The sequence below is a fragment of the Pleurodeles waltl genome, chromosome 12, assembly GCF_031143425.1.
Source record: "Pleurodeles waltl isolate 20211129_DDA chromosome 12, aPleWal1.hap1.20221129, whole genome shotgun sequence".
NCBI classification, from domain to species: Eukaryota; Metazoa; Chordata; class Amphibia; order Caudata; family Salamandridae; genus Pleurodeles; species Pleurodeles waltl.
This window is the reverse complement of record NC_090451.1, coordinates 31,358,811-31,480,706: the sequence shown is the minus strand read 5'-3', so window position 1 is coordinate 31,480,706 and position 121,896 is coordinate 31,358,811. Positions and strand designations below refer to the sequence as shown.

General features: G+C 49.3%; 2 protein-coding genes across 4 annotated transcripts; one reads left to right on the top strand and one right to left on the bottom strand.

Moving 5' to 3' along the window:
* The first annotated feature begins 22,516 nt into the window (after positions 1–22,516).
* LOC138268262 (mast cell protease 1A-like) lies at positions 22,517–40,241 on the top strand. 3 transcript variants are annotated; one of them, XM_069217746.1, is made up of 5 exons: positions 22,517–22,595; positions 23,488–23,636; positions 31,211–31,352; positions 34,666–34,824; positions 40,002–40,241. In XM_069217746.1, exons 1-5 carry the CDS (start codon positions 22,548–22,550, stop codon positions 40,188–40,190), a joined length of 687 nt encoding a protein of 228 aa, XP_069073847.1. In that variant the 5' UTR covers positions 22,517–22,547; the 3' UTR covers positions 40,191–40,241. The 3 variants fall into 3 exon arrangements, with proteins under 3 accessions (XP_069073847.1, XP_069073846.1, XP_069073848.1); XM_069217745.1 differs by having other exon boundaries at positions 22,526–22,595; positions 34,666–34,914; XM_069217747.1 differs by lacking the exon at positions 22,517–22,595 and adding an exon at positions 22,630–23,046 and having other exon boundaries at positions 34,666–34,914.
* A 1,253-nt stretch (positions 40,242–41,494) lies between these two features.
* GNA15 (G protein subunit alpha 15) lies at positions 41,495–84,319 on the bottom strand. The gene is made up of 7 exons (XM_069216761.1): positions 81,776–84,319; positions 77,984–78,171; positions 68,282–68,436; positions 54,827–54,955; positions 52,535–52,664; positions 50,714–50,870; positions 41,495–45,493 (listed from the first exon to the last, which is right to left on the bottom strand). Exons 1-7 carry the CDS (start codon positions 81,927–81,929, stop codon positions 45,270–45,272), a joined length of 1,137 nt encoding a protein of 378 aa, XP_069072862.1. The 5' UTR covers positions 81,930–84,319; the 3' UTR covers positions 41,495–45,269.
* Between the last annotated feature and the right edge of the window lie 37,577 nt (positions 84,320–121,896).

The window sequence follows — 121,896 nt, the reverse complement described above, 5'->3', positions numbered from 1 at the left end:
GGCGCCTTTTCTGCAGGAGGATGGTCCAGCTGGTGGTCTTGTGGCAGCTGTGGAGCCTGTGGACAGTGAAGAAGAGGAGGCAGAAGAAGAGGATATCGACAACAGAAACAACATAATCATGCAATACTTCCAGTGAGACACAGGTAAGAAGATGTCACTGCCTACCACATCTCATACAATTGTTGGAGCTAGCATAAGTCTGTCATTTTCACTCAGTGTATGGACCCTGACTTGTCACTTTGCCTTTCCATTTCACAGATGTGGGTACCACTTTGTGCCCTCTGCTATATTTCCTCCAGCCCTACAGCTGTGTTACATCGGTATGTGCACAAGTAAATTGACATTGCTATATTCCATGGTTATTGCAATTACACGTTTTTGTGAAAGCACAGACTGACTCCAGATTGTTTTGTGATTGAAGTGTGTTTATTTCTGTGCAAATAAGTGGAGAGGGTTGTAAAATGGGCTGGGGGATGGTGGAGAAATGTCCATGGCAGAGTCCAGTCTATTTGTTTCACAGGTGCATTGTCCAGAGGGGCATAGGAAGTGGAGCAATGGCAGTTTAAGGATGGACAGGGTGGCAAAGTGGGACAGAAGGGTGACATTCAGGGGGGTCTCATTTCCTGGCGGGGGTCTTGGCAATGTTCTCTGTCTTGTTGCTGGATCTCAGGGACCGTTTCTGGGGTGGTTCTCCATCTGCAGGGGGTGGGGTGTTGGTGTAGTGTTCCTGTGGCGGTGCCTCCTGTCCACTAGCGCCGGCGGAGGTGGAGGGCTGTTCATCGTCAAGGCTAGTGTCAGGGGCCCCTTGTTGTGCCACAGTGTCCCTCCTGGTGTTCACAAGGTCCTTCAGCACCTCTACAGTGGTGACCAGGGTGTTGTTAATGGACTTCAGGTCCTCCCTGATCCCCAGATAGTGTTCCTCCTGCAGCCGCTGGGTCTCCTGAAACTTGGCCAGTACTGTTGCCATCGTCTCCTGGGAATGATGGTAAGCTCCCATGATGTTGGAGAGGGCCTCGTGGAGACTGGGTTCCCTGGGCCTGTCCTCCCGCTATCGCACAGCAGCTCTCCCAGTTCCCCTGTTTTCCTGGGCCTCTGTCCCCTGAACCGTGTGCCACTGCCCCAGGTCCCTGATTTTCTTGGGTTGGTGGGTTTGCCTGGGTTCCCTGTAGTGGTGGACACACTGCTGATTGACGTGTCCTGGGGACAGAGGGATGGGCCCGCTGGGTGGGTGCTGTGCTGGTGTTTCCTGAGGGGGGAGGGTCTTTGGTGGCTTGTGCCTGTGTCAGGGGAACCAACTGTCCCGAGGTCCCTGATGGGCTGGGCTGGTTATCTTGATCCAGTTGTGCAGAGCTGCTGTCATCACTGTGGATCTCTTCTGTGGGGGGACTGGATATGTCTGGTATTCCCTGTCCGGTGACGTTGGGTTGGGGTCCTACAGGGGTGTAAAGGCATGATTACTGCATCTGTGTGTGCCACTGTGTGCAATGGGTGAGTGACCCTGTACTCCAGTGCTTGCATTCTTGTCTTGGTCCTTGTGTGATATTTGGTTTAGGGTCTGTGTGGCTATCTGTAGTGGACATGCTTTGGTGATGGGTGTCCATGCTTTGGTGTTGCATGCAGGGCTTGGTGTTGGGATGGGTGGGTTGTGATAGTGGGGCATATGTAAGGTGTTGGAGTGATGGGGGTGAGGGTGGGAGTATGTGATGGCATGCAGGTAGGGTGGGAGATATAATAGTAAAGCTTTGACTTACCAGAGTCCAGTCCTCCTGCTACTCCTGCGAGGCCCTCAGAATGCAGTATTGCCAAGACTTGCTCCTCCCATGTTGTTAGTTGTGGGGGAGGAGGTGGGGGTCCACCACCAGTCCTCTGTACGGCTCCCTGGTGTCTGGATACCACGGAACGTACCTTACCCCGTAGGTCGTTCTACCTCTTCCTGATGTCATCACGTGTTCTGGGGTGCTGTCCCACTGCGTTGACCCTGTCGACGATTCTGCGCCATAGCTCCATCTTCCTTGCAATGGAGGTGTGCTGCACCTGTGATCCGAATAGCTGTGGCTCTACCCGGACGATTTCCTCCACCATGACCCTGAGCTCCTCCTCAAGGAACCTGGGGTGTCGTTGAGGTGCCATGATGTGGTGTGGGTGATGTGTGAGGTGGTGTGTGTTGTGATGTGTGAGGGGATGTATTGTTATGTGTTGTTTGAGGTGCGTGGATGTTGTGTAAGTGATGGTGTTTTGTGTCTGTGGATGCTGGTGTTGTTTATGGTGGTGTCTCTCTCTGGCGTGGTATCAGAATTCTGGTAGTAAGGGTTTGTGGGTGATGTGGGTGTGTGTTTTATATTGGATTGGGTGTGTGGGTGTGGTGTGTATTTGTGTCAGGTGTGTGTATTTTCGAATTGTCCAATGTGGTTGTGTTTTGTAAATGTGTGTGTATTTTGAGCGCGGCGGTGTGTACCGCCAATGGAATATCGCAGTTGAAAGACCGCCACATGGATTCATGGGTCGTGATAGTGTGGGCGTATTCCTGTTGGCGTGACGGTGGAGGTTTTGGTATCGCCAGTTTATCACTGACCTTTGGTGTGGCGAACTTGTGTGGGTGTCTGTATTATGGCGGATTCCGGGCTGTGGGTCGTAATAGCTGTAGCGGAATTCCACGGCCGCAGCGGTATGTTGGCGGTCTTCTGCACGGTGGTAAGCAGCATTTACCGCCAGGGTTGTAATGAGGGCTTATATCTTCTCAGATTGGGTTTTCCCCAAATGTGTCTTTTTGCAGATGGAGAAAAAAAAAAAATGCCTAAGCTTTGCCTCGAGGTTCTACCAAGCGGGCGCACTGGGGAATGCCCTATGGATCAACTGGTCAGGCAAATTTCTTTATGCCTTTCCTCCAATTCCCCTACTGCCAACAATGATGATAAAGTTCTCACACTTGAAAGCCACAACAAGTCTCATTGCTCCGGAGTGGCCTCGATAGTGTGGTGCAAGGATCTCCTTCACCTCTCAGAGGGTCCACACAAGAAGCTGCTGTGCAGACTGGATCTTTTCAGAAGTTCGGAGGCCCAATTTAACATTACAACCTTCACTCTCTGAACTTGACTGCATGGCTCCTGAACTCATGCAGTATGGCCACCTAAACCTTTCTCAGGAATGCATGGCGGTGCTAAAAGAAGCCAACTAGGACTTCCTATTCCTTCAAATGGGAGAGATTCTGCATCTGGTGTTCTCAGAACAGTGTCAAGCCTCTTACTTGTCAGAAAGAGGCTATTCTGCCATATAGATCTTCTCCATCTTGCTAAAGCAAAATTGAATTTCTCCTCAATTAGAGTACATCTTGCAGTAATCTCAGTTTATCAAAAATGTCCTTCATAAACATCCTTTTTCAAAATGTCTGTCATCAAAGATTTTCCAAAAGGCATTAAAAAGATATAGCTTCCACTCTGGAGACCTTCTCCTCCATGGAAGTTAAACATTGTCCTCTCTCGCCTCATGGATCCCCCCTTCAAACCCATTCATAAAGCTTCTCTCCAACACCTCTCTTTGAAGGCCTCCTTCTTGGTAGCTGTTACTGCAGCTCACAGAATTAGCGAGATCCAGGCTTTCTGTTCACATGAACTTTACACAGTATTGCATAGCAACAGGGTAGTTATAGGGACCCATCCTAAATTCCTCCCTAAGGTAATCTCAGATTTCCAAGCCAATCAGACTGTTACTTTACCTGTGTTCTTTCAAAACCCCTCTTCTCATGCAGAGAGATCTCTCTATAATCTTGAAGATAGAAGTATTTTGAAGTTCTGTCTAGATAAGACAAAATCAAAACAACTCTTTGTCATTTATGGTCCTCTACGGACAGGATATGCCACTTCCAAACAATCCTTATCTAGATGGATTGTCTCCTGCATAATCCAGTGTTATCAAAAAGCAAACAAACCCTATACGATAACCCTAGGGTTCACACCACTAGGGGTACATCAGCTCCTGCTCTTTGCTTAGAAACATCCCAACTGCTGAGATTTGCAAGGCTGGAATCTAGGGATCAGTTCACACCTGTACGGGGCATTACTATCTTGATTCAGACGCTAAGACTGATACCCAAGTGTGGCAAGCATCTCTAAAGCATTTTTTCCCTAATTTTATGTTTCTCCTTCTTTATCTCTTCCTTCAGTGCTCATGATTATCAATGGAGATCCCCTGAGAAAGTGAGAGCGAAGGAATGGTTTCTTACCTGTAATCTGGTTCTCTCTCTGAGGAACTCATAAGCAACCCTCCCTTCTCCCTGATGGAAGAAATAATACCTGAATACAACTATCCTACTGATTCTCTTGTAAAAAAAAAAAAAAAAAAAAGATAATACTGTCACTTGCAGGGCATGATGGGACACAGGAGGTCAGAAGGCCCTTAAAGGTGCAGTGTCCTATTTACATTGCTTCAGTGCTGCAGCCAATAGAGTCTAGCTGCTATGTGTTGGGGTAGACTTACTTTAAAAAGAAGTAAAACACAAGGGCCTGGCACTTTTTTCCTTCTAAACTCTAAAGTAATTAAATAAACATTGGCAAGATATCCTCTTTTTGAGGCTGCAAAATTTTAACATGTCTGTCACATATGTTTCCTGTCCTTTACGAAGTAAGGCGAAGTAGATGTGACTTTTAAAGAACTGCTCCGGGATCCCCGTATGTGGGTGGGAGTATTCAGTGCTTATGATTATCAATGGAGAGCCCCTGAGTTTGAAGGCTTGGTTTAAAGGGTGAATTTGCTGTGAATGGGTGGAGATGTTGGTCCTGTGTGTTTCCAGGAGGTAGGCTTGTGATTTCATGTCTAATTGCTGTTTTTGAAGAGCCAGAGAAATTCTGTCTTGGTGAGGTTAATTTTTAGGTAGGTGCTGGACATCCAATTTGGAGGGAGGTAGAGGCATGCTTTGCGCTGAATGTTGGGAACAGGTGAGTTTCTTTGTTAGAGTTGTGTGCCATCATCAACACATTGCTAGATCTAGATGCTGCTGTCAGTGAATAGGATCCCAAAAGTTATTTGTAGAGATTTGGACATTATGGGACCAGTGTCATTAGAGGGATTTTGGGGGTTCTAGGCAATAAAGGTTTTGGGGCCCAACTACAGAACAACTTTGACTTTTATTACACATTTTCAACATATTCAAACCATATTTACTTATTATATATCAAAGGTTTCAATAAAGAAATAGAAAGAACTGAAATAGAGAAAAACTCCCACTTTCACAGGGGCATGATGGGACACCTACTCCCTTGTTAGGTGAGGCACTGGGCAATTACACACTATGCCCATGCATTAAAACGCGTCTGTACTTGGCCCTGGGACAACATGCCAGAGACTGGAAGTTTTTGAGTTTGCCAACTACTGGAGTTGGTGGTGGTTTGTTAGGTTGGAGGTAAACCACAGCGGATATTAGGTAGGAGGTGAACCACAGCAGATGTTAGGTAGGAGGTGAACCACAGCAGATGTTAGGTAGGAGGTGAACCAAGGCAGATGTTAGGTAGGAGATGAACCATAGCAGATGTTAGGTAGGAGGTGAACCACAGCAGATGTAGGAGGTGAACCATAGCAGATGTTAGGTAGGAGGTGAACCACAGAAGATGTTAGGTAGGAGGTGAAACAAGGTAAATGTTAGGTAGGAGGTGAACCACGGCAGATGTTAGGTTGGAGGTGAACTACAGCAGATGTTAGGTAGGAGGTGAACCAAAACAGATGTTAGGTAGGAGGTGAACCAAAGCAGATGTTAAATAGGAGGTGAACCATGGCAGATGTTAGGTAGGAGACGAACTACAGCAGATGTTACGTAGGAGGTGAACCAAAGCAGATGTTAGGTAGGAGGAGAACCATGGTAGATGTTAGGTAGGAGATGACCTACAGCAGATGTTAGGTAAGAGATGAACCATAGCAGATGTTAGGTAGGAGGTGAACCATTGCAGATGTTAGGTAGGAGGTGAACTACAGCAGATGTTTGGTAGGAGGTGAACCACAGCAGATGTTAGGTAGGAGGTGAACCAAGGCAGATGTTAGGTAGGAGGTAAACCTCGGCAGATGTTTGGTAAGAGGTGAACCAAGGCAGATGTTAGGTAGGAGGTGAACCAAGGCAGATGTTAGGAAGAAGGTGAACCACAGCAGGTGTTAGGTAGGAGGTGAACCACGGCAGATGTTAGGTAGGAGGTGAACCACGGCAGGTGTTAGGTAGGAGGTGAACCACGGCAGATGTTAGGTAGGAAGTGAACCACAGCAGATGTTAGGTAGGAGGTGAACCAAGGCAGATGTTAGGTAGGAGGTAAACCATGGCAGATGTTAGGTAAGAGGTGAACCAAGGCAGATGTTAGGTAGGAGGTGAACTACAGCAGATGTTAGGTAGGAGGTGAACCACAGCAGATGTTAGGTAGGAGGTGAACCACAGTAGATGTTAGGTAGGAGGTGAACCACAGCAGATGTTAGGTAGGAGGTGAACCACAGCAGATGTTAGGTAGGAGGTGAACCACGGCAGATGTTAGGTAGAAGGTGAACCATGGCAGATGTTAGGTAAGAGGTGAACCAAGGCAGATGTTAGGAAGGAGGTGAACCACGGCAGATGTTAGGTAGAAGGTGAACCATGGCAGATGTTAGGTAGGAGATGAACCACGGCAGATGTTAGGTAGGAGATGAAGTACAGCAGATGTTAGGTAGGAGGTGAACCACGGCAGATGTTAGGTAGAAGGTGAACCACGGCAGATGTTAGGTAGAAGGTGAACCACGGCAGATGTTAGGTGGAAGGTGAACCACGGCAGATGTTAGGAAGGAGGTGCACCACAGCAGATGTTAGTCATGAACAGTGATTAAGGCCCCGCTCTTCTCCAGTAAGAGCTGGGTTGGCAGTCCAGTGCTTGTTTCTTGTGATTTAGATGCACAGGTGCCAGTTCGATGGGCAGTGTGCTGTCTATAAATAGTGACTTCTTATCACGCCTCGTTTTTGCCTTTATTTCTACAAAGTTTTTGCAGCTGTTGTGCTGACCACGTGTTCACTGTTTCTTGGTTTCTTAGCTCTCCACATCCGCTTAAGTCCCTTGGTTTCCTTTGCTGTGTTTCGCTGCCACCTGGTGGACAGTTAAATATTTACAAGTTTAAATCACGATACCATTTGCTTCTGGCTACGGGCGGGGACTGCTGATCCTTTCTGACACAGTTCGGTGTCAAAGCCAATAGGCCCCGCCTTTCTATGATGTAGCCCCACACTGGTGGGGGTGTATTTATTGGTTTAGGTACTAGGGGCTAGGGTAGAGCCTGGCAGTGTCCTTTGGGAGCCGCACGCGCTTGGTGGCACCTCAGGCTGGCTGTGGTGCGCTGCGCATCTTTCCCCGTCATCATCCTAATCCTTAACTGTGGCGACTGTTATGGTTGTGTCCAGTGCACTGCTTTAAATGGAAGTTTCAACATCTAGGGACTCACCACTGAGAGTCAGGGGCCGCCCCTCTGCTATAGCGGAGGAGCGTCGCCCCACTGCTGAAAGGCAGAAAAATAAAATGAGAATAAAAGTATTTTATTCTCATTTTATTTTTCCTTGGAGTGTAGGGCGGGGCCAGCATCCTCCACGTCACCATGGAGGAGGAGTGCTAAGTGCTCTCCAAATGCATGTGTCAGTGTGGCCATCCTTCCGAGATCGGCCAAACTGACATGCGCACTTAGAACTGTCCACTGAGCTGTATTTCACAGCTGGGTGGAGGCCAAGCGCAGACTCCCACTCCCTCATTGAGCGGGATTTCAGCCCGCTCAGTCCAATCCCGGCTCTCCACAGCATGAGAGAAGCATCTGGATTGGATAGGGAGAGGAGCAGAGAAGCAGCAAAGTGTTGGGAGCAAAGGAGCACTGAGGCGGGGTCCAGCAGCTGTAGGGAAGTGTTTTTTTCCCTTTATTTCCCTCACCACACCCCCCCCGCTCCCTACATCCAGCCATTTCTGCAGCAGCCACCGCTGCTTAGAGTACCTCTTTGCTCCAGAGAAGGTTGGTACTCTCCCATTAGATGTTCTGCAAGAGAGCTGGAAGGTGCAGGTACCCTCCCTTTCAAATGAAAGTAGTGCAGGTACTCAGTATCGGACAGTACCTGCCCATTTAAAGCACTGGTCAATGGTAAATGCAGACCTGGAGCAGAAGCCATGGTTGGCCTGTCTGTTTGTGGGGGCTCACCCACAGCGGTGGTTCCTCCCTTGGGCGGAGGAGCGTCACCTCCCACTGACACTGCAGCAGTGTTGGGCCTGGCCGTTTTTACAGGGTCTTCCCCAAACGTTTTGCCTTCGTCCTCCTATTTTTCTGACCTCTTTTTGTTGGCTTAGGACTCGGAGCAGCTTACCACTGCTGATCAGTATTAAAGTGTATGTGCTCTCCCTTCTAAACTTGGTATGATTGGCTTACACCTAATTGGCACATTCAATTTACATGTAAGTCCCTTGTACAGTGGTATCCCTATGCCCAGGGCCTGTAAATTAAATGCTACTACCGGGCCTGCAGCGCTGCTTGCGCCAGAAGTAGCCTCTTAAACCTGTCTCAGGGCTGCTAGCACAGGGCCTGCGTGCTCAGGTTATTGCCACAGGGGCCTGGCATGAAAATGTACTAGACAGACCTGGAACTCCCCTTTTACTACATATAAGTCACCCCTAAGGTACGCCCTAGGTGGCCCTATTGGCTGGGTGCTGTGTATGTAAAAGGCAGGTCATATGTCTTTATGTACTACTTGCCCAAGTAGTGACATTGAGACCATGTAGTTTCTCACTACTGTGAGCGCTGCTCCTCTCATTGGAAATGCCCGAACATATGTCTACTCAGGTATTCTCTACTCTATGAGGGGTGGCGTGGGCATGTTTGGTATAGTTGGAATGTTAGTAAGAAATGCTACTAACTGGTCTAGGTAGATTTTTTATTACCATTATAGAAATGCCACTTTTAGAAAGTGAGCACTTCTCTGTGCTTATGACTCTGGTGTTTTGCTGCTTGACTCCAATCCACGTCTGGGGCAGAGTGGCAGCTGGACTTTGTGCGTAATCTTCAGACAGCCTGTACACAGGGAGGGTGGGGGCGTCACAAGAATGCATTGGCATACTGAATGGTCTTCCTGGGCAGGGAGAGCAGGGCTCTAAATATCCACTCGACCACTGGCATTGGCGAGTGTTATTTGATCAGGTCGAGCTATTTTTTATACTTACAAGGCCCTTCTGGCGAGTTAACACTGAACAGGTGTTCTGTTCAGTTGAAAAGTGGAGGGGCAATAAAAGATGCCTTTAAATCTTGTTCTTATGTCACATTTGCTCTGTGCTCACTGACAGAGGTCAAAAGTCAGTTTTTCTTACAATTAATTTTCCTTCTAACTGCAGAGTTCCAGGAGTTTGTAAAGTGAACTGTGTGACCTGCTGCTTAGAATGTACAATAAAAGGCTGCAGGGTGTCAGGTTTTTCCTAACACACAACATTTAAATGACTAAGTCAACTGTGCAAACATTTCAAAATATATTCCAGTAGTTGTGAAAGCCACTTTTTTGATATTTCTGTGTGATGAAAAAATATTTTAGTAGGATGAAAACAAATCAGAATACTTTACATGTTGATGTGCAAAGGATATGATTTCTGAAACCCAATTTTCACAGATTGTTAATACATTGTATAGTTTTATCAATAAAGCTGCAAGTTAGTGGAGAGGTTTTTGGACATTTCTTAGAAAGTTACTGTGTGTAGATGCCAATATGTTACCACATCATGGTTTAGCAACATATTTATTAAAAGTGAGTGTTTAAACAAACTGAGAAAAACTCCTGCCCTGATGGCAAAGTTGTTAGTAAATTAAAAGAAGTCCTAGGTTATGTGGGCTAGACATCATTGGTATGTGGGCTAGCTTCTTATGACGCATGCAGCAAACTTTGGTCTACTTAATCAAACAAGAGGTTTTTTTGTACTGCAGAAATGCTGAGCTCACATATTTGAAGGTACAATCATATGTGAGGATTAAGAAAAATGTGACTCTGTAAACTATTTGGCTAGGATCACACAATTTGAGACCTGTTTACGAGTCAAGTACATTACAGTTAGGTCGAGTAGATTATTTAAGTTACTCCACCTGCAGGTCTATTTTTATAGTTTTACAAGCCCTGGAGAGGTAGAGGCGGGGCACACCTGCATCTGTAAAGGCTCTGCCCTGGCCTCACACAAAGGGCTTGTTTACCACCTACTGATGTCTAGAGCCAGCGCTGGAGGAGAAAGGGGACATACCTGGAACCGGTTAATGCTGGAACCCCCTCCCCCACGGTTGTGGAAGCTGCACAAAATGAGTATAAATACAAGGGGTTGTCCCCGACGTGGAGAGAGCACTTTATTTTGGACTTGGGACCAAACCTCTGCCAGAGGGACTGCTTGATTGCACAAAGGACACATCTGGACTACTCTTCTTTTGTTGGCCTGCTGCCTGGTGGTTGCTGGGTGGCCTTAAGGACCCATCTGGATTGATTTTCGGTATGTTGCCCTGCTGCCAGCCTTTCCCCTGACTCTGGAGTGCCAAGTTTCTGGGGGAGTAAAAGGAACCACCACTTGAATCCCTTGTTGTGTGTGCTGGCCTGTCTGCCCCTCTGTGTCCCCTCTGGTACCTCCTGAGGAGCCCAGCTTGGCCCGTTACATACTAGTGCATGAAGAGCGCTTTCGTTCTTCTTCTTTGCAGAGCGTGAGGAGCGCTCCACTCTCATTCCCTACAGTGTGGGAAGAGCGCTTCACTTTACTGTTTTTTTAGCTTTTGCCCCCGCGTGCACAGGAAAGTGTCCTGTGCCACTGTGAGGGTGCCCCCCCTTTTCTGGCGTGTGAGAGGTCGCTAGGAGCCCCTGTCATCGGCACGGACGAGCGCACTCTTCATGGTGCCCCCCGGGCACAAATGGGCCCTTCATTTGGAGAGATCACAGCCAAGGCCCGGCTAAAGAAAAACGGGATAGGAGCCGGCTAGCCCCGAAGTCCCAGGTGGGCTCCCACGGGCTGCGCTGCCTCAGAGAGAAGGAGGGAAGCAGCCATGAGGCCCTGGAGGGCCTGAGATACACACCCCTGAGCGGGACCCGACTTACTTGGAAGCTAGCAGTGCCTCACAGCTGCCTCTAGAACGCAGGTGGCTGCCAACCGGTGACTGGCGTTTGGCTCTGCGTGGGAGGCCTAGGAAGGTCTCCCCGCTGTGACGAGAGCTGCACATGTTTCCCCCGTGCTTGGGCATACGCACAGGATCACTGCTTCCTGACGTGGGAGTCGGGTGTGCCTCTCTGTTGGTCTTGTTGCTTCTCGCCGGACCGGAAGGGAGACTCAACGGAGGCCCCACCCAGCTAGAGGTTACTTGCTAGTGGCAGCCCCCACGAGAGGAGTGGGGTCGCCTCCCTTTGAGGTGCGGTGCTGCGTATTCGTGGGCAGCGGCCTCCCCCATCCCTATTGCAGTGTTACCTTAGGAAGCCCCGGGGGGCTTCCCCGAACCCCCACACCTCTGGGGGCATTCGTAGCTTGCTAGCCATAGCAGGGCGGGATGGAACCTCAATGGAGGTCCCCGATCCTGTTAGGGTTATTTCGGAAAATACCGTATAATATGTAAAAGAAGCACAGACGCTCTGAGGCTTTGTGTGGGTGTATTTTACTGACCACCTTGTGATCTGCATATGTTTCATGCTCTTATTTGTCGTCTGCTGGGTAATATGGCCTGGAGTAATTTATTGTACACTTTTTCTGTGTTGGGGTCAGGAGCATTGCAGGGTCTGCAGTACCCGCATTGGAAGGGGGAGGTACAGGATGACTTACACAGTGGGAGAGGAATGGTTTGTCTAGGACACATGTAAGATTGGAATGTTTCATTATATGTGCATTCATGATGGTGTCGTGGCATTTCTGATTATATGTTTATTCTGACGTACCTTTTGGTGATAATTACAGCCTGGCTACTGCATGTGTTGCAGAATACCAGCAACCTATATGTTTACCTGATTACGCAGAGTACTAGTAACCCGTGTGCTGATCTGACAGCTGCTTGTGTAGCAGGGTATCACTGATACATGTTGTGTTTGGTCTAATGATGTTTTATGCAATACAGGTTATTTTTATATAACTTGTCATGAGTTTCCTTAGCGGTGTATTTATTGTGTCACGTGTGTTGTGTAAACACTTTACACATTGCCTCTGGAATAAGCCTGACTTCTCGTGCTAAGCTACCAAGGGGGTGAGCAGGGGTCATCTTGGGTGTGTATCCCTCTCACCCTGACTGGAGAGCAGGTTCTGCCTGGCTTAGGTGCATACCCCAGCCAACCAGAAACCCTATTTCTAACAAGCAAGTAGGAAAAATAAAGAGGTATTGAAGAAATTTTGATACCATTTTATTTTTCTGTTCAGCTGAGCGGCGGTGCTGGATGAGGCCGTAGCTGCGGATGGGCAGCAGGGAGCAGTGGCAGTAGCTGCACCAGTTTAAAGTGCGCATGTCACTTTGGCTGGCTGTCTTACGATGGCAGCCCGACATGCGCATTTTAAACCTCACGCAGCCTCAGTCAGCACCGGCCTCCCCTTTCATGATTCTCTATAAGCTGGGGTAGGTCTCTGGAGAGTGGTCAGCAACCCGATCTGGAGACTAATAGCAATAAAATCCCTGAGTCACTCTTCAATGCCTGGGGACCATGCTCTTTACATGGCTGCTGTCACTGCCTGCCTGTCCTGGCTGGTCCGAGCCCACCCGAGGAAGAGAGACCCCAGTGGCAGACCTTTCTACTACGCACTGACCTGGCCAGGGCTATGGAGGGACGTCCAGGCCTTCAAAGAGGACCACCTCACTCTGCTAAGAGGTGTAGCATTATACAAATGTGCACTGTATAAGCACTGGGGGTGGTGGTGGCTGTTTTAGAAAACTGTTGTTGTGCATTTGTGCACAGTGCCAGTCAGTGTCCGCAGAGAGCTATTGGACACTGTTCTGCTTTAATGCACAGCACACATGCAAACAGTAAAGAGGCCCTGCACTGCACGGAGAGGACACAAGCACCCACTGCAGCTTCTCTCCCCCATCACCTTTTTCCCTGTACGGAGAGCAGCAAGGGAAGCATTACTGGTAGTTATAGTTAGGACCTAGTTTCTATAGAAAAAGCGTTTTCTGTTTTGCTAATAACTTTGGTACCATTTGATAAATTTTAACAAAATTGTCCAAACAAAAACAGTTCTCACTACAGCTGCAAAAAGAAAGGGGGTCCCTAAACACGTTTTCCCCATTCATTTTTCCATAGGGCTTTTGAACAGCGATAGCGCCCAAGCTATTGGACAGAATCACACGAAATATGGCAGGAAGGGAGCTCTTCATCCAGTAAGAGGCCTTTTTGTTATGTGTTGTAAATCTGTTCAGTAGTTTTTGAGACATTAAGGAACATCCAAATTTGTATATATAGGGAAGCGAAGGCTTCGCAAACCCTCCCAATCTTGTGCTGAGATCTGATTGGCTGCCAACACTTCAACAAAGAAGTGTTGGCAGCCATCTTGGGACTCTGCTTCAGCCGAGTACAAAAGAGAAAGTAAAAAAACAACATGAGCCAGTGTAAGAACACCCTGACCCCTTATCTCTGGTGCTGGGGACCCGGGAGCATTGGCATTTTAATGCAGGGGGCCACTTGGCCCCCGCGCTGCCCCAAGGAACGCCACCCCCGAGGCTTACATCACATTTAGTGTGACCCCCCCCCCCCAGGCTGCCCCGGGGACTCTAAACTAATTTGATGTTGTGGGGCGGTGTGCCCCCACAGCTCCGGGGACCGCCACCTCCCTGGGGCTTTAAACAAATATAATGCTGGGTGTGCAGACCCCTGGCAGCCCCAGGGACCACCACCTCTCCATTGCTTTCAACATATACAGTGTGGGGGTGTCATGCGGCCCCCCTGCTCCCTGGGGCTACAGAAATGCCACCTGGCCCCCTGAAACCCTTGGGACCGTCACCTCCCCGGAGCTTTAATCAATTAAATCCAACGGGCCGTGCGCAGCATGGTGTTGGGGGGTTGCAACTGCCGCCAAGCAAGGCTGAAGGCCGTGCACAGCGTTGGCTTGATTAACGTATAGAAATGAAAATTACTTTACGTTAAAAAAAGCATATAAATTCACTTAAAAAAACAAAGGTTACTGGGATGTTATATTTAGGAAATAGAATTTTTTAAAACATAGAAATTCACTTAAAAATCCAAAGATTACAGGGATGTTATAATTAGGCTTACATTTTAAACATAGCAAACCATATAAGCTATCTCAAGTAACTATAACTCATGCCCCAAGGTAACTATAACTCGAGCCCTCACCATGCACTGCTAATTACCCCCAAAATTATGGCACTCATGACATCTTTGATAACACAATTGATAATAACAATGTAATATTTGTAGTAAATTATTTTGGCCGAAATACTGTGCGAGTTATAGTTAGTTACTTGTGATAACTAACTATAACAGGTGAACTTCCATGGTTTGGTACGTTAAAAATATGAGCCACTAGAGGGCAGAATATTCTAATAAATTAAACAAAGTCCTCACGGAGCCTGAGGGAATAAAAATCCCCTCGGGCTCCGTGAGGCCTTTACTCACAGCTGTTGCTGTAAACAAAGAACATTGGAAAGTCGACAAAACCCAGAGAACTCCATTGTCACCAATGGAGCTCCCAACATTCCAATGTTGAAAATATACTTCAAACATTGGAATTTTGGGAGCTCCTTTGAAAAACAGAGGAGTGCTCCGGGCTTCTAATGGCTTGTAAAAGCCAGGAACTCCAGGACTCCAATGACTTTGTTCACAGCTGTTGCTGTGGAAAGGCCTCGCGGAGCCCGAGGTGATTTCAGTCCCCTCAGGCTCAGTGAGACCTTTGTTTTATTTATTAGTACATTCTGGCCTCTGATGGCAGAATGTTCTAATAGTCTTGTGGCCCTCCGTAGCTGGCTATACCAGCATTAAAGTCCCGCTCCCTTGTTAAAGGCCCTTGCCTTCAGTTCAGGACTTTAACTCTGGAGCAGGCCTTTAATGGTCGGGCTGTAAGGCTATATTACTCCCAAAGGTTTGGACGTAGGAAGATGCTCTCATGTGACATATCCTTAAAACAGAAATTCCTATGCGGGCCTGCTGATGCAGAAACAGGCCCCTACTACATAAAGTGCCCTAGGGCTGCAACAGGCAACAGTGACCATGCACCCTATCATTGATAATTCGCTGCCATCATCCTTCACCTTGCACTAACCACTGAGATTGGTTGGACGGAATCCAGTGTCAGTCAATAGGTCGGACTTCCTGTTCTCCCAAACCCACTGTGAAGCATGTCCTGCTGCTTCCTTGTATATAGTAATGTACTCATTAGTGCCACTGTTTTTCTCTGTGGCGTAGTTCACTGAGTGAATAGAGTAAAAACCTTTATTTTATCTAAGATAAGGCACTTGCTATGCATTGATTTATTATTCGGGGCATCATGCAGTCTGAGTTCACAGCCACATCGCCCCTTTGTGTAAGCCTTGAACTGCTCTGCGTTGCAACCCTCAGGGTCAACAGTAAAAGGTGTATACATGGTTCCCGGTGCTCAGATTTGGGTTCAACAGTAGGGTGACCCTGGAACATCAAAGTAAAAAAGGCACAGTTACTGCAGTTAGAGCCCCGGGCCCTTAATAGCTCTTTGGCCCCTGAACCAGTTCCCATGCCTGGGGTAGAAATGAACCTGCAAAAGATAAATAGAAAGGCAGGAAGTGTAGGGTGCTAGAAGAAAGAGGCAATGAGGCAGAGTCAACACCGGGCATCCTTAGTGTTCATGAGATAAAGAGACACAAAGTGTAGGGCGGTGAAAGAAAGAGGCATGAGATGGAATCAAGACCAGGCCAGCCTTGATATTCATGGGATAAAGAGACAGGAAGATGTAGAGGGTGGGATACAGAAGCGTGAGGTGGAATCAAGACTTGGCAGACCCGGTATACATTAGATAAAGAGATGGGAAGTGTAGGACGATAGAAGGAAGAGGCATGAGGTGGAATGAATACCAGGTCAGCATCTGTTTTCATGAGATGAAGAGACTGGAAGTGTGGGACGATAGAAGGAAGAGGCACGAGGTGAAATGAAGACCAGGTCAGCATCTGTTTTCATGAGATGAAGAGACGGGAAGTGTGGGACGGTGGAAGGAAGAGGCACGAGGTGGAATGAAGACCTACCTGGTCAGCATCTGTTTTCATGAGATGAAGAGATGGGAAGTGTGGGAATATAGAAGGAAGAGGCACAAGGTGGAATGAAGACCAGGTCAGCATCTTTTTTCATGAGATGAAGAGATGGGAAGTGTGGGATGATAGAAGGAAGAGGCACGAGGTGGAATGAAGACCTGGTCAGCATCTGTTTTCATGAGATGAAGAGACGGGAAGTGTGGGACAGTGGAAGGAAGAGGCACGAAGTGGAATGAAGACTAGGTCAGCATCTGTTTTCATGAGATGAAGAGACGGGAAGTGTGGGACGGTGGAAGGAAGAGGCACAAGGTGGAATGAAGACCAGGTCAGCATCTGTTTTCATGAGATGAAGAGACGGGAAGTGTGGGGTGGTGGAAGGAGGAGGCACGAGGTGGAATCAAGACCAGGTAAGCATCTGTTTTAATGAGATGAAGAGATGGGAAGTGTGGGACGATAGAAGGAAGAGGCACGAGGTGGAATGAAGACCAGGTCAGTATCTGTTTTCATGAGATGAAGAGACAGGAAGTGTGGGACGATGGAACGAAGAGGCACGAGGTGAAATGAAGACCTGGTCAGCATCTGTTTTCATGAGATGAAGAGACAGGAAGTCTGGGATGGTGGGAGGAAGAGGCACGAAGTGGAATGAAGACTAGGTCAGCATCTGTTTTCATGAGATGAAGAGACGGGAAGTGTGGGACGGTGGAAGGAAGAGGCACGAGGTGGAATGAATACTAGGTCAGCATCTGTTTTCATGAGATGAAGAGACGGGAAGTGTGGGACGGTGGAAGGAAGAGGCACAAGGTGGAATGAAGACCTGGTCAGCATCTGTTTTCATCTCAGGAAGTGTGGGGTGGTGGAAGGAAGAGGCACGAGGTGGAATTAAGACCAGGTCAGCATCTGTTTTCATGGGATGAAGAGACGGGAAGTGTGGGGTCGTGGAAGGAAGAGACATGAGATGGAGTCAAGATCAGGCAGTCTCGGTATTGAGCGAGCCCAGCATTTGGCAGTGCCAGCTGCTTGCGCCTAAGAAGGCACTGTGTATCGTTTTTTTGCAAATTACACCAAGCTCTTACCATCTCTTGTGCATGGAAAGAACTCACTGGTTATGTCTAATCAGTTGAAAGCTTTATCATGTCATCTCATCGCAGGCAAAAAGCAACCTCCTCGTGACCGCATGGGCTTTGGCTTCAGGCCTGTGGGTCACATCTCCGCCGAGTGCCTGCCTCTGAAGAGGGCTACAAGCCGCTGTCGTGCCTTAAAGCCACACAGGCGGTGCACTGGACCAATGCCAGGCCAGGTGGGCATGTCATTCCATCAGAAAATGTCTGCTTCTAAGCACTCTGTGCTTACGGTACATCTAACCACCCTTTAATAATGGAGATAGTCTGCTTCTAAGCACCCTTTAATAACGAGGGTTACTCTGCTTCTAAGCACCCCTTTTATTAACGAGGGTTAGTCTGCTTCTAAGCACCCTTTAATAACGAGGGTTAGTCTGCTTCTAATCACTTCCTAACACTGGGATTAGCAGTGACCTGCTTCTAAGCACTCCTTGATACAAATGGCTCCTCATCTTCTTGGCGCTCCTTAATACAAGGGCACAGCCTGCTTCTAAGCACTCCTTAATACTGGGGTTCAGCCTGCTTAAAAGCACTCCATAATGCTGGGGTCTAGCACGTTTAAACCACTCGTTAATGCTGGAGGGAAGGGGTGGGCTGCTTCTATGCAGAGCCAAATGCTTAGAGTTGGCTTGTTTCTAAGCACTTCTCGATACAAATGGTTATTAGGCTTCTTGATACTCCCTAATCCTGGGATGTAGTCTGCTTCTTAGCATTCTGTGGTACTGGGGTTTAGTCTGCTTCTAAGCACTCTTTAATGCTGGGGTTTAGTCTGCTTCTAAGCACTCCTTAAAGCTGGGGTTTAACCTGCTTCTAACCACTCCTTAGTATGGGGATTGAGTCTGCTTCGAAGAACTCCTTAATGCTGGGTTTAGTCTTCTTCTAAGCACTCGTTGATGCTCGTTTTTAACCTGCTTCTAAGCACCCCTTAATGCTGGGGTTTAGTCTGCTTCTACGCATTCCTTGGTACTGGGGTTTAGACTTCGTCTAACCACTCCTTAATCCTGGGGTTTGGTTTGCTTCTAGGCACTTCTTAATGATGGGGTTTAACCTGCTTCTAAGCACTTCTTAATGCTGGGGTTTAGTCTTCTTCTAAGCTCTCCTAAAACTGGGGTTTAGACTTCTTCTAAGCACTCCTTAATGTTGGGGTTTAGTCTGATTCTAACCTCTCCTTAATGTTGGGGTTTAGTCTGCTTCTAATTACTCGTTAGTGCTGGAGTTTAGTCTGCTTCTAAGCACCCCCTAATGCTGGGGTTTAACCTTCTTCTAAGCACTCCTTAGAACTGGGGTTTAGTCTGCTTCTAATTACTCCTTAGTGCTGGAGTTTAGTCTGCTTCTAAGCACTCCTTAATGCTGGGGTTCAGCCTGCTTCAAAGCACTCCATAATGCTGGGGTCTAGCACGTTTAAACCACTCGTTAATGCTGGAGGGAAGGGGTGGACTGCTTCTATGCACAGCCAAATGCTTAGAGTTGGCTTGTTTCTAAGCACTTCTCGATACAAATGGTTATTAGGTTTCTTGATACTCCCTAATCCTGGGATGTAGTCTGCTTCTTAGCATTCTGTGGTACTGGGGTTTAGTCTGCTTCTAAGCACTCTTTAATGCTGGGGTTTAGTCTGCTTCTAAGCACTCCTTAAAGCTGGGGTTTAACCTGCTTCTAAGCACTCCTTAGTACGGGGATTTAGTCTGCTTCGAAGCACTCCTTAATGCTGGGTTTAGTCTTCTTCTAAGCACTCGTTGATGCTCGTTTTTAACCTGCTTCTAAGCACCCCTTAATGCTGGGGTTTAGTCTGCTTCTACGCATTCCTTGGTACTGGGGTTTAGACTTCGTCTAACCACTCCTTAATCCTGGGGTTTGGTTTGCTTCTAGGCACTTCTTAATGATGGGGTTTAACCTGCTTCTAAGCACTTCTTAATGCTGGGGTTTAGTCTTCTTCTAAGGTCTCCTAAAACTGGGGTTTAGACTTCTTCTAAGCACTCCTTAATGTTGGGGTTTAGTCTGATTCTAACCTCTCCTTAATGTTGGGGTTTAGTCTGCTTCAAATTACTCCTTAGTGCTGGAGTTTAGTCTGTTTCTAGGCACCCCTTAATGCTGCGGTTTAACCTTCTTCTAAGCACTCCTTAGAACTGGGGTTTAGTCTGCTTCTAAGCACTCTTTAATGCTGGGGTTTAGTCTGCTTCTAAGCACTCCTTAGTACGGGGATTTAGTCTGCTTCGAAGCACTCCTTAATGCTGGGTTTAGTCTTCTTCTAAGCACTCGTTGATGCTCGTTTTTAACCTGCTTCTAAACACTCCTTAATGCTGGGGTTTAGTCTGCTTCTAAGCACTCCTTAATGCTGGGTTTAGTCTTCTTCTAAGCACTCGTTGATGCTCGTTTTTAACCTGCTTCTAAACACTCCTTGATGCTGGGGTTTAACCTGCTTCTAAGCACTCCTTAGTACGGGGATTTAGTCTGCTTCTAAGCACCCCTTCATGCTGGGGTTTAGTCTGCTTCTAAGCACTCCTTAATGCTGGGGTTTAGTCTGCTTCTGAGCATTCCTTGGTACTGGGGTTTAGTCAGCTTCTAAGCACTCCTTAAAGCTGGGGTTTAGACTTCTTCTAACCGCTCCTTAATAAGGGGGATTAGTCTGCTTCTACGCACTCCTTGGTACTGGGGCTTAAACTTTCTCTAACGACTCCTTAATTTTGGGGTTTAGTCTGCTTATAAGCATTCCTTAGAACTGGGGTTTAGTCTGCTTCTAAGCACTCCTTAGTACGGGTGTTTAGTCTGCTTCGAAGCACTCCTTAATGCTGGGGTTCAGTCTGCTTCTAAGCACTCCTTAATGCTGGGGTTCAGTCTGCTTCTAAGCACTCCTTACTGCTGGGGTTTGGTCTGCTTCTAAGCACTCCTTACTGCTGGGGTTTAGTCTGCTTCTAAGCACTCCTTTGCATGGGATGCCAGATTCGCCTGACACCTGCTGACACTTCAGCTAGTGCTTTACTTGGAAAAGAAAAAGTTTCTTATTCTGCTTACAGATACATTTTACACATAAAAGTTTCAATAAACACAGACAAACCACAAATAATATGTTATAGGTTTTAGCAATAAGCACGGCACTACGCAATGCTTTCACAAAGAGTTTTCATTAAATAATCCACTTTCTATCAGCTTAGACAACTGTTTGTCACAATCAGTAAACTACAGCCTTTGAGATTTGAGAAAAGGTTGTCATAGTCAATAAGCCACTTCCGATTGGCTTTAGCATCGGCGTTTCACAGTAAAGCACCCCTCCCCGGCTGACGTCAAAGGTTTGGCCCATAGTGGGAGTTGCGGCGACAGAAGGGGCCACTACGGTTTCTTGTAGGGCTGAGCCTTCCGCAGCCCTTTCAGTGGTGATCTGGAGATGGTTCCTAGATTCCCGTGCACACCTTCTTTAAACAACATCTCAGTGGGCTGTGATCTCACCTGGGCAGCCTTTCCACAGAACATGGCTTTGGCCTTCAAGGAAGTCAGGCAACCCTTCTCGCAGAATTCAGGACTCCAACATATTTATACTTTTTTAGCGCCGCTTTTGCGTCAAAAAATGACGCAAATGCGGCGCTAAGAAAGTATAAATATGGTGTCTGTTCCCCAGCTCCTCACCAGGCTGCCGAGTTGAGCTGGTAACAGTGATTTGTCAGGAGGAGGGGTACACCTGTGTATACCTTGACAAGGTGGTGCCCAGATTGGCCACCAAACAAAACTGTCTGCAGCGGCCCCTCTGAAGACAAAGGGAAACAGAAAATTACCCTCTCAGCCAAAACGACACAAAACACCGGAGTGAGTAGAAGGATGTGTGAACTATTATTTGAAGAGATTAAATGGTGGAAACGAGAACACACCTGGAGTGGGTAGCAGTGTGGCACAACGCGGGGGCTGCAACCACAGTATCCAAGTCTGGCACCCGTTGGCCTCAGCAGGGTTGGCTGGCCCACCTCCTCAGGGGGCACCGTGGTGCCCAGCTGCATGTGGCGTGGGCAGGGGCAGAACCGTCAGACAGTAGAGCGCCTGGCATGCACCCATGTGACTGAACCAAGGTGGCCGGAGGAAGGTGGTGCTCTCAGGGGAAGCACTCAGCCTTAGCACTTTCAAACATGGCTGCATGGCTGCTATCAGGACCTCCGTGGGCACCCTCAGTCACGAGCACCCTTGGTGCCCTCAGCTCCTTCAGGGCGTTACGCCCTGCTTTATTACTCCCCTGACTCACACACAAAACCAAAAATCTGCAAGGAATGGACGCAACGCAAGTATATGCAACGCAAATGGTGCAAATGATGCAACGCAAATGCAAGTGTAATTTCTGAATTAATAGTGATCCTGCGCTCTAGATCATTCCCCTAGAAATAAGAATTGGCATCTGTCTACCCCAGAGCCAACGGACCGAGGGCGTCCACCCGGTTTTCCTCCAGAAGGATGCTTGATTGTGCACTGAGGGTGTAGGGAGGACTTAGTGCAGGGTACCAGAATAGCCCGACCCTAAAAAATAATTCACCATGTAGACAACCTCAGGACCGTGACAAAGTGTCCATGTCATATGTGACACTTTCGGCCAGTCCTGGATTGACCTACCAACTCTTTCCATTTGGGGGCTCACAGGGCCAACCTCGTGCGCCCCAAGGTGCAGATGCGGAGGGTTGTTGAGAGCAAGACGGACTGAATGTGTCTGACTTGACATGGGGCCTCTTGGAAGCCCAAGGGCGCGTGCATCCTGACCGGGCGGGCGCGGGTGCAGATGCCTCTTGGGGTCCACGCACCCACTGGTGATCCGTGGGATCTTGTAGGTGTGGCCTCCTCTCAAGGCTAGCTCATTTTGTATTCAGTGTTTGGACAAAATCTCATGAAGTCTCAGTTACACTGCTGATTCAATTTCAGTGGCGGCCTGTCCTTTAGGGCGGAGGGGCCACGCCCCCCTAACCCATGAAGAGTGTCTGTCTGGCTGAACAAAGGTCAGCCTGACAGACACTCTTCATGTTCAACTCAGAGAGCCAGGAGCAGACATGCTTTGCGCAGACTCCTGGCTGCCTGAGCTGAACTTTGCTGGGCTGAGGTCACAGCTCCTATGGGTGTGACCTCCTCGGCCCAGCAAAGGTGCCTCAAGGCCCTCCCCTGGGTGACGAGGAAAGCGTCACCCATTGACACTCTCCCTGGGCGCTTCAGTTTAAGCCCTGAAGCACCCAGGGCGAGTCTCAATCAGCGACACCTCGTCACAGAGTGGGGTGGGGTCAGCAGTCTCTGCCAATGAGGGAAGGCAGCAGTCCCAACCCTCTTGGGACCTGGAGGCTAAAGGTATGTGTGTGTGTATGTATGTGTGTTATGTTTTACATTGAATGTTTGGTGCGCGCGGGCATGTTTGAGTGTTATGAGTGTTGTTAATGGATGAGCGTGAGTGTCTGTGTGTGAAAGAATGAGTCTGTGTGTGTGTGTGCCCCGCCTGCCCCCCTCCCAAAGCTGCCGGCCACCACTGATTTTCAGATTACAATACTCATCATCCCCTGACCCGGAAAACTCGTTGAAGCAGCATCCGAGAGGGGTGGAAGGCGCTTCTTCTGCAGCGACGAGATAAAGGGCCACAGACACTGTGGTTTCCTCTCTATCTGCCGCCTGATCTCTTAAACTATAAAAACGTGGCCGGGACGAGGCCCCAGGTTCATGCCTCTGCTCTGTGCGCATTGTCCTGCCATGAAGGCGACGCCTCGGGTCCTCGTGCTCTTCCTCTGCTGCTCGTGGGTCAGTGCGGGTAAGTGAGCCGGGCGCTCCACTGACTGCTATTGCAATTATATGAATGATCTGAGGGTTGTCAGCGGGGATGGGGCAGAGTCAATCCAACGCCAGGGTGTGAGTGAGGCGGCTCTGCTGTCCGCATTCACTCATCCCCCCCACCCTCCTTTCAGCATATGTAGTGCGCGTTTGCAGGATTGAGTAGTGGCCAGGGGCAGTGCCACCCCCCCCTCAGTCCATTATTCTGTCATACAACATACATGCCAGTCATAGGGCACTGCCCGCGAGCTACATACTCGCTTCACTCTGTGAGGATCATGTATGTTGTTCAACTCAACCTCAGTGTCCTAGCGCCTTGAAGGCAGGCAGCCGGGATAGTGCTGTGGGTGGCTCGTAGGTCTAACTTCGTGAGCGGTGTCTCCTCACTAAGCACGGTTTCTCATCTGGCTTCATCCCCTAGGTGTCCTCCGGCACCAGATCATTGGAGGGAGGGAGGGAGGCCAAACCGCACTCCAGACCCTACATGGCCTCCCTGAAACTCAGTGGTCACATCTGTGGTGGGTTCCTTGTGGCCCCCCAGTGGGTGATGACGGCGGCCCACTGTCCTGAGTAAGTATCCTGTCACCTCCGTGCTCAGCGTTGTGGCCATACCCCCTCCTGTGAGCATCAGTGCAGCGCCTCTTCCCTCACATATGGTCAGTCCAAGCCCCTCCCTCTCTGACACCAGCTCTTCTCGCACGAACAGTCAGCCCAGGCACCCCCAACCCGTGTGCCATCTTCTCCTTTCACCCACAGGCAGCCCAGTGCCCTCCCTATGTGCCATCTCTCCTCTCACTCGGAGTGCCCAGACCCCTCCATATCTTTGTACCATCTCTCGCCTCAAATATATCAGTCCTAGCCCTTCCATCTGTGTGTACCATCACTTCTGTCAGATATAGTCAGCACAGACACCCCCTCAATGTGTGCCTTCTGTCCTCTCACTCATAGAAAGCCTGGGCCCTCTATGTCTGTCAGTGCTCCCTCATTCCTCTCACAGACAGTCCAGGCCACTCCGTGTATCTGTGCCATCTCTCTCTCACTCATAGAAAGCCTGGGCCCTGCGTGTCTGTCAGTGCTCCCTCATTCCTCTCACAGACAGTCCAGGCCACTCCTTGTATCTGTGCCATCTCTCTCTCACTCATAGAAAGCCCCGGCTCCATCATTCCTCTCACAGACAGTCCAGGCCACTCCGTGCATCTGTGTCATCTCTCTCTCACTCATAGAAAGCCCAGGATCCCTCATTCCTCTCACAGACACTCCAGGCCACTCCGTGTATCTCTGCCATCTGTCTCTCACTCATAGAAAGCCTAGGCTCCATCATTCCTCTCACAGACTGCCCAGGCCACTCCAGGTGTCTGTGCCATCTCTCTCTCACTCATAGAAAGCCCAGGCTCCCTCATTCCTCTCACAGACAGTCCAGGCCACTCCGTGCATCTGTGCCATCTGTCTCTCACTCATAGAAAGCCCAGGCTCCATCATTCCCCTCACAGACAGCCCAAGCCACTCCGTGCATCTGTGCCATCAGGCTTCCTCATTCCTCTCACAGACACTCCAGGCCACTCCATGTATCTGAGCCATCTCTCCTCTTACTTATAGAAAGCCAAGGCTCCCTCATTCCTCTCACAGGCAGCCCAGGCCACTCCCGTGTATCTGTGTCATCTCTCCTCTCACTCATAAAAAGCCGAGGCTCCGTCATTCCTCTCAGACACTCCAGGCCACTCCGTGTATCTGTGCCATCTCTCCTCTCACTCATAGAAAGCCGAGGCTCCGTCATTCCTCTCACAGACAGTCCAGGCCACTCCGTGCATCTGTGCCATCAGGCTTCCTCATTCCTCTCACAGACACTCCAGGTCACTCCGTGTATCTGTGCCATCTCTCCTCTCACTCATAGAAAGCCGAGGCTCTGTCATTCCTCTCACAGACACTCCAGGCCACTCCGTGTATCTGTGCCATCTCTCCTCTCACTCATAGAAAGCCCAGGCTCCCTCATTCCTCTCCCAGACAGTCCAGGCCACTCCATGCATCTGTGCCATCTCTCCTCTCACTCATAGAAAGCCCAGGCTCCATCATTCCTCTCACAGACAGTCCAGGCCACTCCGTGTATCTGTGCCATCTCTCCTCTCACTCATAGAAAGCCGAGGCTCCGTCATTCCTCTCACAGACAGTCCAGGCCACTCCGTGCATCTGTGCCATCTCTCCTCTCACTCATAGAAAGCCGAGGCTCCCTCATTCCTCTCACATACAGTCCAGGTCACTCCGTGTATGTGTGCCATCTCTCCTCTCACTCATAGAAAGCCGAGGCTCCGTCATTCCTCTCACAGACACTCCAGGCCACTCCGTGTATCTGTGCCATCTCTCCTCTCACTCATAGAAAGCCCAGGCTCCCTCATTCCTCTCCCAGACAGTCCAGGCCACTCCGTGTATCTCTGCCATCTCTCCCCTCACTCATAGAAAGCCCAGGCCCCATCATTCCTCTCACAGACAGTCCAGACCACTCCATGCATCTGTGCCATCTCTCCTCTCACTCATAGAAAACCAAGGCTCCATCATTCCTCTCACAGTGAGTCCAGGCCACTCCATGTATCTGTGCCATCTCTCCTCTCACTCATAAAAAGCCCAGGCTCTATCATTCCCCTCACAGACAGCCCAAGCCACTCCGTGCATCTGTGCCATCTGTCTCTCACTCATAGAAAACCTAGGCTCCATCATTCCTCTCACAGACACTCCAGGCCACTCCGTGTATCTGTGCCATCTCTCTCTCATTCATAGAAAGCCAAGGCTCCATCATTCCTCTCACAGACAGTCCAGGCCAGTCCATGCATCTGTGCCATCTCTCCTCTCACTCATAAAAAGCCCAGGCTCTATCATTCCTCTCACAGACAGCCCAGGCCACTCCGTGTATCTGTGCCATCTGTCTCTCACTCATAGAAAGCTCAGGCTCCATCATTCCTCTCACACAGTCCAGGCCACTCCGTGTATCTGTGCCATCTCTCCTCTCACTCATAGAAAGCCCGGGCTCCCTCATTCCTCTCACAGACAGTCGAGGCCACTCCGTGCATCTGTATCATCTCTCCTCTCACTCATAGAAAGCTCAGGCTCCCTCATTCCTCTCACATACAGTCCAGGTCACTCCGTGTATGTGTGCCATCTCTCCTCTCACTCATAGAAAGCCGAGGCTCCGTCACTCCTCTCACAGACACTCCAGGCCACTCCGTGTATGTGTGCCATCTCTCCTCGCACTCATAGAAAGCCCAGGCTCTCTCATTCCTCTCACGGACAGTCCAGGCCACTCCATGCATCTGTGCCATCTCTCCTCTCACTCATAGAAACCAAGGCTCCCTCGTTCCTCTCACAGACAGTCCAGGCCACTCCATGCATCTGTGCCATCTCTCCTCTCACTCATAGAAAGCCAAGGCTCCCTCGTTCCTCTCACAGACAGTCCAGGCCACTCCGTGTATCTGTGCCATCTGTCTCTCACTCATAGAAAGCTCAGGCTCCTTCATTCCTCTCACAGGCAGTCCAGGCCACTCCGTGTATCTGTGCCATCTCTCCTCTCACTCATAGAAAGCTCAGGCTCAATCATTCCTCTCACAGACAGTCCAGGCCACTCTACGTATCTGAGCCATCTCTCTCTCACTCATAGAAAGCTCAGGCTCCCTCATTCCCCTCACAGACAGTCCAGGCCACTCCGTGCATCTGTGCCATCACTCTCTCTCACTCATAGAAAGCCCAGGCTCCATCATTCCTCTCACAGACAGTCCAGGCCACTCTACGTATCTGAGCCATCTCTCCTCTCAGAAGCAATCCAGGCCATTTCCTCTCTGAGTATCATCTCGACTCTCCCTCATAGACAGCCCAGGAACCTCCCTCTCTGAGTGAGGTCTCTCCTCTCACACTCAGGAGACACAGGTCCCAGCCTCTCTGGGTGGCAAATCTCCTCTCATTCGCAGGCAGCACATGCCCTTCCCTGCCTGAGTGATATCTCTCTCCTCACTAAGGGGGCTCAGGCCCCTCGCTCTCGGAGTGACATATCTCCTCTCACTCGCAGGCAGCACAGGCTCCTCCCTCTCTGAGTGACATCTCTTCTCACACTCAGGGGACACAGGCCCCTCCCTCTCTGAGTGGCATATCTCCTCTCACACTTAGGGGGACACAGGCCCCTCCCTCTCTGAGTGACATCTCTCATCTCACTGGCAGGCAGCACAGGCTCCTCCCTCTCTGAGTGACGTCTCTCCTCTCACACTCGGGGGGGACACAGGCCCCTCCCTCTCTGAGTGACATCTCTCCTCTCACACTTAGGGGGACACAGGCCCCTCCCTCTCTGAGTGACATATCTCCTCTCACTCGCAGGCAGCACAGGCTCCTCCCTCTCTGAGTGACATCTCTTCTCACACTCAGGGGACACAGGCCCCTCCCTCTCTGAGTGGCATATCTCATCTCACTCTCAGGCAACACAGGCTCCTCCCTCTCTGACTGACATCTCTCCTCTCACACCCAGGGGGACACAGGCCCCTCCCTCTCTGAGTGGCATATCTCCTCTCACACTCAGAGCGCACAGGTCCGTCCCTCTCTGAGTGACATATCTCCTCACTCGCAGGCTGCACAGGCTCCTCCCTCTCTGAGTGACATCTCTTCTCACACTCAGGGGACACAGGCCCCTCCCTCTCTGAGTGGCATATCTCCTCTCACACTTAGGGGGACACAGGCCCCTCCCTCTCTGAGTGACATCTCTCATCTCACTGGCAGGCAGCACAGGCTCCTCCCTCTCTGAGTGACGTCTCTCCTCTCACACTCGGGGGGGACACAGGCCCCTCCCTCTCTGAGTGACATCTCTCCTCTCACACTTAGGGGGACACAGGCCCCTCCCTCTCTGAGTGACATATCTCCTCTCACTCGCAGGCAGCACAGGCTCCTCCCTCTCTGAGTGACATCTCTTCTCACACTCAGGGGACACAGGCCCCTCCCTCTCTGAGTGGCATATCTCATCTCACTCTCAGGCAACACAGGCTCCTCCCTCTCTGACTGACATCTCTCCTCTCACACCCAGGGGGACACAGGCCCCTCCCTCTCTGAGTGGCATATCTCCTCTCACACTCAGAGCGCACAGGTCCGTCCCTCTCTGAGTGACATATCTCCTCACTCGCAGGCAGCACATGCCCTTCCCACTCTGAGTGACATCTCTCATCTAACCCATATTCAGTTCAGTTAAATTAACTCATGTAAAGTATTTATCAGACTATAAGCATTGTAGGTGTGAGTGAAATGTTAACTACCCCGACAAAAGTTCCTAACTTTCCCGAGTCTTGCATTGCTCAATTTCGTGTAACTTTTAGTAAGCCAGGAAGGAGCGCGCCACGAAATATTTCGATCAAATCACTCTCTTGTGGGCATCGTGCATTTTTTAAGCGAGTTGTGCATTCGCTTAAAAAGTCGTGCGATAATGGAAAACTTAATTTTGTATAAAAGTATACTTTTGTGAAATTTTTCATGGAAAAAAATACCTGATTTCACACTCGCTAGAGCAGGGACATTTGGATAATGTTATTTTAAGACTGCGGTGTTTTCTGCATAAATATGAATTTACCCTGCTAGCTGCAAAGGGGATGAATCGACGTGAAACCTTTCTCCAAATAGTATTAATGTATGTAAAATTGTCAATATTGTGAAATTATACAGGCACAGAACGTGTCGCATTTCGCCACATTTTTTGCCTTTTCAACCTTACAGCATAATTTGGACCAGTGCTTAATTTGTAAATAAAAAGGTGCCGGTGCCCAAAGCCCTCCTCTTAAACTTGCGGCTGCTGCAATTAAATGTGCGAGCACAGAATACTGAGGCAGCGTAATCCTGAAGCCACCTCGGCCCTCTTGAATCCATTTACAGCCACTCCATGCCTCTTCAGCTCACTCTTGCAGCTTTCTGCTTTCTCCCTTTGCAACGCTTTTTCGTTTCTCTCTTCCACCGTCTTTCCCATATGTGTCTTTTGCTCGCAGCAAATGCTTGAGGCAGACGAATAAGCCCCGGCCCTCAAAAATAAGTGCCGGTGCTCAGCACCGGAAACAAGCACAAATTAAGCACTGATTTGGACCTTGAATTGAAACATAATTCTCGGGACCCTAACTATAAATTCGAGCCTACATTGAAATGTAAAATGAAACCTCTGCGCTTGAACATGGATTCCCCGGTGGGATGCAGCGGTTAAACCACACCTCTTCTTGCGTGGTTGTTTACACTCTTTCTCACTGAATGACAAAGTACCGCGCTGATGGGGGCAGTAACTGTGGCACTGACATTCTCTGAGAACTCAGTGGCCCTTATTTAGAGCTTGGCGGACAGGATACTCGTCACAACTGCGGTGGAAGCTCGGCCCACCATATTGCCGCTGCATTATACTCAATGGCATTTGCACTATGGCAGGCGTATGAACGTCAATTCACCAAAATGTCAGGGGTCTCAGAAGTGACATCACACGCCCTTTGACCTCGACTTTCACATACACATTCACACTTACACACACACAAAAAAAAACCTGCAAACACGCACACAACATACACTTAAAACCATTTTTACTTACCTCTGCTGTCAAAAAGTCATATTCCAGTTAATTGTACTATATTTTTAATACACTGATCGTGCATAAGCTACATGTTTACTACTAGTGTAATAAAAACTTGATAGAAAACGAGGAGAGTGGAGCCCCAACCAACATCCATAAGGACAGCTGCCACTGTGTCCCAGACACTGATTTTGCCACCTCTGAGTACAGGGGTCACAAAGGCAATGCCAGGGGTCGCAAGGGGAAAGCCAGGGGTCCCACCTCTGACCACTGGCGACCCTTAAATGACTTCCATGGGCAGAGTGTACACATTAGGGAGACGCGGACCCGGGTAGGATACCCGCTGGCAGGAGGACCCGTAATTAAGGAGGTGTGTACCTGACAATTGGTCCGTGTGGTCCCATGTAGGGCGCTCCCTAATGGGGACGGGTGACAGAGAGGATTAGTAATCCGATACTAGTGTAAGTGACTGGATATGTTTGTCCTGACAATTTCAGGTAGTGGTTTTTGCGCATTTTTTACGAAGAGCAGATACATCTAGTCAATTTGGTCCTGAAGAAGCGTTACTGGACCCTGTTGGGGCCTCTAAAAGACGCTAAACATGTTGACCCTTATGAGGGATGGCGTGGAAATTCCCCACCCTCTTGTCAGAGATTGACCATTATCTCTGTTTCACTCTTGCGATTAGTTTTAATCTTGGCCTCTGACCTACATTTGGATTATTAAATAGATCACTCTTTTAGGTTCAGAAAATCAATTTTAGATTCCTTCCTTTTGATCTCCTTCTTTTACACACACACCTAGGGTCATGGCATCATCTCAGATAAGAACTCCGGCAAAGAGCCCCCCCATTAGGGGTGGTGCCCGTCAGATATTGCAGCGCCAGTCTGACGAGGAGCAACTCCGATGATGAAGCATGACACCCATCTGGGTGTGTGAGGTTTCTGCTCCTAAAAAATAGGACCCCTCTTACATATCCTTCTCTCTTTCTAGCTGGAACAGTGTATTTTTCTGTATTTTTCTTCATTTGCAGAGTGAACATCCGCCACATTTAGCCCTGCCAGGTTTCCCAGGTCCATGCATGAAGTGCTGCTCCAGTCCGGGGTTTTCTCTGAGTTCTGCGACCTGTAGCCTTGTTTATTGCACCATAAAACAGGACTACATATCCCACAGTTCAACATCGCGCATGGACCTGGGACACTTGGCAGTTATTTGCACCAGAGACCCTCTCCTCCAAACTCTAAATACGGCCAATGGTTCAATGCTGAGGCTGCCCTCTGCACCTCTGCAACCCTGACTATCTGGTTCATTTGGCCTGAATGTTTGTAATAGCGCCGCTAAGTGGCCTGTGTCATGAGTAACATCTTCATTCAGTCCTACTTTGTTTTTTAGTGAGCAGCACTTTGCATGCTGGGATTTGTAGTTTCAACATTTCCATTACAAATCTGGACCTGCAGGTCACTGCGTGTGAAATACTGGACTAGAAAAAGGTGCCCCAGGTGGCATTAAGCCACTAAGGAGGTTTTGCGTTTGTGGCACTGCTCGGACTACCACCTGAGAGCCTTTCATCGCCTCTTGTCTGTTGCAGGAACATCTCAATTGTGCTGGGGGCCCATGACCTGGACGTGCACGAGCACTCGCAGCAGATGATGGCCGTGGAGAGTTACCACACACACCCGGGGTACGACGACAGTGCGATGATCCCGTTCAATGACATCCGCTTGCTGAAGGTAAGTCCCCGACTCCCCAATCTCCGGAGCCCCCCAAGTGCTGCCGCAGAGACTGCAATTTAGCCCATGGTGAGAACCGTGAAGAGATTGTTTTTAGAAATAGTGAACTGCCTCAGTATCTCAGGCTTCCCCTAAAACAGACTTCTGCAAGAAGATTTAGGCCCCCATTATGAGTGACCTTTTAATCCTGATTTTTTTATTTTTTTTATTTGCAGAGTTTTATATAGCGCGAACATGACCCGTCAGGGTATCTGATGGGGCAGGTTACACCAGTAACTGCCCCATCGGAACTGTGAGGTCTACAGAGAGTCTGACTGTTGAAAGAGGTGGAATCTCCATGAGAAATCAGGCTTGGAATTACCAGTTCCCCCAGTGATTTCCCATTTCTTAGTTGGCCTCTGGATTCCACTGATATTGGCTGTATGTCCCACCTCCTATGTGTTACTGTATCGCGGTGTTGGTAACACCGGGTTGGGGAAATAAAGGCTGCTTTCGTGCCCGTGCCTAACAAGGACCCCAGGGAGTTATTTAGAGGTTTGTGGCATGGGCCATGTGTCAAAACAAAAAAGGTTGAAGCGCATCCATTAACCCTGCAGCTCTCTGCCCCCTCAGCAGAGGTGCTGGGCTCTCAGTCAGTCTCGCCGGTAGAAACACTTACTAGGCCACAGTGCTGGTCGAGGTGCCACATGCAAGGCATGGCAGACCCCTGCCTGTGGCTGTCAGGTGCCTCTACAGCATGCCTGGCTGGCCCCCATGAGGTGAATATGCCCCTCAGATGTGAAATGACCTCAGAAACCACTTGCCACTGACCATGAGTTGAATGGAACTGCTGTAATTCTGAACAGAATCCTGCCTGCGCCTTCTGGGCATGAATGTTGTGCCCTCTTTCGTAGGATTATATTTTGTGATTGACCATGCTTCCTGGTTTCCTCGCTGTGATTTTTGCAAGTGGTGAGTTGGGAGGGTCACTGATCTGGTGGGTGGTGACAATGCAGTGCCACTCAAGCCCAGCACACCACTAACATTAGTAACCAGCCTTCATCAGCCATGCTAGCTTGAATCCAGTGGCACAGTGAGCAAGGGACCCACGTCTGGGCATACCTTTCCCATTTAGGGCAACTTTAGCAACACAAAAGGATGATGGACCGAGTGCTGACAATGCACTCACTCGCCCCCAGTCACAGATCTGGGTTTAATCCATTGTTCTTTTGCTCACCATGCCACCCCAGTTTGGACCCAGCCATATGCAAATCAGTCTTGGCCCTGTTCCTCATGGGAACAGTCCAGCCCGAACTGCCTGGATTCAAGTTAGCCTGGCTGATGAAGGGTGAAACCCTGAAACCGGTCCCAGGATGCTTGTTTCCGGTCCAAGGAGGACCTGGCCTCGCAGTTCGGGCTGGACTGTTCCCATGAGGAACAGGGTCAAGACTGATTTGCATATGGCTGGGTCCAAACTGAAATGGCATGGCAAGCAACAAAAACTGATGGATTAAACCCAGATCTGTGACTGGGGGTGAGTGTTTGCATTGTCAGCACTCCGTCCGTCATCCTTTTGTGTTGCTAAAACCGGAACATATTCCCTACAGGCAAGGACTGGACTTGCAAAAGTGCACGCTCAGTCCTGATCCACTGGAGGATGTCCAGGGAGCGTTCCCCAGGCACCCGTGCCGTCAGGGGACTGGGGCATACTCCTGTAGAACAGCTGAAGACTTGCACAAGTGCAGGTTTTGTCCTTCTGATCCATGAGAAGGGCGGGCTTCCATCGATTGAGGCAAAAAGGCCTTTGCTTCCCCCTCCATGATAAAAACTCACCTGCAGCTAACCATCATTCTCCCCATGGCTTGGCGAGGTGACCCTACCGCCCATGCATTGAGGGTGGAGTTGCCTTCCAGCAGGGGGTGTGAGGTTTCGAGGCTAAACAGCCTTTGCTTACCAAGTCCACCACAGAATAATCACCTGCCACTAACCATCACTTTCTCCACAGCCTGATCAGGTGCCTCTACCTTCCTCCCCAAAGGGTGCGGTCTGTGCTTAACTTGAGCTGGTGGTTTCCTGTGCTCAGCACCAGCACTTTATTGGTAACATCAGCAGTTATGACAGCCTGCCACATGGTGGCGCTGTTTGTCTAATTTTGTGAGGAGCACAACAGCAGTTGTTTAATAATTAAATATATATCAAAATTACTAACACCTGCCACAAAAAGCTAGAGGACTAGCTTGGGCAGTATATATTAGTCATTTTCAATGTATAATTAAAGTCTGAACTGTCGCACTCGTATCAGTGTGATGGTAAGTGCTAGGGGGGGGCAATGGGTGGTGCAAGCTTCAGTGGCTTCCGGACAAGGGTCCTGGCACTTAGGTTTTTACAAATTAATCACTGGGTGATGTTGCCTTCTGGCAGCCCCTCGAGTGGGGTGGGCTTCCGTCGTTCCTGCGTTGAGTATGTAGTACTCACTCGGTCATGGTTTAACAGTGCCTTGAGTGGGGTGGGCCTCTGTGCTCTTGGGGGGACTGTATGTATTCCTCCCTCAGTGATTTAAAAGTGCCTCTAGTGGGATGGGTCTCTGCCGTTCGTGGGTGGACTGTATGTAATACTCCCTCAGTGACTTAACAGTTCTCGACTAGGGTAGTGTTCCATCACTCCTGGGTGAGGTGTGTGTAGTACTCCCTGGTGGCTTCGCACTGCCTCGAGTGGGGTGGGCCTCTGTCGCTCTTTGGTGGACTCCTTCGGTAGCATAAAAGTGACACGAGTGGGGTGGACTTCCGTCACTCCTGGGTGGACTCCTTGGAGGACTTCATAGGGAACGCAGACTGGTGGATCCCAGAGAACTGTGTCCATGGTGAGTTCTATGGTGCATTCCACATCTAAAGATGGTAAGTGTACACCTGCGTGACGGGGTCTGTTCTCACTCTCTCTGCAACACTGCATGTGTCAGCACAGGGACGCCCGCCACACTGTGTTTACAGCACAACCGCACACACCTCCCATATGTATGACAAACTACACCTTACATACATACACCCTTCTCAACCATGCACTCTGAACGGGCACCGGGGAGCCTGAGGCCACCTTGAGTCCTCCATAGGCTCAACAACGGTTTAAGACACGAGAGAAAAGGTGCAGTTGAGTACAATATAATGTGGGAACCTTCATCTCTATAGCATTTGATAATGTCTACGGCTTGTCCTTGCAATAATGTCTTTTGTATAACAGGCACCAGGAGGGTCCCAAGGCTAACAGAATCCTCATTCTGGCCCAAAATGTCATGATTGCAAAAAATCCTTCTAACTGTGCGGTTCTTTTCTCTCCACAGCTCGCCAGGCCGGCAGTTATAAACAAGTATGTCCAGGCCATTCCTGTGCCCTGGAAGAACAATGATGTTCCGACCGGAACCTCCTGCAGCCTGTCCGGGTGGGGCCTGATCGACGACAACCGAGTGACCAACAAGTTGTTTGAAACCAACATCACAGTGGTGAGCCGGAGGAAGTGCGCCCGCCTCTTCCCGTTCCTTGACGAGGGCATGTTCTGTGCGGGAAGTAACAGGATGCGGGACACCAGCCAGGTCAGCGAGCCCTCGCGGTCACATGCCTTGGGAGTTACTCCAGTGTGATGGGTGCACAGCGTGTTAGGGGTAGGCGGGTTCAAAAGTTGCAGTCCTCTGTTTCCTGTTGACCTTAGAGGTCACACAATTACCTATATGCTCATAGTATAAAACCCAAGCCCTTGCACATAACACAGTAGGAATTACCTCTTGGTGTTAGACTGGTAGTGGTTAGTTCCATGGTGGTAAACTCTAGAGTGGACAGGTCCAGGGTCTAAACTCTGACAGAGATACAACTGTTGGGATAAACCACCGGCAGCGGGCAGGCCCATGGCTGTTAATGATGAGGGTCCGGTGCTTCCCCGTGGGACGCCTAGGAGTGGGCTCGGTGACGGAAAGTGCTCCCTGTCCAATCGAAGGGGCCTTACTGAGTGACGATTTATTCCCAGCTCAGGATGTTTACGGTGGGTGTCAGGAGGCAGTTTTTGATTCTGGTTCCTCCACTCTACCTTGTACTTTCTGGCTGTCAGAATCAATCTGGCATTTGTGATTATGAACACCGAGGCGTGGGCCTCTTTTATCCATGTTCTGAGGTTGAACTCTGAGTCACAGTTTTGTTTTTTGTTTATCGGCACGCCTTGTCACAGTTGAGTTGTTACTCAAGGTAGGGGCTGTGGGCCATGGTCAGGTGATGGCAGCACATTTCTTGATCAGTGGGTTTGCCTGCTTCTCATGTACTCCATAGAATGGCAGGTTCTGGCACCAGGAGGTGTTGGTCCAACATCTCAACACCAGGCACTCGGTGGTGGTCTGCTGTTCCGGTGAATCGATGAGTAACTGCTGCTATCATAAGGGACTTGACTAGGAAATTATTCAGAGATTTTAATGTTTTTACTGGCAGCCCCTCCTCACTGGGGAGGCCTATGACAGTTCAGGCTGGTTATTGGCACTGACTACCCAGACTTTGCTCTCTGTCTGCGTTGACTTTACCTTAAGCGGGCACTACGCTGCCAGGGTACTGCTCCGCCCTTCTTGTGGGCAGGCCTTATCATGGCCCTCCCACTATTGTGGCGCCTCCTTTCCACTTCCCTCTCTCTGGTGATTGGTCAGGCTGAGGCCTGACGAAGATCCCCTTTTTCCTATTGGTGAGCGAGGGTTCTATCCAGCAGGTATTTGAGAAAATGCCAACGTGCTTTCATAAGGCCCTCACAGACCCGCTACCGCGCGCGCTGACAGCGTATAGGTCTAAGGTGATAGACTTCAGCACTGGAGAGGTGACAATCTTGGGATTTCGCTTATTTAAAATTTTTTGCTCAGACCACTCCTAGCATGTGTGCAGTAGAAAACATTGCAAGGCTTTCGCATACACTAAGAGCATTATAGTTTCAACACATTTAAACACGAATAAAACTGAAACCTTTCCCTGTGTATGCATAGAGGTTTAGACTTGTGATATATGAGGTAAAATACCCCAGACGGTACTTTAAATCACATTGCAAGCTACCAAAAGTTAATTTACCATGTAGTGGCTCGAAGCTAAAGGCCGAGAGTCTTTATATCGGTGTGAAACTCTGAAGGAGCAGCTATCTCCTTACAAAGTACACAGTTAAGGGCAACGTGTATCATATAAATGGCAAAAAGCAAAATTACTTACACATTTAGTTTGATAAAAGTGTGTGGTTGCTACCACCTGTCAGCCAAAAGTGAACGTGCGTCTGTTGGAACATGGCTACTAGCTTCCAAGAAGTTATTACAAGCAAATTGAGGTTACTGTTTTAATACGGGTTGGTCCTGACACCCGGAAACACCTGCAGTAATAAGGAAGTAATGTAGGCACACTGTAGACCTATAGCATTCTCACTGATTACATATTTATACACGTTATTACTCTAACCAAGAGGCTCCAAAGTTATTGTGAAGTTTAAACTTTCTTTAAAAGTACAGTAATCAGTTTCAGAAAGGTACCTTGCAAGAGTTGGTAGACCCAAGGTGGTACATACTGAGACTGGGTAGACCCAGGGTGGTAAACGTTTTCTCATGTTATAGGAACTTGATTAGTGCAAGCATACCACAAGGTTTCTAGGCACTGAGAGACAGAACAGGTTATATGATCAAAGATTTCAGGCGAGAGATTACACTAGCAAATATGCTTGCCGAAATAGCCAAGTCTATAGCTCCTGTCTAACCTTCGATTAATCCAGAGATAGCCATATTGTAGAAGGGAGAGAATTCCAGATCAGCGGAGCCAGCACAGAGACTCTAATACCACCCATCCGTTTCTTGTTACACGTGAAGATGGACAGGAGATTCTGGGAGGAAAACCAAGTTTCCGATTCTTGAGACTGGATTTTATGAATGAGAGACCATCAGAAAATGCCTTAAAGGTGATGCAACCTATTTTAAAAAAGATTATTTGCTCCAAAGGAAGCCAGTGAAGGGCTCTCAAACGTGGAATGATAGGGGAGTTTCTAGGCTGCTTATAAATAAGACGTGCTGCTTGGTTCTGACCAGTCTGGAGTCTGATAAGTAAAACTTTTTGTAAGCCAATATAAAGTGAATTGGCATGGCCAAGATGGGGGGTGACCAGAGCCATGACCACTTGAGTTAGGGCTCAAAAGTAAGAGATCTGACTGCTTTTGTAATGTTTCAGAGACTTAAGAAACATGATGAGATCACTGCTCATAGCTGAGGTCTTAAGGACAACTCATTATAATGACTCTCAGGATTTTAGCTGATGTCTTGGGGGAATCCTCCATCCCCTGAGAAGTCTGTTTTACTGCTCATGATGACGATCTCTGTTTTATCCGCTTTGAAGACCTAAAGCACGCTCACTGATTATACATATATACATGTGTTATTACTCTAACCAAGAGGTTCCAAAGTTATTGTGAAGTTTAAACGTTCTCAAAAGTACAGTGAAAACAGTCAGGACGGTACCCAGCAAGAGTTGGTAGGCCCGGGGTGGTACATGGCGAGACTGGATAGGCCCGGGGTGGTATATTGTGTGAGTGGATAGGTCTGTTGTTGTGTAGAGTTAGAGCGGAAATGCCTGTGGTGGTAAATGATGAAAGTAGATACACCCAAGGTTAGGAACCAATGAGAATAGATAGGTCCAGGTTGGTAAATGATGAGAGTAGATTGGACCAGGGTGGTACATGGTGAGAGTGGATGAGCCCAGGGTGTTACATTGTGAGACAGGATAGGTCTAGGTTGGTAAATGATGAGAGAAGATTGGCCCAGGGTGTTACATGGTGAGCCAGAACAGGTCTAGCTTGGTATATGATGACAGTAGATTGGCCCAGGATGGTACATGGTGAGAGTAGATTGGCCCAGGGTGGTACATGGTGAGAGTGGATGAGCCCAGGGTGGTACATGGTGAGACAGGATAGGTCTGGGTTGGTAAATGATGGGAGTGGTTAGGCTCAGGGTGGTACATTCTGAGATTGCATCGGTACAGGGTGGTAAATGATGACAGGTCTAGCCTGGTAAATGATGAAAGTAGATAGGTCAGGGTGTTAGTGTTGAGAGTAGATAGGCCCCGGGTGCAATCGTTCCACAGAATAGTCCCGCTTTGCATAACGACATGCATCTACAAGTAATGTCCCTCAGCCGTCTTATTCTTTGTAAGGTCTATAGAACTAGGAATCATAGTTTAAAGTCCCTGCTAAAGTCTCTCGAATACTCTGCTGCCTGGAAAGGTCTTTCTAGACCTGAGTCTCCCCACTGGTTAGCAGAACAGGCTGGCCGAGGTCTCCCTTTCTGAGCCACACAAGCTGCCCAAGTCAGGCCACTGAAACCAGACCCAGAGCTTGGGATTTACACGTACACAATTACCCTGGACCAATTCGAAGTATTTTGGAAGGCCCAGGACACAAGGATAACTTGAGACATCCTCAGCAGTGCCTCCCTCCAGTCTGGCTGCCACATCTTAAAGTAATGTGCGGCTTAAAAAGATGCTGCTGGAAAGTCCAGAGTGCTGCAAGATACCCTGACCACCATAATCACAACTAGTTCAACAGCTTTCAACTTGTTCTCTGATTAGTGAGTTGAGGGTTACAGAGCTGGCTCTGTGTAATCCCTAAAAAAGCACGGGCTTCCTTCAGGGGCGATCAGGTCAGTGAATGAATTAATGTTTTTAGGCTGATCCTACTAGACAGCACCTATGTTGTCTCCTGAAAAATATATTGTCAGTGTACCTAGAGCATACAGAGGCTTTGAGCCCGCCCATTGCATACCATTGGTTGGCTTTTCGGTCACACTCATTTGTCTGGTTCTTATTTGTGTCCCAGCTTGTCAATCTTGTGTTTGTGGCTCCAATGGCGTACAGCCTCCTTACGATATCTCTTACTTGGCTGGCTTCTGCTGCTCGCATCTCAGGCACTACTTTTTTCGGTTAAGCACACAAAGGGAATGCATGTGTTTTCCACTTGTCTCCTTCTCCACCTGCACTATGCGTTGCTTTCTGTCACTCGTGTACTTCTCCCCGCCCCCTACCTGCTTTATACGCCATCTGCTTCTCCCTCATTGCTCCTCATCACCACCCTGCCCTCCACCTTGCATTCCCCCACCCATGCTCTCTCTCTCTCTCGCCTGTTGCGTCTCCTTCACACCGCGTACTCTCCCGATGGCCTCCTTGTGTGTTGCTCTCCTTACCCTCTGCACGGCCATTGCTTCTTCACCCCTCCCACACCTTTGTGTTGCTTCCTCCAGCCCTGTTTGCTTTGTCCCATCCACCCCGTGTTGCTTCCATCCCTCAACCTATTTTGCATGTTTAAAAAAAAAAAAAAAATTGTTACTGACTCAATTCTGATGGATAACTAAAAAGAAAAAAAAGGCGCTCATGCATTTCTGTAGGCACAGACTTTGTAGGCAATCACATGCATGATGCCCATACCTACAAAATGACCCATTCAGCTAGGTAAAGGCTTTTTAGAAATTTTTTTAGCCGTGCTGCTAAGCCTTAGGAATGCTGTGCAGCATGGGTAAAAAAACATTGGCAAACCCAGTAGGTTCCAAGGGGGAGACCTGTTGGCTTTGCCAATGCTTGTTCTCTGTAACACCTTTCTGTTTGCACTCATGTGTTTTTTGTCCTCTTATTTCTGTTTCAGGGAGACTCGGGCGGGCCTCTGGTCTGTAACGGGGTCGTGGAAGGTGTGGTCTCCTTTGGCATGGACTTCCCACCCGGTGTTTACACTCGAATTTCCAATTACCTGCCTTGGATCAAAAAGACAATGGGTGAAGGGAAAGTGCTTCGGAAGGAGCATAAGTCTTCACAGCGCCTCGTCACATTTGCCTAAAAGAAATCCACGAGGAGCTGTAGAGTGTATTAAAAATTCATTGCAAACACATAGCAGTGTGCGATGGGTCTTCATTATAGTGTCGGACTAGCTGCTCTATGTAGAATGCTTAAAGGGGTCACCCAGTGAAAAGACCCTCTTCCTCTTGCCCAGCCTGGCATTGTCCACAGCACAAATGAGACGGGTTCCAGAATGTCCCATTTTTGACAACATCTTGTTGGCACTTTACTTGTTGTTATTATGTTTAGAGGTTACAGAACACCTTCATGTTACTAGTGTGCAGGGATTCACCAGAAGGTAATCCAGAGATGGAGGAGGGTGAAACACACCGGCGAGGTACAGTGAGGGCGAAGGACTTAGGATAGGTTGGCTTAGTGTCAGGTGGGAGGCAGTTCCAGTTCCATGGCCTGGCCTGGGGCAGAGCGTTTGCTGGTGGTCATTTTCCTGAATCGTTGGGTCCTGAGCACCTGCTGCGTGTGCTCTCGAGCAATCTGTCCAGCTAACTCAGGTTTCTGAGAGGTATGGTGGTTCAGGTGGATGGCTTTCTTTGTAAGGCTATTTGTGGACTGATTGTGCCTCTAGGGGGAGGAGGTATAAAGAGGAAAAAATCTGTGGCGACCCTATACAATTTCCTGGTATTTGTGATGAGTCTATAGATTTGAAGATCTGGCTTCAGAGTGACAAGGTGAATCTTGGGAAGTCCAGTGTTTCCATATTCAATATGCAAGATGATTAATAATTGTACAGCAAATGTAAGATCTTGTTGGACAGCAAATACAAGACCTTGTTGGACAGCAAATATAAGACCTTGTTGGACAGCAAATGTAAGTCCTTGGTTATAAGGGAACAGCTTGATGACTGAGTAGTTTCATTTGGTATCTGACATTTCTGATAATTTCTGCAATGTGGGCATTGAGACTACATAATGTGTTAATTAGAATTTGACAAATGGTTAATTAGACTTTGACAAATGCACAGATGTCGCGTACACCCTGTTCGGAGTGTATACACATGTACGCATTGTAAAGAGGGCAACAAGGACGTGGCCCAAATTCTGGCGGATGCCCTGCTTCCACCAAACTCTTTAAGAAGATTCTCAATGTGCGTAAAAGAGGGATGTATACCAGGGATCCAGTCCAAAAGCCCAGATGCATTACTCCATGGAGCTCTTGGCCTTGAGACATGGAAAGCTTATTAAAACAGTCTAAGTCAGCAGCGTAAGGGTGCAAATTAGTGATGGTGTCAAATTACAACAAAGTGCCTGAAAATGCTTTAATATCAGAGTAAATAAGGAACTTCAGGAGGTAAGATGCTATTTTTGATGGAATACAGAAAACCCTTACCCCTTTCCTACCTTCGGATCTCTGTGAGGCTTTGACTGGGGGGGGCGCGGGATTCCATGCGGAATAGGAAGGGCTCAAGCAAGTGAAGTGCTAGGGGCAGGATTTAAGAATTAGTAAGTCAAACTAACATGGAGTCCCCTCAGTAGCACTGGATTATCAGTGTCCCTGTGAGCCTGCCCTGCCCAACTGGGGATTCAGCTGCCAACAGCACACCACAGCTGGCAGAAGATGCAGAGCTCAACTCTACAGGCACCACCTCTGGTCCAGGAAACCCTCAAGGAGCCTGGTGCAAGGGAAGGTGAGGCCACTACCTTCCCAGAAGGGTTTATCTCATAGGGTAAAGCTTGCTGGATAGCCGCGATGAGGGAGGGAGGGGGCTGTTGTGTAAAAAAAATCCCCTTATCTAACTCCTGCGTAAACATTTTATTCTCATGAAACCTAACTCTGGTATCATCTGTTATCTACTGATGTAACCCTTTCTCTCAGTGTGTGCAGATTCACAAGACATGGTACAGGACAGAGGAAAATACAACACTCATCTGGGTAAAATATACTGTGTATGGGACCGATTCTCTAAATATGTACTTAAACATACTAAACAGGTATAGAGTTTCATGATGTAGTGAGAATCAGCCTAGGTGCCTATGGTGAAGTTGAAACCCTTTGATGCCTGGCCACAAACACCCGGATCACCAGTCAGCACTTCAAGGTCTCCAAAGCTAAGTTCAGTTGTTAATGGAAGACAGACTGCTCTGTGATAGCGCCCGGCTCTCACGCGTCCTGTACCTGCGGGAGTCACAGTACCTCCTTTCCCAGCCACATCTTTTGCCATTCACAATACATGCCCCCAATCTACCCACAAAATTATAAACACGAATCCCTCTGAGATGATTGCACAAAGTAGTAAGAACAAAAACCAGAGGTTGGAAAGGGAGCTCCTTTGAACCCAGGTTGTTTGCCCAAAACCACCAGAGGTCGCAGCAAATGTTCTTTTGTGGTAGCATTAAGCGGACACGAGACTTGTTGTACATTGAGGACAGATCCCAGGAGATTCAAACCTCAGATATTTCAATGTCGATGGTTCCTACATCCTCAGTGACTGTCCAGCAATAAAATCCGGATCCATCACCTGCACTCATGTCCACCAAGATGTCCAGACTGACCCTAAGTTCATACTTCCTTGGGTATCCAATGTGTCCTCCATCACAACATCTATCAATCTGCCCGGTTCTAGCGGCACAGTATGACATAACATTTAAGACAACTTTTTAATAATGTTTCTTTATTTTATTTTTCTTAGAGGAAAACAGAATGTACCAAAACAGTGTCCCCATTCAGAGGGCAAAATTAAATGTTCTAAAACATGATCATCTGGAACCTAGGGAAAGTCGCCCCACACTCTACTGTCTGCTCCAGGATTGGCAAACACAGCACCTTGTTTTAAATCAGCGCTGATGTTCATTCCATGCGTATGTACCCTTGGGTTACCACCTCCTGCTGCTCTGCTCTTGACGGTCACGCCTGGGAGAGGTTCCTTTCCTCTTCCCTGTGATCCAAACCTTTCTCTTCAGAGAACAACCTACCAAACGGTGATAGACATCTGTACTGCATTGAATTTAAATTGCATTTTTATGTTAGCTCCTATCCCTGCGGTGTTGAGGTGCTTCATCTCAGGTAGCACGCTGCTCTTCTCATCTGACCATCTTCATCCTCAACATGTGAAACTGACTGAGGCCAAAACACTGATACTGTCCTGAAGGAGCCCCTTACTGTGGCAATTGTTGCTCCTGTATCAAGACAGTTCTATCCTGTGCTGCATAGGATGTGCACTGAGAGAGTATACTGTGTCTGTGTGAATTAAGTCAAAACTTCAAGATTGCCATCGTAGAGTTCATCGGAGCACACCTGGACACCAGGCTCATCGAACGGGCCGCTGCAGGTACACATGTCCATGGCCGCAGCGCTTCTGAAAGAATTAAGGCTCTGAGTCACTTGCCACAATATCCACCGCCTGCTGAACAATTTGAGCAGGAAAGTAACATGTTTTTAGTTGAAATCTTCAAACTAATCAATAGTTACAAACTGCAAATGGAGTACAACGAAGTTCCCAACACTTTAAGAAATGTAACCAATGAAGTTTGACCTGCTCATTGCTGTCTTTGAGTTATTAAAGTTGCGGGGACTTTGCCACATGCCGTTAATATCCCAAACTGAAAGCCTACCCAAAAGGTGTTTGCGTGACGCGAAGATCAACACCCCATTTTTAAATGTATTTCAAGCGAGGCAGAAACAATGATTATTTGTTGTGAAATGTTTCGCTTTGATGTCTTTACAAATTCATGCTATGACACTGAGTTCTCAAATCAGGTTACTTCAGGAGCATTCTTCAAAGTTGGAAGACTGATGGATATTACATCTCTTTATAGGATTGCTGCCCTTAAATCTTTAAGGATCTCTTAGTGAGATATATTAATAATAAATATGAAATGTAAACTACTCTCTGGTAAGGCTGTCTTGTTGATATATACAAGCACTCTACAGTGAACACTGATTACACCCTAAACTGAAAGCCCCTTTAAAAGCCACCTGCACATCTTGTCTAATTTCCATAATAATGAACATATACTCCTTGTTTTCATACAAGGCTTCGTAGCTCATGTTGCCTTCTCTAAGGTCTTCCTCTAGGCGGTGTTGCAATTGCCCAATTTCATTGAACTAAATTTACACCCTCGGAAGGACGTAAAGTTGCATTGACCTTGCTGGGATTAGAACACGTGACCTGCAGAGCATCGTAGATGTCAGCCTCGACGGCCACCTCCATTAACACATCAGGAAGCCAACATGCCAGATTCAGGTGAAGCGCTGAGAGCTACAGGTGCATCTATCGGAAGGACGTGTCAGGAGTAGCGGGAGCCAACAAAACACCTCTTGTGGACAAAGTGCAGGTATCCGAGACGCCTTGTGCGGAGGAAGTGCCAGGTGCATCTAAAGCATCAGTAGGAGAAGGAAGGCCAGGTGCAGCTTGTCATCAATAGTTCAAAACCCCTCAGCTCACACAGGAAGGGGAAAATTGAGTCAAAGACCCTCTGTGGGAGTGCCATGCACCCTCCTTGTCTGAAGTGGGCCGCACAGACTTGGGAACAGTAGTTTGATGGACCAGGAGTTTGTACTCATGAAGACCAAACTTTCTGGTCAAAAGGGGCACATGGCTAGATTCAACATGGTCTAATGTGGTGGTCAGAAGATCCAGGAGCTGGATTCATGATGGCTGAACATGCTGCTCGGTAGAGCCATGAATTGGATTCAAGTTGCTTGGAAGAGTCATGAATTGGATTCAAGATGGCTGAACATCCTGCTCGGAAGAGCCATGAGTTGGATTCAAGATGACTGAACATGCTGTTTGGAAGAGCCATGAATTGGATTCAGGATGGCTGAACATGATGCTTGGAAGAGCCATGAACTGGATTCAAGATAGCCGAACGTCTTCGTGAGAAGAGCCACGAGGCTGGATTCACGACGGCCGACATGCTGGTCAGAAGGACTAGAATGCTGGATACAAGATGTCTCCATCATGCTGGTGAAAAAGGCCAGGAGGATGGACTCCAGATGGCTTAAAGTGCTGGTCAGAAACGCTAAGCGGTCTGCCTTAAAATGACGGAAGGTACTAGTCTGTCTCCATGGACCACCTGCACTCCATTCAAACCCAGGAGATCCGGTGGCTAAGGGCAGCCGCCACCTACAGTAGCACAAAGTCCCTTAGCGTCTTGATGAGCAGGGCCTCCTTCAGGTCCTCAAAGACCTTCCGGATATTGTCCGTGTCCGTGGCACACGTGTAGTGGTGGTAGAACGTCCACTCCTTCGTCTCCTTCTTTGTGCCTTCATTCTGCGTACACTTGTCAAATACATCCATGTACATTTTCAAAATGAATTCCTTGGCTGCCTCTGCATCCTTTCTGGGTCCTGAAATAGAAAACACATGCAGTTGGTTATGAAAATGATTCAAAGCTGCTCTGTTTCACATTCTGAATGCAAGGCGCCCCTGGCGTAAGACGGGCTGGAGGCGGAGGATCTTAAAGACCTCTGCTCGACACTTACCAGCCAGTAAAGTAATAAGGTAAAGTCAGAGGTTGTGAGGAACTGGTGATGGATGGAGGGCACTGTGGGGTTGAAGGCAGTAGGGGTGGGCGAATGGTGGGGTTCTAAGGAGCTGCGGGTGCGCCTTCACAGCTGCTGCACATTGAATCCTGGGGTCGTAATGTGGTCGTGGTTGTTGGATTGACCCGATGACTTGCTGTCCATCCATCACACTGCTACTGGCACTGCTCGCGGAGGCCTGGGTTGGTAAGGTAGTGACCGTGGAGTAACCCAAATGACCTTGCCATGCTACCCATCATACTGCTGCTGACAGTGTTCGCTGAGGCCTGGGGTGGTAAGGCAGTGGTTGTGAGTGATACAAACGACCTCACCATGTTACCCTTCATACTGGTCCTGACACTGCTCGCTGATGCCTGAGATGGTACCTTAGTGGTGGCAGGATCGCGAGCTGACCCTGATGGCCACGCCGTGCCATCTATCACATGCTCCCGGCATTGCCGGCTGATCCCCGGTGGTATGGTAGTGACCGTGGAGTGACCAGGGTGCCCTCGCATTCCTACCCTTCACACTGCTCCTGACATTGGTAGCCTGGTTGCAGTGAAGGAAGACTTTAAAACATTTAGAGCGCCCTTTCTGGCCCTTAGACCTTTCCTTGTGTTAGTATTTTGCTTTGACAAAAACAACCGGATAAAATGATTAGTACATCCTGGGGAGTGAGAGAAACAAGTACCACCATTCTAAAATGTATTTTTTTTCGCAGGCCATTTTTTATGGCTCTTTAGTCAGCCTCCAGGCTCTACTCCAGTTTAGTCTTTTGAAATCAGTCCCCAGGCTTCAGTATCACCTGGCCTTCTGGATTCACCTTGGTGTAGTATTCTGAATTCAGGCTACTCATGTTCTGTATAGACCATCCTTTTAGAGTCAGCCCCTGACACCAAACCGAGTCCCGACTTTTAGAGTCAGCCTCTAGCTCCATGCCTAGACCAGGCGTTTAGGGACATGCCCTGGCTCCATACCTAGACCAGGCGTTTATGGACATGCCCTGGCTCCATACCGAGACCAGGCGTTTACGGACATGCCCTGGCTCCATACCGAGACCAGGCGTTTACGGACATGCCCTGGCTCCATACCGAGACCAGGCGTTTACGGACATGCCCTGGCTCCATACCGAGACCAGACGTTTAGGGACATGCCCTGGCTCCATACCTAGAGCAGGCGTTTACAGACATGCCCTGGCTCCACACCTAGACCAGACGTTTAGGGGCATGCCCTGGCTCCATACCTAGACCAGACGTTTAGGGGCATGCCCTGGCTCCATACCTAGACCAGACGTTTAGGGGCATTCCCTGGCTCCATACATAGACCAGACGTTTAGGGGCATGCCCTGGCTCCATACATAGACCAGACGTTTAGGGGCATGCCCTGGCTCCATACCTAGACCAGACGTTTAGGGGCATGCCCTGGCTCCATACATAGACCAGACGTTTAGGGACATGCCCTGGCTCCATACCTAGACCAGACGTTTAGGGGCATGCCCTGGCTCCATACCTAGACCAGACGTTTAGGGGCATGCCCTGGCTCCATACCAGACCAGATGTTTAGGGGCATGCCCTGGCTCCATACCAGACCAGATGTTTAGGGGCATGCCCTGGCTGTATTCCCAGTCTAGACCTTTTAAAGTCAGTCCCTAGCTCCACTTCTAGATAATTCTTGTACAGTTATCCCCTAGCGACACACCTAAACTAGACTTTTAGGAGTGTATGTACAAAGATTTTGTGCCGTGTTTGCATCACAAAGGTCTAGTTTAAGAGCCAGCCTCCGTCTCCACGTCTAGACTAATCCTTTAGGGCAGCCCACTGCCTCCACAACCAGACCTACAAGAGTCTGGGTCTATGGCTGAGGGGTAACCACCAAGCCAGCTGAAGCCACTGAAGGCCAAGCTGTCATGTTCATAGTCTCTAACCAGACCAAAATATGTATCAACAGTGTCCTCCTTCGCAAAACGTCTGAGGCCACTATCTACTGCCTTTGCGCTCCTTTACAGGCTGCATAAGTGCTACAGACCTTATGCTTTGCTGCTTAACAGAGAGTTGGGGAAAGCACTGTCCTTTACCTTCAGCCAGTGGATGTGTGGCAGAGAAACACGCGCACTTGTGCCCCAGTGTGATCAAACCCACAGAAGGCTTCTCTCTCACTGCCTGGTTTTGCCACCAAGACATGCATACCCCCCTCAGGTGCGCCCGGCCCACCCTACATTTTATATTCTGTTCTCTGACCTGAGTTTCTACATCTTTCGTAGTCTGTTTTCCTAAAATATTCCACAGCAGACTTAATTTTATTTTATATTAGGCGGCCAAGCATTTAGCTTTTTGCTACTGTCAGTTTATTCTTAAAGAGCTCTGGTTCTTAATTTTACGTGTTTAAGCAATAATTTGCCCCTGTCGCTAACTAAAGGCTCTGTCACTGATGTATAGCGACCTGTCCCTCTGTCAGCCCAATAACACCCCGCATTACTGCAGTAAACACGGTTTAATTTTTTTGTTCAATTTTATCTAAAATGGGACAGTTGTTTACAAAACATTGAATCAGTCCCATTTCCAGCAGTCTCACCTTCTCTGATGCGGACTTTCCTAATTTTCATCCTGCCTACCTACTCTTGGCCCAAAACATTTCCAGCACTGAGGAATGATCTATACCACGGATTGCCCCCTGCCTTGTCCCCACTGGTGCCCTGTTTCCCAGATATCCTTGCTAGAAAGCTTTGGTTGTAGCACACGTATTTACTCTTAAGGGGGGTGAACCTTTTATAAACTTGGGTCTCACTTATGGAGATTTGTTTGGGGGTCGTACCCCATCTAGATGACATCGCCTCAATCGCTGAGATAGGTGGTTTTGTCCTTACTAAGAGCCATGGTAAAGTTCTTTCATTTAAATAGTCTGAGTTAGGAAATGATTTTATTTGCTAATCCCAGTAAATCCCATTGGAGTTGAGTTATTTTATGTTGTGGTATGCTATGCAGATTTGTAGAGCTCACTATTCCCGGGAGGGTCTGCTGCCGCTGAGTAGGTGTGAGTCAAGCACACCTAGGGCCTAGTGGGACTCCATGAAGCCAGGCCTTCAGCTTCTTGCAGAATTCAAGAAATAAGGAGGAAGCTCTTGTGTGTGGTAGCAGGTCGTTTCTCTCTTTAGACGTGATGTAGGATAAGGCTCGGCCACCGGATCGGGTTTCCATATGCGTGGGATTCGTAAAAGTAGGAGTTTGGACGAGTGGAGTTGTCTGGAAGATTTGTGAAAGCAGATGCAATTGTTGAGGTTTGAGGGCCAATGTTACATAGGCCCTCATTCTGACCCTGGCGGATTGAATCCGCCAGGGCCGAGGGCAGCGAATGCACCGCCAACAGGCTGGCGGTGCATTCATGGGCATTCTGACCGCCGCGGTCAGAAACGGGAAACCAGCGGTCTCCCGCCGGTTTCCCGCTGCCCATGGGAATCCTCCATGGCGGCGCAGCAAGCTGCGCCGCCATGGGGATTCCGACCCCCTTCCCGCCAGCCTGGTTCTGGCGGTTCACACCGCCAGAACCTGGCTGGCGGGAACGGGTGTCGTGGGGCCCCTGGGGGCCCCTGCAGTGCCCATGCCAATGGCATGGGCACTGCAGGGGCCCCCTAACAGGGCCCCACATTGCTTTTCAGTGTCTGCACAGCAGACACTGAAAAGCGCGACGGGTGCCACAGCACCCGTCGCACACCTTCCACTCCGCCGGCTCCATTCGGAGCCGGCATCCTCGTGGAAGGCGCTTTCCCGCTGGGCCGGCGGGCGATCTTTTGCAGATCGCCCGCCGGCCCAGCGGGAAAGTTGAAATGCCCCCCGCGGTCTTCTGACCGCGGGGCGGTGTTTGGGCGGTTTCCGCCCGGCGGGCGGCGTCCGCCGCCCGTCCGGGTCGGAATGAGGCCCCTAGTGCCTTAAAAATGTGCGTGCATAAGCGTTAGACATACAGAGCACCGACGTCCATGCAGCTCAGTGCTCTGCGTTAGACATACAGAGCACCGGCGTCCATGCAGCTCAGTGCTCTGGGTTAGACATACAGAGCACCGGCGTCCATGCAGCTCAGTGCTCTGCGTTAGACATACAGAGCACCGACGTCCATGCAGCTCAGTGCTTTAAGTCATACTTCTCGTGAGACCTTTTTCAGAGCACCTCACGGATTACTACCTGATTCACTGAGCTGAATGTGGAATTGAAGTCAACAAAGCTTCATGGGGGAATTAGTCCACGCTTCTTGTGTTCTTTCAAGCCACTTGGATCGCATAGACGGCATCCATAAGAAATCCTCCCAGGGTTGTACCCAGTACCCCTACTCTATGCTGCAGCATCTCTAATTCTATCAGGAACATCCCAGGGATGAGATCCACAGTGGAATCAACTAGTGTCAGCAGCTAATGCTCCTTCGTGCATTGATTATACATTGGCACCATTGCAAGCAGCTCCCCTTGGAAGACTCTAATATTGTACAAGAGGCTGAGGCTGCTCCAAAGACTGGCAACAGATTTCCACTTTCTTGCCAGAGGAGACGTTCTACAACAAGCTCAAGAAAACATTTGTACTAGGTGCCCCCTACAATTTCACTTATGTCCCACTTTTGGTATCCCGAGGGAATGTATTAAGAGTCAAGAGACAACCAATTCTGCAATCTTCTGCTTTGAGCCAATTTTATGATTCAGATCCAAAAGAGAAACCCAGAAACCCAAAGTCGGGGCAAGCAAAGAGAGATACCACATGGCTATGAACTGGGTTTTGAAAGGGTCTCGCGCATGAGAGAGAAGCTATTTTTCTAGAAAATTTCACATCCTTTTCCCCTCCCCTTGGACAGATAAGTCTGTGGAGGAAGAACTTGCCATAATATGTGAATCTCTATTGTTTGGTAAAACATATAGGATTTAGAAGGATGTTCTGCTCAAGGCAGAAGGTCGGGTAAGGTCAGTAAATTAGGACTTTGATGTGGAGTACAGTGAAGGTGTTGGGAGCAAGCAGTAGTAACCACAGACCAGACAGATGTGTATCCTAAGTAACAAATAATATGTCTCACCTGTAAACTTTGGGAAGTAGTCCTTGAGGTCAGAGGTGCAGATTTTCTCCTCCAGGATATCGGTTTTGTTCAGAAACAGGATGATGCTGTTGGTTTCTTTCCAGTACGGCAGCCGGAGGATGTTGTTGAACAGAGCCAGGCTCTCCCGCATACGGTTCTATGTGGAGAAAGCAAGATCCTGTGAACTATTCGTCTCAGAGATCAGGGGCTCGAGGGATTCAGTATTCAACGTCTCTACGCAAGAGAGCCAACGTAGGCACCCCTCGACGATAACTTTCAGGAAGGCCTATGATTTAACTTTTCATTAAAGTGTTTCTGAAAAGTACATGAAGTGCCTTATTCAATGATGCTCACACAGATCAAGATATAAAAACCATGACGATAAAATGAGTAAATTGGAAAAGACCCTGCCCAATACCAGCATTCAACCACCACAAACAAATCCTGCACATTTTTTAATTATGACACTAACTCCATTGTTGTAAAAGTTATTTTTCTGGCCTTATTTTATAGAACTTAAGTTTACATTAGCCCATCATACGTCAGATGAAAGGCCATTTCCCCAGAGTCCCTCCAAGGACTTGCATAGAATATCCCACAATTAGTTCACCCCTTGATTTGGTACAATGTGTCCCCTAGGAAGCCAAGATAACAGATGTTGGAGATGTTCCAGGATCAAAAATCTGAAATTCTGATTCTGAAAGTTATGGATGCAGATTCAAAGGCCAGGAAAAATTCCTGATAACCTGTGTGGATGCAGCAGTGTTATATTCATTGACAAATAAATGGGAAAGCCAAGTACCCACTGGCAAAGAATATGAAAGTTTGACTGGTGATTGATCGGCTGAGCTGCAAACGCTCCTCCGACTTGCACTGCAGGTTGCTTTGCAAAGCCTGTTTTTTTGGACGTGGAAAATTGAGAACCACTCATTAGAATTCAGATCAACCAAACAGTGGGCTGAGTCTGGGGCCCTGAAAACATTCAGTGCATTCACATTTGGATTTGAGCACCCCCGCTGCACAGATCGAACAGATCAAGGGCTGGCTGTCAGTGCTCCAGCAGTCAGGCTTCGGGTGCCTTCTATATTTCTACAATGAGTGGTTCATATGTTGACCACATATAATACACTAAGGGCTTGATTTAGGTCTTGGTGGATGGGTTACTCTGCCACAAACGTGACGGTTATTCCATCCGCCGAATTACAATTTCCCTAGGATATAATGGAATCGTAATACGGTGGGCGGGTCACGTTTGTGACAGAGTAACCCCATCTGCAGGACTTAAATCAGGCCCTAAGAATCTAATCCAACTTCCTGGAAGATATCTGGAAACCTTGTCTGCTTTTAAATATCCACTACCTGTGATTCAAAGCCCTGCAACTGGGAGTTTTCCTAAGTAGCCCATTGCAATGCCATCATTTGACCTTTGACCGCAATTTGTATCTTTTATGAGGTTACTTAAAAGGGTATACAAATTGTGAGTTAGTAGCAAGGTACACAAGTCACTCGTCACCAGTTGTAAATGGTGCAGCGGGCGGCAGAAACAGTGCAGAGTTCTGTAGATGTGACAGCGTGTGCACAGCCAAGTTACAAAACAGATCACAACTGAGACAGGACACACTTAGACCCTGATTTATATGTTTTTTTTTGCCACACTACCGTCATTTATTGATGCAAAAGAGGCGCAAACTTACAAAATACAATTGAATTGTATAAGTTTGCGCAGCTTTTGCGGCAAAAAATGATGGTAATGCGTGCAAAAAAAAAGTTTAAATCAGGGCCTTGGTCCCCGGCACGTTCTCTGCAGTGCCACGCACTCACCTCTTTGTTGTTCTCTTCCAGGCGCTGGTCGTACTCGCTGAGAGAGGCTAGGAACATCAGCGAGTTCACGTTCTGGAAGGAGTGGATCCACTTCCTGCGTTCCGACTTCTGACCTCCGACGTCAACAATCCTGCGGACAGTTAAAAGAATCAGGAGAGTTTGTTGGTGCAGTGTAATGTTGTGCCGAGAAGCCGGCGCTATCCAGCACCAAGGCTACCCAGAACCAGAGCTACCCAGTGACAAGACTATCAAGAGACCATTCCACCAAGAAGCACGAATTCCCAGAATCATGGCCTTCCATATGCAAAACTGTGGCTACCTCGGTGCCAGGCTGTTCCAAGCCAAGGCTAGCCATAACCATGACTAGCTAAAACTACGGCTAAGCTACACTCCGGGCTTTCCAGAAGCTTGGCTACCTTCAACCATGAATACTGTGAACCACAGTTCCTCAGACCATGGCTATCTAGAAATATAGCTACCAGGTGACCAGACTAACCATAACTATTCAGAGACATTGGGTATCCAGAGTCTGGAATGCACAAAACCATGGTTATCCAGGGCCATGGATTTCCAGAGCCACGGATTCCAAGAGACACGGATTTCCAGAACCACGGATTCCAAGAGACACGGATTTCCAGAACCATGGTTACCAAGTGGCCGTGCTGCCCACAATAAAAGCTACCCAGGTAACAGGCTTCCTGGAAGCATGAATAACTAAAACCATGGCCATGGTGACCATGATTGCGCAGAGCTAGAGCTACTGAAAACCATGGCTACGAGAACCGTGGCTATAGAGACAAGTCCACCCAGACAGTAGGCTGACCAAAACACATGGCTACTCACGGAGCACGCTGCTTAGAACTGTCTACCCAGACACATGACCAGTCAGAGCCATCACTACCCAGAACCAAGACTACCCAGAAGCCAGGGCTAAACTGAGCAATGTCACAATAGTGACACAAGGAAACATAGGCTCAATAATAATAATAGATTCGTAGACCGCAAGGAGGCCCAAAGTGTCCTCTTCAGAACCGTGGTGTCCTGGCGACAGTCCGCATAGTCTTCCTAGAGGGCCGCACTGCACGCGTCAACCCTGGAGCTGTTCCTCAGAGCAGGGAGCACTGCATCCTTGGACTCCCACTGCACCTTTCTACTCTGGCTCCTCACACCAGGGTGCACTGCATCCTTTGACACTGGAGCTTCTCACACAGGGGTGCACTGCATCCTTTGACACTGGAGCTTCTCACACAGGGGTGCACTGCACTCTTCAGCTCTGGAGCTCCTCCTCACAGAGAGGTGCAGTGCACCGCTTGCACTCCGGAGCTCCTCCTCACAGAGAGGTGCAGTGCACCGCTTGTACTCCGGAGTGCCTCCTCACAGAGAGGTGCAGTGCACTGCTTGTACTCTGGAGCTCCTCCTCACACAGGGTGCACTGCACCGCTTGTACTCTGGAGCTCCTCCTCACAGAGAGGTGCAGTGCACCCTTCTACTCTGGAGCTCCTCCTCACAGAGAGGTGCAGTGCACCGCTTGTACTCCGGTGCTCCTCCTCACACAAAGGTGCAGTGCACCGCTTGTACTGTGGAGCTCCTTCTCACACAGGGGTGCAGTGCACCGCTTGTACTCCGGAGCTCCTCCACACAGAGAGGGGCAGTGCACCGCTTGTACTCCGGAGCTCCTCCTCACACAAAGGTGCAGAGCACTGCTTGTACTCTGGAGCTCCTCCTCACACAGGGTGCACTGCACCGCTTGTACTCTGGAGCTCCTCCTCACAGAGAGGTGCAGTGCACCCTTCGACTCTGGAGCTCTTCCTCACACAGGGGTGCACCGCACCCTTCGACTCTGGAGCTCCTCCTCACAGAGTGGTGCAGTGCACCGCTTGTACTCCGGAGCTCCTCCTCACAGGGAGGTGCAGTGCACCGCTTGTACTCCGGAGCTCCTCCTCACAGAGAGGTGCAGTGCACCGCTTGTACTCCGGAGCTCCTCCTCACACAAAGGTGCAGTGCACCGCTTGTACTCTGGAGCTCCTTCTCACACAGGGGTGCAGTGCACCGCTTGTACTCCGGAGCTCCTCCTCACAGAGAGGTGCAGTGCACTGCTTGTACTCCGGAGCTCCTCCTCACACAAAGGTGCAGAGCACCGCTTGTACTCTGGAGCTCCTCCTCACACAGGGGTGCACTGCACCGCTTGTACTCTGGAGCTCCTCCTCACAGAGAGGTGCAGTGCACTGCTTGTACTCTGGAGCTCCTCCTCACACAGGAACTTGTGTGGCTTTGTACTCTTTATACACCCACCTAAGATTGGTCTTATTCACGCAGAAGCAGTATTCATTGATGCCCGTGGTGGGCATCCGTATCTTCAGGATGTCCTCTTTTGTGGGCACGTAGCCGTCTTCTGCGATGCGATCCAGGTTGGACAGGTAACTGCAGGTGGAAAGAGAGAGTCAGTAAAGCTCTGCCAACTCCTGAAGAGGTCCCACACTTACACATCTAACAAGATGGTCGCCCAGGCCAAAGTCACACGACTCTTCCCCCCCAGCTAACTGTTCACAAATAAAGTTCACTCAATGTCCATCAAGGTACAACAAGGCAGGTGTCTTTCACATACCCCAGTCCCACGCCTGCCAGTTACTGTGAGGGGAGGCTGGAGGAAAGCAATGACACGTGTAGGCGAGGGATGAGCCATGTCCAGACCTCAAGAGGTGCCTTGAAGCTTTTTGGTTAAGATAGGTGCATCCTTCAGCAGGGCCCCTGGGAGAGCAGACCAGCAGCAATGCAGTCTGGCTCTCACTGATAATTCTGCTTTGGAAAAGCTCTGTAGTATGGACAGATAACTAACACTTTCAAGTTCATTCTGGATTTAAAGAACAGCAGGAGCATGCTAGGGTGTTATGGAGGCTTTTGGGGGGGCAGGGTGGTGGGGGCTGCCACCCCAGAGTAAGACAAAGGGCCTGATTTAGAACTTTGCGGATGAGTTGCTCCGTCACAGCGGTGACAGATATCCCGCCCACCAAAATATAACTCCCATTATATCCTATGGGATATACATTTCAGCCGATGGGATAACTTGTCTGCCAAGTTCTAAATCAGCCCCAAAGTCACACTGGAGTGGTCTGGAATGTGCGGGTTCAAGCCTGGAAAGAAGGGGCCCTTTTCACTGTACGTGAGGCTGGGTTTTGCATGAAGTGCATATCACTTTAAATCACCAGCTCACCTCAAAGCAGCAGCAAAGAAGTACCACACAGCTTTCCATTCCTTGACAAATTCTTTGTTTGCTGCTCCTCTGTTCAGCTAAGTGATGTTTCTTATAAAGCAAGTCAAGTTTTTAATAAAAAATATTGTCAGAAGAGGCCTTTCATGTCACAAATACAAAACAGCAAACATGCTTCAAACACTAACAAAGTAAGTCATTTCAAATTTGTCGGAGCGCTCCAAGAGAAATAAATCATTACTAGTGCAAATTTGTATAAACACTTAAGAGAATATTTCTTACATTTGTAGCATTATGCTTCTGTGAAAGTGTACATCTTAGGAGGTCTTGTTTTTTTCCCTTGATCTTGTCCATTTTATTTCTTGGGTAGTGTTTTAGGGCTAGGGTGCTGTTTTTTTTCGTTGATGTGACGACAGTGAGGGCCTGCACTTGAGGGGCACATCAGGGAGGCAGCTGGACCAAGGTTCCTGTCTGTGTTATGTTAGATCAATTTATAGAGCGCAAAATATACCAGAAGGTGTCTTGGCGCTAGCTGGGTAGCACTGGTGTCCATTTTCTGAGGGAAACTGAAATCCTAAAGAGAGAAAAATGTACTCCTAAGTTCTATTAAACAGCTAGGTCTCCTCAGCTTTCCTAAAAGCAAGGAGATTGGGGGCGGATTCGATGACCAGTGACAAGGCATTCCAAGCAAGCGCCGCTCCCCTGAAGAAACTTTTACCACCCCAGGACATGCACCTGAACTTGGGAACTAATGCCAATTTCTTTCAAAGTTGACCAAAGAGTCCTCGCTGGAATGTACCATTGGAAGTTATGCTGGGCCAGAGTTATTAAGCCCTTTATAAGCAAAGAAGAAGGCTTTGAAAGGGATCCTGTGTTGTATAGGGAGCCAATGCACTTTTGTAAATATGAGTGGAAACTGAGGCACGTTTGGGTGTATTTAGAAGCAGCCGAGCTGAAGCATTCTGCAAGATTTGAAGCCTATTTCGTACGCACTGATGCATCTAGCCACGACTAAAGAGGTCACTAATCATTTTTTCAAGCGTTCAGGTATGTATGAGAGGACCTTTATTATTGTCCTGAGAGTGAAAAAGTGGATGAGGTCACTGCGTTAACATGCTTAGAGTAGGACGGTTTATGATCGATGAGGACACCTAAGTAACGAGCTACAAGACAGGAGCCGGAGCAGGCTTAGCTCCTGAGGCCACCAGGAAGTGGTCCAGAAAGAGTTCTAAGAGCCGACAATAACCATCATGGTCTTACCCGCATTTACAGACCGCATGGAGTCGCAAAGCCTGGACTCAGTCCTGTTGTCATTATTATCCAGAGTGACGACAATCTGAGTGTCGTCAGCGTATGATGACGTGGAGAAACCAAAAGACCTGATTATGTCCATCAGAGGACTGATACATACATTAACGAGGGTAGGACTCAGTGAGGATCCCTGAGGGACCCTGCAAGGGAGAGAAAAATTAGGTGAGACATAACAGCCCAGGTTCACCTCCTGCTCCCGCTCAGTAAGGAAGGATTTCAGCAGATCCCAGGCAGCACCCTTAATCCCAGTGCTGGCCAGGCGATCCACCAGCAGCCTGTGATTGACCGCGTCAAAGGCCGCTGATGCGTCTAACAGGATTAGAAAGCCTCTTCCCCCTTGATCGAGCAAATGTCTGATCTCTTCTGTTCCCTTAAGCGGAGCTACCTCAGTGCTGTGTCCGCTACGAAAGCCAAGCTGCGAGTCGTCTAAGATGTTATTTGAAGTGACAAAGTCCATCAATTGCTTGTTGATAATTTTTTCAAAAATGTTTGCAGTCAAAGGTAGCCGAGATATAAGACAATAGTTTTTAGTGTCTTGATCTAGATTAGGCTTTTTTATCAGCGAAAGTACTGAGGCTTTCTTCCAACCTCCCGGGAAGTAGCCAGTCTTGAACCTGAGTTGGAAGATATTATGCAACACTGGAGCAACATGCGTGGCCGCCATCTAGCCACTCTAAGGGGACAGGGGTCTTTGGGATTCCCAGATTTTGCAGAAGATAAAAGGCTTATGATTTCCTCATTGGATGGTGAAGAGAACAGGCTACGATGTAGATCGGTCTCAGTGCTTATTAAACTGCCATCCTCAGTGGTACGGACATGGGTTTGGAAGGAGAAATTACTATAAACGGCTTCCACTTTGTGTTGGAAAAATGGCAGCCAGAGAGTTGCAAAACTCTTGATTAGCGTTCGAGTGAGTAGTGGGTGGTAACGTTGTAAGAAGTGCGACTGTTTGAAATAATTCTCTTGTTGCATTTTTTGCAGCCTCTATTTTATCAGTGAAATAAGCAGTTTCCTCTTTAATTATCGCAGCTTTATAGAATGTAAGACAGCTCCTGTGCTTCATTTTCTCATCTTCATTATATTTAACTCGCCATCTTCTCTCTTGGCGTCTACAGGTTTGTTTTAATACCCCAAGTTGTTCTGAAAACCAGGGGCTCTTGGGCTGCCTCTTTGGGGGGTAATCGTTCTGACTGGGGCCTGAGTGGGTGTCTGAGTGGGCGCATGAGTCTCTGAGTGCATGTATGAGTGAATGAATTAGTGTGTGAATGAGTCTGTGGTTTTTCTGTCACATTTTTCCATATTTGCGAATAATTCGCATGGTGCTGCTAAATTATTTAAAACCCATAATTTGCCCCTAAAACACACCTATATCACACCCCTGCGGTCAGGGTACCTTCACCCTGACCCCATATGCCACTTTCAATTTGGATTTTCACTGGTGGGGACCGTGTCCCGTGAAATAAAATGGCAGCCGCAATGCTTCTTTTCGCAGGCGTATTCGCGAAAAACTCACAAATTTTGTGAATTATTTTTAAAATTCGCAAAGTCATTGCAGCCAAAGATATACAAATGTATTTTCCCTTTAATATCTCAAAAACTACTGAACAGGTATACGCCAAATAAGCAAAAGCGTGATCTGCGTACCGAAAGCTATCTTTCTGCCACATTTATTGTAATTCCGCTCAGCGGTGCAGGCTGTAGATATGTCTTAAGGTCCCATGGGAATTAACATGGCAACGTCACTTTTTTCACACACACCCTTTTTCTCTGCTCCCGCTTGACAGATCCCCCCCAAACTTTCTGTGCGCAATAAGAATCACTGCAACACTTTTTTGGTAAAATGTTGTGAAGATTTGTCAAACTATGCCAAAGATATAGGTAACTCAAAAAATACTTTTTCTGTGGAAACATGGTCCTAACTATAACTACCTAGTGGCTACTATGTTTCATATATATATATATATATATATATATATATATAGAGAGAGAGAGAGAGAGAGAGAGAGAGAGAGAGAGAGAGAGAGAGAGAGAGATATTCACTGAAAAAAACAAAAGCTACCAGGACATTATAGTTAGGTTCTGATTTTACTCAAACAAAACCTTAGAAATTCACCAGTTATAGTTATATCAAGTAACTACAACTCGTGCCCTAAGGTAACTATAACTCACAGCCCCAGCTTTTTATGAATAATTTTACAACGGGAAACATCCTATATGCCGACTTTTTTATAACGAAGTCCTGGTTAACGAAAGCGGAACAACGCTTTCTTTAACCACGACTTCGTTATTTTGTGCCTTAACCACGCATGTCCTGAACAACGAACATGCATGGTTAAGGTACAAACAAGGGAGTCGGCTGAGGAGGACGAGGCGACGACTCAGGTAAGTGGGGTTTTTAGGTTTTGGGGTGGGGGGTCGGGGGTTTTAGGTTTTGGGGTGGGGTTGGGGGGTGGGGCGTTTTTGGTTTTGGGGAGGGGGTGGGGGTCGGGGTTTTAGGTTTTTGGGTGGGGCGTTTTTGGTTTTGGGGAGGGGGTGGGGGTCGGGGATTTAGGTTTTGGGGTGGGGTTGGGGGTGTGGGGCGTTTTTGGTTTTGGGGAGGGGGTTGGGGGTCGGGGTTTTAGGTTTTGGGGTGGGGTTGGGGGGGTGGGGCGTTTTTGGTTTTGGGGAGGGGGTGGGGGTTCGGGGGTATTAGGTTTTGGGGTGGGGTTGAGGGGGTGGGGCGTTTTGGGGAGGGGGTGGGGGGTCGGGGTTTTAGGTTTTGGGGTGGGGTTGGGGGGTGGGGCGTTTTTGGTTTTGGGGAGGGGGTCGGGGTTTTAGGTTTTTGGGTGGGGCGTTTTTGGTTTTGGGGAGGGGGTGGGGGATTTAGGTTTTGGGGTGGGGTTGGGGGGGTGGGGCGTTTTTGGTTTTGGGGAGGGGGTTGGGGGTCGGGGTTTTAGGTTTTGGGGTGGGGTTGGGGGGGTGGGGCGTTTTTGGTTTTGGGGAGGGGGTTCGGGGGTATTAGGTTTTGGGGTGGGGTTGAGGGGGTGAGGCGTTTTGGGGAGGGGGTGGGGGGTCGGGGTTTTAGGTTTTGGGGTGGGGTTGGGGGGGGCGTTTTTGGTTTTGGGGAGGGGGTGGGGGGTCAGGGGTTTTAGGTTTTGGGGTGGGGTTGGGGGGGCGTTTTAGGTTTTGGGGAGAGGGTGGGGGGTCGGGGGTTTTAGGTTTTGGGGTGGGGTTGGGTGGGGTGGGGTGATGCATGCAGGATCAATGGGTGCCGGTTACTAATGACTTTACCAGGAATGCCTTTACAACGAAATATCGTTGTTGAGGCATTCATGGTAAAGGCATTAGTAGTAACAACGAGGTCGGTGTTCCGACCTCGTTGTTTAGGTACCCGTTGTTTTGTCAGTCGGCATTCCGTCGTACAACCATTTTACAACAAATGTTACAGTGATACTATCGGCGATGTTATAAAATACATCATGAGTGCTGTAATATCTGGTATGACTAGCAGTGATGGCGAGCATGTGAGTTATAGTTACCTTAAGGCACGAGTTATAGTTACTGGAAATAGCTGTAACTGGTGAATTTCTAAGGTTTTATACGAATACATTTAGAACCTAACTCTAACGGCCCTGTAACCTTTGGCTTTTAAAGTGAATTTCTATGTTTTTTTTAATTCTATTTCCTAACTATAATGTCCTTGTAACCTTTGTTTTTTCAGTCAATTTGTATGTTTTTTTTAATGGAAAGTAATTTTCATTATTATACATTATTCCAACCACTGCAGCGCACGCCCAAAGGTTTGCGCAGCAGGGGTTGACTGAAGGGCCTGGCCGGTGGCCGGGCCCTGCTGCCAACCCCTATAACTACCCAGCCCTGCCCCGCACACGGCTTTTGGCCGTGCGCTGTGGGATCCCTATAGCCACCCCACCCTGAGAGAGAGAAAGAGACAGTGAGAGATTGAGAGCGATTTAGAGAAAGATTTGACAGAGAGAGAGAGAGAGAGAGACAGAGAGATCACGTTCTTTAGGCTTTGATGAATGATATACTTACAATGAGATATTTCCAGACAAAATGGAAAGAAAAATGTTTTTGTCAATTAAGAAGAGTGAGATCACCTTTCAGTATGAAACTTAAATATTAATAGTTGAAAAGAAACTAAAGCAGGAAATGACCACAGACTCACGTAGACTGGAAACCTTAACCTTCAATGTGCATGTCTGAGGACCTAACCACTAGGCCATAGGTGACTCTTTACTGGGCATTGTCCAGACTTAGGTACGGCGTTCAACCTACAGATTCTGCGGGGAAAGAGTTCAGTGTTCCATCACTAGAAATGTTTAACAGTCAAAACAATAGAAAATAAGCAGACACACTGTCATGCGATACTAGGATTTGAACCTTCAACCTACTGACAGTCCAATAGATTTACCATTAGGCCAGAAGTAACCCTGGTTCTGCTGTCCATCAAAACGGAACTATAACATTTGTGCCAAACATCGTGCTAGTTTGATGCTTTGAAGTCATTGCATGGAGTGACCATTGCAATAACAATCTCTCTCTCTCTCTTACATCCCATTATATATATATATGTTTGATGGCATGTGTAGCTGCAGATACACATGCTGTGCACATCCCGCCATCTAGTGTTGGGCTCGGAGTGTTACAAGTTGTTTTTCTTCGAAGAAGTCTTTTCGAGTCACAAGATCGAGGGACTCCTCCCCTTTCGGCTCCATTGCACATGGGTGTCGACTCCATCTTAGATTGTTTTCTTTCCGCCATCGGGTTCGGACGTGTTCCTCTTCGCTCCGCGTTTCGGTTCGGAAAGTTAGTTAAATCTCGGAAAATTCGAGGGTATTGTTTGCGTTTGGTATCGGCTTAGTTACAACAGATCGACACCGAATTTTGAAGAGCTCCGGTGGCCCTTCGGGGTTTTCGATTCCCCGGCGGGACCTGGTCGGCCCGACCTCGTGCGTCTTCAAGGCTAATGGAACGGACCCCATTCCGCTTCTGCCCCGAATGTCACAACAAGTATCCTTATACAGATCAGCATCTGGTCTGTAATTTGTGTTTGTCTCCCGAACACAAAGAGGATACCTGTGAGGGCTGTTGAGCGTTTCGGTCGAGGAAAACGCTAAGAGACCGAAGAGCAAGAAGACTACAAATGGCGTCGGCGCCGGCAGGACAACAACACTTGGAAGAAGAAGAAGAGACCTTCTCCATCGCGGATTCAGACTCGGACGAGGTCGATCCCGAACAGACGCCGAGAACCGTGAGTAAGACGTCACTACACAAAACTCACAGAAAAACCACTAAAGCCCAGGGGACGCCACCGCCAACAGGCTATGGCTTAACCCGAAAAATAGGTGACCGACCATCGGCACCGAAAAAGGGCACGCATGTGTCGAAGTCATCCAAATCCGGTCGAGATACCGGCACAGAACAGACTTGACCCGAGACACCGGGTCAGAGCAATCTCGACACCGAGAGGGCGGCACCGAAATGAGTCGGCACCGAGAGATCAGTACACCGAAAGGAAAAAAAGTGTCTTCGGAGCCAAAAAAGACGGTCGAAAAGGTTTCCATACCGAAACATCCGGCCTCGGAACCGAAACCAAGTTCCTACACCGAGGAACAGGGCCTGTCCTCACAGATGCAAGGACACAGATTCGGACAGGAGCTAGAGGCAGGGGAGCCAGATTACACTCAAAGGAGGCTCCACATTCAGAAAGACACAGGGAAGATCAGTACTCTCCCTCCAATCCGAATTAAAAGGAAACCTGCCTTCCAAGAGAAAGACAAGCAGCCACAGGCAAAGGTGGCAAAACGAATAACTCCGCCACCATCTCCACAACGCTCACCACAACCATCACCGGTAGACACCCCACCAATGATGCAGTCTCCAACTCATACAGGAATGAGTCAGGATGATCCAGACGCATGGGATCTTTATGATGCGCCAGTGTCAGATAACAGTCCCGACTGTTATCCAGCTAGACCGTCACCACCTGAGGACTCTACCACCTACACACAGGTGGTGTCAAGAGCAGCGGCGTTTCATAATGTCAGCCTGCACGCAGAACCAATAGAAGATGACTTTCTCTTTAATACACTGTCGTCCACACATAGCCAGTACCAGAGTCTCCCTATGTTACTGGGAATGCTGAAACACTCAAAACAAGTGTTTCAGGAGCCTGTGAAAGGCAGGGCTATTACTCCAAGGGTGGAGAAAAAGTACAAACCGCCACCAACAGACCCTGTGTACATCACGCAGCAATTAACACCAGACTCAGTGGTAGTAGGGGCAGCTCGCAAAAGGGCAAACTCACACACCACGGGAGATGCACCACCTCCAGACAAGGAAAGTCGCAAGTGCGACTCAGCGGGGAAAAGGGTCGCGGCACAGGCAGCCAACCAATGGCTCATTGCGACGAAATAGAACACCTACCCAAAGAGTTCCAGAAGAGGGCACAACAGGTGGTGGAAGAAGGCCAGAGTATCTCTAACAATTAGATAGGTCAGCAATGGATGCAGCTGACACAGCTGCTAGGACTGTAAATACAGCAGTCACCATACGGAGACACGCATTGCTACGTACATCAAGATTCAAGCCGGAAATACAACAAGCGGTGCTGAATATGCCCTTTAACGGACAGCAGTTGTTTGGGCCGGAGGTGGACACTGCTATCGAAAAACTTAAAAAGGACACAGATACGGCCAAAGCCATGGGCGCGCTCTACTCCCCACAGAGCAGAGGCACATTTTGTAAATCACAGTTTAGAGGGGGGTTTCGGGGACAGAGCACAGAACCCTCAACCTCACAAACAAGACCCACTTACCAGAGTCAATATCAGCGGGGAAGTTTTCGGGGACAATACAGAGGGGGACAGTTCCCAAAGAATAGAGGGAAGTTCCAGAGTCCCAAAACTCCGCAAAATAAACAGTGACTTCAACGTCACAAATCCCCAACACATAACACCAGTGGGGGGAGACTAACCAATTTTTACAAAAACTGTGAAGAAATAACAACAGACACGTGGGTCCTAGCCATTATCCAACATGGTTATTGCATAGAATTTCTAGAATTCCCTCCAAATGTCCCACTGAAAACACACAACATGTCCAAACAACACATGGATCTTTTACAACTGGAGGTCCAAGCGTTGTTGCAAAAAGATGCAATAGAGCTAGTACCAATTCATCAGAAGGGAACAGGAGTTTACTCCCTGTACTTTCTCATACCCAAAAAAGACAAAACTCTAAGACCCATCCTAGATCTCAGAACATTAAACATCTACATCAAATCAGATCACTTTCACATGGTGACACTGCAAGACGTGATCCCATTGCTCAAACAACAAGACTACATGACAACACTAGACCTCAAGGATGCGTATTTCCATATACCTATACATCCTTCCCACAGAAAGTACTTAAGGTTTGTAATCCAAGGGGTACATTACCAGTTCAAAGTGTTGCCATTCGGGATAACAACAGCGCCAAGAATTGTTACAAAATGCCTGGCCGTAGTGGCAGCCCATATCAGAAGGCAGCAAATACATGTGTTCCTGTACCTAGACGATTGGTTAATCAAAACCAATACGCAAGAACGGTGTACACAATACACAAAGTATGTCATAGAAACCCTTCACAAGCTAGGTTTCTCACTCAATTACAACAAATCACACCTACAGCCGTGTCAAATACAACAGTACTTAGGAGCAACAATCAACACAACAAAAGGGATTGCCACTCCAAGTCCACAAAGGGTACAGGCATTCCAAAAAGTAATACAAGCCATGCACCCAAAACAAAAGTTACAGGTAAAATAAGTGATGAAGCTACTAGGCATGATGTCCTCATGCATAGCCATTGTCCCAAACGCAAGATTATACATGTGGCCCTTACAACAGTGCCTAGCATCACAATGGTCACAAGCACAGGGTCAACTTCAAGATCTAGTGTTGATAGACCGCCAAACATAAACCTCGCTTCAATGGTGGAACACTATAAACTTAAACAGAGGGCGGCCTTTTCAAGACCCAGTGCCTCAATACGTAATCACAACGGACGCTTCCATGATAGGGTGGGGAGCACACCTCAACCAACACAGCATCCAAGGACAATGGGACACTCAGCAGAAACAGCTTCACATAAATCACTTAGAACTACCAGCAGTATTTCTAGCGCTGAAAGCATTTCAACCTATAATAACCCACAAACACATTCTTGTCAAAACAGACAACATGACAACAATGTATTATCTGAACAAACAGGGAGGGACACACTCGGCACAGTTGTGTCTCTTAGTACAGAAAATATGGCATTGGGCGATTCACAACCACATTCGCCTAATAGCGCAGTTCATACCAGGAATTCAAAACCAGTTAGTCACAGTCTATCTCGGGATCACCAACAGATCCACGAATGGTAAATTCATCCCCAAATACTAAAGACTTACTTCCAAAGACGGGGAACACCGCAAATAGACCTATTTGCAACAAAAGAAAACACAAAATGCCAAAACTTCACATCCAGGTACCCACAGGCTCACTCTCAAGGCAATGCATTATGGATGAGTTGGTCAGGGATATTTACATACGCTTTTCCCCCTCTCCCACTCCTTCCATATCTAGTAAACAAATTGAGTCAAAACAAACTCAAACTCATACTAATAGCACCAACTTGGGCACGACAACCTTGGTACACAACACTACTAGACCTCTCAGTAGTGCCTCATATCAAACTGCCAAACAGACCGGATCTGTTAACTCAGCAAAAACAACAGATCAGACACCCAAATCCAGCATCGCTGAATCTAGCAATTTAGCTCCTGAAGTCTTAGAATTCGGACACCTAGACCTTACACAAGAATGTATGGAGGTCATAAAACAAGCTAGAAAACCAACCACAAGACATTGCTACGCAAATAAGTGGAAAAGATTTGTTTATTACTGCCATAATAATCAAATTCAACCATTACACGCATCCACTAAGGACATCGTAAGCTACCTACTACACTTACAAAAGTCAAAGTTAGCTTTTTCATCCATTAAAATACATCTCACTGCAATTTCAGCTCATCTGCAAATTACGCACTCAACTTCATTATTCAGAATCCCAGTCATAAAAGCATTTATGGAGGGTCTGAAAAGAATTATCCCACCAAGAGCACCACCAGTTCCTTTGTGGAACCTCAACATTGTCTTAACACGACTCATGGGTCCACCTTTTGAACCCATGCACTCATGTGAGATACAATACTTAACATGGAAAGTAGCATTTCTAATAGCCATCACATCTCTAAGAAGAGTAAGCAAAATAAAAGCCTTTAGCATATAAGAACCCTTTATTCAAATACACAAGTATAAAGTAGTTCTACGAACAACTCCTAAGTTCTTACCTAAAGTCATTTCACCATTCCACTTAAATCAAACAGTGGAACTCCCAGTGTTCTTTCCAGAACCAGATTCTGTAGCTGAGAGAGCATTACATACATTAGACATCAAGAGGGCACTAATGTACTACATTGATAGAACAAAACCAATTCGCAAAACAAAACAATTGTTCATTGCTTTCCAAAAACCTCACACAGGAAATCCAATATCCAAACAAGGCATTGCCAGATGGATAGTTAAATGTATTCAAACCTGTTATATAAAAGCAAAAAGAGAACTGCCTATTACACCAAAGGCACACTCAACTAGAAAGAAAGGTGCTACCATGGCCTTTCTAGGAAACATACCAATGACTGAAATCTGTAAGGCAGCCACATGGTCTACGCCTCATACATTTACCAAACATTACTGCGTGGATGTGTTAACAACACAGCAAGCCACAGTAGGACAAGCAGTACTATGGACTTTATTTCAAACAACTTTAACTCCTACAGGCTGAACCACCGCTTTTGGGGTGATAACTGCTTACTAGTCTATGCACAGCATGTGTATCTGCCGCTACACATGCCATCGAACGGAAAATGTCACTTACCCAGTGTACATCTGTTCGTGGCATGAGACGCTGCAGATTCACATGCGCCCTCCCGCCTCCCCGGGAGCCTGTAGCCATTTTAAGTTGAGAAATATTGATCTTGAACATTTGTAAATTTGTAAATATATCACTTTTAACCACATTATGTACATACATATTTACTCCATTGCATGGGCACTATTACTATATACACAACTCCTACCTCACCCTCTGCGGGGAAAACAATCTAAGATGGAGTCGACGCCCATGCACAATGGAGCCGAAAGGGGAGGAGTCCCTCGATCTTGTGACTCAAAAAGACTTCTTCGAAGACAAACAACTTGTAACACTCCGAGCCCAACACTAGATGGCGGGATGTGCACAGCATGTGAATCTGCAGTGTCTCATGCCACGAACAGATGTACACTGGGTAAGTGACATTTTCCATATATATATATATATATATATATATATATATATAGAGAGAGAGAGAGAGAGAGAGTGCTCTGGGGTCCACGCACGTAGGCAGGAATATTCAGTACTTGTGATTTTAATGATGATTCCCCTGGCAGAGGACTAGGATTACAGGTGAGCAATTTATCCATGTCTGTTAACAGGTGCTAGTTACAATGCTCATGATTTGGTAGAAGGACATGGAAAAGGAGACAGAAAGTTAGAGCTCTAATAAGGGTGATAAGCCCTCTGTTGTGCGTCTGGTGCTTTCAGTGACAACTGCTTGTGTTGTCACAAATGGAGAAAGGCGCAGGTTTCCCCACTACAGCCTACACATCCTAACCACCATTTAAGTCCCACTCCTCATAAGCCATCACTGCTGTCTTCTGTCTGTACCCACCAAACCTTCGGCAATGGCTGTGTGTTATTTTAAAGTATTTTTAGATGGACCTATGTGCCAAATGCACATTAAACTTTATTTGATTTGGCTAGCTAGTGAAGACAAAAGTGCAAAAGTCTACCTTTAAAAGGCCTGTGTGTTTATGGGTGTGTAGATGTGTGTTTTTTGTGTGGGGTGTGCCCCCTGTGTTGTGTCTGTGTCTACCTGTGCACGTGTTTCTGTGTCTTGCTCTCTGTGTCTTGTGTGTTTTTCTTCAAACTCTGTGTTGGTGCCTGTTTCTGTGTGCGTGTGTATTTTATATATTTTTCTTTGTTGTCTGTTTGGGTGTTAAATGTTATGCTTGTAAAATGTACAAGGCAATCATTCTTTTCATTTCATGGAAGGGGTTTTTTACAACTGAACGCGCCCCATTCATCCCTGTTACTTACTAATTTGCCGAGTCCAAGAGCTGGAACTCCCTCCGCCTCTTGTAACAGGCCAGTATCCCCTGATCCCTCCACAGGCTCCTTATGGCCTCCACGTAGAGTCTCTCCAGCGACACCACCTTGTACACGTCCACTTCCTCCACCAACCTTGCACGCTCCTGGACACAACGAGATAGAACGCTGATGGTTAGTGCGGGGTGGTGGTACGCTGAGCAGCAGGCACCCCAAGTGTTGTGCCAGTGGTGGAATGGAGGGAGGACGGTGCTCATCTGTTGGCCAAGAAGCTGGATGTGGCCCCAAATTTGGTTTAAAGCTACTGTTCACTAGATGCTCGTTCCACAGGCGTGCAGGTTGGAAGGATGTGAACACATCAGAGTGTAGGCTGGGAATATTTGGAGCAAAGAGGATAAGTGGTGGAGCAGAGAAAACTGATGTACCAAGATCCCAGGTGAATAAAATCTGAGGCATTAGACCAAGGCATCACAGCTTGATTGTGACATGAATCTTTAGCCTTTGATACTTAGTCCCACCCTTGTACACCTCCAGATACACCCCAGAAAGCAAAACCACCTCCGTACCCAGAATACACCAGACCACCAAGGAAGAACGGGGGTCTTAAATCCAAGACCCTAGAATTGGAATGACGTCCACCCAATGTAGGATCTCAACAAAAGAACAAAACTTTCAAACAACTTTCAAACAAAGCTATCTGTTCCAGTTCACTGGTCTCCAGGAAGTGCCTTGGAGTGATGGAGCCAGCAGTGTTCAGAAACAAAAGTCACCCATCAACTAATTCAGACATTCACTCATCCATGCATCCATGAACTGGCCGGAGGCGAGAAGCACCCACTGTCAGCCGCATCATCGCTACAAGGTCATGGAAGAAGCACATTGGTAAATGTGGTGGCTAATACGTCACAGCCGAAATACTGCTTGCACAAGACTTTACCCCTGCTTTCAGTTATTCATTTGTAACCATTAAAAGGGTGTCACGGTGCCACGTTCAGTGGTGTAGTCCGGGTGCAATAATTAGGGCTCAGTGGGCTCCTCAGGGCTCTGTACCCCGGAGCCTCTGCACCTACTGCTCCATTGAGATCTACACCCCTGGCTGAGGTCCACACCTTACGAGTTTGCAATCTGCAAATATGTAGTCTGCGATAGCCTCTTAACAGGATATTTTTCCGGCTCTTTTGGTTCTCCTGAGCCCTGGGAGAGGTAGCGTGTCAGCGGTAGAAACACGTGCACAGTGTCCTCCGAGCTGCAGTTATGCATTGTACCAGCTATGTCAGCAGTGCGTGTTAAGGTAAAGACACAAATGTTAGTACACTTACAGAAGGTGAATTTGAGTGATAATTGATCCAGATAGAGTGGAATGGGAACGCTCTGAAAGTGGGGTGTATGAGTGCACTGGAAAGAGTTTGTCACTGGTTCATCTGCCTCCCTGACAGCGCTTCGCATACAACAGCAGACCACAATGGTCCTACAGGTAACACAGATCAGAGATGGTCCTCTATCAAAGCACAGAGTCCGCACCAGGTACATCATTAGGACAAGTAGAACCTGGGAGATGGTAGGAGAAGGCTGCATGGACCTGAATACAGCTACGCCTCCAGATGTATGGCTTGTGCTCCTTCATGCAGTGAGGGGGAACAAAACACTTTCGGCTAAATTTGTGCTGGGGGAAATTGTCCAATTGAGGGCATGCCCGGCTGTCTGGGTTTGTCTGTTGCTGACATGCGGTGCTCACCTCGGCTGCCCAAACTTTTTGGTGACAAAACTAGAGATGAGTGGATGCCACACAGAGCCTAGTACAATGATATTACAAGACTAGATCTCATTAAGTGTGGTAAAACCATTCACAGAAACATTCATAGGCCCCTGTACCCACATTTATAATGTACCCTGTTGAAACAGCGCTCCCTCACAATGTATTCACTGCCCTCCCTCATGCTGTACAGACACACTGCCCTCTTGTGATGCCTCACAGTGCCCTCCCTCACACAGTGTACACTGCCCTCCCCACGCTTCATACTTTGACTTCAGTCACATGGATTCTAACTCTCTGTGGGCAGTTCACAAAAAAAGGAGTAAATCTTCTTCCGTAAGAGTGCTCATACGAACAAATGATGATATACTACTTGCTTGAACTCCAAACCACTTCCATGATACACCTGGAGAGATGCACCAGTCACGGATTTTGGAGTATTACTTGGAATATCATGCAACATATTTCCCCCCCCCCATCCCCTTAATCTATAGTTCTACACAGCGTAGACTGAAGCCCTGGAGAAATGGTGCCCGATGTGCAGAGGTACATTTTATTTCTTCTCCACTGAAGGATAAGGGCTGTCTCAATACAGGGGGTTGGTCACGTCTGACCATGAGCAGGGTCTGAGAAAAACCAAGTTTGGAGAAGTAATTCCCCTCTGCCCTAGTAGCGACTGGACCCGAGTCACGTCTTTCCTGTGGATTGCCCCCACTGCGACGGTTGTCTTGAACCATTTTTTGCCTAGGCTCTATCCGATGGATCTTTTCTTCATCATCAGACCTGCTAAGTGTCACACATCGCGTGTGACACTAACTCAAAATTGGATGTTGGAACAGAATTGGTAAATCATACATCCTACAGGCTAGTGGTTAGTCAAGCATACTTTTTATGTTTATGGGACTTGTATCAGCTTTGAAGAGAACTTGAAGCAAAACTGGACGGATTGATATTCCGCAGATGCAAAAAATGCTTTGTACCTGCCATTTGTCACACTGAGTCTTGTTAAAGGATATTTACAGCTTACATTTTTTCATGGTTGTTCTGGCACTTAAGGCTGAGCCTCAAACACTGCACGTGCACAAAGTGATTACAACACTCACTGTTCACAGAGGTTGCAACGAGCACCCATCCAGTGGCGGTAGAGAGGCCACCTTGAGTTTGTTGCGGGCTCATGGTCTGGCATGGGCATAGCAACTCTGTTCCTCAAGGAGATTGCTGGTCAATTGTACCTACATCCTTCCCCGTTGCCGGACGCAATGATCTATGAACCCGCAATAACCCCAAGTTGGGGCTCCTGCATTGAACCCCTGTGCAGGAAGGAAGTCTCTTTCCCCACATGAGAGTGAGCAGATAAGTGTCTTACAAGAGAACTACCAAAAACACAGAGAATTGTCCCTGTCGGTTTTCTGGCAGAGGCGAGGGCAGAAACATGTCAACTCTCTAGCGGATGAAAGGGTGATTATGCCCCTATTCATTCAAGACAACATTTTTACCACACCTGGGGTGCCTATGAATAAAGGTAATTCCTTTAGCTTTATCTCAAGGTATTTTAACCATCATCTGGACCCCAGCTTTGTCCAAACAATGCTTTATCACGACCTCCCCCTCAGTGATGTCGAGTTCACCCTGGTAGCATCATCTCACCAGCGTGGGGCCACAATATGTGGGTCCGGCTTCCTCATCTAATGAGACTGGCTTATTAGCACATCTCAGGGCCTAGGTCAATGCCAGAAAATGACATTTCCCCATTTCTACCATACTTTCTGTGTTTCATTCTTCAAAACTAAGTTATTCACACAACTGAACTACTTCTCAAGTTAAAAAAGATCTTAGATCACGGTCAGCATCAAAAAACAAAGGCCAAATGACAAGGCGTAAAACGTGTTGAAAGTGTAGTGAGAAAAAACATGTCTTCCTTAATTCTAAATACAGGAGGCAAAGTACCGAAAAAGGCTTGCTCAGCCCAGCCGAGTGTGCATGTTTGTTACCCCCCACTCCCCTTGCACCTAATCTGAGTACGTGTTGGGCAAAGCTCAAGCGAGTCAGTACTGAAACTACTCTGCTTGAGCCCAAAACTGGATGTGCACCTCTCATCAGACAACCTGGGATGCTAGAACGCCCTCCAAAACACCGGACTGATGCCCGACTCAGCATGGACAGCTGATCAACACAGCAGAGGGCAGCCCAGAACCCCTGAGCTGGAGCAGTCACCAGTCTCGGCCTCCCAAGCAGCGAGGGCAACAGATAGACACCAAAATGCCCCAAACTTGATGTGGGCAGCTGACCTATCGGAGGAGGGGTAGCGCGCTCCAAGCCCACAAATGTAGACAACTTGGGAGTTGCGTGGCATCTGATAAAGCAAAAAAAGACATTTTTATTGGGACTGTTGGCCTCAAAAGTAGGAATATGCGTGCGGTAGATGGGACTTCACCTATGCAATGTTTGTGAAATACTATAGAAAACTTTGCAAATGGTATTTAATTTCATGAGCTTGCTATGTTTTTTCAATTGTGCGAGACAAAACCCCACAAATTGACACCTTTTCATCTTCTTTTGGGAAGTTACTAAGAAAACTTCAATTTAAATGTTAGTTCCCTGAAATGTAAGAACATTGTTTAGTTGCAGGCGAAAACATTAAAAGTGACCTTTTGTAGATTGTTTTCAGTAATCTTTAAACACGTTTTTCGCGAGGCATAACTAAAAATAAAATTAGTCATTTCAAAATTGTCCAATCACCCTTATTGAATTAAAGTTCCTCTCACACCTCTGCAGATGCTGGGAATGAGCTACACCTCCAGGCGTCTGGGTGTGCTTGGTGGTCAGGCCATGCCTACCTGTGCAACCTCTGTGCGGAATCTACCCATGGTGCAGGTCAAAATAGCAATCAAATTGTATTCATATCCCAAGAAATCCTAAATATGGAAATACAGGCTCGCTGCAAGTCAAACAGAAACCCATGACTCCCCGCACCCTGAACTCAAGTGTTTCAGTAAAGAGCCCAATGTGTTCCTGTTCCACCAATGACCACAGGGTCACCTGTTCTTTCTTTGCTGTTTTCACCCTCTTGTTACAAAAATCAGAATGTAAATGCATCTATATACTTTCTGTTGCACCTACTGCTCTGTCTGTTCGCTGAGGAAATCAGAAAATGGTATGTGACTCGCCACACAAAACCAAAAGTACAAAGGAGTAAATGCAGGTTGTTTCAAGCACTGATGTGAGAGGCTCCTTGTAATGCGAGAGCATAGCACCTGTAAGCAGAACGAGGACGCGAGAAACACTCCACAGCAAGCACAGAGACCGCCCTCGCGCCCCCTCGACTACTTTGTGTGATGTCGCTCCACAAGCAGCAGTTTGAGGCTGGGAGCCCTGATAAGTACACGTTGGCACTCACTCAGGAGCGATGCATCAGACACGAGACCAGGACTTCCCAACCAACATCAAACAGTTACCACTCTTATCGGGAGATTGTTGGCTGAGAAATGTTTCAAGCCAAACATTCAGCTTACAAGGATCTTTTAGATCCGGCTATAGGCGGCTTTAGATTTTTTTAACCTAATGTCATCGTTTTTTTTTCTTCAAAATATAGAAAAAGGAGAGATTACAGAGAGAAAGAGTCGGCTTTGGGTCAGCCCCCTTCACCCATTGGCTTTCACGTGTGTTTCAGGGCTTGCCACTGCTCGACAGGGATGTCCATCAAGGCCATGGCATCTTATGACTGGTTGTAGTGTCCAGCCTTTCCATGAGGTGGTGCAATGTAATTAGTACTTGTACAGCGTTCTGCGACCATGCAAGGTGTCTTGGCGCTATTAAAACCAAAAGCGAGGGCAGAAATCAGCTCCTTATAAAAGAACAACGTTTTCAGGGAATCGCAACAGGAAAGCAATAGAGTAAGGCCCATATTTTTACTTTTTTAGCGCCGCATTTGTGCCATTTCTTGACGCAAAAGCGGCACAAACTTACAAAATACAATTATATTTTGTACATTTGCACCGCCTTTCCTTAAAAAAATGACGCAAATGCGGCGCTAAAAAAGTATAAATATGGGTCTAATTGTCATAAGATGAAAAGGCAATATCGTGGCCTGAACTACCAAAGGTCTGGTGTGTGCCAGAAAAAAGTCAGAATTCAGAAGCAGTCTTAGCAGTGCAGAACATAAGGATGGTAGGTTACTGACCTCACCAGAGGTCAGAGACTCCCCCAGATCAGGCTGGAAGCCAAGATCCCGGACGGCCCACCCAGGAGTGGGAGCAACTCCCACTTATTCAGGCCAAGAGCCTGGCTGAAGACATCTTGGAGAGTGGCTGCCTGAAATCACAGCTATTTTTCTTTTATTGAAATGTAATTTCAGTGAATTAGCACTCACCCAGTTTGCTGGGAGCCAGTGTGTTCATTTATGTATTTACTTTGCTGATACAAAAATGTAATTGCTGGTTTGTGCATTTTCTGTTTCAATGGCTTAGCCTTTGATAAAGGACAGTGCTGTTTACTAATCGCCTTTGCTTTTCCATTTCTTGGACATCCCTGTCATGATAACGAATATTTGAGTAAAGATGTGCACATACATAAACTTTCCTAGAGATGCACAAAAAATGGCCATTTGTCGAAGGTATCTAACAAGCAATATGATGTTGAGTGTGGCTTTTAACACTCAGCACTTACAATGAAAACTTCATGTTCGTAATTCCTTTCGTGGCACTGTTCTCGTGTACAGCTTCACTCCTACGAACACAGTTGGTTCAACAAAGGGCCTCCACGCCCACCTTTCATGTTCTTGTAGCCCAAGTTGTGGCTTCATTAGGGGATTCCCATTCTTGGACAGCTGGGGACAACACACACACAGGGCCAGATGTATGAAGCCCTTTACCGGTCACCAATCCAGCCGTTTGCGACCGGTAAAATGGTTTTTGGCAGGTAACAGCCCTATTTTGTGAGTCGGTAACCTATTACCAACTCGCAAAATAGGGTTTGTGACTCGCTATTGGGAAGGGGCGTGCCAAGGGCGTCCCTTCCTAATAGAGAGTCGCACTGGTATGCAGGAATGGTTTGCGACTGGGAATGCGGTCACAAAACATTTGCAGTTACAACCAACTTCAAGTTGGTGGTAATCATTCGCAAACCGGAAGGGTTCCCCAAAATACCCCTTCCACTTTGCAAATGGGGTTACAATCATGTTTTAAGAGCAGGCAGTAGTCCTACTCTTAAAAAATGAAAAGAAAACTTTTCACTTTTCTTTTTGTAATGCATCTCGTTTTCCTTTAAGTCAAAGGTACTGCATTACATACAAACAAGCATTTGACATGCAATAGGTCTCACTATTTTAGAACAAGTTAATGGTCATCTTTTGATAGCAGTGCCCACGAGCAAAAACAAAAGAAACCATGAGTGGAAACTGAGAAAAGAAGACTTGGAAAAATAAAATAAAGTTAGCTTTTAAAAATAAAACTTTGCCATTTTTTTTTGACCTGCTGTGCACGTTTTTGCCAGTCACAAGCTGCCTGTTTGCGGGGCACTAGAAGTTGAAAAGAACAAATTTAACCTCAATCATGTCAGGAGCAGCAGACAGGCACTGATTAAGGTGAATCCACTAGTGCTTGATCCCAGCTCCATACAGAGGAACAGAAAATATGCCAGGTGTGTCTTGACGAATTACGAGGCTGTAAAGAAGAGTGCCACACAAGGCAACAAATGGTGAGCGACAGGCGGGCTCCAAGCCCCGTACTGCACACAAGAGTCTCACAAGCGTGACAGGTCTGCTAGTGCATGCACTCGCAGGCTCAACCCTAAAAAAAGATTGCTTTTTTGAAAAATCAGTCACAGACGTGGTGGTCTGCTGACCCTAGGGGACCACCATCCCTGTGATTGCGGCCACTCCCAAATGGATCGCAAGTTGCCACCTGCCTCATGAATTTTAATAAGGCAGGTGTCTTGCGACCCATTTGGGAATCGCAAACAGTGTTAAACACACTGTTGCACATAGCAGTTTGCAATCTCCTAATAGCAAATTGAAGAAAATCGCTATTAGGAAACTGCAAGCATCAAGCTATGTACATCTGGCCCATAGTCACTCAGCTATTACCAACACTCCCCCTAGCAAAACACACATGTTGGCTTAGCCAATGCTTGTTACACTTGCAAGAAATAAAAACAAAAGTTGATGTTTTCCAAATGTCCAGCAAGATTCTAATTCTTGAAAAGTACTGCATTGGCTCCTCCCACCACAGGGGGATTAGGGGAAGGGACCTCGCTTTGTGTGGGCTGGAGCCGAACCAGGACGGCACCAAGTGACATCAATGAAGGGGTAGGTGGCAAACCTGTGCAGTCTCATCTTGTGAGGAAACGGGGGGGGGGATACCACGTGACTCCAAGAGGCTGATGTCCACTCTCACCCAGAGCCACTAGCGCCACATGTCCGCTCCCCTCCTACACCCGACCCCCATCTCGCACCTCAGACCCCCTCATAAAACCACTTAGAAGTACAACAGCCGCTTATTCAAGCTCCCACAAGACACGCGCGCAGCTCTGCCAAGCGCCCACTGCGCCTCTAGCAGCTATACCCTGCCCCCTGCAGGGTTGCACCGCCCTCAGTCCTGACCTGCAGCTGTTTCAGGACCGGCTCTGAACAGATGTGGCACGGGGAGGTGCGCAGCTGTGCCACGACACCTCCCCCCTGGCCCGTGGCGCTACCTGCTCGTGCACCGCGCACCCCCAGACACCGCAAATAAAACAAGTTAACGAACCGCTCAGGAGTATCCTGGACACAGAAAAGGCTGAATGTGAACAAAAGCCGAGCTGTGGTGCCCGAGCATTTAACGAAGGTGTCAGCAAGCGCGTGCACATTTTGGACGACAAGAGGGTCAGTGCTTCCTAGTTCATAGCTTACACTATTTAGAGAGATATAAGTGACAAAGGAAACCAGTCAAGTGCTTCTCAGAGTCTAACCTGATCTCAGCAGTAAAGAGCTCATCGAGAAGGTTTATTCGGCACAAGGAGCAGCCAAAAGTCATAGAACGGTGTGTGCACTGGGAACACAGAACCCGGAGCAATAGCTCACAGCCCTGCTGCTTTCACCTACCACACAAAGGCAGACCTGGCCCGCGCGCCCCTGGAACACCAGGCCTACCTCAAGAGTCCCAGCACCACCATGCCCACGCCTGAGCCACTAGACCCATCCCAAGGCTGACACATCAACTCCAGGAGCACCAAGGCATCCCACAGCCATGAAGCCCATATCCGGAGCACTAGGCTTATCCCTCAGTCATGAACCCCCTCCGGATCATTATATCAAACTAGAGCTGTCAAGTTCAAGGCCAGGCTGCTAAGCCCATCCGCGGTCAGCAGGCCCACCAAAGAGTGCCAGACTGTCCCACAGCCATCTGACAAACCTCTGTACAACTTGGCTTCTATAAAAACCATCCGCCCACCCCCAGACGGATAGAACAATTCCCAGACTGTCACGCCCACCTCCACACCTCTAAGCCCATCCCATGGCCATAAGGTCCACCCAAGAGCACAGGACCCATCTCATGGCCATCAAGCAAATATCTGGACTGCTGGGTCCATCCCATGACCTTCACTCCCTCCTCAAGCCCGCTAGGCCCATCCCAGGGACATCGGGCCCACCCATGAGCACAAGACGTGCCGTGGCCATTAGGTCCATCCCTGCACGACCAGGCCACTCCAAACAGACATCCAACCGCAGATAACTAAGCCCATCCCAAGATTTCCTTGCCCGCTCCAGGCAGCTAACTCCAGCCTGCGGTCATCAGGCCCACCCAAGAATGCTAGACCCATCTCATGTCCATAAACCCCATCCTTGGATGACTAGCTTCCCCGCCTCCCCTATGACCATGAGGCCGCCCTAAAGATGGGTGGGCCCAGGGTCCAACCCAAAGCCATCAAGCCAAGCCCCCGGAGTGCCCTCTTAGAAAACTTACTCTGTTGCCCTTGTCTTCGTACAGGATGTTGAGGGTCTCCATGGCCCCCGTTAAGGACTGGATGGATGTGAAGATGTTCTGATACACCAACTTAGCAAAAGGCATCCGCTCTTCCTCTTCTGAGTAGCCATCCTCATGAATGATGCGCATCTGTTTAATGAACGTTGTTTTCCCGCTCTCCCCGGTACCTGTTGAAATCAAGAGTCAAACAATAACCTGGGTCAGATGGGAGGTTCTAAGGCACAGTGACGAGCAAAGGCAGCTATCAGGAGATGGAGGGGAATACACCATTCCAAGATGGCTGCCTCCGTAGGGCTGGCAATGAGGACTGAGAAGGAATGGGCTGCTTTCTTAGACAAGTCAGGATATTCAGTAGAAATAGAGAGAGGACTCATCCAAACGGTGACACAGCAGAGCAAAGCTCCAACCTGAGTGAGACAATGCTCCACTTGAGTGAGTTCAGGGCAGGACTAGAGAGGTGTGCCCTACTCAGAACCAAATTAAGTAACACGAGCAGCACACATGCCAGCTTCTTGGGTTTGGCAAAGAGGAGCTACACACATCTCAAAGTTATAAAGGGCTGAGGATCACACATTCTATACTTGCTTATTCAGGCCTTAGGATGCTTCTTTTGAATATGAGAATTGATTTTATATATTAGAAAATAAAATCTCACTCATTTTGGTGATTTGGGATGAGCTATCTCACGCAACCTACAGGCCCTAGGTGACGAGGGAGGTATCACCCACTCTGCTGATTTCATGCCCTCGGAGTCGTGTTCTCTACCACTCCTGCTGATTTCAAATCTCGGGGACAAGTTATCACTCAGCTTGCAGGTTTTAGAGCACAGGAGACGAGATATCATCAATTTTTGCCGATTTCAGCTCCTAGAAGCTCGCAATGGACTGATCATTTCAGAGTCTGAAAGTTGACATCTTGTTCTTGGCTTGATCCTGGGGACGTAGAGCCCCAGGATCTGGGATACTACCCACCTTGAGTAGATCACACCCATGCTGTTGAGTCCATTCCTCTGGTATCGAGATCTCACTCGCTCTACTTACTCCAGTACTAGTCAGTGTTGTTGCCACTATCTGCAAACCTGAATAGCACGCGTTCTGTTAACTTTAATATCAAGGAGAAAGGCTATATTACCTACAAGGGCTATATCGCCCCTCTGCTGAGTGCCGTATATAAAATGGGTGATATCCCCAAGTACGGATTATAGTAACTAGAATTGGGGTCACCTAAGTACTCATTCTAGTAAGAAAAGGGGGGCTATCACCTAACTATAGATTGAAAAACCTAGACTGGGGTATCCCTCATCTGCTGGTTACAGCCGCAGGAAGGGGAGACGTCACTCTTGCGCAGAGGCCCTGTAACCTGTCTGCTGAGCAGAGTACGCAGGCTCTCTGATATTACACTCCTGCCGGTCGCAGTACCTGAATGAGGAGGCTTGAATCTGATTATCGCAGAACGTAGCTGTGACATTACACATCTGGCGATATGGTGCACCTACGCCCTCGCCATGCACAGTGTTGTCATCAATTATATAATTTCAGGTGTTGCGTTGAAGTTATCAATGATGTCATAGAACATGTCATGAAAGGTGTAATATGTGAGATCGTAAACAGGGCATGTGAAGAGTGTGAGTTATAGTTACCTCAGTAACCCCCCCTCCCCCACCCCAACAGGGCCTGGGGGGTAGGGCATCCCTACCCTGATCCTTAAATTTATTTTTTCAACTAAGCTCAGGACAGAGCACTAATTCCCCGAGTCCTGTAGGGGATACCAGCAACATTTTTCCTGGTGTTGCAAACAGCCAATCAAAGCCTTGCTCCCAGGGGAGCAAAACGGCCCAAGGGGGTAAACTAGTTCACTGACCAATCAGAAAGCTGTATTTTTTTTAATTGGGTTTGGGGGACTTTCCCGAGAGTACCTAAAAAACAACCGTCCAAATATACAAATATTTTTAAGGTTAATTTCTCAAAAACTACTGAACTGATTTACACTAAATCACAAAAAGATATTTCAAGGACCAAGAACTAGCTTCCTGCAAAATTTGGTCTAATTCCATTGAGTAGTTTTTGCGTTTGTTCTTCTTAAAAAGTCAATAGAAAATGCATGTGGATTTTGCATTTTAGGACCCCCTTTTTCTGGGTCTTCGCTTGATGAATTACCCCATGCACAAACTAGACATAAAGAGCACTTTTTGGAACGTTTTGTGACGATTCGTCAAACGGCATCAAAGTTATTACCATAGTAAACAAGCATCTGGTAAAGAAACTCTGACCTAACTATAAGCGCTTAGTGATACCTGGGTCTCATTTAAATTACTTTGGCGTAATTTGTGTTACTTCAGGAATTTCCCATTACGGTTGCTACGCAAATTTTCAAAAATCATGCCTTTATGTTGCTTGTCGTCTGTTGTTTGCGCTCCAAGTAAACATTTACCACAAATGCACCATTTGCAGTAAAAATGTACCAGGAATGCACAGGACTGAATGTTCTCCTCTCCCACCAACCCACCCAGCTACCGACCTTCTCTGGTTCTGAACCCCTAAAACCGGCAGATATCCTCTCTTTTATGGTAATCTCCCATCTCGGCTGTGGCTCCCCAGGGGTGTTGTGGCTGCGTAGTTCCACTGACCTTTCCCCAACCCTTCCGGCTCCTCAACTACAGTAGCCTGTTTCTGCTATCATGCCCCAGCCCTGCCGGCTCCTCGGACAGCAGCGGGTTGGTTTCACTGCCCCTACCCCAGCCCTGCCGGCTCCTCGAGCAGCAGCGGGTTGGTTTCACTGACCCTGACCCAGCCCTGCCGGCTCCTAGGACTGCAGCAGTTGGTTTCACTGACCCTGCCCCAGCCCTGCTGGCTCCTCAGACTGCAGCAGGTTGGTTCCTCTGACCCTGCCCCAGCCCCGCTGGCTCCTCGGACAGCAGCGGGTTGGTTCCTCTGACCCTGCCCCGCCGGCTCCTCGGACAGCAGTGGGTTGGTTTCACTGACCCTACCCCAGCCCTGCCGGCTCCTGGGACTGCAGCAGTTGGTTTCACTGACCCTGCCCCAGCGCTGCCGGCTCCTCAGACTGCAGCGGGTTGGTTCCTCTGACCCTGCCCCAGCCCTGCCGGCTCCTCGGACATCAGCGGGTTGGTTCCTCTGACCCTGACCCAGCCCTGCCGGCTCCTCGGACAGCAGCGGGTTGGTTCCTGTGACCCTTCCCCAGCCCTGCCGGCTCCTGGGACTGCAGCGGTTGGTTTCACTGACCCTGCCCCAGCCCTGCCGGCTCCTGGGACTGCAGCGGTTGGTTTCACTGACCCTGCCCCAGCCCTGCCGGCTCCTGGGACTGCAGCGGTTGGTTTCACTGGCCCTGCCCCAGCCCTGCTGGCTCCTCAGACTGCAGCGGGTTGGTTTCACTACCCCTGCCCCAGCCCTGCCGGCTCCTCAGACTGCAGCAGTTGGTTTCACGGACCCTGCCCCAGCCCTGCCGGCTCCTGGGACTGCAGCGGTTGGTTTCACTGACCCTGCCCCAGCCCTGCTGGCTCCTCAGACTACAGCGGGTTGGTTTCACTACCCCTGCCCCAGCCCTGCCGGCTCCTCAGACTGCAGCGGTTGGTTTCACTGACCCTGCCCCAGCCCTGCCAGCTCCTGGGACTGCAACAGTTGGTTTCACTGACCCTACCTCAGCCCTGCCGGCTCCTCAGACAGCAGCTGGTTGGTTTCACTGCCCTTTCCCCAGCCCCACTGGGCCCATTTCCATAACCCCAGCCCTCCCGACAGGGTCCCGGCGCTCACTCACCCAGCAGCAGCAGCTTCCGCTCCCTCCGGTCCCTCTTCTTCTGCCGTCGGAGCTCCAGGGTGATTATCTGGTCCACGTCCAGGGCCTCCTTCTCGTCCTCCGACAGGAACCAGGAGCAGCGACCGCAGCACCAGGCGTAGCAGCAGCGGTCCATGGCGAGCCACAGAGGGGGCACACGAGTGCGCACAGCAAGAGAGGCCCTGCTGATGGGGTCACTGCGCCCTCATATTGGCAGCTCTTCCTCGGGTCACTGGGCACTTACCAGACTCGTGAGGTCCCTGGACCCTGATATCACCAGCCACAGAGGTCACTAGGCCCTCACAACACCAGACTCCTGAGGGCACTGGGTCCACAGAACAACAGACTCCTGAGGTCACTGGGCACTCACAAGACCAGACTCCTGAGGTCACTGGACCCTAATATCACCAGCTCCTGAGATCACTGGGTCCACAGAACAACAGACTCCTGAGGTCACTGGATCCACAGAACAGACTCCTGAGGTCACTGGCACTCACAAGATCAAACTCCTGAGGTCACTGGACCCTGATACCACCAGCTCCTGAGATCACTGGGTCCACAGAACACCAGACTCCTGAGGTCACTGGACCCTGATACCACCAGCTCCTGAGATCACTGGGTCCACAGAACACCAGACTCCTGAGGTCACTGGGCACTCACAAGGCCAGACTCCTGAGGTGACTGCCCCCTTACGAAGACCAACTACTGATGGCACCGATCCATGAAGACGACCAAGCCCAGGTGACGTGGCACAGGAGCGGGGAAGGCTTGAGGCCTTCTGATTGTTGGTGTTTGGGGGTGCAGTGTGTCACGTGGTAGGGCAGAAGGCTCTGTGCACAAGACCTCCCTGCTGGTACCCACAGGTCCAGGGTGCGACGAACCTCCAAGTGCTCAGGAGCCAGAATTCACTCTTGTGGGCTGAGAAGGTGGTCGTTTCCCGAAGGCTCCACGGTCAACAAACCACAAAGCTCAGTGACCACCATCGCCTCACTGACGCTAGGAAGACAGGAGACCTCGCACCCAGGCTAGGAGTCCAGCTGTTGAACTTTATCTCGTGAAAGTGAATGTCCAAAGGGGAGGTCCAGGTAACTCCAACATGCAGTGTCACACATCAATCCCAGATCGCTCTCAGCTGGACAAGGAACAAGTGTCACGCTGGATAGATGGCGCTCGTGTCACGCTGGATAGATGGCGCTCGTGTCACGCTGGATGGATAGATGGCGCTCGTGTCACGCTGGATAGATGGCGCTAGTGTCAGCCTGGATAGATGGCGCTCGTGTCACCCTGGATGGATAGATGGCACTCGTGTCACTCTGGATAGATAGATGGCACTCGTGTCACCCTGGATGGATAGATGGCACTCGTGTCACTCTGGATAGATAGATGGCACTCGTGTCACCCTGGATGGATAGATGGCACTCGTGTCACTCTGGATAGATAGATGGCACTCGTGTCACGCTGGATAGATAGATGGCTCGTGTCACGCTGGATAGAAGACACTCGTGTCACGCTGGATGGATAGATAGCACTCGTGTCACGCTGGATAGAAGACACTCGTGTCACGCTGGATGGATAGATGGCTCGTGTCACGCTGGATAGAAGACACTCGTGTCACGCTGGATAGATAGATGGCTCGTGTCACGCTGGATAGAAGACACTCGTGTCACGCTGGATGGATAGATAGCACTCGTGTCACGCTGGATAGAAGACACTCGTGTCACGCTGGATGGATAGATGGCTCGTGTCACGCTGGATAGAAGACACTCGTGTCACGCTGGATAGATAGATGGCTCGTGTCACGCTGGATAGAAGACACTCGTGTCACGCTGGATGGATAGATAGCACTCGTGTCACGCTGGATAGATGGCACTCGTGTCACTCTGGATAGATAGATAGATGGCTCGTGTCACGCTGGATAGAAGACACTCGTGTCACGCTGGATAGATAGATGGCTCGTGTCACGCTGGATAGAAGACACTATTGTCACGCTGGATGGATAGATGGCTCGTGTCACGCTGGATAGAAGACACTCGTGTCACGCTGGATGGATAGATAGCACTCGTGTCACGCTGGATGGATAGATAGCACTCGTGTCACGCTGGATAGATGGCACTCACGGTAAATCAAGACCTGTGGTGACTTTAAAATCCAAGGACATGTAGGGCAGGCCCGCTCGCAAAGGATCCGGTCAACAGAGCAGCCAGAGAGACACGTCGCTGCAGGGCCCGGGTATTAGAGGCTGGGGGAGCAAGGGGCCCAAGGAGGAAGCCACGCCAAGCTCAGGAGAACTGAAAGGGCATCACCCGGTGCCCGGAGGACGGGTGCGTCTGCGGCCCCTCTTCACCGAGGCACGGACGGGTCATCGCCCGGCCACCGTGCCATCCCCGCAGACGTCGGTGCCCCTTCCCGGTGGTGCCAGCATCCAGGGGGGCTTCTGAACCCCGTGTCAGGCAGGAGCCGAGGAGGAACCCCGGCAGCGCGCGGTCTGGGACGCGTCCTCTGGGTGACAGCGCAGTCTGGGGCGCCTCGAGGCCAGGGGCGGAGGCGCCTTCCCAGCACCTGCAGAACAGGTTTGTGGTTCCCGGAGACTCCGCCGTAAACCGCCCAGAGAAACTCCCCGCGCCGAGAAGATTCTCGGGACCAACAAATGCAGAAGAAACCCCGGGTGTCCATTCGTCTTCCTTATTGCTGGCACTAGAGGAAAGTGCGCAGAGCAGAAGAGAAACCCCAGCAGGCCCGTGTGATGGCCTCCCTCTCACCCGAGCTGGGGCCCGAGAGGAGGTGGACAAGAGGCCGCAACATGAATGAGGACAGACGAGGGGCCAGAGACCAGAGCAGGACGCAAGAAGTAATCCACAGTCTGGCGGCCCTGGCTCAGGGGGTCGCAGGCAGTGATGCGCCTTCAGGGGCTCCTCCGAGCGCAGCCGCCACCGCGGGCCCTGCACCGGGACAAACCAAGCTGCATCCACCAGCAAGAGCGAAATGGAGCCAGCGCTTGACAACAGATGTACAAATCACCTCCGGAGCCAAGGCCCAAGATCTACAGCCGGAGTTACATCTTTGTGTGATGTCACAATACAAGGAATCTTAGGATAATGTTGGAATAAAGAACATCTTCTTTAACCTCCACGATGGACCATTATGTGACCCCCTGACCCCTGTAACAGACTTTCATGTTCTCTGCATGTTGAATGTCAGTCCTGGACCCGTGGTCTAGGACTGACTTCAACATCGTTTGGCGAGTGCTGAGTTACATTTCAATACAACCAGAATGTGACTTAAGGACCCGAAGAGAGAAGAACCCAAAATGGGGCTCAGTGCCTGCTCTCAGACAGCACCAGCCTCTGTTGTGGTGTAGCTACATTTATGTAGTGCTTCATAGCCTTGACGAGGCGCTAATGTGAATTAGAACATTGGAATGTTGGGAGCTCCATTGAAAACAGTGGGGTGCTCCGGGCTTCTAATGGGCGGTAGAAGCCCAGAGCTCTAACATTCCAATGTTTTTGTTCACAGCTCTTGCTGTGAACAAATGTTTCAGGGTGCCCATGGTGACTTCAATCCCCTCAGGCTCGTGAGGCTTTTGTTTTATTTATTAGAACATTCTGACGTCTAGTGGTGGTTTTTGTTTTATTTATTAGAACATTCTGACATGTAGTGGTGGAAATTCTAATAGCGTTATAGCCCTCCGTCGCCTGTCTATACCGGCATTAAAGTCCTGCTCTCTTGTTAATGGCCCTTACCTTCGGCTCGCACCTTTAATGCTGGAGCGGGCCTTTAATGGCCAGTACAGCCCGCTACGGTAGGCTACAAGGCTTTACTAGCAGATGGGTAGCACGCTGTGGAGTGCTTGGTTGAAAGGATGACCACAGAGGGAGACCCGTGTTGCAAGGCCCTGCAGCCCACACCCAGACGGCACCAGGTACATCATGCACAACTTTCCATCGCAAGAGCTTACCACAACACAATCACAACAGACTCAAAACCACTAATAAACTACATGGTGCCGACCACAGCTGAACTAGTGGTATCCTGCCTTTGCATGCGCAGTACCCTAGTATAAGATATCAACAACACAAGACAGGAATACCTCACACAGTTAGTACCCACAGCCCTAACCACGTCTCACCTGAAATACCCATACACCGAGCACAAAGAATAAGGTCAACAGCCAACACTGGCAGTACTCCAACAACTACCACCATGCCAATCTTATACACACCACACTGACCACAAGACACATCCCCATTAATCACAGACCCAAATAAATCCAACTGCTTCTCCACAGGCAAAATATTCCAATTGAAAGCCTGTCCACCCACAAAGAACACTTAAACTACAACACACCGCACAGACTACACCCCCAGCAAGTCACACACTCATACAGGACCTCACAAGGCCACTCTCACCAGAGACACTGCAAGCACACCAAGAGCTTTTCCATTCATAGGAGACCCCAGTAAAAAGCCAACATGAAACACTGACAAGGCCTAAACACAGCACCGTGAGAATCGAGCACAAAACACAACACATGAAGTGCATCTACATACCGAGTAAATCCAACACGCTTAATAACAACCCCTCCGACAAGACTGCACTCCGTATTCCCCATACATGGAGGATCTCGCGGACACCCTCTTATCAATGAATCAATCAGGATTTATAAAGTGCGGCAAATCAGCTGTGAGGGTCTCAAGGCACTGATGTTGCTAGCTGCTTTGCGGCGCTCTATTCATACGAACAGCCAAGCCTTGAGTCCTTTTCTGAATTCCCAGTGATGTGGTGTTCACGAGGTGCAGGTGGGTATAAGATCACACTTATATTTCCACAAAGAACCCACCATCGTGGTCATGACCATCTCTCTCAACACATCAAACACCCTCTATAGACACCTCTTCCAGTAATGTCTGTTCCTCCCACAACACACAGCACTGAACACACAGGGTCCAACCCCCACCTGACAGCTACCTCAACGACGAATCACAAACTCCCCAGGCACGAAGAACCCCAACGTAAGACACACTAGGGTCAGTGCGGGCACACATGGTCCTGGATTCTCTGGTCCAGCCAGTATCCCCACAGCAAAATCCAACCATTATGAGTTTCAGTCCCAGGAATGGGGAATAACTGTAAACCCAGAAACACTGGGTGAAAATACAGGTTCTCCCCAATTCCAGTGAATGTTCCGCTGATGTTTACCACTAGCCCTGGGCAGGTGGTAGATATCAGTGGTGGGGGCTGGTGCGGTTGGTGGGTGTCGGACAGAGAGGGGCCTGGGATGATGGGAGCCTGTGCTGTCACGGGGTGGGGCGTTGTCTACTCCACGTGTGCTTCTGCTGGGGTTGGTGATGGCCGGGATGCACCTGTGCAGACAGCCCTCTGCTTCCCTGGTCCATTCACCAGGTCCATATCCGCCGGCTCCGACCTGGTGATTTCGGGTCTGGAAACACCACTCGTAGTAGGGTGGGGTATTATCACCCATTCACCCCACCACCAGAATCCGTAAGAGTGCCTCAGAGACCAAACACAAACCCCTGATGGAAACCAAACTGCACATGATCTACCACAAATCAATACCCACCAGTCACACCCCTACTACACTCTAGTGACAGAGCCAAGTCTCAACAAAACCAAGGTCACACTTCAGGTATCTCTGTAACAAGTCATACCAGCACCCCGCATCCATGCAACCACAGTGTTTATAATAGCACTACAGACGCCCACACACCAGACCTCAGCCAACATCCGTACGCCCATTACTAGACCTCTACCAACAGTAAGTACACACACTATGGCCCTCATTAAGAACACGGCGGTCGAAACCGCTGTGTTCATGCTGGCGGTCTTACTACTGACCGCCAGCTCCCCCGGAACCCTGCCGGACGAATAAAGAACATCCCTGTGGGCCGGCAGGCGGAAACATTGTTTCCGCCTGCCGGCCCACAGGAATGCCTGGCCGGGTCATTGACAGCGGCTCCATGGAGCCGCCGCCAAGGCCTCTGTGCGGCAGGTGCAGCTGCACCCGTCGCGCAGATCACTGCCCGTAAATCGGGAAGTGACCTGTGCAATGGGGCACTGCACAGGGGCCCCTGCACTGCCCATGCCAAGTGCATGTGCAGTGCAGAGGCCCCCGGGGTGCCCTGGTGCACCCCTTCCGCCAGCCTTTCCCCGCCAAGGAAAGGCTGGTGCTTGAGGGATCATTATCTGAGTGACAGTACTGCTGCCCTGTCAGATGATGATGCCGACCGCCGCCAGGCTGCCTGATGGAGGTTCATTATGTGGCGGTGTGGCCCACCATGCCAGCTGATGGAATTTTCCGCCACCGCCTGCATGGCGGGCCACACCGCCATGTTCATAATGACCACCTATGTGTACACTTGTACATATACTCCTCAACCCCACATTCATGCTCAGACCTCTACCTACACCATTAACCAGGGCAGAGGTCAGCGGTACATGCAGGCTGACAGTGGCCACCCATTATTTTCACAGGGTGAATGCCAAGAAGAAGCTGGGTCCTCCTGTAAAAGGCTGAATGTGTCTCAGTGTAATTTTCAGGCACCGGGACACATTCAGCAGCGCATACACATTGTCTGCTGAGCAACAACGTGCAGGCGGGAGGGGGCTTTCATAATTCAACCTCCAGCTGGGCCCATACAAAGGCCAAATGTAAGGGGCCTTCAGGCCTCCTTTTGTTGGAGTATCCTGCCTCACACCTATCTAGAGCCTAACGTCTAGATGTAGGTGCAGTGGAGGGGAAACCAAGCCTCACAGCTTGTTAGCACCTCACAAGTCCTTCGGAGAGGCACGCTTTCACTGTGTGCAAGCCCTCTATAGGAGTGACATGTATACACCACTGCAAGAATGTCGCATGTCTTGGTCTGTCCCAGTATTTACCAAAAAAACAATTTAAGTACCGTTTTTTGTTTTATTTCTGTTATAGTGCTACTCATCAAAATGCAGGGTGTCAAAGCGCTTTAAAACAAACACACTCATTACATTGACAGTCATTAACACAAGTTAGTACATCAATATTTGGGATATGCTTCATAAGACAGTGAGGGTTACAAGGTGTGGGAATCACATATTGTCCTTCATAGCTCACTGCTCTATATTAGAAGGAATGCAATTTCTGAACTGCAAGAAAAAAAGTACATCTGAGTTAAAAGCAGTAACTCACTTACCTATGTACATAAAACAAAGATCTGTCCTCTGCATGTCACATGATGTGCTTAGCAGGAGACACATTCACCATCTATGCTACTTTGAGTTAAGGACTAGACAAAATGCATCTTTCCAGTAAATATGCGAACCACAGAAGTTATCTCACCATTAGTATTCTCTCAGATTTACCAGGAACCCAAAGGTCTCTGCAGCGGGTGCTTTAACCCCATAAGATATTTTAAAATTCTGACTTTGCAGCAAATTAAGCAGAACAGATTTACTGTCCCATTTATTCTTGTTGCTAATTTCTTTGTGGCAGACTTTTTAAAAACAAATGTATACGGTGAGGCACAGATTTTGCATTAGGATTGCATCAACTTTTCTGGTGCAACCCTTAGGCAAAACTAGTTTATTATTTAAAGTGCCACGCAAATCCTGGGTGAGTTAATTTGTTTTAAAAAACCCACATTGACGCAAGACAGCACATTGCCCTGCATTGCGTTACCTTGTAGGCGTTACATGCGAGCAGTGTTTGTATGTATACTCATAATGCGCTCAAATGTACCCATGATAGACCTTCTAAACACGTGTGAGGTCTTTAGATCTAATGTCACTTCTTGTGATGTCACTTCCTGTAAAATCACAGGTTGTGATGCCACTTCCTGTAATGCCACATGTGATGTCACGTGCCGTGATGTCACTCACATACTGCCTCGCTTGGTAGTCCCCCACATATTATTTTAGGTCTTGTGCCCATGCCATTAAAACAAATCCAGTGTTTATAGCACCGGTATAAACAAGCACATACACACACACACACACATTGTAATGTTTATAAGTCTCCTACACTCACTAAAATCCAGCGTTTACATTTATAAAAACATCTGCTCAACTTTTTGTTCATACCGGTACCTAAACACACACGCACATGTGGACAGAAAAACACACACACACACACACACACACACACATATAACCACCGTTCATATATACATACTGAAATAACGTGATTCCAGCCTTCTAGTTTATCCACCCACACAAAAGTCACTGGCTCATTTGTCTGATACTGTCATCCATCACATGTTGTATTGCAGCATTTATATAGTGCTTTCTACCCCACGTGGGGCACTGAAGCACTTACGTGTGTAACAAGCTTCTCAGTGTAGGGTGTGTGGTTGGAAGTCTGCATAACCGGAACATTTTGTTACACAACTGTGTTTCTCTGCCACACCTGAGACTTCAAAATGTTCATTAGAAAAATGTGGCTTTCCTCCAGGCACTGCTCAGCTGTTGATTGATGTTCTGGGGCATTTAAAGAGATGAGTATTTCCCCAGATATTTTAAACTAGGATAGACTGTGCCTGCCCCAAAACTTGCCTTTTCTTGCTGCATAATGTAGTCAACAAAGCCACATAATTTGGTCGCCCATTTCCACATAATTGTAACGGTCCTGCCTCAAATACCCCACACACATGACGCCTATTTGTTGTTTGAAGAAAACTTGACACAAACTCTTTAAAATGTGTTTGTAAGAACCCTCACATCCAGTGTAGCTCACCATAAAACTATCACACATCCTACGTTTATCCGTGTATGCACACACCAACTACTCACAAATACACCGTGGGAAGCCCCCCTTTACGCATCACCGGGAACGGTGAACGCCACCCCCAGAAGCACACAGTCCCACAATCCTCCAGCCCTCCGAGGCGAGGGGCCATTCTGTGGCAAGACCACTTAATCCACAAGGACGCGCCCTCCTTCCCTCTCTCTTGTCCCCTTCTTTTTGTCTCCTGTCCCTCTTCTCTTTCCCCCCATTCTCTTGTAAGGCATAAGGCGCTAACCCACTTAAGAGCATGAGAATGCAGGCAGCATCCCGGGCACCTGTGCCCCGGGGCGGGAGCGTCGCTAGTGCTGGTGCAGGCTGCGGCGTCACTGTTGTGAGCATTGTCTAGTTTCTATGCACACAGAGAACGCGCTCAGTTCACAAACGCTGCAGATACCCGAAGGCATCAGTTCACCTCCTAGGACCTCACCGTCTCAGAATGGGGGCATCGGAGGTCCCAGCACTCTTAAAAACTTCCCCCACTCTCAGGGTGGCCAGAACACTACACCGGAACCCACCTCCAGGGGCACAGAGAAGCGGGCCTCCCCTTCAGCGTTTAGTTCACCACCTCTAACAACAAGCATTGGCAAAGCCAATAGGCCGCGGGTTTGGGACTTATTGCTTTGCCAATAGTTTTGGCGATATTTTCGTAAATACAGTGCACGTTTTACGTAAGTAAAGACTTTGAATTAGTTAACATTTGCATCTGTTCTTACGGACGGAGGGGCCACGCCCCCTACCATCTCACAACAAGAAGAGTGTCTGTTAAGCTAAGCAAAGGTCAGCCTGACAGACACTCCTCTTGTTCAGGTCAGGCAGGCAGGAGCTAGACATATGATAAATGCGCAGGCTCCTGGCTTCCTAAGATGAACTTTGCTGAGCCGAAGAAGTCACAGCTCCTGTGGGCGTGACCTTATCAGTCTAGCAAAGCACCTCAAGGCCCTCCCACTCGTTACAAGGGGGAGTGTCATTGATAGCCTTAGACATGGGCACTTCAGCTGTACGCCCTGAAGTGCCCAGGGCCAAGTGTCTAATACAGACACCCTGGCCCTCATTATGAACTTGGCGGTCGAGACCGCCATGCTGGTGGAAATTAGCGCCACCGGCATGACGGTCTCGACCGCCACATAATGAAGGCGGTGGGGACCGCCACAGACTGCCTTTCACCACCGCCAGGCTACCACCGCCAGGCAGCCTGACGATGGCTGAATTCTTCATCCGACTGGGCAGCGCTACAAGCAGCGCTGCCCTGCAGATAAAGAACCCTTGTTCCGCGAGCCATTCCCTGGCGGGTTCACCTGCCAGGAAAAGGCTGGCAGAAGGGGTGCTCTGGGGCCCCACTGGGGGCCCATGCACTTGGCAGTGCAGGGGCCCCCATGCAGTGCCCTGTCGCACAGGTCACTGCCCGATTTACAGGCAGTGATCCGCGCAACAGGTGCTGCTGCACCCGCCGCACATCGGCATTGACGACGACTCCATGTGGAGCCATCGGCAATGTCCCGGCCCAGCAGAATGTTGATTATTCGGCCGGCGGGTTCTCAAGGGGGCTGGCGGTCTGTGATAAGACCGCCAGCAAGAACACGGCGGGGATTCCCGCCTTGTTCATAATGACCCTCCTTGTCACAGAGTGCTGCAAGGTCACCAACTGTCACTGGCTCATTCTATGCTGTGATGAGGTATGGACTGCTGCCTTTACACTGCGGCAGTCCCAACACTTCTGTACCTCTGATAACGCGTCCAGCCCTTATAAACTACCTGTACCTGGACACGTTGGAGGTTGGTGAACCTTTTAGCCGAGCTGGGCTCTCCTCATCCTTGAATAGTCGGGTCACTTAAATCAATGATCAATAACTGTAGTACGCGATAACCAATACTCAATTAATAGATCGAAATAACACATTAAAAATCAATAACAGTTGGTATTTCGACGCACCATGGCCTTTCAGCCATGAATAACCACACCAGTTTATTAAAAGTTAGTGAATTTATTTCCCTATATTAACAAAGCTAGCACAATGTATATAAGTCTCAAAACCAAATGATATATGTATACGAACATTACTAGCTGTCCATAGCGGTGGAAGAAACGCAAGCTATGCAAAATCTGAATAATGATACATTCAGTTATGGCAATTCAAATCACTAATATGAGTAACTGTATTTGACTAATCTCGTACATTGGTCAGCATAACAAGATTTCAATTCAACATGGTGCATCAAGTTCATACCTCGACTAACCTCTAATTAGCATCGGCATGTGGGGTTTCATGCAAAACGAATTTAGTCAACACAAATTTGGAAAACTTCTAGCTTGGGCCCTATCAAAATAGCAGTTGGTACCTAAAAGGAAAAAAAACAATGCATAATACAATTATCCTTTCATATTTACCAAATACAATCAGCATTCAAGAAAAGTCTTCGTCCCTCAGGTACTGGTTGATCAGCATGGGGCAGAATTTCAAAAGGGGGCAAAGATAAGGGCAAGTTTCCTTGCAGCAGCAAGGAAAATGGGGCAAAGTTACTGCATGGGCAAGACGGGGCAGTTTAAAGTTAAAGTCTCTAGGGTGAGAATTCTCAAAGTCTCTTTCTCTGGAATAGAGAAAAGGGCATCAAGATGTCGTCTGGCATTTGGCTTCAAAGATGGCATCAAGGAAAATGGCTGACTTCTCTTTGTCCAGTGGGTTTAAGTAAGAAACATTCCAAATTCTGCAGGGTCTCCCATTGGAGGGTTCATAGGGTGGCTTCAAATTGACCAATGAAAAATGTCTTTCTACTAGTACTCATTTATGCATACACTAGCCTTGGAACACAAGTTGCAACATGGCTTGCCAATTATTTTGTTATCTGTACCCTCATTGTCCGCACCTGCAGAGACTGACCTTGCTTCAAAGGGGATGAAACTGGCCTAGTACGAGACCTTGGATATAAGTGTATTAGTCATCTCTACTGGAAAAATACAACTTTAAGCAAGAATATATGTTACATTAGTTCAAGGAAAAGCCACGCAGTTTAGAATTTGAGACCAGGCAACTAGGCCAAAGCCTCTACTAAATTTAAGCTAAGCACAAACAGTTTCAATAAGAAATCATGACACACATTTGCAATTATGACGGATTAGTACATTTTCAATTTTTCATGATTAATAAAGCACGTTTATAATATTTACGAACTACTCCGAGGGCACAATTTCCCTCGTGCATTATTTTCTTTACTAAAATCACACTGCATTATATGATTTTGGTTACATGATATATGAATATATGTCGGACCCTCTTTTTCTGCGTCATCACCTCTGAGGCTTCCCTCCTTGAGAGCTTGAGCAGGCAAGTCTAATTTTTTCTTTAATGTTTGGTGCGTTTGTGTATTTATGTATACTTGGGAGTGAGTGTTGTGAAGGTGTTTGTGTCTGTGTGTGCGCATGTGTGAATAAATGGGTGTGACTGAGTGTGTGCCTCTGTGGCCCGCCTGCTTGCCATCCTTCCTGCTAAAATTACCAGCTGCCACTGAACATTTGCAAATTCTCTTTGCTTCAGTACAATTTGTATTGTAATTGTAATTTCCTTTACTATAGCCCTCATTATGACATTGGCAGTAAATCCCACTTACCTCCACGCTGACAGCCACCAATTTACAGCGGCAGTAATCCGTTCACCATATTATGACAAACACACACCAATCCGACAGAATACAGCCACATACACAAATCCGCCAGCCCAAAGGTCAGTGATAAAATGGCGGTATCAAAACCCACACTGTTACACCAACTGAACAACGCCCACCACATTATGACCCATGAATCACCACTGGTGGACATTCAGCGGCGGTAAACCATTGGCAGTACATACTGCCGTGCTCACAATGGACACCCACAAACAAAACAACACTACATTGGACAATTCAAACAACACACACCTGACACTCATACACACACCCACATTACCCACAACCCTTTACGACTGCAAACCATTGCCACCAGAGAGACACTGACACAAATAGAGCCACACACTACTCACACCTATACACCACTCACGCACTCCACATCACACACCCAACACATTACCCAACACAACACACCTCACAGAACACCCATGGCACCACAAAGACACCCCAGTTTCACAGAGGAGGAGCTAAGGGTCATGGTGGAGGAAATTGTCAGGGTAGAGCCACAGCTATATGGAGCACAGGTGCAGCAGATATCAATAGCCAGGAAGATGGAGCTATGGCGGAGAATCGTGGACAAGGTCAACGCCGTGGGACAGCACCCCAGAACTAGGGATGACATCAGGAAGAGGTGGAATGACCTTCAAGGGAAAGTACGTTCCATAGCAGCAAGACACCAGCTCGCTATCCAGAGGACTGGCCACAACTCACAGCATGGGAGGAGCAAGTCTTGGCAATACTGCATCCCGAGGGCCTGGCCGGCATCGGAGGAGGACTGCACTCTGGTAAGTCAACATTTAACACTTATCACCCCCCTACCTGCATGCCATCACACCCCCTCACCCTCACTCCCATCACTCCACTCCATCCCACACACTCCACCATCACATCGCACTAATCCCAATGCCAAGCCCTGCATGCTGTACCAATGCATGGACACCCCTCACAGCCCTGCATGGACACTCATCACTAAAGCATGCACAGCATAGAGAACTAACAATCCCACCATACACAACGATACACAAGTGAAAGCTGCCAGGGCAAATCCAAACAAAGAGGGGAAGCCAGGGATGCACAATATGTCAGACACATAAACCATAACACATCATTTACTTCCCCACAGGTACTCCAGCGAATGTCAGCGGAGAAGAGGTGCCAGCACTATACAGCCCCCCATCAGAAGAGGCCACAGTGACGACAGCAACTCCGGTCTTCTGGATCTGGATGACCTACCTGGCCCATCAGGGACCTCTGGACAGCCGGTTACCCAGACCCAGTCACACACCACCACAGAGCCTCCCCCATCAGGAAACACAACCACAGCACCCGCCCAGCGTACACACACCTCTGTCCCCAGGACACGTCAATCAGCAGTGTCCACCTCTACAGGAACACCAGGCCACACCTCGCACCCAAGACAATCAGGGACCTGGGGTCAGTGGCAGTGGGCACACGGTTCAGGGGACAGAGGCACAGGCCAACAGGGACACTGGAGGACTGCTGTGCACCAGTGGGAGGACAGGTCCAGGGACTGACTCTCCAGGAGATCCTGAGAGTCTACCAACATTCCCAGGACACAATAGGCTGGATCCTGGAGAACAGGCGGATGCAGGAAGGACAGTACCAGGGGAAAAGGGAGGACTTGCATGCCATCAACAACACCCTGATCTCCATAGCAGGGGTGCTGGCAGACATGGCCAACATTATGAGGGAGGCAGTGTCACACCAGCGGGCCCCTGCCACTAGCCAGTCATCTGAACTGCCTTCCACCTCCGCTGCAGCTAGTGGCCAGGAGGCCCTGCCACAGGACCAAGAGGCCACCAGCACCCCTCCACCTGCAGAAGGTGAACCACCCCGCAAACGTTCCCTGCGATCCAGGCAGAAGCCAGAGACTATTGCCAAGACCCCCGCCAAGAAATTAGACTTTCCTGTTTGTCACCCTTGGGTCCCACTCTGTCACCCTGTCCACCTTGGACTGCCATTGCTCCCCTTCCTATGTCCCCTTGGACAATGCACCTGTGCTACAAACAGACTGGAACAATACCCTGGACTTTCCTCCATCATCACCCCATCCCATAGCGCTTTCCCCTGCTATGTTAGCACTTCGATAAACACCTTTTGAAAAATAAATCTATTTGGAATATGTCATGTATATCAAATATGTATTCATTGAAACAGGTACAGACGTTTCAAATTAACTGTACATACAATGAGCATAGATTAATGACCTGTAGCTGGCTGCAGTGATCACACCAGGAGTATATGTGAGGTCACCAACATCTGCAAAATGAATTGCAGAGGGAACAGTAAGTGGGCATAGAAGTGGGAAATTTCAGCATGCCACTTCCACACAGATTACAACCAAAGCAATTGAAATGTAAAGTTGCACTGTCTCACCTGTGTGTCGTTGGAAGTACTGATGGATCACAGATGTTCTGTTGTCCTCATCCTCTGCCCCCTCATCCTCACTGTCCACAGGGTCCACTGCTGGCACACAGGCATCTCCAGTCCCCTCCTCCTGCAGAAAAGGTACATGGCATCTGAGGGCCAGGTTGTGCAACATGCAGCATGCCACTACTATCTGGCAGACCTTCTTGGGTGAGTAGCACATGGATCCACCTGTTAGACGGAGGCACTGGAACCTGGCCTTCAGGAGGCCAAAGGTTCTTTAAATGATCCTTCTGGTTCACCCATGTGCCTCATTATAATGTGCTTCTGCCCTTGTCCTGGCATTCCTCACAGGGGTCAGCAGCCGTGATAGGTCTGAGTAACCAGAGTCACCTGCAAATATTGAGGGACAACCTTTAGCCACGCACTATCCTATCTGGCCAACAGCATAGGTATACACCAACATATACTGGGTGGGAACCAGGGCTCACCTATTAGCTACACCCTGTGCCTCTGGAGTTGACCCATCACATATGGGATGCTGCTATTCCTTAGGATAAAGGCATCATGCACCGACCCAGGATACTTAGCATTGACGTGGGAGATGTACTGGTCCTCCAAGCACACCATCTGCACATTCATGGAGTGGAAACTCTTACGATTCCTGAACACCTGCTCATTCTGCCAGGGGGGTGGGGGAACAAATACAATATGTGTTCCATCAATCGCCCCAATTATGTTGGGGATATGTCCCATTGCATAAAACTCAGCCTTTGCTGTGGCCAAATCCTCAACCTGGGGGAAAACAATTTAGCTGCACTTGTGTTTCATCAGGGCAGACAACACTCTTGTCAGCAGTATTGAGAACATTGGCTGTGACATTCCTGCTGCCAAGCCCACTGACACTTTAAAAGAACCAGTTGCCAGGAAATGGAGCACTGATAGCACTTGCACCAGAGGGGGGTTCCCAGTGGGGTGACGGATAGCAGAGATCAGGTCAGGCTCCAATTGGGCACACAGCTCTGTGATTGTGGCCCTGTCCAGTCTATAGGTGAGGATGATGTGCCTGTCCTCCATTGTTGCCAAGTCCACCAGGGGCCTGTACACGGGGTTTGTCTCCATCTCCTATTCATCCGCAGCAGTAGCAATCTAAGGGACAGAAGAGTGAGGAGCCGGTCACAACCTGAACAACGGAGCCACAACAGTAGTTTGTATTCTGTAAACATGTAACGGGTCAGTGTGATTTGTCCAATATCTGCCAATATGTCTTGCGACGCTGCATTATTCCAGAGGGCTGAGCCCACCCCCCTGAAATGGCGTCCGCCTGTCCTGTGTGGAGGGACAGGTGGAAGTGAGGTAATTCTGCTGACATTGTGCGCCGTTGCAGGAGGCGGTCGTGAACCGCCGTGCATCTCCTCGTTGGGTAACAATGGGCCCTATGGGGTACAGTGGCCAATGGTGATCTACGCCGGCGGTGACGGTATGCACCGCCGCAGACATGACTGCCATTCTCTATCATATTCCTTACTTGTTACCTGATCATTCACCTGAGAAGACCTACACTGCATGTGCTGCTGTAACCTGTGCCTGGAACCTACCATGGCCCGTGTGACCGAGGAAAGGGCCCCTGCCTTCACTTCGGGGGAGTTTAAGAGACTGCTGTATGGGCCTCCAGACCAACAGGTGAGTACACTGTGGACACAATGCATGGAGCGGAGTGTGTGAAGGCCTCGTGTAAGGAGGGTGGGTGGATGTCCTCTTGGCAGTGTACTGGATGTGTGCTGGGCTATGTGTGTGCTAATGGTGATGTGAACAGGTATGGTGGGTCATATGTGTAACAGGCTGGACTCGTTGTCTATTGGTATTTCCCTGTGTCTATTGCCTCTGCAGGTCAGCGCCCATCAAAAGAAGGGTATATGGCGTGCCATCGCCAAGGAGGTGCGGACCCTGGGAGTCTATGGCAGGCGGAGTACCCACTGTCGCAAACGGTGGGAGGACCTGAGACGCTGGGCACGGAAGACGGCAGAGGCCCAGCTCGGGATGGCCTCCCAAGGAGTGACCGTCGAACCCTGGCCACCCCGATGGCCTGCATACTGGCGGTGTCCTATCCAGAGCTGGATGGGCACTTTAGGGCATCACAGCAGCCACAAGGGGGAGAGTACAGTGCCCTTCATTACAACTTACGCATGGTAGGGTGGTATCCGGGTGGTGGATGTGTGTCAGTGGGTGCCCCTAGGCCAGGCCTGACATTGCAGAGCAGGTCCCCTGGTGGCTAGAGTTCTGAAGCGATACTCCTGCTACCTAGCTCGTAGGCATCCACTACTGGCCAGGGCTGCGTGGGTCCCAGGTGTGCTGCATTTGCCGGTGTGTGCCTCTCCCCATGCCTTGGTGGCTAGCAATATCACTGGTAGTGCAATGAATAGTGCGTAGGCCTGTTCCCTGTGTGTGAGGGTGCTGTGTACACCAACGTTGGTGTTGGTGCAGCCATTAACCCAGTGTATCCTTTGTCTCTCTCCCTCCCCTTTCTTGTTTTGTCATCCTGTCCATGTGTGCATTAGTATCATCTGGTGGAGGAGCAGAGGCACCGGCGACGGAGGGAGCTGCATCCCACAGGACCCAGGAGGCAGAGTGGGACGGAGCAGGAGGGAAGCACCACGGCAGAGACTGGAGGGGACACTTCAGGCACAGATACCTCCTCCGATGGAAGCACCCTGGTGGTGGCAGACACCTCTGTGACCACCCCAGCTACAGGTACAGCTGCCCACTCCATACCAGTACCGCCATCCCAGCAGCCCCTCATCGAGTTGCCCATGCCTGCTCACCCAGGAGGGTGGGCATCTCCTTCGCCCCAGGCACCTCAGGCCCTGCCCCAGTAAGCCCTGCTGCAGAGTGAGGAGGCTATTGACCTCCTGAGATCCATCTCTGTAGGGCAGTCAACTATTGTGAGTGCCATCCAGGGGCTGGCAGCCCAGATGCAACAGTCTAATGCATTCCTCGAGGGCATTCACACTGGATTGGCGGTGAACAGAGATCGATTAAGGCTCTGGCCTCCTCTCTGATGGCAGCCATTGTCCCTGTTTCTACCATCCTCCCTCCAACTTCCACTGCCCAGCCCCATTCTCCTCAACCCCAACCCATCCCAGGCAGACAGCCAGACGAGCATGTACACAAGACAACACCCAAGAGTGTCACAGGCAAACACAAGCACCACACTTCATCCCACAGGCACTCACACAAACACCCTCCAGTTGCAAACATGAAAACATCCACTATCTCCACTGTCGCCCCCTCTTCCTCCTCCTCCACCTCCCACCTAGTTACGTCCACACTCACACCTGCATGACCTACATCATCATCCACTAACTGCATCATCACCACACCAAGCAGAACACAGATCTCACTGGCAGACACCTCCCCAACATCCATGCACACGTCCCCTGTGTCCTCTCCTACTGTGTCTGTCTGTCCCCCTACTAAAGTACACAAACGCAAGCATGGTCAGCATTCATCCACCTCACAACAGCATTCAACCCATGCACCTGCACCCAAATCCAGCAGACAGGCACCTCCAACAACCACTCCCTCATCCTCCACTCCTTTTCCTTCTCCCTCTTCCTGCCCCAATGTCCTAAAAAACTTCCTATCCACCATTGACCTCTTTCCTACCCCTCCCCCGTCCTGCACGTATGACCAGGGTATCACAAACCCAGCCAAACACCTCAGCCACACAGTCCATGGGCCCAGTTCCATTCACAACTACTTGGAGTGGAAAGGAATCCATGCCACATTTACTGAAGGGGAAGGAGCCTGCACTATCCAGCTTTAAGGGGAAGGAGCCTGCACCAGCAGGCAAGAAGGCAAAGGAGCCTACACCAGCAGGCAGGAAGGCCAAGGAGCCTGCAACAGTAGGCATGAAGGGCAAGGAGCCTGGGCCAGCAGCTGTGACAGAGCCCCCACCACCAAGCATGGTTGTGTATCCATCCGAGGGTGCAGGGAATGTGCAGGAGCCTCCCCCCACCAGCAGCACCACCACAGTGCATCCATCCGAGGGTGCAGAGGATGTGCAGGAGCCTCCCCCCCACCAGCAGCACCATCACAGTGCATCCATCCGAGGGTGCAGAGGATGTGCAGGAGCCTCCCCCCATCACCAGCGCCACCACAGTGCATCCATCCGAGGGTGCAGAGGATGTGCAGGAGCCCCCCCCACCACCAACGCCACCACAGTGCATCCATCCGAGGGTGCAAGGGATGTGCAGGAGCCTCCCCCCCACCAGCAGCACCACCACAGTGCATCCATCCGAGGGTGCAAGGGATGTGCAGGAGCCTCCCCCCATCACCAGCGCCACCACAGTGCATCCATCTGAGGGTGCAAGGGATGTGCAGGAGCCTCCCCCCATCACCAGCGCCACCACAGTGCATCCATCCGAGGGTGCAAGGGATGTGCAGTGCAGCTCTTACCGCCAGCGGACAAAATATAATCCTGTGTCCATGGGCTTCTGTGCGGCCTGTCCACTCCAGAACCAGTGGGCAAGACACCCACTCGAGAGACTGTGGCCTTGCACTCCCCGGGACCAAGCACAGGGCATGTTGTCCACTCCAGAACCAGTGGGCAAGAGACCAACCTGAGAGACTGTGGCCTTGCACTCCCCAGGACCAAGCACAGGGCATGTTGTCCCCTCCAGAACCAGTGGTCTTGTTTCAGCACCCGGCTGAAGTGCCCCCCCCCCTCCCATCCCCCTAAGGTGCCTGCCTATTTCCCTGCAGTGTTCTCTCCGTGTTGATGCAGGTGACAAGTGGGGCCTTGGAATTTGGTCTGTGGCCATGTGGCCCACGCAAAATGAGGACTGGGCTGTGTCTCTTGTTCTGTACATTTGTATATATCTGTTACATTGCCTATATAATTATTTATACTGTGTTGATCTTAGTACATTCAACTTTGGTAAATTACTTTTGTCTTTGCATTATTCCGCTGATTTAAGGGGATTAACTTGTTTTCTTGTGCAGCTGGTTGTGTGTATGGTGTGTGTGTGTGGGGGTGTATGGTGCATGTGTGTGTCAATGTCGTTTTCCTCCCCTTATGTACTAGGTGGCTGTACTCACCGTCGTCATTGGTGTTCGTGGTGGAGCAGAACGTAGAATATCTTCGGAAAAACATGCAGTTCGGGTTCCATGGCGGCGTGGTTCTTCCCTGTGTCTCCAAAGGTGAGTCCTTTCTGAGGTCTGTTTCCGCCAGCCTTTTGATGTCGTTGGTACCGCCGCGGAAAAGGTGGCGGATTGTGTTGTTGTAATATGGTGGGCTGAACTTTGACTTCCGCCTGGCTGTAGGCGGCTACGCCGTGGTGGCTGTTGTTTCCGCCCTGGCATGGTCATAATTTGGCGGTAGTTACCCGCAGCATGTTGGCGGTATTACTGCCACTTTATCACCGACCGCCAGGGTTGTAATGAGGGCCTATGTGTCTTGGCCGTAAAAGGCTGACTTATTGGGTTTTCAAACGCCGCTAGGGCACATGTGGGCTGTGTCACATTTAGATGTCTGGATAAGTTCTGGTTATAACAGGGAGTTAGTAATGGGGTGTGACTGCGAGATCTGAGGCTGAAGGCAGCGGGAGTCAGTGGTCTATAATACAGCGTTCAGATTACATGCTCATCCAAACCTTGGCCTCTATCCAGTGCACGCGTAGTGTAACTCCCAATTCTAACTATTTACAACAAAACTATTGTTGTTACCCATTTATACCAAACTGTTAATAACCACTTACAAAGTCGATAGGTCTAGCTTGTTTTTGGAGTATGTTTGTTGTTAAGTGATATGTGTTGATGCAGTAGTTGGAAACTCACAAAGGACCTCATTACAACCCTGGCGGTCAGTGGAATAGTGGAGGTATTACCGCCAACAGGCTGGAGATACCTACCTCCACTATTATGACATTGGCGGTTTGGCCAAAGCACCAATGTACCACACTGATCGCCACGGCGGTAACGACTGCCGGGCTGGAGACTTCAGTCTCCAGCCCTGTGGCCGTCACTAGGCCGCCCATGGCAGTATGACCCGCCCATCGCCATGGTTTTAGTGGTTTCAGTACTGCCACTGAAACCATGGAGGTAGGCACTATCAGTGCCAGGGAATTCCTTCCCTGGCACTGATAGAGGTCTCCCCTGCTCCCCTCCCCAGAATCCTCCCCCTCCCTCTCCCGACCCCCTGCACATTTACACACATGCACGCACATACATTCACCCATGCATGTATACATTCATACACACTCACTGCAACACTCACGAACATACATCCTGGCACACATGCAATCTCACAACACAATATACACATACACTCACACCCACTCATGCACAAACGCATTACACATGCATGCACGCATTCACACACAGTGACACACGCCCCAACACGCATACACACATTCAACTATGCATGGATACATTCATACACACTCACTGCAACACTCAAGAACATACATCCAGGCACACATGCAATCTCACGACACAACATACACTCACACCCACTCATGCACACACGCATTACACATGCATGCACGCATTCACACACAGTGACACACACCCTCACTCACGCACACAACACCCCTCAACCCCCTCTCGTTTCGGAGAACCCGACTTACCTGCTTGCAGAGGGTCCTCTGGCAGGAGATGGGACGTGGCGCTGCTGCCAGCAGCAGCGTCCGCCAGCAAAACACCGCCAGGCCGAATCATGGAACATGATATGGTAGGCGGTGTTTTTCTGGCGTGGCGCTGCTGCTGGCAGCAGCGCCACCTTACCGCCGCAATGACCGTTGACGGAATTCCGCCAGCCTTCTGGCGGTATTCCGTCTACAGTCATAATGCCATGGACGGTTGGTAGCCACGGCGACGGTATGTGGGTGGCCATCGCCGTGGTGGTAGGCGGCATTTGCCGGCAATGTCATAATGAGGGTCAAAGTGTCACCTAACGCTGGTCAGGTAGCATGCCGTGTAAAGCACCAGAGTGTAGTTCATATGTTTTGAGCTATTCCCCTTAGTTACTTAGGTTACACCCCTTTTAGAAGCCCCCAAAACCGTTTTTATCACACTGAAGCACTGTGGCCCGCAATAGGCTTTTGCCTGCAGCCAGATAAACTCTTCTTGTAGAAGAGCCCTGTATAGCCCTTGGGGTGACACCTAAACCTTGTGGAGCTGCAAGGAGGAGGGACCTCTTTGCTCTGCTGGCACTCTGTAGTGTCTTTGGGAGGGCAGGAGCACAGCTGGTGGTACATGTCGGAGGGATGAGCCATGCAAAGTCAGTGAAAGAAAGCTGAGGGCCCGACCTTCTCTGTGCACTCCAGATTGGGATAGTAGTTCCCGGGGCTCTTGGTGCCAACGCTTTAGAAGAGGAGCTGCAGTATTTGTTCCACAGTGAACTTGAGCCAAAATTCATGCAGGTTATTTGCTCCCTGGCAAAGCGTATCCAAATATCACCAGCTTCTCTGGAGTTAAGCGCAAACGGAGAAACACGGCTGAGTGACAGCAACGTAGGGCGAAGGTGGGGGTGGCAGAAGCAATAAGGTGGTTGGGTTTAATTACTGAGAGTAGGGGTTGCAAAGGGAGTGTAGGAGGGGAGCCGCATGGGTATGCAGGTGGGGTACCTCTTCCAAGTACTGTAGGTAGGAAATGTGATTATCTAGATTACCTGTGCTCATTTTGCCTCACCCTTAGGTGACCGGAAGGCAGGTTTGGCTCTACACCAATCCCAAGGCATGACTTACTGAGTACCACTTTTTCCAGCGTTGAGCAGTTAGCTCATTGACCTCCCCTGGTGGCTTTAGTGAATGTGCAGCTCTTCCCTCATTCCAGAACAGGCATCCTCATGAATGTGTATAAATCAGGCCCTCGCTGCCGTGTGGCACAGAAACCACTACTGTGGATGCCAGGGTAGAGCTGCTGACCTCCATGGATCAGGGACTGTGGGGGTCATTCTAAGTCCAGACTTCCCCCTCCAAAATACCGCTCCGCGGTCGAAAGACCGCTGAGGGTATTTTGGGATTTGCCCTGGGCTGGCGGGCGACCGCCAAAAGGCCGCCCGCCAGCCCAGGGCAAATCATCCTTCCCACGAGGACGCCGGCTCAGAATTGAGCCGGCGGAGTGGGAAGGTGCGACGGGTGCAGTGGCACCCGTCGCGTATTTCAGTGTCTGCAAAGCAGACACTGAAATACAAAGTGGGGCCCTCTTACGGGGGCCCCTGCAGTGCCCATTCCATTGGCATGGGCACTGCAGGGGCCCCCAGGGGCCCCGCGGCACCCCATACCGCCATCCTGTTCCTGGCGGGAGACCCGCCAGGAACAGGATGGCGGTATGGGGTGTCAGAATCCCCATGGCGGCGGAGCGCGCTCCGCCGCCATGGAGGATTCACATAGGCAGCGGAAAACCGGCGGAAGACCGCCGGTTTTCCGCATCTGACCGCGGCCGAACCGCCGCGGTCAGAATGCCCTGCGGGGCACCGCCGGCCTGTCGGCGGTGCTCCCGCCGACCCTGGCCCCAGCGGTCTCTGACCGCCGGGGTCAGAATGACCCCCTGTGTGCCCTCGCGTCAGTGTGGCATAGAAACCACTACTATGGATGCCAGGGAAGAGCTGCTGACCTCCATGGATCAGGGACTGTGTGCCCTCGCCCCAGTGTGGCACAGAAACCACTACTATGGATGCCAGGGAAGAGCTGCTGACCTCCATGGATCAGGGTCTGTGTGCCCTCGCACCAGTGTGGCACAGAAACCACTACTGTGGATGCAAGGGAACGGCTGCTGACCTCCATGGATCAGGGTCTGTGTGACCACGCGTCAGTGTGGCACAATAACCACTACTCTGGATGCCAGGGAAGAGCTGCTGACCTCCTTGGATCAGGGTCTGTGTGCCCTCGCGTCAGTGTGGCACAGAAACCACTACTATGGATGCCAGGGAAGAGCTGCTGACCTCCATGGATCAGGGTCTGTGTGCCCACGCGTCTGTGTGGCACGGAAACCACTACCATGGATGCCAGGGAAAAGATGCCCACCTCCAAAGATGAGGTTCCTTGTCTGTCACCCTCCTCCACCCCTTTAAGGCCTTGGGATCCTGATGGCCACCTCCCTCAATGAGCAATGGCATGGGCCATAGTGTGACTCTCTCCTCTGTAACTTATACCCCAAGTGAAACTTGAGTCATCGGATCCAAGCTTGGGCCTCAGTTACGGGTAATTAGCGGTACAGGCTCCGACCCGTGTAGTACCCGTAACACCACTCTTGGACCCTTGGACTAAGGGTCATGAAGATGGAACGAGGCATAAGCAAAGTTCCACTCTCCAGGTTTACTTGCTTTAAGCCACTGGCCTCCGCCTATTCCCTGATCAGTAAATGGGAGGATGATGAGGTGCAGGGTCTGGAGAAGGAGGTCAACCTTATGATGTAATTGCAGCCAAAAATGTCTGATGTCACTTCTGCTGCCCCGGGCACTCTGATGATTCCAGAGCCACGGATCCAGGCATTACATGCAGGAGGATTCACCATGTTGCCACATCCTTCCCAGCATTTCCAAAGTTACCTTGGCTCAAATTCCCCACATGCACCTTCACAACCTCCATCTCCACATTAAGCAATACAAGTAGGGGGGAGGCTGGGAATCGCGAGCCAATTTCTGTCTGCCTCCCGCACATCAAGGGTTGAAGGCCTGAGCTATGGACTATGCTTAGATACTTGCAAAGCAGAATGTAGGCAGAGGTTACAAAATTACGCCACTGGTCACAATTTGTCTCAAAGCACCTGCAGTCGCATCGTGACCAAAAAACCACTCAGACCACATCTCTCCAGATGTTGAACTGAACATGCTTGACCCAACTCACAGAGCTCTCTACAGCCATCTCACTCAAACATGCCTAGAGTCAACCTCACCAAACCAGCCAACACCAGATTTTAGGAGGGACACACTCCAGATTTGTCTAGAAGCATCACTCACAATCGAGCCAGAGAGACTGCATTAGGAAAGGCCCAGGGACTCTTCTGTTCTGCTCTTCCCATGGTCCTTGAGCACTCATGAAATCAACACAATGTAACATTGTGAACATTTTGTTTCAGGTAATCCAATCTTATCCACTGAACATTTAAAAAAAAAAAAAAACTGAGATATGGTGATGCGGGGTTCGTACCTGTGACCTGGGCGGTGCAAGCAAGCCTTAGCTGCAGGTGTATTAATGAACACCTTCTAAGCACACATACGCTGCAGATAAAGGCAGCACAACTCTTGTGAGGCTTGAGCAAGCCCCGCTGAAGTATATTTTGCCATGACGCACACAGGCCCCTAAGCGTACATGATCGCAGTGGATTAAAGGCTGTGGCCTGAGAAAACTAGCGCCATGCTTATGTCTCATTCACTAATCTGCCCAAAACACGGCAGAGTAAACTTCAGTTTTGTGTGATAAATATATAGATATCTACATGACAGCCTTGCTCAGCAGTCAAAAATGGGGCCGGGCTCACAGTCTGGGAAGCCTGACTCATCCACCTAGGGAGAGGTGCACACCGCATTGCCTTCCGCAGTAGTACAGAGTTGTTGAGTCATATACGGTGTGACTCCACCACCCCCCAGAGAATGAGTCAGGCTTTGGGTCAGCACAAGAAGCTTCCATATGAGCCTACAGTCTCCCTCCCTCCAAAATCCACCACAATGGCCTTCACTGGCTTCGCTCTAACAAGATCCTTGACTGACCCTACTCTAAAAAGATCCTTCATCGACCTTGTTCTAACAAGATCCTTCACTGACCCTACTCCAAGAAGATCCTTCACTGACCCTGCTCCAGGAAGATCCTTCAGTGACCCTGCTCCAACTTGATCCTTCACTGACCCTGCTCCAATGAGATCCTTCACTGACCCTTCTCCAACAAGATACTTCACTGGCCCTTCTCCAATTTGATCCTTCACTGACCCTACTGCTACAAGATCCTTCACTGACCCTGCTCTAACAAGATCCTTCACTGACGCTGCTCCAAGAGCCATAATGAGGCCCTAGGTTGGGTAGCTTCCAGCAGTCACCAAACACGCCTGCAATGCTTCTGTTGCAAACATTAGCCTGCAGCTTCCACAAGGATGCGCACTCATCCTCTTCCAAGAGCCACCAGTGGGGTCTCTAGTGGCCCTCCATCGGGAGCTGCTACCGGGGCCTTCTCTAGCCCTGATCCAACAGCCGTCAGTGCTGCACTTGCTCTAGTCCAACAATGGCCACAAAGGCCGGCACTGGCCATTCCTCCTAGTCCTTGTTCCACAGTAGCCACAAACTTCTGGTCCCTTTCAAGAATGAGCCATAGGGGTCTGCAGTCCTACACATCCTGCGTGAAGAACGGGCCGTAGTGAGTTCAGATGAACCTCTCTAGGTAGAACACTTCCTGGTACGCATTGGTATTCTCCAAAAATTCATCTTGTTGCCAGTGATGCTCCCCCTTAACATGGAGCATCACCGAGCCCCACTGGCCACTATGATTGTTACTAACCATCAGTGTCTGCAACGCCCTACCTCAAGACCTCTTCTGGGCGTGGCATTGACCATTGGAAGGTCTGTCAAGGCACGCATGATTCAAGCATGATACACTGTCATGTATGAGCACAGTTGGCTTCACTCCACGACTCGCCAAACTACTGGGTTCCTACATAGAAACCAGCCCAAGAGTAGAATCCACATCTCCTCCAAGTTGAAATCTGCCTGGAAGAAACTAGGTCTGTTTCACCAGGTGAAGGCTTGGCTACCAGAAATAAACTTCAGGACAGTCACCCAAGGGCTAATCCTGCCCCGTCTCGATGGAGGCGACTCCTAGGGGGTCTGTGTACCGCGGCACAGCTAACCTGCTGAAACGCATGCTTCATGCGGTGTGATCAGAGGTCTTTGGAGATGGGACTCAGGCTTGCCTATACCAAAAGATCTCCAGTTAGCCCTTCCTGCTCATACAATTTGATGTATGCTTGTCTACAATGCAGTTAACTAAGCACCCAAGTGTAGCTGGCGACTAAGGGTAAGATGTCGACTGCATTGCACAACTCAAACAGCAACAGTATTACCAAGATTTAGACCAGAGAGTGTATGAGAGAGAAGGAGAGAGATGTCACGCCTTTTGCGGCTTGCCAGGGGTGAGCCATATTGAACCAGCCTTTGAAATTTAAGAAAAGACCTATAGACCTTCTCTCAAACAATACCTTGTGACATTGTGACTTCCCCACTACCAGATTCCTTGGTTGCTGAACACTCGTTCTCAGAGATTAAATAGTGTAAGCCCCTCACCCTCCACTAGAATATGTCCCCTATAATCCCTCTCCATGCTGTTCCAAATCTCAGTTACACTGACCTCCCTTGTACAGGTCTTCACCGCTTTGCTGCTAGGTTCGGTTTAAACTGGATGCCTAGGAGAGGCCGCCACAGGCTCTGGTCATGAAGCCATCAAAAAGGCTGGCATTGGCCCGCGCCAGCAGATGCGGCCGGGGCTGATTCTGGGTCTGTTCTAGTGGTCACCATAAAGGATTAGTGCAGGAAAACCTTCTGATGGAAGTTGGGGTTCAGAGAGAAGAAATTTCTCTTTTCTTATCTGAATACACTACAGTTAGCTTGGGGTGAATGTGCATGGTTTAGGGTTTTCCAAAGACGTATACGTTTTGGGGGAGGATTGCTCTATCCTAACTAGAACCTATATCCTGGAAAACATTGTGTGAGGGTGGTTGATAGAAGAGCTGGAATTAGGCAGACAAAGTGAGAGAGGGCGAGTGACATACAATCATGGGTTGTCAGTTCAGTGTTAAGTAATCATGTACGCGGAAGGTTGGTAATTAGTTTTTGTTTTAGAACACCTGTATTCCCTTCCTGCATTTCTTGTTTGGGTGGATTCTGAACGGGGTTAGGTAGACCTTCAGGTGAAACGCCTTTTCCAGCCATGTTTCGTTGATGAAGAGGATGTGTGAGCTGGAGCCAGACAGAAAGTCACGCATGTTGAATCCCTTCTTCTTCCAGGATCTTGAATTGACAAGAATACAAGAAACGTGGCAGTGTGGATGACCTCGTTCGGTGTTCCTTGAAAAACTAGGTGGGTTTACTGTTTGCTCTTTTGTGTGAAGTCACGGAGTTTTGGAGACAAGGGACCGTGATGGTCTCATGATCTGAAGTCTTGGATTGCATAGGGTCAGTTGACCACCTGGTGATTGCTGTGATTGTTACGGCAACAGACGGTGTGAGCAGACGCGTAGAGGATTGTTATGTGGTTGCTCAGGTGATGGACTGGTCTGTCTTTCTACTGAGGCTGAGACTAGAGAGCAATAGTGGATTGTTCCGTGGTTGCATCAGTCTGTCTTCCCACTGACAGCATGAGTAGAGATGAAGTTGGTTGTCTGTGGTTGCTCAGGTCTTATCAGTAACGGTTCTGTGGTTGTTTAGGTGATTGTAATGGTTTGCATCCCCACTGACAAGAGCTGTAGTTGATTGTTCAATCAATCAAGCAATACATTTGTTGAGCGCGCTACTCACCCGGTAGGGTCTCAAGGCGCTGGGGTGGGTGCTACTGCTCGAAGAGCCAGGTCTTGAGGCGCTTCCTGAAGATCAGGAGGTCCAGGGTTTTGCGTAGGTTGGCGGGGAGTGAGTTCCAAGGTTTTGGCGACGAGGTGGGAGAAGGACCTGCCGCCGGTTGTGGTACGATGAATGCAAGGGACTATTGTGAGGGTGAGGTCGGCGGAGCGGAGCTGGCTTGTCGGGATGTGGAAGTTAAGTCTATCGTTGAGGTAGGCCGGTCCGGTGTCATGGAGGGCTTTGTGAGCGTGGATTAGGATTTTGAAGACGATCCTTTGGTTCTGAGGTGGGCGGAGATGTGTTCGTGGCGAGGGAGGTTGAGGATGAGACTTGCTGAGGCGTTCTGGATGCGCTGGAGTTTTTTCTGGAGCTTGGCCGATGATTGTGTGTAGAGGGCATCGCCGTAGTCCAGTCTGCTGCTAATGAGGGCCTGGGTGACCGTTCTTCTGGTTTCCACGGGAATCCACCTGAAGGTCTTGCGGAGCATACGAAGAGTGTTGAAACATGAGGACGAGATGGAGTTGACTTGCTGGGTCATGGAAAGTGAAGAGTCTAGTATGAAGCCGAGATTGCGTGCGTGGGTGGTGTGTGTAGGGGGCAGCCCCAGGGTGGCCAGCCACCAGGAGTCGTCCCATGCTGACTTGTTGGGTCCGAAGATGATGATCTCGGTTTGTTCAGCTTGAGGTGGGTTGCTGTCATCCAGTTGGCGAAGGCGAGAAGTCCGGTGTGGAGGTTGTTCTTGGCAGTTACAGGGTTCCTCATGAGGGAGAGATTGAGCTGGGTGTCGTCAGCGTAGGAAATTATGTTGAGGCCGTGGGGTCGGACGATGCTGGCGAGCGGAGCCATGTAGATATTGAAGAGGTTGGGGCTGAGTGAGGATCCCTGGGGGACTCTGCATATGGTCTTGGTGGCCTTTGACTGGAACGGGGGAGGCAAACTCTTTGTGTCCTTTCGGAGAGGAAGGAGGTGAGCCAGTCCAGGCCTCTGTGGCGAATACCGGTGTCAAAGAGGCGTGTGCGAAGGGTTTGGTGGCATACGGCTGCGGAAAGGTCGAGAAGGATGAGGGCAACGGTTCTGTGGTTGCTCAGGTGATTGTGTCGGTTTGTCATCTCACTGACGGTGCGAGTAGAGATGTATGTAGTTGATTGTTCTGTGGTTGATCCGTTGATTGCACTGGTTTGTATTTCCAGTGATGAGTAGAGCACAATAGATGATTGTTCTGTAGTTGCTCCGTTTACTGCACTGGTTTGTCTTTCCAGTGATGTGAGTAGAGCGCCATAGATGATTGTTCTGCGGTCGCGCTGGTCTGTCTTCCTAGAGACTCATTAGATAGTGATAATTGGTTGCTCTGTAGTTGCTCAGGTGACAGCACTGATCTGTCTTCCCACTGATGGTGTGAGTACAGAGTGATATTTGATTGTTCTGTGGTTGCTCACGTGATTGCTCTGTCTTCCCACCGAGTGCTTGATTAGAGAGTGATAATTGATTGCGCTGGCCTGTCATCCCACTGATGGTGTGAGTAGAAAGCGATAGTTAATCGCTTTGGTAGTTACCCTGGTGGTCACACCAGCCGCAGAGGGCGCTAATATAGGGGACCAAGAGATAGTGACTGTCTCTCTTGCCAGAGAGGTTGCAGAGATGGAAAGAGTTGTATCAGGAACAAGTAACTTACCAGAGCTAAGCCTCGAGAATGTGTTTTGGAGTGTCCTCTTCCTTTTGAAGAAGCTTTGTCCAGTTCTGTCTGCGTCTCCAAATATTTCCAAACCAGCAGTGCCAGATGTTGCCCAGCAATGACTCCTGAACCCGGGAGGCTCCAATTTTAATGTCTGAGCCACTCACAGCCCCCTGGCCCCAATGATGAAGATCGTGCACACCGTTATCTGCTCCACCGTAAAAGCTGTCCCTCCCGTCTCACTTTTTTGTAAATTGCCCCATTTTCTGTCCTTCCTCGTGGCTCACTCCTGAGGCTTGAATTTCTGTGTGGATGTGTAGAATATCTTTCCTCCTCTGCTCCTCTCGCATCCTACACACCTCTACTCCTTCACCTGCACACTCCTGCCCTTCCTCATGCCTGCCTGTTGGACTCCTCACCAGGAGCAGCTCGTGGCGCTTTAAAGGGGTGGGGTGGGGTGGGGCGAGGCAGCGCGTGCAAGGGTGTGGGGGCCAGGGGATGGACGATTAATTAAAAAAACAATAACAAAAAGAAATAAACACTTACCTTTCTTGACACTGCCACCACCACAACGCTCCTCTGCTGCAACAGGCACAGGCTCCCAGCCTGCCCTCTGCCAATCAGAACGCTACTGTCATGCTGCTGGGAGCATGACAGCAGCGTTCGGATTGGACGGAGCGCCCAGGCAGAGTGAAAGCCTCTCCCTTCTCTCTCCAGCCCGGCAACACAGTGCCGTTAGGAGAGATCCCAGTGCGCATGTGTGTTTGGCCGGCTGTGCGCACTGAGGGGAGTGCTGTGTAGTTTATTATCGTTTTATAGTAAAAGGTTTGCAGCTGCTGCTGTTGGCTGGGGGATGCTTTTCCACCATAACGGAGAAGCCACACCTGCTCCTCACTACCCACCACTTCCTACAGTGTCGCTAGATGGAAGATCCATCTCTGTTCACTACGTCACATTGTGTTGTCATCATTGAGGGTTCATGTTCACTGTTCAACCTATAATCTTCCATCTCAGATCCTCTTCTCTGTGCCCTTTTTCCAGGAAGAGAGATTGCAGCCACATCTCAGTTCTCTTGCATTGAAGGAAGCAAATTCTCATGTTGTGCATCACCATACCATTGGAACTTGTAATGACACATTAATTAATAGATAGGTATTGCAATTAGCATGACTTTTTCCACATGGGGTGTTCTTGGGGTGTGGATTTCCTTGATTATTTACACTCAGAGGGAGAGAGACAAGCCATATGACCCCGAGTGAACTGTGTCTTGCTCTGATTCCTGGGTCTAGTACAGGCCAGATGGGCAAGCAAGTTTTTAACTTTCTTAAAAGCAAAAAGAGCCCTGGCCTTTATTTTTGTCCTGTATCCAGAATCTTTCTATGTTTGAAAATGTTTCTTTTGCTTGGGTTCGACAGTGAGGTGCAGGTGGTGATGTGCTCAGTATGCTTACGCTGTTGGGAAGCGCCCTTCTGCAGTTGTTACTTGCACATTTTCTCTCCGGGACTTTCTTTGGGTGATTCCTCACCGATAATTTGTTTTATTCCTCAAATCCTGCTAGATCAGAACAGCTCCATCCCATCTTCAGGTTCTCCCTTACATCTCCTCAACAGTCCAGAGCCAAATCTCGCCTCATCATCAAGCTTCCTGCTGCCCTTCTTGCACGGCTTAGGCTTCATCTTCTGTTGACTGCCCTTCTTTCACGGCTTAGGCTTCATCTTCTGTTGACTGCCACAGATTGTTTTCCCTTTCTCTCTGCCCCTTCCCATTGGTCCACCTAAAGCCTGCCCCTCCCATTGGTCCACCGAAAGCCTGCCCCTCCCATTGGTCCACCTAAAGCCTGCCCCTCCCATTGGTCCACCCAAAGCCTGCCCCTCCCATTGGTTGCCCAACTCCTTCCTGTAGACCACAGCCATTCTGCCATGCTGGTTATCCATAGTTATTTTCCCCTGGGTCCCATCACCCAGCACCACCCGTGCTGATCTCTCCAAGCTCTCCATAGGTGCACTGAGGGCCACCTAGGTCCTACAGGAGGCCTCAGCAGAAGGTCTCACAGCCAATATTCCATAAAAGTGAGCTCTGAGGACTTTTGTGCCCAAATTCTGGGAGCAAATGTGCATTAATATTAATTGGACTACTAAGAACGCCCAAGAGTGAGACGGTGCGCCGAGTGAGACCTGCACCGGAGATCATGTCTATATTGCAGGTGCTGGGCTCTCACGAATGGGTGAGACTGCGGCCCAAGGTTTGAGACTCAGAAAACAGAAGTGTGTGCCACAGTTTGGTTTCCACAAACTAGTGTTTTGCAAGCAAAGCTGCCCTGAACTTATAGTATTTATTGTATGAACAGTTCTTTTTCTAAAGAGGGTTGGGTGGACGTTGGACGGAAGAGCTGAAGGCACTCGCTGGCAGTCTTAGCAGAGTTGGCCATGAATGCATGAAGGCCAGTGAGCTTCACCCGACACTTCCCTCTCAGCACTTAGGGGGTCATTCTGACTCCCGCCGGGCGCGGAGCCGCCAAAATACCGTACCGCGGTCGGAAGACCGCGGCGGGTATTTTGAGTTTTCCCCTGGGCTGGCGGGCGGCCTTCAAAAGGACGCCCGCCAGCCCAGGGGAAAACGACCTTCCCACCATGAAGCTGGCTGGTAATCGAGCCGGCGGAGTGGGAAGGTGCGACGGGTGCTACTGCACCCGTCGCGTATTTCACTGTCTGCTATGCAGACAGTGAAATACAAGCGGGACCCTCTTACGGGGGCCCCTGCAGTGCCCATGCCATTGGCATGGGCACTGCAGGGGCCCCCAGGGGCCCCGCGACACCCCCTACCTCCATCCTGTTCCTGGCGGGCGAACCGCCAGGAACAGGATGGCGGTAGGGGGTGTCAGAATCCCCAAGGCGGCGCAGCATGCTGCGCCGCCTTGGAGGATTCTGATGGGCAGCGGAAAACCGGCGGGAGACCGCCGGTTTTCCTGCACTGACCGCGGCCAAAGCGCCGCGGTCAGAATGCCCTAAGGGGCACCGCCAGGCTGTTGGCGGTGCTCCCGTGGTCGGTGGCCCTGGCGGCCACCGGCCGCCAGGGTCAGAATGACCCCCTTAGTGTTTACTCCCGAGGCGTGGGTGAAACCACCATCTGTGCACAATGCCAACGCTTTTGCCCAGGAAAGCTGCACTTTTACTGGGACAGAGGCCTCACCTCTCACCAGGATTTCTATCCATGTAAAGGAAGAGTCCCTGTGGTCACAAGGTTACAAAACCTGCAGTTCTTCATAACTTCCCAGCACTTCAGAAATACCTGTGCCTTCCACAAACAAATCCTCAAAGTTATCAAAGTCTGCAGGGTTTTGCACCAACACAGAAACAGCACCAACAAACCAGGAGGCGGAGTAATTCATGCACAGGTCTGTGACTTCAGCTGACCCGAGCCCCCAGCCTGCCTCTCCCCCTCTTCGTCTCCCTCCCACCCCATCTGCGGAGCTCCAGGGACACAACAAGATCACCTTAGAAATTAACCACAGATCTCATCACCTCTGCCCCCTCTCAGCTCACGCACCCCACGCCTCCAAGAGATGCCAACCTGCCCACACCGGGTCCATTGCTAGGCGCTGAATTCCTTGGTATTGTGTTCATCCCTTGGGTGGAGCAGGTCCAGCTGCCCCGGGCGACGCCATCCTCAAGGCTCCGTGCACAAGACAGGTGTGCCCCTGTGCGCCAGAATGTCACTCCGCTATGCACAACACGGCTGCGGTGAGGTTAATGCACCTGCGGCGGAGATGTGCAAACCTGAGGTCACAGATGGCATGATGGTGTGACACGCTGCAATCCATCCTTCAGAGGTGGGTTACATGGTCACTACAGCAGGTATTCTTAATGAACTACAAGTAATCTGTGAGTGCACCGGAGACAACATCGAGAAGGACACAGTCCAGGTTACTCCCTGGAGTACATCGTGCACTCAGTCCTTCACCCTTTGGGTGTGGGGTCTGCCAGTCACGGCCGGCACTGATGCAGGTGCCCCCCACAATGAGAGGTTAGAAACCACAGTGGGTGTCTCTGCCCCTCCAAAGCCCACCCTGCGAGGAACACACCTCCGATCCTTCCCTCACGCCTCTGCTTGTGAGTCGGAGTATATCACAACAGGGGCAAAGGTCAAGGAGGGCCTATGAGTCCAGCGGTTACTGGAGTGTGTCGCTGTTACTTGTTCTTACAACGGGACCTTTCAACACACACTCAGAGATGTCCAAGCAGGGGGGACCGTGGCGAGGCGCCTTCACGTATTCTCACAACTGGACCTTCATTGCACACAGCACACCTGGACCCTGCGACACACCCAGGGGGAGGTTTATTACAAGACTGGAGGCCATCATTGTGCATTAAGCTTTTACTGCGCCGCTCCTTGTAGCTCCATTTAAACACAGGCACACATCTATTTGCTTAGCCAAGGCTTGTTTGCTTTGGCATAGTTTAAAGCGAAAGGCGCTGTCCTCTTGGAGTGATTTTTCCAAGAAAGTGAACAGATATTTTGGAATGGACGATGTATGAGTGAGGGGACACCACACAAAAACACAGAAGTGAGCGCCCCACTAGCAGCACGCAGCTTCCGGTCACACATAAAAAATGTTTTTAAAAAACTTAATAATATTAATAATAAAAAGGGCAGGAAATGCAGCAGAGAGGGCTTTGAAGGTGTGGAGCAAATGACCAGTACCGAGCAGTGCAGCAGTGTGCAGCTGCCTTCACAAGAAATTTAAAAAAATGAATTAATAACATTAAAAAGAAAACAGGAACGGTTAGGAGACCAAGGAAGCGATGCCCTCCTATGGAGTGATGAAAGACACATACAAATAAGGTCACGTCAGGAGCTGAAGAACAGAAGTCGCCGATCAGAAATAATATAAATAAAAACGCTTTAGAGACAAGACAAACACATAAAAGGGAGGTAAGTCATCGGATAAGGAGCGGAGAACTGAGAGAGACAAAAAACATACCCATTCTGAGCAAAGCTCACTCTGTATATTTTATCGTGGACAAAAGGTGTTCGACAACAAACAACAAAAGCTTAGGACACACAAAAGAAATAAAGAAAATCTAAAATCGTTCAAAGATCTCTTTAGAAGGTCTAAACTCAACTCCATTGATACAACCATAGCTGTTCACTTTCATCACCCTGCAAAGCTACATTCTCTGTATCTGCACCCATGATGGCGCACGGTTTCCATGAATGCTTAGGTGCCCAGAAGCAAATTTCTAAGGAAGCGCTCTTGACCTGTGAAAATATTAGAAATGTGTTGAGAGAAGCAGAATTTCCGTGAATCATATTTGGCGAAGCCGGTATGTACCAAGAGCCTAAGGACCTCTTGAATTTCACAAGCATTTGATGAAGTTGTAGATGTGAGGAAACAGGTAAAGAAAATGTACCCAGGAGAACCCAGGAGAAAAGCATCTCACAAGAACATTTCATCCACTGCCACAAAGAATGAAACTTCCAGGCACTAAGGCCCTCATTAAGACATTGGCGGTCTTTTCCAAAGACCGCCGTGGTGATGTCTGCCAATAGACCGCCATAGAGGCGGTTTGTGTCATTATCTGGCCCGCCAGATAATGACACAAACACAAAACCGACCGAAACCAACCACAACCACAATTTTGCCAGACCCAAAGGAGGCGAAAAACTGCCGGAGCCACCACCACTCTCCCCGCTATGCTAGCAATACACTGCCCTCCGAATTATGGACCACGAATCACCACAGTGGACATTCAATGGCGGTCAGCTATTGGCGGTGCACATCACCGCAGTAGAATTGGGCACCCAACACCAATAGAAGCCAACATTGGCCAGATTAAAAGACCCACATCTGACACATATACACACACCGTACACATCCACCAACAGCACTATAAAACACCCCCTACATAACCCACAATCCTTTGCAAACACGAAAAGCCTGCTACACGTTGCCAGGCCAAACTTTTAGAGAACTGCACACACACACACACCACATCCACCTATACACCTGTCACGCATCACACACCACACACCCTCTGCAAACACACACACTACACAATAGACATGCCCCCACAAAAGAACTCCTGTTTTACTGATGAGGAGTTGCGGGTCATGGTGGAAGAAATCATCAGGGTAGAGCCACAGCGATTTGATGTACAGGTTCAGCAGATCTCCATTGCCAGGAAGATGGAGCTATGGCGGAGGATCGTGGACAGGGTGAACTCCATGGGACAATCTCCATGTACAAGAGACGACATTTGAAAGAGGTGGAACGACCTCTGGGGGAAGGTGCGTTCCATTGCATCAAGGCACCAGTTCGCCATCATGAGGACTGGCGGTGGACCCCCACAGTTCACAGCTTGGGAGGAGCAAGTCTTGGCAATCCTGCATCCTGAGGGCCTAACTGGAGGGCTGGTCACTGGTAAGTCACCATTACTCCCCTACCTCCACCGATACCTGCATGGCATGTATCCCCCTCACCCGCACTCCCTACACCCCACTCCATCCCATACAGTGCAACACCCCAATAACCACCATCCACTGTGTACCCTGCATGCCTTACCCACTGCAAGCACACCCCTCCCAGCTCTGCATGCACACACAACAGCAATGCACGGGCAGCATGTAGCACTACCAATCCCACAATCCATCACCATACACTAACCAAAGGTGGGAGGACAACACCCAACCCATAGGGAAAGCCAGAAATGCAGAATATGTGACAGACAATGACTAATAAATCACTCACATCTTCACAGGTGCCCCAGCCAATGTCAGCAGCGAGCAGGTGCCACGGCAACCCAGTCCTCCACCAGAAGATGTCCTCAGTGATGACAGCAACTCTGGATGTCCCAAGCTGGATGAACTCCCTGGACCATCTGGGACCACTGGTCAGTTGGCTTCCACAGCCCACAGCCATTCCACCACAGCCCCCACCCCCACCCTCCGACTCCAACACCACAGCAGCCAGCCAACATTCACAAACCTCTGTCCCCAGGACACGTCGATCAATAGGGTGCCTACCTGTACAAGTGACCCGAGTTGACACCACACAAGCAAGATGGAGTGGGCACACCAGGGGACACAGGCACAGGGGGCCTTGGACAGTGGGAGGTCAGATGTGTGCCGGGGAGGCCAGACCCAGGGATCCTTGGCATCCAGGAGGCATTCACACATGTCCTGGGGACATACCAACAATCCCTGGACAGGATGGGGCAGGTGATCACCATCATGCAGGAGAACCAGCGGCTGCAGGGGGTACACCATCAGGAGGTCATGCAGCAGTTGCAAGGCCTAAATGCCAACATGGCCTCCATTGAAGGGGTGCTGGGTGACATGGCCAACACCATGAGGGAGCACAGGGCACACCAGCGGCCCACTGCCACTAGCCAGTCCACTCAGCAGCCATCAACATCTGCTGCTGCTAGTTGACAGGAGGACCTGCAACCCCACCCACAGGCCATCAGCACCCCACCCCCTGCAGAAGGTGAACCACCCCACAAACGTTCCAAGTGTTGTTGACAAGACCACCGTCCGGAAATGAGCCCCTCCTGAATGTCCCCCTTGTGAGCCACTGAGTCACCTTGTTCACTTTGGACTGCCATTGCTCCTTCTCCTATGGCCCCATGGATACTGGACCTGCTCTACAAACCAACTGGGCCACTGCACTGACGTTTTCATTCACCATCACCCCACTCTATTGCACTATCCCTTCCTTTTTGTCACTTAAATAACACTCTTGAACACAACTGGAGTATTTCTGCTTTATCATACAACAATTTGCAATGTATTGAACTGCATTATTCTACACAAATGTCCTGTAATGTGTGAATCCATCCAAGAAATGTGTTTAAGCACTCTGTAGTCATCACATCAGTACATAGCTGTGACCACACCAACATCTGCTAAAAGGGAAAGCATAAGTGACAGTCAATTGCAAAGTAAAGGTAATGCTTGGCACAACACAGCAGGCACACAGCACTTAGCAGAAATGGAGATATGAACAGAAGTACAGTCTTACCTGAGTGTCATTGGAAGTACTGCTGTATGATATGTGTCCTGCTGTCCACATCCTCCTCCTCCTCATCCACATCACTGTCTTCAGAGTCCTCTGCTGCCACAGATGCATTGTCTCCCCCCTCCTCCTGCAGGTAGGGCACATGGCGTCTGAGGGCCAAATCGTGCAGCATGCAGCAGGCCACCACTATCTGGCAGACCTTCTTAGGGGTGTAGCATAGGGACCCACCTGTTAAATGGAGGCACCGGAACCTGGCTTTCAGTAGACCAAATGTGCATTCAACAACCCTCCTGGTATGAACATGTGCTTCATTATACCGATTTTCTGCCCCCGTCCTCGGATTCCTCACTGGGGTGAACAGCCAGGACAGGTTTGGGTGGCTGGAGTCACCTGGAAGTGGTGAGGGCACACATTACTCATGTACAATGGCATGGGGTACATCTCCAGTTGGCATACACTGAAATACATTGGGTGAAGACTCAAGCTCACCTATGAGCCACACTCTGTGCCTCTGTAGCCGTGCCATCACCTGTGGGATTCTACTATTCCTCAACACATAGGCATCATGCACAGATCCAGGAAACGTGGCAGTGACGTGGGAGATGTATTGATCAGCAAGGCACACCATCTGTACATTTAGAGAGTGGTAACTCTTCCTATTCCTGTAGACCTCATGTTCCTAGGGAGGGACCAATGCAATATGGGTCCCGTTAATGGCCCCAATCACATGTGGTATGTGTCCCATGGCGTAGAATCCAGTCTTCACAGTGGGCAAATCTTCACTCTGGAGGGAATAAGGGGCCAGATGTAGCAACCCTTTTGCGAGTCGCAAACGGCGAAAATCGCCGTTTGCGACTCGCAAACGTGGGTTTGCAATGCACAAATGTATATTGCGAGTCGTTACCGACTCGCAATATGCATTTGCGACTCGCAAATAGGAAGGGGTGTTCCCTTCCTATTTGCGAGTCGGAGTGGTATGCAACTCCATTTGCGACCGCGTACGTAGTCGCAAATGGAGTCGCAGTTACCATCCACTTGAAGTGGATGGTAACCCACTCGCAAACGGGAAGAGGTCCCCATGGGACCCCTTCCCCTTTGTGACTGGACCCCATATTAATTTTTCAGGGCAGGGAGTGGTCCAAGGGACCACTCCCTGCCCTGAAAAATCCAAAACTAAAGGTTTCGGATTTTTTTGAAATGCAGCTCGTTTTCCTGTGAGGAAAACGGGCTGCACTTCAAAAAAAAAAAATGCTTTATTTAAAAGGCAGGTCGCTAACATGGAGGCCTGCTGACGTCAGCAGGCCTCCATGTTAGCGAGTGCCTATACTCGCAATGGGGCCGCAATTTGCGACCCACCTCATGAATATTCATGAGGTGGGTCATTGCGACCCCATTTCGAGTTGCAGTCGGTGTCTGAGACACCGTACTGCATAGCAATTTGCGACTTGCAAATTGCGAGTCGCAGGGACTCGCAATTTGCAAGTCGCAAATTGCTTTTTTTGTACATCTGGCCCAAGATGTAGCTGCTCATGTGTTTGAGCAAGGCAGCCAAAACCCTTCCAAGCACAATTGAAAACACTGGCTGTGACATTCCTGCAGCCAATCCCACACTGGGGGTCCATAGCCGGTGGAGCACCCACTGCAGGAAATGGTGGGAGGACCTGAGATGCTGGTCCTGGAAGACCACGGAGGCCCAGCTGGGAAGGCCTCCCAATGAGGGAGGGGTGCCTGTCAGACCCTGACCCCCTAATGGCCTGCATACTGGCGGTGGCCAATCCTGAGTTGGATGGGCGCTTGAGGGCAGCACAGCAGCAACAAGGGGGTGGGTACAGACTGTGTGGTGTACATTTTTGTTGCCTGCCATGAGGTTTGGGCGCAAGGTTCTAGTCAGTGGATGCCCTAATATGCCCATTTAACTATTCTTGTGTGGTCCTGCTTAGCAATGTAGGGAGGTATGTATATTTGGTATTGGTAAGTAGCTAGCATACCACAGCAGACATGGCTTAGTGAGTCCCAGTAGGTGTGCAGATGGTAGTGTTTGGGTTATTTACTGCTG

Bases quoted from the DNA above. Each gene is read 5' to 3' on its own strand.
- LOC138268262 (XM_069217745.1), top strand. From the start codon at position 22,548: ATGAGGGAAGGCAGCAGTCCCAACCCTCTTGGGACCTGGAGGCTAAAG. The intron at 22,596-23,487 runs GTATGTGTGTGT...TTCATCCCCTAG, and splicing joins TTGGGACCTGGAGGCTAAAG to GTGTCCTCCGGCACCAGATC. The intron at 31,353-34,665 runs GTAAGTCCCCGA...TTCTCTCCACAG, and splicing joins ATGACATCCGCTTGCTGAAG to CTCGCCAGGCCGGCAGTTAT.
- GNA15 (XM_069216761.1), bottom strand. From the start codon at position 81,929: ATGGACCGCTGCTGCTACGCCTGGTGCTGCGGTCGCTGCTCCTGGTTC. The intron at 52,665-54,826 runs GTGGGTGTATAA...AACTGTCCGCAG, and splicing joins GTGAATAAGACCAATCTTAG to GATTGTTGACGTCGGAGGTC. The intron at 50,871-52,534 runs GTGAGTGCGTGG...TTCTCCACATAG, and splicing joins TGGAAGAGAACAACAAAGAG to AACCGTATGCGGGAGAGCCT.